We start from the raw sequence: 121,896 nt of genomic DNA, 5'->3' as shown, positions 1-121,896 counted from the left end.
ATGTGTGTTCCCTGAAGTGGAAGCTAACCCCTGGACCGCCAGGGAAGTCCCAACAACCACTTCTTGAATGCTGACAAGTCCCCTTGACTTCTCCATGCTGCTGAAGTTTCCTCAGGTTATATACATAATGTGAAGAAGACATTTACCTAACAGAAATGTTGAGTATGATAATGTATGTAAAAACACTATGTAAAACTATGGTAAAAGATCAGTTTTATTATGGACTTTGACTCAGACAAAAAAGCCAAAAGGATTAAACATTTTATTCAATTTCTAGCATGTTCTATGAGGGCCTTGAAAATAATTTTTCCCTTTTCATATAATTTCCCTTCTCTTTACTGTTTATAGAACACTAAATTTGGATACTCAAAAGTTACCAAAATGAAAACTAAACCTGGAAGGGTTATATTTTGCACCCTCTGCTGGCCTCTGAGGAGAATAACATTACCTAAGACTAATTCAAGATCATCTATATGTTTATTTTCATGGACCTGACTGTAAAGATGTCATGGCATTCCACATAAAGACAAAAACATAGTTTCAGCTCTATATTATGTATCGGACAATTAAACACAAATTGTGTATGCCTACTTTTTGTTTTTAACAATTATCATAGGATTCAGATCTAGAAAATTGTTTTTGTACAAAGGCTAGCTGCCCACCATTTATTTTTTCAAAATAATTACTTTAAAAGATTCTGCTGTTTCTATTGATATATTTAAGGCTGAAATCCACTGAAAATACCCAAACTTGTAACATCTTAATTTCCTTTGCTACCACTAATATTTGCAACCACATAATTTACTACCAAACTTACAAGGTTGTATATACTAACTGTGAATCATTTTTTTATATTCAAAGTCTTAGATTATGTATATGAAAACTAATTTATTAAACCTTTGTACACAAAGATGAACATACCTGTATAGCAAGCTTATATGAAGAATGAAGTTACAAAAAAGTAAAAGTGTTATTAAAACGGATGCATGTAAATCATTTACAAAAATACCCCAAATGGTATAAAGCTGCTCATCCCTGATTTCTCTCATTTGGTTGTTAAGAGTTGAAATATGAATTTTAAATGGTTAAATTTTTTCTTTTTAAAAAGTGATATATTAAACTTACGTACAGGATAATAGCAAAATGTAGAAAGGGAAAACGATGTACAAAAGACAGATTAAAAACCATCACTCCTGACAGACATTCACAATCCAAAAATAGTATAAACCTTAACAAACTATCTCTAAACCGGCTCCTACTTACCTCCCCCCAAGTTTTTATCAGTGAGAATAAAATATAGTAAACCTGCAAGCTCAGTCTTTCTGTTCTTTAAAAGAGGCCTGACCTTAGACCACAATTAAGCCTTGGATAGATTTTTTTTCTTTCTCGTGGGAGGGACAAATAGGAAAACAATTTTACCTGTCCATTTAGTCCTAATTACCAGAACACAGTTATAATTAAATAGCACTGGGTGCTATGTCAAGCAGTCATTCAGAAGTCTTCTTGTTCTTTTGCTGGTTTCGAGGTGAATTCTTTAACAAGTTTCTTATCCTGAGGTACATTCCAGTAGATTCCGCCATGTTCTCAAATTCAAACGGCGTTATTCCGGTTGCAAACTTGCTCATGTCGGGGATAGCACTGTGGGCCCTCGTGGCTGCTGCAGGACTGAAGTCTGCATGAAGGAGCTGCTGGCTGCTCCCTCCATTCCTGACCTCACTGTTTGACTCGACCCTGCTGTGGTCAAGAGCACCTTTAAGGTCTACCTGAGTGGACTCTTCCTTTTCCTTCTGGCCAAGCAAAGCAGTCTCAGAACCTGGGCTCAAGGCTTGCTCCTCTTCCGATTTCTTTGCAGCAGTGTCTGGTACCTCGGCCTCCCCTGGCACCTGCTTTTCGGATGTTTTTCCCTCTGGGACAGGGAGGTCAGGTTCGTTTGGACAAGGTGAAGAGGCCACTGAATTCCCGGTTAAAGGTGTGTCTACAGGAATATCCGAATCACTGTTGACGCTCTCGGCCTGCTCCAGAGCCGCCCATATCTGCCTCTGCTGTTCTTCTAGTTCCTCCAGAGTCAGCGCGTCCTCGTCCATAGTCACGGATGCCGTTCTCGTCCGAGGTGAGTCACTGGGAGTCAGCGGCGGGGTGCCCTTGGGGAGCGGAGGAGTGAAGATGGGCGGAGGGGTGCCCCGGGGGAGCGGGGGAGGCGTGCCAGGGGGCAGCGGGGGCTGAAACTGAAAAGCTTCGCTGTTTGGGGACCCATGCGGGACCTCGGCATCTGAAATGAGGATGTTGAGATACTGAGTTGTCATACAGCACTTGATTTTACTAGCATCTATTATTTGAAATCAGGTGAATCCAGAGGTTTGATTGCAAAATAACAGGCTCAAGAGAGGAAAACTGGATCCTCAGATACCCGCTGTGTAAGGTGTACTCAGTGGTGTCCGACTCTTTGCAACCCTATGGACTGTAGCCCACCAGGCTCTTCTGTCCATGGAATTCTCCAGCCAAGACTACTGGAGTGGGTCGCCATTTCCTTCGCCAGCGGATCTTCTCGACCCAGGAATCAAACCTGCATCTCCTGCATTGGCAGGCAGATTCTTTACCACTGAGCCCCCTGGGAAGCATACCATCATCATTGCTTAATGGCCTCAGTCCATCTGAAAAGAACATCTGCAGCGGGAGAAGTCAGGATCTCTGGTGCCAGGAACTCTAACCGAGGGTAACACAGTAGGAAATCTGGCTGGAAATGAGGCTGCCTAGACTCTTGAGTGGGCAGATGTGGAAGAAGCAGCGGAGGAGACAATTGGGAAACTCCCTGGCTTATTTCCCAGTTCTGTACCCCAGTCTAGATTGTTCAACTGAACTGTCGGTTCATGTGGTCAACTGGTCACTGGTCATCACTATCTGGGTGTCTCACAGACACAAGGGATCTGACCTGTACAAAACAAGCAATCTTTTCCTGGAACTCAGACTCTTCCCCCGTTTGTTAACTCGTTCACTGGCACCACCAGTAGTATCTGGTTTAAGTCTCCAAAACCAAAACCTAGTCACCAGAGTCTTCCTCCTTTCCTTCCGCCCACACCTGGTCCTTAGCTCTCCGGGGTCCACCCTCTCCCACAGCCTGTCACAGCTGCTACATTATTTTGGGACCATTACTGTTGGTCAGGAATATCAGAGTTGTTCCTGCCTCTCGACTCGTCTTCCTTATACTCATCCTCAAACAATTAGTCTTTCTAAAACTCAAATCTGGTCCTACTAACCTTTCCATCTCATTAGAAACCCTTTAGTGCCTTGCCATGATCTAGAAGTTCAATCTCCTCTGTACCATATGAGGCTCTCACAACCAAACACTTGCCTATTTTGACTGTGTCATTTCTTATAGCCCAGTCTGTACTCCAACTATCACACTGTTGGTGGACAAACATGCCATGATGCTTCATGCTTCTGTATTTGCATTTCTCACTTTCTCAAATGCCCTAACCTACTCATCTCACCCTGTCCACATCCCTCAGGACCATCACAACCCTGGTTGATCACAGGTTCCATGGTAAACCCAGAGGATTCAGACAGCAAAAGACTAGGGGAGTACAGAGGGCAAGGCCTTTGTTCCCTTCCCTTGGCTTTCTGAAAGGACGGACTTTCCTCACAGTCTCTTTCCTGGGGGGAGACAGGATTTCGTGAATTTATACACTTGGGAAGAATAGCTGAGAAAGCCTGACTCAGTCCCGCCCTTCCTCCTCTTGGGAATGGGCTGCCAAAGGGGAATATTTTCCACCGTGTGTCTCAAAGCACTGCCCATCTGGGGGCCAGTCCAGATCCAGGGCTGCTGGGACTGGGTGCGAAGATTTGTCTAAAGAGCCCGGTTGGCGGGCCCATCCGGCTCTCACACCAAGCTATAAGCCTTCCAACTCGGCTCTGACCAGCAACAGTGGAGGTGCTCTGATACCCAAGGATAAAAGGGAAGATTTACTCTTGAGTTACTGCTCATTAAGAGCTTCCTCTTTCTTAGGGAACTCAGCAGCATAGAAACTCGTCCTACTTTCTCAATGAAAGCAGAACCACGGGGTGGAACCTACCCGAGTCCAGTTCCATGTCGGCGGGTGAGGCTGCTGCGCTGTCTTCCTTCTTCTGCTTCTTTGGACTACTGGGGCTGGACTGAGACGAAGATCTTTTGCTGCTAGGCTTCATGCTTGGCTAACGGAGAACCAAACCAAACACAAGTGAGTTGGGGGAGACCAAGCATTACACTCCATCCCTCCATTTAAACATGATACAGAGGACCAATACAGGTAACTGATGAATGTAGTTACCTTTTTCCTTTGGATTCATCAGAAAACATAGAGCGCTTTATATACAAACAAAAAAAGGCAACAAGATGCCTATGAGTTACAAAACCCCATGGATGAAAGCTATACATTTTTCTAAACCACACTCTGAAAATCTATTTACCGCTTGGAAGTTAGAAGTTAGGTAATTGGCAAACACGTCCTTCTGCTGACACGCCTGCATTGGTATTGACCCAAATATCCTCCATTCCTATCAATGAAAAGAGAAGGGAAAAAGAAGTGTGTATTTGGAAAATACTCTGAAGTCCTGCTCTGAAGTCTGCTTACAGTAGGTGAAGTGGTGATATCAAATTTCCTGCTTCATATGTGACTTTTCCTTTTTGCAGGGGGTGGGGGGTAAAAATAATAGTGTGCTGAAAGGGGAAAAAAAAACCCAACTCTGCCCGTACAACAGGCAGGACAGGATACTAAAAGAATACCTGACAAAACAACTTGGGCCAAAAAGGCTCTGCCTACTACTGAGAAGTTACAGGCAGTGACGACAGCCTCTCAGCAACGTGGCTGGTCCCCACGCCCCTCCTGACACTAACCAGTACTGCCCATAGGCTGTTCCTTGCCCCTTTCTCCTAACTTGCTCACTCATGCTGTTTTCTACCTTCTGTCTTTTCAAACTGAGTAGTAATCACTCCTTTCTCTCTTACTGCCAGTAACACATTCAACAACGGCTCCCAACAGGAATCACTTTGGGCTCCTGTGAAACCAACAGACTCTAGGGACTAAGTTAAGTCTAAGCAGAGGGGGTGCTCAGGAATGTGCACTTCTAATGCGTACCCCAAGGGGATTCTGATGTAGGCTGGGACTTGGACCCAATTTGCAGAGGCACTGATGGTTTGTACACCCAATTTGGCCAGCCCTTTACTAATTACACACATCTTCAGATCTGTTCACCAGACTCTTAAGTTCAGACCTTTGGCTGCTTCTCTACTGCGCAGTCCTAAGAATAGCTAGAATGAATTTTTTTTTTAAAGTCATTTACTTATTTGGCTGCACTGGGTCTTAGTTGCAGCATGTGGGATCTAGTTCCCTGAGCAGGGACTGAACCCAGGCCTCCTGCATTGGGAGCTCAGAGTCTTTGCCACTGGACCATGAAGGAAGTCCCTAGAATGCCTTTTTATTAAAATGTCACCACCACCATCACCACCACTACAGTTAGTTGTTGAATCCTGAAACATAAGATAAAAGTTGGAAAAGATTAAGTATAGCAAACCTTTCTCGTATTGGAGAAATTTTACTTTGTGAGGGGAAAAGAAGGAAAAGTAGGAAAAAGTTATACTACACGTAGATTGATTAAAGGTAGAAAAATACTTCCCAAGCAATTCTGTAAAACTTACAATACTGCTTCAAACCACCCCATGTTGTTAAAGAAGAAATAATAATCTTTTAATTTTAGGATAGCTTCAGATTTACAGAATCTAATCATTCTATTTTAGTTCCTTAGGGCATAAAGTCAGAAAAAACTGGGTTTTCTTTTTGATGAATTCAAGATTTCATTTAACATGCTAGTCAACACAAAGGAAGTTAAAAAGTTAAACTCATAAGTAACACATTTTGTTGTCATTGTTCAGTTGGTAAGTCATGTCCGACTCTTGACCCCATGGACTGTAGCACGCCAGGCTCCTCTGTCTCCACTATCTCCCAGAGTTTGCTCAAATTCATGTCACATTTACTATTTTTTCTGGCCACAATGCATGGCTTATGGGAGCTTAGTTTCCCAACCCAGGATTGAGCTTCCACCCTCAGCACTGAAAGTGTAGAGTCCTAACCACTGGACAGCAAAGGAATTCTCAACCTTTACTTCTTTATGAGACAGTAATTGCTATATAAGGTAACATTTTGACAATCTACACAAATAATTTTATATCCCAGAAGAATATAAAACCAATATACTTACATCTGGAATTCCTCTGGGAGTAGATATATTAAAACCTGGATAGTTTACCAATTTCGAGAGATCATAAGTGACGCTTTTATTCTGCTGTACTTCTCCAGCTTCTGTCTCTCCATCAGCACCATCTATTATGGATCATCAAAAAGGTTAATATTGCTAAGTGCCCATATAAATCCCTCTCTGGACCAAAAGCAGACCTGGAAAGTGCTTGTATTTATGGCCACAAAATTATTCTGAGAATGGCTTTTATTATTTGTCTGAACCATTAGATTAGAATTTTTAAACAACACGGACATACCATTTTGATAAAAATATAAATATTGAAAAACTTGGAAAGTTTAGTTCTTCCATGAATTCCTTAAAAGTCTATTTTGCACTGATTTTATGATTTGCCTAATGCTCTATTCCAGTTCTTTTATTTAAGAGACATTTATATAATGGTTACTGTATATGAAAAATGTTTTCTTCTCAGATAGTACTTTAAACAGTTTGTAAGTTTATAAGTATTCACTCACTTATTCTTCACAACAACCCTAAGAGGTACTTACTACTAATACCACTTTACAGATGACAGCAATCCTTGAAGGATGGTTGAGAACTACTTCATTCTTTTTGAAAAGTACTAAGTAAAGCGAACATTTATGTTGCTAATCCCATGTCTATATACCTAAGGTAACCAAATGGTTGATGAGAAGTTTTTCCTTATAGAAGTTTTCAGGATAATAAGCCAAGAAGTAATGAAAGAATGAGAATACAACCACTGTGCCATCCCCAATAATTAGATATTGGCAACGTTCACCGATGACTGGTTTTACCACCAATTCACAGGAAACAGAGGGACAGAGAGAAACATACTAAAAGGAAACGATGGTGATGATCAGCAAAATCTCAAAAAACCCAAAAGGACAAAATTCAGAGCTTTGTTAAAAACAAGAAAGGGAACTTACAGATTAAAAGACATTTAAGAGACTCTCAATTATCTACAATCATGTGTCCAAAGAATCCCTAGATGAACAAATAAATTTAAGGAGACCAGTGGGGGGACTCCTCTGGTAGTCAGTGGCTAAGACTCTGCATTTTCAATGCAGGGGACCCAGGTTCCATTCTTGGTCAGGGAACTAGACCCCACATCCCACAAGAAGATCAAAGATCCTGTGTGCTGCAACTAGGACTAGGTGCAGCCAGATAAATTTTGTTTTTTTTTTTAGAGAGAACAGCAGACTTGCAAGCACCTACAGAAAGTGGCATGAGTAATGATAATTTGAATGTCAGCATGACTTGGGGATATAAAATATTAAAAGGGCTGTGCTAAATATACTTTTTGGTACTACGTGAGAAGGGGGGCTTGGTAAATGTTTTGTTTTTATTTTAATGACCTAAGTAATATCTAGAAACACTTTCTTTTCTAATTTAGAGCATTAGAGATAATACTAAAATCTTCAGAGCAATCCTGTTTTCCCTCTCAGGGATAACCACTGTTGAGTTTGCTGTATATTGGTTAAGACTTTTAAAAACTTATTTACTGTCTACCAGATGTCAGGCACTGTGCTACACGATAAACAAACATGTATGAACTGTGACAGGGCATGAAGAAAACACACAGGGTGCAGTGACAGAGACTGGCAGGACACGCAGGTGAACATGGGAGACTGACGTTCAAATCAGGTGGTCAGGGAAGGCCTCTGTGAGTCTAAACCCTAAAATCTAGATGGTTCTTTTCAAAAATATCTTTTACAAACATAACTCCTCATAGAAAATATACAGCATGGTTTCATCCATGTGGGATTTTTGTTTTTTAAGATCAACGGTACTGGTAGCAGCAGTGTTAGCACTGTCGTGTCTGACTCTTTGCGACCCCACGGACTGTAGCCTGCCAGGCTGCTCTGTCCCTGGGATTCTCCAGGCAAGAATATTAGAGTGGGTTGCCATTCCTTTCTCTAGGGGATCTTTCCAAGACAGGAATCAAAGCCGGGTCTCTCTCACTGAAGGCAGATTTTTTACCATCTGAGCCACCAGGAAGATCAACAGTATCATAATAAGTAAGCTATCCAGAAATTTATCTTTTAAACTCAGTATTGCATAAGAATCTTGCCATGGGAGCTCCATGGATTTACTCCATTTATTAAATTCTACAAGGATTCTACCCCCTAGATCTACCACGGTTTACTTAGCCATTCTCCCTTACGGACTTAATGTTGTCTTAAAATATATATATATATTCTTAAAAGTAATTTATTTTGGCTGCGCCGGGTCTTAGTTGTGGCATGTGGGATCTAGCTCCCCAACCAGGGCTTGAACCGGAGTCCCCTGCATTGGGAGCAGAGTCTTAGCCACTGGACCACCAGGGAAGATCCCTTAATGTTGTTTTTTATTTTTCACTACCATATTCAATGCTAAAAAGTATTTTCATATACAGACATTTCCTGGGGCACATGTGTGAATATTTTTCTAGATACCTAAGAGAAGTTTTAGATTACATTAATAAGAAGGTTTATTTATTCTAACTTTTATAGATCTCCTGGAAGAGACAGGTCATATTTCTGTTACTATTACTGAGAAAGGCAAGAGTTTATGAGGTCTAGCTGGAGAGCTAATACCTTGCTAGGTAGTCACTGGGCAAGTCCAGATAATTATTTGGTAACTCTCAATGAAGTTTTAGTTCCTTCCTTATAAAACAAAGGAAAATCATGATATTTTTTAGTCAACTCAGTACACATTAAACAAGACAGCCATTCCCATTCCATTTTATTGTTATTCTTTAATTTAAAAAAACAGAAAGAGACAGAACCCTTAAGTTGACTTATCTAACTGAACATACTATACCTTTCCCATCATAGAGCGCAAGCCCTGAGTTCTCCAGTTCGGCCTCTTTGAGCCACCCTGGTGGGTATCCTAGCTGGCGCATTCGATATATAAAAGGTGGAAGACTCTTGTCCGTCACACCCAGTGCGTCCTGGAGTTCCTCACTGAGGAAAAATAAAAGAGGAGGAAAAAAAATACTGTGTTCTTGCTTGGATGAAGATACATACTGTTCTAGTATTTTAAACACATCCACGTCCTTACAGCACAGACTTGTGGACACGGCGGGGGTGGGGAAGAGGTTGGGGCAAACGGAGACAGCAGCATGGAGACACACACATCACCATATGCAAAACAGACAGACAACGGGAATCTGCTGCACGACTCACGGAACTCAAACCGGGGCTCTGTAACAACCTAGAGGGTGGAATGGGGTGGGAGGTTCAGGAGGGAGGGGACACATGTATACTTGGGGCTGGTTCATGTTGATGTATGGCAGAAAACACAATATTGTAAAGCAATTATCCTTCAATTAAAAATAAATAAAAAAAACCAAACCACATCCATGTCTCATATTATACAGCAGTGCCATCAATCACAATACAGTTAAGTCCCCTACATATGAATCTTCAAGGTGCAAACTTTCAAAGACATGACTGCCTCTGTATGCTAGCTGTTGTAGTGTTAACTACTGTCCTTTTCAAGGAACTGTACTACAAGATTAAAATTGTTTTTGTGTTAGTTTTTTTATGTATTATTTGTGTGAAAAATATTAGAAACCTATTAAGCTATATACGCCCAACTGTGTTAGCTGGATACCTAGGCTAACTTTGTTGGACTAATGAACAAACTGGACTTACGAACATGCTTCTGGAAAAGAACTCCTTTATATGTAGGGGACTTACTGTAGATATTTTTTGGATTAATTGATGTACCTTTTATATAGAGACTTGTGGGAGAACACTTATTTCCTGATTATTACCCTGAAGATACACAGAACTTGTTCCAAAAGGTGGGGACATAGAAATGACATTCTAAGGTAAAATGACACAGGTACCTAATAACTCCTGGCTTAAATCTTCCAAATCTCTCTTCTACTTCTTCTGCATGATATCGCTGCTGAAAATTCTGATTGTTTGTCTCACCACAGGCATCCATATACTCTTTTCTCTTTTCACTTATTCGAGCAGCATTTCGAGGCTAAATCGTAATGTGTTTAGAAAGAATGGTATCAAACAGTGCAGAAATATTTCAGAAATTAAATAAACATAAGCACTTTTCCTAGGTCAAGCACACAGATTATTTCAGTTTTACTGCATAAGGAGCAAGTATAAAAGAGACTGGATAGTTTAGAAAAATTAGCAAGGAAGAGAGGCAGTCCTTCAATTTCTTATTACCTTGGTACTATCACAAAGTTTTTAAAATAAATTGTCTAAACATGAATTCTCATCATGTTTTATTCATCTCAAATAGAGAGCACTGTAATAAATTATTATTTTTTAAAATAATGTCTTAAAACTTATGGACAAATTTGGAAAGATTTAAAAATTAAGGACTACAGGAAAGTAAGACAGGAAGTTTCTTTATATCGCACAATGCTATAGATGCATTGAAAATATTAGAAAGCTCTGGTTCAAAGGTTTTTTTTTTATATGAGAAAAATTTACCATTGGGCAATCTTTCATTTGATGCTCTTCAGAACCACAATTGAAACAGTGAGGCTTTGGCCTATTTGGTCAAAAAACAAAGATTTTCACAATGTAAATAGAAATATCAAAGCAAATCAATAAAATTCTGTGTGACAGCAACGTGTATCAGAACAAGAAAGCACGCAGATCACCAATTACTAACATCTGCAGAAATGACCTCACTTTCACCTCCTGTCCTAATGAGTTACGCAAATATTACTTTTGATCAAGTCTTTTAACCAAGAGCCCTTATGTTCCCAACTGATCTGTTACCTCTGAATTTTGTCAGTGGCTGATAACAGAAGGATTTGAGGCAAACAGATTATCATATTTTCTTTTAGGAAACTTAGAAAGGGGTAGATGGTTATAAGACAGCAATCAAAGACAGCAGTAATTAATCCTTTCCACCCACCCAGGCACATCAGGCCTGAACCAATGAGTTGCAATATGAGTGACTTAGAGATTTACTCTATGTCTATGTACTGAAATTCTGGTTTAATCTGTTTATTTATAGTAAGCCAGTAATATTAACTTTTCAAGCTATAAGAGTTTATGGTTTTGGTTAATAAAGAAGAAGAAGAAAACAAAAGCAACTCCCCACACAAACCTTTTTGCCTTTACTTGTATTTCTTGCCCTTCTAGAGAAACAATGTGGCTGAAGACTTGCTGGTACCTTTAGTGAGTTTTATTAAGGAATAGTTATCATAGTCTGCACAATTTGGTTTTTTTTTAAAGGTGAACTTAATGGCAAGATGCATAAAGATCTTCATTCACTATGTAGGATACTTGGGTATTTCCCATCCTTCCGTAAGCTGAGGGTTTTCATTTAGTAGCGGTTGCCCCAATTTATCAAGGCAAAAATTAGTAAAATACAGGACACTTCCTACAACCTGCAGAAAACAAGTCAAAAAATATTGCTATTTAAGCAGAAAAAAAAAAAGATGACATTAGATACTGTAAGACTATGATTAATTGTTTTTACCAACTTATTTCTGGATGATGAAATTACTAGAAATAATAATCAACTCCCTAGTGAAGGAGTCACATCCTGATGTGTCAGTAAAATCTCCATCACTGAATTTCCTCACGTTGCCTAGATCATGGAGTTTTTCCTGTTGGATCGCTACTGTCAGGGGCACTCCCTCCAGACTTAAAGAGCAAAAATTTGTCAACAATTCTTCTATTTCCCATTTCTTTGCTTCTTTTTGTAGCAAGATCCTCAGAAAGCTGTCTTTATTTCTATATTCATTGTTTCCATTTCCTTGTCTCCCAATAGGAGAAAAATTCCATATAAATTTGGAAAAATTTCATACAGAAAAGTTGAAACACCATGAGCCCTCATCTAGATTCAACGATGGTTAACTGACATTTCTGTGTGCACATCGCTCTCTCCACACAGAAACATACTTTTTACTGAGCCATTTTTAAAAAGTAAGTTGCCACCACTCTCACCTTGGTCTAAGCTATTATTTGCTCCTGCTGGAGACACAACTTCCTACCTGAGTTCCAGCTTCCACATATAACCAGCTACCACACTGCACCATTCACAACATGGCACCCCTAATACTTCAGTATGAGCCTCCTAAGAATAAGAACATTCTCCTACAAATCATGGTACCACTGTCACACTTGAGAAAACTAGTAACACTTTATATCATCTATATCCTATATGTGCTGGGAGGATGAAGAGCCCACAGATCTTACTGAGAAGATTTATAAGACATGGACACAACTCTGCATATGTGATAAAGGCTAATATCTCCAAAGGTATTATGCGAGATCACCCTATAGAGTGCCAAGTGGCAAGATCAGGACCAGTGAGTACAAGAAGCACATTTCAGCTCAACCTTTAGAGAGTGCAAATTTCTATCAGAGATGTGAGAAATGAAGAAGTATGTCTCTCTTTTTCTTTTTTAAGGGAATTCCACGTTACTGAGAAGAGTCAAAAAAAAAAAAGACCAGGATGCTAGCTATCAGGGCGCTTTAAAGAAAGATCCCTGACCTTGAACTAGATAACTTCATCTCCCTTCTAAACAATAAGGTTCTTGGATTTAAGGTGGCACCTGCCTAGGATCCTGCACACTTATTAGTCTAAACTGTGGTATGTCAATGGCACACAATACTCCATGAACATGAAAACTGGTCTTCCTTTAATGGAATCCAGGATTCCATCATCTTCTTTAAAAACTTCTTTAAAAGTTGCAAAATCACACGTGACACTGCACTGACACTTCTGAATTTTGCATAGGCATCAAAAGGCCTACATACAGGCTCATCTCTGTTAAAAATCTTCTGTTTTTCACTCACTATATGAGTCTTTCAAATATTTAACATTCCCAAGTTGCCACTTGTTATACTAGTTAGCCCTCTCGGATTCACCCATCTATAAGTTCCACAAGCATGCTTTCTATATTTTCATCCAAGTTCTTGAAAATGATGAGTGGGGAGAGGATGATGAATAGGTGGAATAAAGAGAATTTTTAGGGCAGTGAAACTGCTCTGTATGAAGCAGGAGATGCATACAGTAGATGCGTATGACTGTATAAATCCATAGACCGTACAGCACCAGAAGTGAACCCTAACATAGACCATGGACTCTGGGTGATAATGATGTGTCACTGCAGATTCATCAATTGTAACAAATGTACCATCTGGTGGGAGATGTTGACAGAGGGGGAGGTTATAAATGTGTGGGGGCAGGGGATGTGTGGCAAATCTCTGTGTGTTTCACTCAATTTCTCTGTGAACTTGAGAAAAATATAAAATCTATTTAAAAAAAAAAGAAAAGAGAATGAACAGATAGGACAGTCAGGAGAAAAAGTCCTCTGAGGTGTATCCATTGTACCCCTAGGTCACAATGAAATAGTTCTTAAAAAGCAAACTATAATATTTAGAAGGCTGAAGTCGACACTGTTGTTTAGAACAAATTTAATGAAAGAATGTGTGATCATTAGATGACACGTGACTACATCAGTTTACCATTTAAAGGCTACCCAATGGACAGAGGATAGGAAATATATCTGCAGAATTCAAAACTAAAGCGTCCGAACTTACACTAAAAGCTTCCTTATTATTAACGGCACTGGATTCTTCTACTTTATGGTCCTCTTCTAGCATAACACTGGATGGCTAACACAAAGAAAAATACAAGTTACAAAAGCTAAACAATTTTTAACAACTTTAAATTTCATAATTGAATGTGAACACATTCACTTTATTTTCTAATACATACCATTAAGATATATATAAGTTTGAATTCATTGCTGTGATAATTAGGGGGAGTGAGAAGTTAAGCTAGGTAGGAAAGTTTATGAAAGCTATTTTCAAAGTGAGGAAGTTAAAAAAGATATAAAAGATAGTATCTTCTGAAGCATTAGCTTACACAGTGACTTTTATGTTAATAAATATTAATTATGGAACTTCCAACATTTAAACTGACAAGACAGGCTTTATCTTCAAATCAGATAATCAAAAATTTAAATATATAAACTTGACATTGCTGGTCGATACTGATACTCAAGTGACAAAATTCTGAAGTGTTTCTTGAATCAAAAATTAAATAACATTCAGTACGGTTTTTATTGGTAAATGTATCCTGTTCCTTGAATCTTTAAAAAAAATTATATATAATAGATGAAAACTAAAGGTGACAAAAATTTAGTAAATTAGAATACTCCATTCTCCAACCTCTGAGGATAAACAGCTAAAGATCCTTATTTGAGAGCCTCTACTTACCTTAACTTTTAATTAAAAAAAAAAAAGCCCAGAAATCATAATCCTGATATTCTTGAGATAAATTTATGCCCTAATATTCACACAGTGGAATCTCTCAGATTTCTTTGGGCATGCTACTGATTTTTAAAACAACTAGAAGGGGGGAAAAGGATGACATATGAACTTCTTCATTTTAGGGAAAAAAAAACACACAAGAAAATCCATTTTTTATAGTCCCCACAAAAAGAGATGTTTTTCCCTGGCCTAAAATTAATTTTCTGCCCCAAACCATGTGTCCAAGTCAGGGAATGGCGCACAGGGAAAGGCTTTGAGTGTAGCCAGGTGTGAATATTATCCCGAAGAAAAGCAATCACAATCCAAAAGAAAAAAGCCCCATGGCTGCATTGGTCAGATTGTGGAGAAGGAAGCCAGGTTGCAGGATGGAAAGTGAACAGACAATCTCAACAACCATTTTGGTTTTGATTCAAGAGGATCCCCGGAGCCGCCTAATAATTGGCAGTAAAACGCAAAACCTACTAATCTTAAAGTCTCTTAAGTTTGAAATACCTGGGGCAAAAGATTAAAGGAAGTCTTTTCCACATCATTTTTCTGCTGTTCCTCAAATCTTTTTACTAAATTTGATACAAATTCCTCTATTTCTTGATGATATTGCCTGCATAAGAGGACAAAATGGTCAGAACCCAGACAGAGTAAAACACTGACTTGACTGAAGTCATGCATTTTTAGAAGATGGCATGTGTTATTTTGTTTTTCAGAGTTTATATCAAATCACTGACTCTATGTAACAGTCTAATCTATTCTTTAGGGAAAAAAAAAACAAAACCCATTTTTGCCAAGTTAACAAAATGATGATGATTATCTAACACAGTGCCTGGCATATAACAGCTGGCAGATACTTACACAAAGACTACATGGATTTATAAATTTTACAAACTTAATTTGTAAATATATAACACATGAAAATGGTTCAAAATTCAAAAGAAGAAAAAGAGTTAGTTACATGACAAAAAGTCCCCTTCCTACCCTGTCTCACAGCCACTTATTTCTGTAACACACACACAATCAATGCATTCAGCTCTTCCACAGCCTCTTCCTACAGACTCATTCTGCACACATAAGACAACACCTATGTAAATATGACACTGCAGGAAAAAAAAAAAAAGACCAAAATGCAACGCAAGAAAAATGACCGAGGTCTATGTTCTCCAGCTCTCCAGGTCAAGAACCATGTTCATCAAATACTCCTCAGTACTCAGTTCAGAAGGGGCCAAAAGAGCCAAATTCCTCTTCATGGACTTGATGATTTGTCAGGTCTCTTTAGCCCTGACATTCTAAGATTTCGGCAGGCACAACCCCAGGGGAGTGGTGCAGACATTAAGACTGTCAGGAGGGACTTCCCTGGGGGTCCAGTGATTGAGACTCAGCGCTCCCAATGCAGGGGGTGCACGTTCAATCCCTGTTTGGGGAACTGAGATCCTACATGCCGTGCAGCGTGGCCAAAAATTTTTATTTTTAATTAAAAAAAAAAAAAGGTCTGCCAGGAGCTTGAGTTAGAAGCTGACTCTAATGGTGACAGTAGCCCTGGGAGTCCCACGTGCCCAGTACCATGCCACCAGCTGTACCACTCCACACAGCCTCAGGTTCCACTTCTGTGAGATAAAGTAGCCAATGGATCTGCCATGCAGGTTAACACCTCAATATGCTCCCTTTACCTTGCACAGCGTCTAAGATAACAACATGTGATGCGGGAGGGGGCAAGCAACCATCTGAAATGTCCATGACCATGCTTCAAGCAAGGCATGGGCCAAGGCCTCAAACCATTTCAGAACATTCTAGCAAGCATCGTAGGAAAGCACTGAGTCATCCTAGACCCAAGAATACTGAAAACTAGCAAAGATCTAGTTCTGCTATTCAAAAAAAAAAATCACGTGGTAAGTTTTGACCATAGTCAACAGGGAAAACTCAGCTCCCTGATTTTGGTAGTGAAATGGTGGTAGCAGTGCCTTTTATTAGTGGCTGTCTATTGGGCTACTGGGGCTTCCCTAGTGACTCAGTGGTAAAGAATCCACCCGCTAATGCAGGAGCTGCAGGTTCAATCCCTGGGTAGGGAAGATCCCCTGGAGAAGGAAATAGCAACCCACTCCAGTATTCTTGCCTGGAAGAAATCCCATGGACTGAGGAAAGTAGTGGGCTACAGTTGATGGGGTTGCAAAGAGTCAGACACCGTTTAGTAACTAAACAACAACAACACTGGACTCTTACAGGTGCTCATTTAGTTACCTAAAAGGTAGTTACTATTAGTGTCCTGTTTTCCAGTAAGGAAACTGATATGCAGAGAGGGTCAGTGACCTCTCCAGGTTCACATATGTAGAAAGCAGAGGTAGTCAGATTCAAATTCAGGTTTATATGACTGCAAAGTCCTGGCTCTTATCATGATTCCATAAATTTTAAGTAAAAGAATACAGATGGTATAAATACAGATGAAAACAGCATATTTATATAAACATTGTATCATAAACACATTAGCTCATAATATTTAGGAAAGAAAAAATTACTTACTTTGAAATAACATTGTTCATAAATAGAATCTGTAATAAAGGTCCATCTAACTTAGTATTGTTCACCAATATTCCACTAGAACAGAAGTTAAAACATATTCTTAGAAGACATTAAAGTAAAACTTGCATATGTATATATAAACACTGAACCTTTATCATTTCTAAGTACCAAAGATCATATAATATTTTACGAATAAGATCAAGAACCACCGGGAACTCTGGTTTTCACCAATTTTACATACTTGAACAATTTTATAAAGATTATCTTTTACTTTATATATATATATTTTAAATATTCCACAAAAAATTAAAAGCTGCAGTTCAGTTTTCAACCAAAAAGTTTCTTTGCCTAATGGCTGTTTGTTTATAAATTGAGGAGAGGGAGGAACTGAGTAAACCAGCAGGTTACAAAGAATATAATTCTGAAAGAATCAGAATAAATTTGGCTTGGAAATATATAGGAAATGGAAACACTTTATAAATAAATGGGTAGACTCTTTTTGGAGGGCAGAGCACACTGCACTATACATCTCGGATCCAAAATTTTAAAGTAAAGATGTAAAATTACACTATTTCTGGATGTGACTTTCAAAAACTGGAAAAAATAGAACTAGACTGCAGCCTTGAAATCTGTTATATATTCCTTCGGTAACCTGCAAGCAGCTGTATCTGATTTCTCCACCCCTTCCTCAAATCCTTGTACCTGTACAGCATGTGAAATCAATCAATCTGTATGTGGAACTGCTCACATCAAGTAGAGAAATAAAATTAAAATATGAAGACATCCAGAAACTTGTTTCAATTTGCACAAACTTCAGTTAAAAAAAAAAAAAAAACCATTGTGGGCTTCCCTGGTGGCTCGGTGGTGAAGAATCCGCCTGCTAATGCAGGAGGCACAGGTTTGATCCCTGGTCCAGGAAGATCCTACATGCCATAGAGCAACTAATCCCACGTACCACAACTCTTGAGCCTGTGCTCTACAGCCCAGGAACTGCAACTTCTGAGCCCTTGTGCCACAACTACTGAAAGCCAAGCGCCCTGGAACCTGTGCTCCACAAGGGAAGCCACCGCAACGAGAAGCCCGCACACCACAACTAGAGTAGCCCACACAGCAACAAAGACCCAGCACAGCCAAAAATAAATAAATAAATAAAACTATCCAACAAAACAAAACACCCTGTTTTTAAAAACCACATGCAATTGTGTGGCTCTTGATTGGAGTTCAGTTTGAGCAATCAGCGATAAAGACATTCAGTTGGGGAAATCTGAATATGGTTGAGAATGTTATTAAGGAAATCATGTATTAAGTGTGATCATGGTGTTGTGGTAATACATGAAAGTTTTTAGAGAAAAGAATACATGCCGAAATATTTGGGGTAAAATATGTATATGGAATTAGAAGAAGGTGATATGTCAAAATATTGTTAAATCTAAGTGATAAAAATGAGTATTAATTATACTATTCTTTCCACTTTCTGTACATTTAAAATTTTCATCATATAAAGAAGAAACAACAACAAAAACCAACTCACAATGTTTACTGGCTAAAAGAAAGGGACACTTGAATATGCAAGTTCCAAAAATAAGGGTTAAATCAAGACGAATGGGGTACAAATTTTATCTAAATTTTTTTCTTCCTTGGTTTTCTATAGAAAGTTCTGTCAGTCTCACAATGTGGAAAACCCTAATTCTAAATAAATGAATAAATATATGATTACTCCTTTTTCAGGATACTAATGCTTCTTTCTTATAAACTGGCAAAGCCTATAATGCTACAATCGTTTGAACTCAGGTGATTGTAACCCACTTATAAATAAATATTTAATGTTCAAATGATCGACTATTACAAAGCATGTGCCTGTCTAAATAAAAAATCTCTACATATATAAAAATTATGATTTTCTTTTAGGAATCCTACTCACATTCAATACATTTACTACCTAACCAAAAACAACTATAGATCCACAGAGTGTGCTCACATAGATAGGAAGAAAGGTAGGGCATAGAGAAATTATTCTTTAGACATATTCTGAAATATGTTTAAATTCTAAAGTTTTAGTCATCAATGTAGCAGGTTACTTCAGCTGGTACCAGGGACAAAAAATTCCATGTGAAACTGCATCATGGCACCCCACAGTCTGAAAGCCTTAACATACCACTCTGTGTTAATAAATCTGTTTTAACAAATATTTTAGATTTAGTGACTACTAAATAAATGCACACTAAGAAATATCGGGGCCTTCCTGGTGGCTCCATGGTAAAGAACCCACCTACCAATGCAGGAGACATGGTTCGCTCCCTCAATCGGGAAGATCCCACTTGTGGAGCAACTAAGCCTGTGCGATGTAACTACTGAGCCTGTACCCTAGAGTCCAGGAACCGTAACTACTGAGCCCAACTGCCACAGCTACTGAAGCCTGAGCCCTCGAGGCTGTGCTCGGCAAGAGAAGCCACAGCAAGGAGAAGCCTGCACACTGCAACTGGAGAGTGTCCCTGCTCGCTGCAACTAGGGAGAAGGCAACGGCACCCCACTCCGGTACTCTTGCCTGGAAAATCCCATGGGCTGAGGAGCCTGGTGGGCTGCAGTCCATGGGGTCGCTAACAGTTGGACACGACTGAGCGACTTCCCTTTCGCTTTTCACTTGCATGCATTGGAGAAGGAAATGGCAACCCACTCCAGTGTTCTTGCCTGGAGAATCCCAGGGACGGGGGAGCCTAGTGGGCTGCCGTCTATGGGGTCGCACAGAGTCAGACACGACTGAAGTGACTTAGCAGCGGCAGCAGCAGCAGCAACTAGAGCAAAGCTTGTGCAGCAATGAAGATCCAGCATAGCCAACAAATAAATAAAATTACATAAAAAAGGAAATATCAACATGTAATTATCTATTAAAATTAGGTGCCTGAAAGCAAATTTACTCACTGTACTTTTTTCAAAAGCAACTCCTTTCTCTTCTAAAATTTACCTTGCATTGTTTCTATTTATAGACACATTTTAATTGTGTAAATAAATCTTCAGCTATATCAATACTGTAATTTGAATTGTAACTTCCCAGAAATGTTCATTGAATAGAAACAACGTGAATAGGTTGATAACTTGCCTGAAGATAACTTGTTCTGAAGATTAAGTAAAAAATTTCTGGTGTTTCACACGTATTTTCACCCAGTCAGTTTCAAAGTTTAATGCAGTTATGAGAATTCAAATTTTACCCTCACAAATTAAAGAATCATTACTCTGCTTTCTTCAGAGTACATGGAATAGAAGCGATACAAAAGTCCCAAATACTTTTTAAAAAAACAAACAAAAAACCTGTGATTAAATATTAATATCAGGACAAAATAAAAAGTACATTACAGTGCAAATTCAAGATCTCATACCTTGGTCGAGTCAAAATATTCAATTTTCTTTTAAGTTCTTGATGTTATTACTTGTTAAGGAGTATCGCCCTCATTAAACAGAAATAAGATCATAAAATTCAACTACTAACCTCACTTTTGATGTCAATGTTATAAACATACGTTACAAAAGTTAAAAGATAAATGTTTTGAGGACGACACACTTACTGACCTTTTCTGTTGCAGGACTCGTACCTGGATCTAAAAAACTAAAATACATACCCTTCCAACATGGTATTTCTAAGACAGGGTCATGTAATTCAAAAGAGACTAACAGACTGAAACCAAAAATGCTATTCGGACAACGGTGTACCGTCAGAAGTTAAACAGCCACTTAAGAAAACGTTCCAGGTCAAAAGCATCATGATAACTCAATAAGGTAAATGCAGCATAACAAACTGTTAAGAAATGAAAAATCTAGGATGGAATCTATGAATGTTCACTGCCAAATCCTTTCAACTTTTCTGTGTTTAGAAATTTTCCACAATAAAATATCCAGGAAAAAGGCATTATGAAAAAAATGGCTTCGAAAACCTTACACTAGAAAAAAGTTCCCGAACCAAAATTGTAAGCTAAGTAAAAATAAACAAAAATTTTAAAATAAGTTAACCCCCACCCGCAAATACCCAGTAAGAACATATTAACACATTTTGCTAGAAAGCCTGTGGACACGTAACTATCAAACGGAAACGTAATGCACATTCCACACGGAAGCTGATTCAAAGTGGAAGAACTTTCAAATGAATCCCCAATGGTCATCAGGCAATGAACCATTTCTCTGTGCATGCCTCGGCTCCTTAGAAACCCCAACTCCGCAGAATAGGACCACTAACTTTGGCCCCGCCTTAAAGACACATCTGCGCCCAGGTCAAAGTAGCCGGTATCGCCTAATACACCACACAGCGTGTCTGCATCAACTTTACATTGGTTCCGAAAAAGGAGACTGGATAATGACTCAAAAGACGGGAAGAGACGTGGTGAAGAGTCTACAACTGAACAGTTCAAACAGTCCGGAATAGCGCTAAAATCCCGCCCCAGACTCGCGGACGGGAGAAGCGAATGAGGTCCAGGAGACGAATCCCACAAGGAGAGAGGTCTGCGCCGAGGCCTTGAGGACAGCTTACGCAACCTGAACCCTAGATTCTCAGGCTGAATTCTGGCCCTTGTGGAATTTCCGCCTGCGCCCTCCCGGCACGGGCCCCACCACAAGCCCCGGTGACAGGGCCCAGCGAACGGGAAGGATATTCTCGGCGCGGAGCTGCTCGATGGTTTCCTCGCACTGCCGAAGCCGTTCCCGCAGCTCCGCGTCGCCAGTCCCATTCTCGTCCTCCTCGTCGCCATCGTCTTCCTTGAAGCGGGCATGAACGGGCTTCGGAGTCGACTCCTCGGGGTGGTCAAACGCCTCGAACAGCTCTAAATCGCCAAAATCCACCTCCGCCGCCATTTTGGGCTGTGGGAAAGATACGAGAAGAGGCGGAGCTGGCCACCCGGCCGGAGGCGAAGGTTTTGTTGGGCGGAACCGCTCTCTACTGCCCCCAACGCGCTAAGCCACCCAAGCAGCGTTTCCTCCAAACGTAGGCCGCCGAAGTTGCACAAGGGGCGGGCCAGTCCTGTGAGACTACAACTCCCAGAATGCAGTGGCGTCTTCTCTACCCACTTCTGAGATTGCTTGGGACCATGGCATTCTGGGATATGTGGTTTCTAGGCGACTGTTAACTTATTGTTTGCATTGCATACTGGGATTGGTTGGTTTTAACGTGAAAAAAGCCGAACCAGATCAGAAAGTGTTACAAAGCGAGTTGTCCCGGTTTTGCCTCAAAAGCAGAAAAAAAAAAGAAAAAAAAAAAAAAATCAGAGCACGATGCATGGATTGTCACAGATTCTGGTGTTCGTCCCAAACAGCTAAAGGAACTCCAGTTTTGCCACAGACTACCTTTTTTGTTCTTGGAGAAGTTACTTCAGTTGATTGGACTTGTTTCACTTTTTCATAAAAAGCTAGCTTGATTTTAAATTATTTTAGATTTGTCCCTAGAAGATTTTGGTGGTATCTCTCCTTCAATCAGCCCACTCCAGTACTCTTGCCGAGAAAATCCCATGGACGGAGGAGCCTGGTAGGCTGCAGGCCATGGGGTCGCTAAGAGTCGGACACAACTGAGCGGCTTCACTTTCGCTTTTCACTTTCATGCATTGGAGAAGGAAATGGCAACCCACTCCAGTGTTCTTCCCTGGAGAATTCCGGGGACAGGGCAGCCTGGTGGGCTGTCGTCTATGGGGTCGCACAGAGTTGGACACGACAGAAGTGACTTCGCAGCATCACTCTTTCATTCAACGTTTATTTACCGAGTTCTGTGTGCCAGTCACTGTTCTAGGGGCTGAGGATGAAAGAGTGAGCGAAATAGAGATGGCCCTGCTTTCACAGAGGGTGCAGTCTAGCAAAAGAAACAAAAAAGTGAAAGTCGCCAAGTAGTTTCCACCTTTGGGACCCCATGGACTGTAGCCTGCCAGGCTCCTCTGTCCATGAAATTCTCCCGGCCAGAATACTGAAGTGGGTAGCATTCCCTTCTCCAAGGGATCTCCCAACCCATGGATTGAACACAGGTCTCTCGCATTGTGAGCCAAGTCTTTACCAACTGAGTCACAAGGGAAGCCCAAGAATACTGGAGTGGGTAGCCTATCCCTTCTCCAGGGGATTTCAGGCAGATTCTTTACCAGCTGAGCTACCAGCTGAACTTGGGAAGCCCAAGTTCAGTTCAGTTGCTCAGTCGTGTCCGACTCTTTTCGACCCCATGGACTGCAGCACACCAGGCCTCCCTGTCCATCATTAACTTCCAGAGTTTACTCACACTCATGTCCATTGAGTCGGTCATGCCATCCAACCATCTCATCCTCTGTCATCCCCTTCTCCTCCTGCCTTCAATCTTTCCCAGCATCAGGGTCTTTTCCAATGAGTCAGCTCTTTGCATCAGGTGGCCAAATATTGGAGTTTCAGCTTCAACATAAGTCCTTCCAATGATTATTCAGGACTGATTTCCTTTAGGATGGACTGGTTGGACTCCTTGTTGTCCAAGGGACTCTCAAGAGTCTAGACAACACCACAGTTCAAAAGCATCAATTCTTCAGGGCTCAGCTTTCTTGATGGTCCAACTCTCACATCTATACATAACTACTGAAAAAACCCATAGCCTTGACTAGACAGACCTTTGTTGACAAAGTAATGTCTCTGCTTTTTAATATGCTGTCTAGGTTGGTCATAACTTTTCTTCCAAGGAATAGGCGTCTTTTAATTTCATGGCTGCAGTCACCATTTGCAGTGATTTTGGAGCCCCCAAAATAAAGTCTGTCACTGTTTCCATATCTATTTGCCATGAAGTGATGGGACCAGATGCCATGATCTTAGTTTTCTGAATGTTGAGTTTTAAGCCAACTTTTTCACTCTCTTCTTTCAATCTCTTCAAGAGGCTGTTTAGTTCTTCTTCACTTTCTGCCATAAAGGTGGTTATCATCTGCATATCTGAGGTTATTGATATTTCTCCTGATAATCTTGATTCCAGCTTGTGCTTCATCCAGCCCGGCATTTTGCATGATGTATTCTGCATATAAGTTAAATAAGCAGGGTGACAATATACAGCCTTGACATACTCGTTTCCCCATTTGGAACAAGTCTGTTCCATGTCCAGTTCAAACTGTTGCTTCCTGACCTGCATACAGATTTCTCAAGAGGCAAGCAGGTAGTCTGGTATCCCCATCTTTTTAAGGGTTTTCCACAGTTTGTGGTGATTCACACAGTTAAAGGGTTTGGCATAGTCTATAAAGCAGAAATAGATGTTTTTCTGGAACTTTCTTGTTTTTTCAGTGATCCAGCAGTTGTTGGCAATTTGATCTCTGGTTCCTCTGGTTCCTTTTGGGAAGCCCAAAAGAAACAAAAAATACACATAAATGTTCCTGATCTTGGGTCAAAATGGATGTTGATGGGAATTCATCGTATTAAGAAATAAATATGCATAATAAAAACACAGGAAATTATTGAAATGTAATAAATTTGAGATTTCTGTAGGAGTCTAAATTGAGGAATTGAGGTTTGAACTGAATTATGAAATGTTAAGAGGGCAAAGTTGGTTGTGAGCATGGGGGATGGTATTAAGAGTCTTAGGTGGGACTTCCCTGGTAGTACAGTGGAAAAGAATCTGCCTGCCAGTGTAGGGGACAGGTTTGATCCCTGGTCTAGAAAGATTTCATACGCCTCAGAGCAACTGAGCCCGTGAACCACAACTACTAAGTTGGCTCTGGAGCCCTTAAGCCACAACTACTGAAGCCTGCTCACCCTAGAGCTCGTCTCTGCAATGAGAAGCCACCACATGAGAAACCAGTGCACCACAATGAAGAGTAGCCCCCACTCTCTGCAACTAGAGAGCTTGCACAGCAATGAAGACAGAGTACAACCAAAAACAGATAAACAGAAGTGGAGGCTTAGGCAGAGTGGAGCAAAATGTGGCTGGAACATTAGGCAATTACTCACAGACCACACTAGGGATATTCTTTCCACTCCTATAATTGGGAAGTCATTTCAACATTTTAAACAAGTGTTGTATCCATGACCCACAAATTTTCATTGTGATAAGATGATCGTGATTCCATGATTGGAAAAGGATTGGCATGGAGCAATAATAACATTCTGATTGTAGTAGAGATTGCCATTTCGTAATAAAATCAACAAATGTTAGCTTGGATTAGGGTAGTGTCAACAGTAATGTAGAGTTGATATTCAAACAGAGGATATTTAAGTGGCTTCCCTCGTGGCTCAGTGGTAAAGAATCTGCCTGCAATGCAGGAGACCGGGTTCGATCCCTGGGTCGGGAAGATCCCCTGGAAGAGGGCATGGCAACCCATTCTAGTACTCTTGCCTAAAGAATCACATGGACAGAGGAGCCTGGCAGGCTGCAGTCCTTAGGGTCACAGACTGGAATGACTAAGCAGCAGCAGCAGCAGAGGATATTTATAAGATAAAGTAACAGGTAACTGAAGGGTTGTATATGGGGAATGAGAGAAGAGTGAATTATTTGCCCAGGTTCTGACTTAAGAAACTGGCTGAATGATTGCTTGAAATTGAGAAAAACTGATGTTGACTATGTTTGGGAGTAAAGAGCAAGTTCCATTTTCACTATGTGGTACCTTGAGGCAATTTTATCCTTAGAGATAAGTAACTATTAATAAACTAGTGGAAAAAATTCTTGAAGCACTGGTGTATTAGTATATTGAAGGTAGAATTTTAGGCCCCAGTGGAGGCATGTATTAGTCAGGTATTTGAGACTAAACTCCAGAAAGAGGTCTGAACAAAAGATTAGCATTTGACTGGTTCAAATTTTTACGGAAAGTCAATACAAGGATGATAGGAGAATGAGTCTGCGTAATGTAGAATGGGAAGTCTGGGCCTGAGTCCTAGAGGGCTGGGATTGAGAAGGATGAGACAACTGCAGAAATTGATGAATGGCCAATGGGAGAACTTGGAGAGGGCTCCAGAGAAATTAAGTACTTACTCTTAAAATCATCTTTTGGCCTATGAAACGTTAACTTGGAATGATAAATAACACAATTTGTTTCCACCTCCTTCTACCAACCTACCACTTAAAATGGAATTTACATTAAAAAAAAAACAAACACTGGGTTTTATTTCAAATTTAAATCACAATCATCACCCAAATTGGAACCCTCATCTTTAAATTTACTTACCCACCAAGCCAACCGCATTTACATAGTTTATTAGACCTTGCCTCAAATAGTGTGGTCTTATCCTCCTGCCTGCCTAGCTACCATGTCTTTACAGAACCTACTGGACCATTTATGTTCCTGTTGCATACAAAAGTAAACCCTACATCCATCAAAAAGTACCAGGCTTTGAAAAAGAAAGCAGAGTAGTAGCCAGGAAAAAGGGGAAACAAAGTTTAACCACATAAAAACTATGGAGTGTATCTTCCTATGAAGTCATTTCCAACTGAGCCAAGCAGTTAACTGTCCCTTGCCTCCAGGACTCAATTGTTTCCTAAAGTTTAATCATGCAAATTACAATAACCTATATGCCTCCCTCTAAATTTATTGTCCAGGACAGTTGCCCCGGGCTCTATGTGGCTATTATAGTCCAAGTCACTCAGTCCTGTCCTACTCTTTGTGACCCAGTGGACTCTTGCCCACCAGGCTCCTGTCTATGGGATTTTCCAGGCAAGAATACTGGAGTGGGTTGCCATTTCCTCCTCCAGGGGATCTTCCTGATCTAAGGATCAAACCCAGGTCTCCCGCATTGCGGGCAGGCTCTTTACCATTTGAGGTATAAGGGAAGCCCAGGACGGGTTTTTCACTACTGGACCACCAGGGAAGCCCCTACTCTTTAAATGTAGCTAGTCCCAACTGGGTTAAAATACAAAATATCCACTGGATTTCAAAAATAAACATGAAAATAACAAATGAAACCTCAACTAAAAGTATGTATTACTATTCAATTATTTAGACATTATACTAAATGAATCAAAATCAGCTCCCTGTTTAAAACTGGCTACAAAAATTCTTAGAATGGACTGTTATTCATAATGTATGGCCAGCACCTAAAATACCACAGAAAAATACAGGCAGTTTAATGTGTGCTCTCCATAAACCCACATTGCATTACAAGCCCACAGACTTTAACAAAACTGATTTCACAAGGTACAGCTCAATAGCAAATGTGAATTTGGGATGACTTCCAAAATGAAAAACCATGGTGTTACCTTCCCCAGAAACTTAACTTTGTCATTTTCTTAAGGCATCTCTCCCTAGAATTACTGTGCTCTGGGAAAACTAAACATTTATCAAAATGCATTAAGTAGTCTTCCCTTGTTCTACTGTGCTGCCACATTGCGGAAATGTTTTTCAAAGGACTTTTCCAGGGAAAGCTAAAAATTATGAATTTAATAGAAGTAAATGAAGTACAAGTTCTGTAGTCCCCTCCTTCTGCAAATCTATGCCCTAAATTTATTCAATTTAGTGACAAGGTGGTTTTCTCTTTTAGCACTTAAGTCTACGCTAGAGAAGAATTCTAAATGGATAATGAGGAAAGGGCATACAAAGAACTTGTTATAAGGCACTTTATTAAAATAAAAGTGCTTACATCCCTTTAATGTATTAATCTATTTCCTGAATAACATATGGAATATTTAACAAATACTGTACACCAATTCTGTCCCTTGTAATAGTAGGAAAACAGTATTATTTTAGTAAGTTTTTTCACTGCTCCCAACTTCCTTTTTACATTTTTGCTCACCATGGTATTGCCTATAGCATAGTTGTTCTTAAAAAAAGAAAAAAGAAAGGAATTTCCAGCCAGTGTCTTCTAACAGAAATTGCAAAACGCCATAGAAACCATAAAACAAATTCAAATAAGAATTCCAGGTAACTTAAATTAACACCAGTCTTGAGAAAACCAATTTTATTATCATTACCACCCAGCCTATTTGTGCTGGATTATGTACCAAATGGCCAGATCTTCTAAAGAACATCTACATAACATTTCTTTCATGTTTCAAGAGATGAAAATAACTGTACAAGGTTAAGTACAAAAGGTACACAAGACAGCGGACACCAAAAATTCATGTATGAGATATTTATCCCACCTGCAGCTTTTATATATTTGAAAAGTAGAATTCATGAACTAAAAAATATTGTCCTTCTATAGTCCTGTCAAGTTTAATGGAAGTGGGTTTAACCTGATTACAACACTAACACCAGTATCACTGATCTGATATTTACAAAAAAATCGTATTTTTCAATAAATTAAAGTCAATGCAACGCCCATGCAAGCTAGAATGCCAGCTGTTCGGTGATCAAGGACCTGGCATCAGAACCAGTCTGTAAGAGTCCCCAATATAGTGTGGTCTTCAAACCGTGTCCATTCCTCGCATCGATGAGGTGAACCCCAAACCCATTCCTCTCTGTGTGTGGGTTTGTGATCTTGCCATTTCATACTGAGCATCTAGATTTCTAAACACTTCTTCCTGCTGTTTCAGTGTCTTGTAACTTTCTTCATCAACAGAGCTACATCCAGCTTCATCTTCACTCTAAGCAACAGATACAAAAATATACTATTAAGACGAATTCACCTAGACTAGAAAGTACTTCTCTCACTTAAAAGTCCTGGTAGATCATATTTTTGCAGTATATATTTGATCTCACTTAGCTTTAATTCGTCGTTCAAGGCAATGTTCATTCTTGGTACTGGGATAGAAGATGTTAACAAAAATCAACTTCATTCAGTGGGAATGAGAAAGAACATGTAAAACATGAAAAACTATGTGAATGAATGTCTGGAAGAAAAGTTAAGTAGAAAATGGGGATTGAGTTTCATCTTTTCAATGAAAAACCAACTCCCTTACTAATGACCAATATTTGAACGTTTGTGGACATTATCAGGCTACTGTACAAAGCCTAATACTGTATTTGTATATCTATACATTATTCAGCAAAAAACCACAACCTTCTACATCTCCTTTAATGGTCCACTGATTGGGAAGCTGCCTTCCAACAGTGGACGCAGGTTCCATTCCTTGTCAGGAAACTGAGATACCACATGCCATGGGGCAATTAAGTCCATAAAAAAGACCCTGCATGCCACAACTAAGACATGATGCAGCCAAAAATTATAATATTAAAAAAAAATCTTTCTTGAAAAAAATAAAGGTCTGATGACAGTTAAACCTTAACACTCTATCAACAAATATTTAATCAAATTTAACACTCTCTATTGTCAGCTAGTGATAATTTACTGGTCTAGTGTGTTTTCATTTATTTTCTATTCTCAAAATTAACCTAGAGAATATAAATGAAAATGCACTAGATCTGTAGCAAAGGGAACTATGCTTAATGTTATGTGGCAGCCTAATGGAAAGGGAAGGGGAGAATGAATACACGTGTATGTATGGCTGAGTTCCTTTGATGCTCATCTGAAACTATCACAACATTCCTAATCAACTATACTTCAATATAAAGTTAAAAAAAAGCACTACAAAGTATCCAGAGATGGCATATCACTAAAATAATATGTGAGAACCAATGTTACCCTAAAGATATAAATTAACATGAGTTTTAATACAAAGTGTCTAACTCACCTTAATACCCATTAATTTCCTAAATTTGACATTTTGGTCCTTGTTTCCAAAATTCAATTTCTCCCATATTTCAGCAGACTGGGATTTGTCCTGTTAAGAAACAATAAACTTTTAGGATATGTAAAATTTAAATATCTTTTATTAGGATACTAAAATTTTCCGTAATTCAGCCTAAGTAAAAAAACCATTTATGACATTCTATCAATGGAGTTGGTAATTGTCTTATATAAGACATATAAACTAAGGAACTCTTTCCCTTTAATAAATGTATGGGCATACTGGTTTTCTCTGAAAGTCTCACTTAGATCATGCATTTTTTCCCCAGTATTAATAATAGTAGCAAGAAAGAGAAACCCAAACCAAATTATTCCAATCCAAATCCAAATGAATTTTTCTAACTTAGAAATCAACAATAAAACAGGGGAATAAGTAAACTTACTCCTTCTTTCTTGCCTTGCCATAGCATTTTCCTTTTTTTCTCTTGTTCAGCAAATTTCATTGGATTCACAGCTGCTGGGTTATAATAGCTAGGTACAGCTATTCCGGTCTCTGCCAAAGCTTTCGCCTGCAAGGCTGCCATCTGAGCTGCCATAGCTATCTGAGGAGTTACTTGTGTTCCTGACGCCAAGAGGGCAGCAACATTGAGAACAGAACCTCCAGTAGCAGCAGCTGCTGATGAGGAAGCAAGTATGAAATTTTGTTTTTAATGAAAACAAGCATCTTAATTTATAGTAACATATTTATATGCAAGAGCTACTAAGGTGCAAAAAGGCAGAATATTTTCACCAAATATAAAAAAATGACTTGAGTGTTAAGCTTATAAAGCAATAATATTCTAGCAAACAATGTAATCATCAATAGACATTTCTGTATATAACTCTTTGTATGAACTAAAACTTCATTTTCTTCTCTGAGGATAAAGAGAATTCTGTAAACGTGAAAAAGGTGTACGATTTCAATGGAAATGAACTATGGTGACTGTACCTAAACTTTTAATAACTTTCATTTGTATGATTCTTGATAGGTCACAATATGATTTCACTATATCTCATTTGAAACTCATAAGAAACATTTAAAACTATTAAACAGGTTGTTGTTGTTTAGTTGTTAAATTGCATCTGACCCTTTGCACCCCGGTGGACTATAGCCTGCCAAGCTCCTCTGTTCATGGGGTTTTCTAGGCAAGAAGACTGGAGTGGGTTGCCATTTCCTTCTCCAGGGGATCTCCTCGATCCAGGGATCAAACCCACATTTCCTGCACTAGCAGGCGGATTCTTATCACTGAGCCACCTGGGAAACCCAAACAGGTTATTACACTCACTTAACAGATATCTGGCCCAAGTCTTATAAAGTACCTGGAATCCTTAAGCAGTGATGGCTAACATGCTACATGAACAACAGCAGTCACTATTCGCTTGTCAAAATTATCTACACTGACCAAATCAGAAATTCAGCACAAAAAAAGTTTTGAGGTAGAAAATTACACTAAAAATAACATGTTCAGGACTTCCTGGTATTACAGAGAATAGAAACCTGCCTGCCAATGCAGGGGAAATGGGTTCAATTTCTGGTCTAAGGAGATTCCACATGCCATGGAGCAACTAAAGCTCGTGTACCACAGCCAGTGAGCCTGTGTGCTGCCCCTAATAAAGACTGTGGACCTGGGGCATGTACTCTGAAACAAGAGAAGCCACCACAATGGGAAGTCTGAGCGCCGCAACTAGAGAAAGCCTGTGCACAGCAACAAAAACCCAGAGCAACCAAAAATGGTAAAAAAAAAAAAAAGCTACACACACACACACCGAACAAAAATAACACATTTACAAGTCAGTAATGATTTTTAAAATGCCATACATCCATAATAAAGAAGAAAGAGTTACCTGCAGCTATTTCCTGTTGTTTTTGTTTTTCAACCATTTCCTTTTCTCTCTGTTCTTGTAATTTCTTTGCCCTTTCCAACCTGTCAAAGACAATTTAATAAAAAATAACATAAAGCCAACATTTATCTCTATATGTATACATGTGTAGGCACAAAACACTATATAGAATTTTAAATAAGTTTAGTATTTTCCCCAAACTGACATCTGCATGTGAGAAAAAAAGCAATCATTCTTAAGATGGTATCACAGTCACAATCCAATGGTATTTAAATACTGGTTTTAAACATTTTTAAATTTACTGAATAGCCAACAATTCTAATTGCTTTTATATACTGTTCCCGGAGAATGGTAAAAATGGTTAAGAGATAAAAATTATTCAGTCTTCATCAGTGCTGGTTACAGGAAAAGGATAAAATTTAACCCTGCAAATTTGAAATACTGAAAAAATATATCTGAGTAAATTTTAGGGTATGTTCAATAATTTACAGAATTACCTAAAAGCTTCTTAAGTGAGGCTGATTGGGGTAAGGCCAATCAAAACATGCAGATGATATTTATATTTAAACAGACATTATTGGTCTCTAAATTAATGGAAATTAAAAAGGCAAAAATAAAATTTCTAAAAGGGCAAGGCAAACCCTACCTATAATCTAATAAAACAGGGAAAAAACTATTAGAAAATTATTTTTAGGAGATGAAGAAATTAGTAAAGGAATTGGAAACATGAAACACAAACTCATCCCCAAGCAAAATAAAAACAAATTCTGGTTCACACTAAATTCACTAATGAATACAAAATGTGCTGTCAAGTCAGCGCTGCTATATTACAAATCTTAAGTAATGTTATCTTCATAATAAGTTCCTGAAAGAGAAACCTCTTTTCTTCTCTGAAGACTCCTTGATTTACCAATCATAAGTTAAACACTGCCCCCTCCCTCCTTTTAATATGGTATAAAGAGGCAAGGATAGGGTAAAAGTTTTTTGGGGGAGGGGAGCAGTGGGCACGATGGGTAAAATACAGTGGTAGAAAACTGGCATTCCCTTTAACAATTGCTGAAATTTACATAAAAGGAATACAGCAATCTTGCACACATAAAGGCATGTAGTAAAGCCTTGAACTTGTCCTTGGAAACAAAAGTTTCTGATTAGAATTAATGTTAAAATGTAGATTTATAAATACTTAAAAGTATTTCAAACGCAGTTTTAAAATTCTGTTAAAAACAAAAAAGGAACAAAAAAAGGTCTGTAGTTTAACAACAAACGACCACCCTTCAAATTTCAAGGTAGCCAAAGAATAATTTGGTTTTCTGAAATTAGAGCGTTTCATGTATTGTCATCTGAAAATCACTAAGGAGACTAAGTCAGTTTTAGAGGCTAGTCACAGACTCAACTTTAATAAAATCAAAAAATAAAACACAAAAAAATTCATGATCAAAGTTAATGGACTATTCTTCATAAATCAGTTCAGATATTGTGGAAAATTATTTCCTAACTCCGTTGATTTTAGTTTCAGGAAGAAAGTGATTGACAACTTTTTGTTTGCATATTTTAAATGGCCATTGCAGGTTTGAAATCAACACCATTCACAAAGGTGAATGGAATGAGGAAGGGGTGAGCTCACACCTTTGCTGCTGCTGTTCAGCTGGAGTTTCTGCCAGGCTGGGTTCGCAGGGCAGCAGCCCATCAGGTTACATTGAGATAACTGTATTTTTGTAATGAAAAAAAAAAATACAAACTCAATTTCATAGAGAAAAAAAAATCCAAATCAAAAGATTTTAGTTTTCAGAATATGGGAAAACCTGCAAACAAGGGCTTGTATTTTACTTTACTTCTTGCCTCTATCAGGTAGTTCAGTCAATGGTTTTGCAGATTTAGTTAGATAGCCCTGTTGTTGTGTAGTCCCACAGTCAACCATCTTTGAAACATTAGAAAATTTAAAAATACAGTGATCTTTCTATGATATTAGCAGTAAAAATTTTAAGATCAAATAAAGTGGTTTATTATTTGCCACCTTCAAAATAAGAAAATTATTGACAGAATTCTACTTATTGTTTCAGAGACTGTTTTCTTAGGAAAAGAAAGTAATGACAAAGCAGTTTTAGAGACAAAATGAACAGAGTTCTTAGATCAGATTTAGGATTTTTAAAAATGTTTCCAATTGCAAACTGAAAATATTTATGTCTAGATTGGAGAAAAATGAATAAATTAATCATGGAAGACAAAAAGAGCAACTGCTGCAAAGTACCTTTTCCAGAATTAACAAACCACTTACATAGCTCTGTATCACCAAGGTGCCACAAGTAGTCATGGCTACATTTAGTTGTTTGAATTCTTCTCTGACTGAAAGCATTCATTTGCCCTACACAATTGAGTATCCATTTCAAGATGAAAAGGAGAAAAAAACGCATCAAACAAAAATATACACACCTCCGAGCTAAAGCTTCTTGTGCATCCATTGCTGTGTTTCTGCCTCTAAAGGGAGGTGGACTAGGAGTTCGGCTCAAACTTCTGCTAAATCTTCTTGGTTTTTCAATTCTCTTCTTCCTATCTCTTTAATAAGTCATATTTTACATGTCAGTATGGCCAAGTAATACTTTACTGAGTCAAAATCATGGTTACATAGTTCAAACTGTGTAAGACTAGTTTTCCATAAATTCACTGTAAGCACTCCTTTTTCAGGTGACATTTACGTTGTTTCCAATTTCTTGCTATTATGCCCAATGTTGCAAAAGTTAAGAGACATGTACGTTAATAATTTTACACTTGTGTAGGTCAATATATGTGCTTCCCTGGTGGCTCTGCAGTCAAGAATCGGCCTGCCAATGTAGGAGACACAGGTTTGAGCCCAGGGTCAGGAAGATCCCCTGGAGAAGCAAATGGCAACCCACTCCAGTATTCTTGCTTGCAAAATCCCATGGACACATCTTGGCAGGCTATAGTCCATGAGGCAGCAAAACAGAGGGACACGACTTAGCCACTAAACAACAAAGTCAGTATGTAGAATAAATTTCTAGTAGTGGAATCAATAGGTTAACTGATTAATAAGTGTAAGTGCACTTATACCCATATTTCAACCTTTTATAGGGTGTTTGACTTAAGGAGCAATAAATTAGCAAAGAAGCTTCCCCACTAACTTTATACCAGTACCTGTGAATATAGATATACTATACTATTAGTCCATGGGATCGCAAAGAGTCAAATACAACTGAGTGGCCTAACTGAACACTATTAATAACTGCTTTGTAGAGAATAAACCTATTCTTTGAGTACTTATAATGAAATTATCTCCAATGAACTTCCAGTTTCAACAAATTAAAGCCTCCTTCCAATCAAGACAAGTTTGAACTAATAAGCTCATCTTCTGAGTATCTGAGAAAATAAACCAGTATGGTGGATTGAGCCCATGTACTGACTTGGCTTTCAGATACATCTGGGACCAGGTCCTAGCTTTACCATTTAAGAACAGTATGATACTGAACTTCTTGGGCAAGTTACTTAACCTCATTAAGCCTGACCTATCAGACCCTGTTCCTATCTCAGTTTATTCAAGATGATGAGTACCTACCGACTTCTACTCCTTGTCCTACTTCTGCTTCTACTCCTGTGCCTGTGTCTTGATCTTGAGCGGGAACGAGATCGGATCCGACGTTTTCTTTCCCTGCTTCTGGATCGGGATTTCTTCCTCTCTCTGCTTCTCGATCTTGACTTCTTCCTATCCCTACTCCTGGATCTTGACTTCTTCCGCTCTCTGCTTCTACTACGATGACGCCTGAAATTAAAGCACACAAATTTTCAGTTATTTAAGAGTTCTGTGTTCAATTATAAACATTATAAATTACCTGCAGCATATGCAGCCAATACTCTTGTGTTGTATAACTGAAGTTTTTTAATGAAAGGAGTTACACAAAAAATAGAGCTTTGTTCTTATTTGATGATGCTTCCTAGAGAATAACGTGATAATATAAAAAATAAATTGGGGTAGGAAACATTGCAAGATTTAGTTTAATAGTTAGCAGCAAACAAATCCTATACCAGCAATGTAAGAGGACTGTTATATGGGCAAACTATATATAGTTTTCAGCAATATTTTTTTTTCCACTGTAAAAGACAGATAAATCAAAAAGTTAAAAATTTCAAATTTTCTAACCAAGATTTTGTTGTGTTGCTCTGTTAATGTAAACCTTTTATGTAATTTAGAAGTTCTGTAGAAGGCATTAATTTAGGAAAAACTACTTACCTTTCACGAGACCTAGACCTTGAGTGACTTCTGCCTCTTGATGATTTTCTTTCTTTGCGTTTGTGTCTATCCTCACCATTTTCAGATGAATTTAGCCGCTCTCTTCCTTTATCAGAAGAATGTTCTTTGTCATTATGTTCCTCAGACTTGTGTCTCTTAGACGACTTATCTTTGGATTCGTGTCTTCTTGCCTGTTTTAAGAAGAAGTTGGTTCTTTCAGGAAAATAGTGCAACAAAGAGAGTTAGTATGGGTATCAGAAGCAAAAATGTTGTGATGCAACATTAGTAACCTTAGGAGTGTGTGGCAAATTTAAAAAAAAGATCTAGTTTCACATCACCCAAATGTTGCAAATATATACTACTAATTTTACTTTTTCCTTATACACCCCCAAATGCAGTTTTTACCCCCAAATATTTTCAATATCACAATTAAAACAATGACTTTCAACGTTAAAATAATATAAACCATTATTTCAGAAAAACAGAAATCCCTCATTTCTTTTATCTAAAAGGGAAGTACACATGTATCAAAATTTTTTCAAATTTCCAACAAATCCTTTAGAGAAATAGACCATATATATATATAAACACAACAACTTCTAAATCCAGAGTACATAATAAGTTAACAATAATGAAGATAAGGACACAGAAATGCAGCAGAAAATGCATTTCCAATTAGGTAGTTAAGTAAAATTAATCTAAGTATTAATATTTTCTGCAATTTCAAATTACTTTACGCAGAGTTAAGTGTCCTTTTTATATAGCTATACTGCCACATCCTTTCTTAAAGACGGCTCTTGATTTTTCTCCCAATGTCTACACTGTGAAGCAATCACTTTTCATCTTGCAATATCCCAACAGGCTTGGAGTTCTATTACATTTCATGTACCTAGGGTAGAAAATGGCAACCATATCTTTTAATTTTTATGAAATCAAACTAGGTATAACACAATTAATCCCTATACCATTATATAATACACACTTCCCCCATATTCTGAAGAATTATAAAAACTGAGGCTTTTTCTTTCACAACATATGCATTCAGAGACTGAGCTAAATCAATTGTATGATCAAGTCTCTACCCTACACTCACTGAATTACGAAGTGCTAAATGTTAGATTCCCCCACACTAGGATTTGTTAGATCCATCCTATAGCTAAAGCTTACAATCCTGGACATTTCAGAATCACAATTTTAAAGCTAGAAGGAAACTCAGATCCTCTAATTCCCCTTATTTTATATACGACTAAGACCTGAAGTCACAAAGCTACGTATTAGGAGAGTTGAAACCAGACCCCATATTTGATGCCCAGACTACGAGGGGACAGTTAGCTCACAGGTTCCAAACTAGACCTTAGCATATTTCCAAGATTAACTTTTCTTAAAAACAAAAAACTCAGTCAAACATTCTGGAACATGCATGATGATACATCTGAAAAGGGTCATAGTACGTAATTCATTATTTTGCAGAAAAATAAGAGACCTGGAGACACAGCTAAAGTTTAGTTTTAATGCCAGTTCTCTGTATGAGCTTATAAAACACTATTTTCTTGATTTTGCCATATGGCGGCAAAGTGGAAAAGCTTTAAGTGGTTAAGCTTGCAAAAGTTTTAGAGTTTATTTTAAACCAGTTTTCCAAACATAACATTACTATTATTTTTAAAAAGAAAAAAACCATTTAAAACCCTTAACTGATTTAAGATATACTTAAGGGAAATAGGAGTTTGAATGACTAATAGTTACCTTATCATGAAGTAGGCTTATTATTTTGCTATCTGAGTCTGCAGCGTCTTCAGTTCAGTCTCTTCGCGCATTAGCACGCTGAGTATGATTTATTATAGAAATGTTATCATGTGAGCTAAACAAAATAGTCATTTTCACAAAAACTCTCCTAAATTAAAAATGTAACAGAGCTTCCATTAGGGGAAGAGGTGAAGTCCCTGCCCACATTTGTTTACGGAGTCCCTTGCCCAGCCCCCATGAGACTCTCCTCCCTTTTGGCTTCTACTCCTGCTCTTCCTTTGTTGGTTCGCTCCTGTCTTCTCAGGTGGGCAAGTTATCTCTTCTGCAGCACAGCTGCTGTTCTTATCCTCAAGTTTGGCTGTCACTGCCACCTTTCCAGCTGTCCCTCACTGACGCTTTTATTTCAAAATTCAGTATTACTATTAGGCAACTAGATTACTAGTGAAAAGGACTCTTGTTACCTTCCACAAAGAAAGAGTAGCCCATAGATATCGAGAGTACTGCTACTTAAGAATGATTGCTATTTAAAAATCCTGAGCAGTCGTAAGGCATAAGGAGACTCGGGACTTCAGATTAATGGAAGCTCTGTGCAACAGGCCTAAAAAACCAATTATATTCTTCATATGAAATTTTTATGGTGAATATTTTCACAACATAACATATTAATAGTTTCTGAATGAACTTTTCAAATAAACAACTATCTTCTTGAAAAAAAAATGATGAATCCAAATCATGCTTATTTTATAACTCAATTAAACCTTTTAAATTTTAAGTTTTGGTACTTACCTTGACAATATCATATATTCACACAAACAATTCTACCAAATACTTTACAAGTATTTTAAAGTGCCTATTCACTACAAAGTGTTAATTACCTCTTTGCTTCTGCTCCGGCTCCTGTGTTTTCTTCCTTCATTATCTGTAAACACACAAAAATTCACTATAAATAAACATATAAAAACATCTCAAACATAAATTCCAAAACTCACACAAAGGACGTTTCTGTCCACTTGCCTAACTAAAGAATTTATTAAATATTTAATAGTCAAGTAAAGCCTCTAAAGCCTATTTTTTATGGCAGGGGTGGGATTATTCTATGTCATATATTTGAAACAAATCAAGCAATCTGAGTAAACCAGAATATAATCAAGTAAGTAAGCAAAAGAAGTTCCACAAAAAGTCCACGTTCTATGACACATGACCGAACAGAAACTTTTCGGTGGCCACAGATTCTTAGTATTTTACAAAACATTCTGTCCAGTCCATCTTGTTTCCTATTACACAGCAAACTTAAGGATGTTACAGTTCAGAAAAGTTCCTTTAAAAAGTAGTTGTGATGATACTGCACAGTTTCCAATATATAGATAAAAGTCACACTTAAACCATTTTGTAGATGATTATCTGAGGGTACAAAAGATAAATAACTAGGCCCCAGGTCTTAAAACTTTTATTAAACTCATTTCTATTTTACTTTTCATTTAAGTACCTCATTAAGTATTGATTCATTAGCAATACAGCATGCTTTCTATGCCACATCAGTCTAGTTTTTAAAAAAAGAAGTTAAAGAGCATTTCAAAACACAACTCTTGCTTTCAGAAATAATCTAACATTAAGTTAAAAAGAAAATCAAGGTTAGAAATGTTCTTGTAACCTGGGTCAAAGATGTTAAATTCAGAATACACCACTGCCCAGACTGCATCTTTCAAAATAGTTTTGCCTGTGTTAAAAGGACAAAATTTAAACCTCTAGGGCTAATATTACTGTGACACAAGTTTAATCATAGTTTGAAAAATTATGAAACTTCTGTATGTATTAGGACATTTGTAGTCCTCATAATTGAAAAATTCTCCACCAAATTACCAATGCACTTTTTCACTATTCATTTCTCAATTCGAAGAACACATATTAACTGTATCAGTAAACTAATCTTTTACATGTCCACATGGATTATAAAAATGCTGGTAGTGATATCATTTCTAGCGATTCTTACCTGACTTTCGTTTTCTTTCTCTTGACCTTGATCGTGATCTTGAATAATGATGTTTTGAGGCTCTAGGAGAAACAGATACATCGGACTGCTCTTTTTTCTTATCTGTATCTGGGGATGTTTTTTCTGGGGCTAGTCCATCTCGTTCTGTGTCACTAGCCTACAAGTTCAAAGAAAAATCTTTGTAAATTCTTAATTGCTTTTAAAATGTTTTCAATTTCTTAAAAGAGAAAGAAGGAAAGACTTATCCTTGGGTTTTACACAATTAAAAAAAGAAAACCAAGTAATCAGAACAGCTGATTTCCAACTGGCTAAATATGCTTTGTACTTGGTAAGTCAGTCTGAGTAAACTGAAACGACTAACCCAATACCAAACAGACGTATATAACAGGATGGATTTTTTTTAAATCATTGTTTTACATCTTTCAAAACAACAAGGAAGAGGAAAATAAGTGTCCAAGTGTTTCCAATAAATACTTAAGCAGAGAAGAGAGTCCATTTTAGATCTCTGAATTCATTTAGTTGCCTTTACTACATGAAAGTGAAAGTGAAGTTGCTCAGTCGTGTCCGACTCTTTGTGACCCCATGGACTGTAGCCCACCAGGCTCCTCCATCCACGGGATTTTCCAGGCAAGAATACTGGAGTGCGTTGCCATTTCCTTCTCCAGGAGATGTTCCCGCCCCAGGGATTGAACCCCAGGTCTCCCGCATTGTAGGCAGACGCTTTACCATCTGAGCCACAAGGGAAGTTCAAGTTACTACATAGGCATAACTTACAAAGGCATTTTAAATGAGCTGTGAAAGGTTAAAAAGTCTGAGGACTGTGATATCTTAAAAAGCAGAATGCTTCTAGAATATTATACAAGAAAAAAAACCCAGATAATTAACTTACCTATCTGAGAACCCAATCTTAAGTCTGCCTCTCCTCAGATATGGAAAAATTGTTTCTGCTTTCAAGCATTTTACAAGTTACACAATATAAACCTTAAAAATGGAAAGGAACAGTCAAGTGTACACTCACTCTGAGAGACCTGATTTACCGGAGAGAGTAGGATCCTTCATTTAACTATCAGCTCTTTGTTTCCCAGTTTACAAAAGGGAACTTTTTTTTTAAAGGCAACTTTCTGTGCCTTGATCATGACAGAGTACTCAGCACAGAAATCAACCAATAAATGAAGAAACTAATTCCAGTTATTAGTTTTCCATTAAAAAAAAATGCATTTCTGTAAGAAATTGATTTAAGTAAGTCATGGGAGAAACTAGAACCTTAATGTTCTCGAGTCAGATTCTGATAAACAGCACGGAAAACAGCTTCAGTATATGTGGAAGGTGGTGACCCATTTGACCAAAGAGGGAATATGAAAGAGACAATACGCTAATATGCCTGAGGAGCTAATTACTTAGGGCATGAATTGGCAAAGTATGGCCCCTAAAGATGACTTTTACATTTTTAAAAGGGTTGTTAAAACAACCAAGCAAGAAGTGTGACGAGACAGTATGCTCTATGTGGTCCACAATGCCTAAAACATTTACCAACCTGCTCTTTACAGAAACACATTTGGATTGGATAAATGGTAAATTACTATACATTTTCAGCAGAAGGAATAATCACATGAGAATGAACTTCTTCTCTTAGGAAAATTAGTCCAGAAAACAAACGCCAAGTAAACTAAATGGACCGTAATTTATCAAGTGAAGTTTGAGAGGCTGCATTATTTCACTGACTTTTTTCTGAGGGTCAAAAATGCACCCAACTCACTCAATGCTGGAAACTTCAGGAATAAACTAATAAATTTAAAGGGAGGGATTTACAGACTGGGTTAGGATGAAAGACATTATGTGTTAAGCATCTAACAATATTACCAAAAAACAAGTGGAAGCACATAACTACTGGGGAGGCTCATTCGAGCATACTTGCTTCTTTATGTGTGGGTCGTATCTGGAGCCAGAAAACTTTTGTGCAGAAAGGCTCTCATCCCTTAGAATCAGACTCACTTTCATTCCACAGATGGGATTCAGCAATATGAGCTGACTCACCACATAAGGTACTCTTATCTGCTGTCTACTATTAATATATGATACTCTTACCACACAACAAAAGAGGATTCTGATTTTCACACTAACACTGATTATTTTATTTCATTCTTGTCCTCATCACTATTCTTAAGGATTGTTTCTAACAGATTTACGATGTGTGATGTGTTGGTCAAGTTACACCGAATATAAAGTCAAGCAACAGCAGAAACTTCAAGCACTGGTAGCTCTTCTCTCAGTGCATGCCACTTTTCTGTCCAGCTGAAACAGCATACCTGAAACCACTGGCACATCTCATTCACTTCTGCAAACATCATGACTAGTTAAAAATCTCTCCATGGAAATGCCAGCATCTAGCCCAGATCTTAAGTTTTCAGCCAATGGTTTATTTAACTACATGCTTAACATTAAGGAAGTCCGGCAATAGGGAAGCCAAATGTCCTTGACCTAAAGGAAAGCACTTTGTAATACGGGGTAATAACACATCAAACAGCCATTTTCATCTGTAAAATATATACTACAAGACGCCAACAAAAACCAACGTATCACTAAACAGATGAGTGGCCACTTAGACCACTCTAAGTTTTTATGTCCTTTAGGATATTTTACAGTAGTTAAGATCTCAATTTAGTAAGTACCTTGTATGTAAATCTTAAATACTAACTGTAAAAATGCCCTTCACTCTAGCATTTGCTCTATTAGAAAAACATCATGGTTTCTTAAAATGACGCTCAAGACACAATAAACCAATGTGTTCGCAGTGCAAACAGAAGTACATTGGACTTAATACTAGGCTACATCTCCAGGGGATGGTGTCTTTCTATCAAACAAGGCACAGAAGAAACAAATGTTTTTTTAAGTATCTGAGCTCAGGTAAAACAATATTCTTCCAAGTCACTATTTAAACAAAAGAAAACACTAAATCGATTATTTGCACAAATACCAAATAGCATGCCGACTGTTTGAAACTGGTTCTAAATCAGTTACCAAAAAAACCCAGTTCTAAATCAAATCGATTAGGAAAGGGGTGACAGGGAGGGGCAGATTAACGATTTCTAATGCCAGATAGAGTACTCCAATGATTAGGCTGAGTAAACTACCAGTTTTTCTATATATGTAATGATCCTATTTATTTTCAAAAGCGAGAAAACAACTTTTTAATCAGTGGAAAAGGATGCAAAATGTTTGCAATTTTCTTTTAACCGGGTAAAGTAAAACGAAATATTCCCACAATAATGCGATCCATCTGGATTGGGTATCATATCCAAAGTAGGCTTATTTTACACAAAAGGTAATTGAAAAATTCTAATTTTCATTTAAAATTAAACGGGCCAATGAAGGACTCAAATTTAAAATAACAACGCCAATGATAGGGCTTGTTTCTCAAAGACTTCAAAACGGAGCATCATCAGTCCGAATTCGTAGTTTCAAAGTCTTCTCCTAATTAAATCGAATTTCTACTCCCTTCCAGAAACTCGTTCCCTAGATGCTTACTAAGGAATAAACTAAGGTTTACGCAGACGCAACACTAATTGAAATTTTGCGATTAAAATTGTCTCATTGAGCGTAGGCAAAATGATCGCTCCTAGACTGCTCTCTTTTCGCCTTCTGTCCCTTACAGGCACCGCCTTTCTGACCCAATACTTTTCAGAGACGACCCCTGATCCCTTTTCTCTTTTCCCCAGCCCTCTCCCACTGCGAACATAAATGCCCAAGCCTTAACGAAATTCAATAAACCCACTAACTAGTGAGTAACCTAAACTGCAGTCAGTCCTGTGAGCCAAAAGAACAAAATACTGGGAAAGAGGCAGGAAAGTTCTGGAAAAAAAAAAAAAGACACTCCCTGCTGCTCCCCACCCTCAACAACAGCGCCTTATTTCCCCCTCCCTACAGCAGCCAGCCATGATGGCGGGCGCAGAAGAAGGCCAAGGCGCCATTTTGTCCACACATAAGCGCGGACAACAGCCCTGGAAGCCGCTCATCCCTTCTTTGGAGAGTAACAGGAAACTATCCATGATTTTAAACTCAAATTTGGCACCCACCGCCATAGTCCAGAGTCTTGGCCGCAACGGCGGCGCCTCCACTTGCCACTTTTCACAGTACTGGCCGCTTCGACGCTTCGCCACAGACTGAATCGCTCGCGCAAGAGACCCGGATGGCACAAAGGGGAAAAGGCACGGCGCACTGCACAGCTTGCTGGGAGGAAAAGGGGTGGGGATAAGAGTTTCTGTAGCAACGAGGTTAGACGGTGATTGGTTGTTCTTTTGAAGGAGCGGGTTAGGCGGGGAGAGGGCGGGGCCAAGGACGTACCACAGAAGGCTCTGCATGGATTTCAGAACTGGTGGAATTTAGGGTGGGGCGACTTCCTATTTCTCTTCTAGAGCAATCTTGGCCTCCCCTGGTCGCCGTAGAAGGGGTTGGGCTTGGTTTTCTCCCGCCAATTTAAACCTGTGGCAAAGACCCTAAAGACTTTAGGAGCGGTTGTGGGAGCGTGGATGCGGGCAAGGTAAATTTGAGTGTTCTTTCATTTCTTCAATTGCAGGTGAGGAGCGGGAGCCACGCTACTATAGGAGCTGGGGGGTGGGGTGGTTTTAGGTCGAAATAGAAACCTCAGCTCAGTTTGGGGTGTTTTCCTCTTAGGACGCCTGCGGGAGATGGGTTGGAGTTGTTTCTTGCTGGCCCGTGTCTAACTTAAAGCACTTAAGCAAGGAGGCCTATTTGAAACTTTCATTTCGTTTAATTCGTTTATCTGTTCACTCAGCACCCAGTATAATCTCAAACTTAATCACATCACAGGCCTACTTAGTATTTCCACCCTAGCACTGAGGATGAAAGCCAATCTTGTAATCAGGGATTCATTGGTTCCACCTGTTGATTTAGCCCCCGCAATATCCCATTCTTCATACGGCCCTTCAGCAGCTCCAAACTCATTCCACCCTCTGCATCTTTGATATTCGGCCTGCATCTTTGTGTCCCCTGAGCCTTGCATAGTTGCCTTGTCTTGTTATTCGGATCTCAGCTCAGTTGTCATCTCTTTCCCCGCCCAGATTTTTTTACACGCCACCCCCCATTCACCTGAGCATTGTTTGTAGTTGTGCGTTTACTTATTTTTTTTTAATAGGGAAGCAGTATAACAGTTAATAACTGGCATGAATTTGAATCTTGTCTAGCGACATCGTTAACTCATTTTAGGTGTCCATGGCCCTTTATTTAGTCCCTGATTCATGCTTCTCAGCTGTAAAATGGATTGTTGTGCAGATTAAATGAGTAATACATTCAAACTGTCTTGCCTACTCAATACCCCATTTATTTTTGTCTGTCTTTCCTATGGGATTTGAATTTCATAATGACAAAGACCTTTTCTTTCTTCTTCACAGATGTATTCCCAGCTCCCAAAACAGTGCCTGACACATAGTAGACATTCAGTAAACGTTTGTCAAACGAGTGTGACATACCTGGGAGGTTGATAATATTTCTCTGTTCTTACAGATGGTGGGACTCTGAAACTCACAGAAGTGTTTACTTCAGCCTGTCTTAATCTCCTCCCAATTGCCGCCCAAACACAGCCACTAAAATTATTGTCTATTCTAATGTGCCTTGGTTTCATGCCCTTGCTTACACTCCTAGTAAGAGCTCTTCCAATATTTAAGAAGCTCCTGTAACCTTAAATACTAGCTCAAATGTTACCTTCTTCCACCAGTACAGTAGTGGATTAGCTGCACTTTAAAGTGAGTGCTTGCCATGAAACCAAGCATTGTTTTGTGACCGTTTGAAACTGGCAGTGACCTTTCTAGCTATGTACAACTGTATTCCTATTTTATAGAAGAGAATTGAGGAACAGAGAGGTTAAATTACTTGCTTGACACAACAGATTAATGTAAAAGAGCCCCAAGTCAAAAATCATTTCTTTCCTATACTATTACCGTCAAAGATTTAAAATCTCTGAGCAGTTTTCAAAACAACTGTAACTATTTGGTTATTTTCCCCTCCAGTCTTGATCCAAGCATTGCTTTTCATTTTCGTATTCTACGCCCTGGAGACCCAGTGAAATGAGTTATTTAAGTCCTTGCTGATGAAATAGTTAAGTGACTCCTAAGGTTACCAGCACACTCTGGTCCAGTCAGAAGCCTAATCCGTTTTTTTCCACCTCTCCTTAACATTTTCATTTATGGTGTAACAATCTTGGAAACGTGAATGGACATGGTTTTTTAAGTTCGTCTGGAACCATAACCAACCTAAGGTATACCAGACGATATGCATTCAAAAACTTCACTGTTTTTGCTATTCTGGTTAAAGATTTTTTTCAAATGAAAGCTTGTTATAATTTCACCTAGGTATACAAAATACTAGAAACTCTAGGACACATTGGTAAGATCGAAATTGCTCGTGTCCCTAAACTAGTATGTTCTTCTCTAGTGATAATCGTAGTTCTAGTTCCATTTATCTTATTGATCCAAAGTGTCTAGTGACAGAAATAACACAGAAAAGTCTCTGTTTATTGGTGTGTATGTGTATATATGTATACATATATATATGTTTTTAATAAAGCCTTTTTATTTCCCAAGGAGCTGGAGTCTGTGCAACAATGTAATTTTTTCTGATTTTACAGTTGTCATAGGGAAGGCAGTGATTCCTGATCAGGAAAACAATCTCAGAAACATGTGGACTGATATTGAGCTGCTAACAAATGATGATACAGGAAGTGGGTACCTAAGTGTTGGTTCAGGAAAAGAACACGGAACTGCTTTATATCAAGTAGATTTACTAGCAAAGATCTCCTCTGAAAAGGTAATGGTTATGTCACTGTTTTCATTCACAAAATTTTTACTGTGTTTAGTAAGACTGGTAGCCACATGGTAGTTGTTTTATAAATGAGTATAGTCCTTTCACAGGGATTCAACGTTTAGTGTCAGGTTACTGGAAATTTCATTCTGAATTCCCTATGCATCATTTTAAGGTCAATACTCCAAACCTAAACTTTTTATAATTCCTCTTGGCATTTTAGAAACACAGATGTATGCAAAAATGATACAAAGAATATCTACCACCAGCTTAGGAAGTAAAACATTACCTAGAATTGAAGCAAGCCCCTGGGCTCCCTCCCTGATCCCAAGCTCTTCTCATACTCCTACCACTGAGGTTGAGATTGTCCTATCCTTTCCAGGAATTTCTCTCTGTATTTTAACTTTGTTCTTTTAATAACTACTCCACCATTCTCATACCAGGCTTGAAACCTTATTCTCTGCCATCTATGGAAAGTATTGCTATTTGATTTTCGTTCTCAGTAATTTGCTTTTGATAAAACTTTGGTGATCATGGCAAACAAATGTTTCTTTTAGAGAGAGTACAAATGATCTTCTGTCACAGTATTATAGCCCAGGATTCCTCTACTTCTCATAGTACGTTAATGTAATGTTTTAATTAGCTGATTAAGGAAAAAAGTTTTAAAAGAAGGAAAGACCAGGTAAGATTTGTAGTTTTTAGAGCTAGAAAGGGAGGGCCTGAGTCTCTGGGAACGTTGTTCATCAAAGGTCTCAAAATGTAGGCTTTTGACTTTTGCTTCAGATGAGCGTTAAAGACGCTAGCAGATAGAGATTTTCAAAAAATCATTCTTTACGCAACTTGTGTCCTGTTGTCAGCCTGTACTGCTTTATGGCATTTGTAAATCATGGAATTTATAAATATTATGAATAATACAAATAAATTTTATTCCTTGGTATTTATTTGTAAAAGGCAAGAGTGTAAAGAATACTGTAGGTTCTATAATGAGGAAATGGTGTTTCTTTATTTTTTATTATTACCAGCAGCCTTAAAAGATGGAAGTGGCCCAGGCCCCTCTTGATCTCTGAGGGCTACTGTTGAAAAAGAATAGTATGTATGGAGCTTTGAATTCAGTTAAGAACTGAAATTTCATCAGTTGTTAGCTTGGGGCATTACTTGTAGCAAATACTGTGTTTGCAACCCATGCTTGCATTTGGTAACTCTTTTTAGGATTTTTCCTTAAAGTTAGACAGGACACAGCAATAAAAAATACCTAGCTGTGCAAGTCAGTGTGTGCCAAATACCAAATGAATGGTACAGACAGTACATATAGTAGGAGTTCAGAGAATGGAGAGCTCACTGTGGGTTGGGACAATCTAAGGAGCATTTCATAAACTAGCACCTGACTTGGGCCTTTAGAAGAAGGGGAAATGAAAGCACAATTTAACCAAAATATGTGGAATGCAGCAAAATCAGTGCTTCGAGGGAAACTGCATGCATATATTCGGAGAAGGCAATGACACCCCACTCCAGTACTCCTGCCTGGAAAATCCCATGGACTGAAGCCTTCCAGGTCACTGAGGGTCAGACAGACTGAGCGACTTCACTTTCACTTTTCACTTTCACGCATTGGAGAAGGAAATGGCAACCCACTCCAGTGTTCTTGCCTGGAGAATCCCAGGGATGGGGGAGCCTGGTGGGCTGCCGTCTATGGGGTCACACAGAGTCGGACACGACTGAAGTGACTTAGCAGCAGCAGCAGCAGCATGCATATATTAGAAAAGAAGAAAAATCTAAAGTCAATAATCTTAAGTTTCCAGTTAGGAAACTAGAAAAAGAAAATGGACTTTCCTTGTGGTCCAGTGGTTAAGACTTTACGCTCCCAATGCAACAGGCACAGGTTCGATCCTTGGTTGAGGAATTAAAATCCCGTTGCACAATGCGGCCAAAAAAAAGTCTCAAGGTTAAGAGCAATCCAGGCAGAGAAAACAGTCTGGGTTAGATCCCTGGGAGGTGTAGCACAGTTTCTTCTTTGGTGTAACTTTTCGCTGTTTGAAGAGGTTAAGAGTGTAAGAAGAATCAGAATGTAGTTTTCAAGAATTACACCTGCAGAAGGTGGCCACTGAAACAGATGTAATATGAGCCAATTTATCAAGCATATGCTATAGACTAGCTTCCCTTCTAAGCCCTGTGCTCTTGTTCAGTGGCTCAGTCATCTCCGACACTTTGCAACCCCATGGACTGCAGCACGCCAGGCTTCCCTGTCCTTCACTATCTCCCTGAGTTTGCTCAAACTCGTATCCGTTGAGTCAATGATGTCATCCAACCATTTCATCCTCTGTCACTCGCTTCTCCTCTCCTTGATCTTTCCCAGCATCAGGATCTAAGCCCTTTATATGAATTAATTCATGACTCTCCAAACCAGCCAGTGTTGTAGGCATTATTGTTTCTGGTTTACTAGAGAGTTAGTTGAGCATTTGCTTGAGATGACTCAGCTAGTGAGTGACAGGATTCTCAACCACTGAGCTGTCCAACTGCTTCGAGGTACATATGTGTGGGAACCTTTAATCATCAGAAGGTGCAAACTGGAGACTCATATTTGGCTTGCAGTGTTTTTTAAAATGTTGACTGAGCTGCCAATATTTAAAATGTAGAATATTTCACATAAAGATGCAGATTGTCTTGGTAAATTGGAAGCTATGGCATGCCAGGGTCACCTTTCCATGGGGCTTTCATTTTGCTGACTCTAGTTTCTGTAGGGCCTTGTGTCCTTCATTTCACACTACACCACAGCCCCCCTCCCTGTTGTAGCCCGGACACTGAGACTTTATGCCAGTATTGGTTCATTCACTTCTGTTAACACCTGCTGGTTTCTCCAAGCATAAGGTCGACCCTTAGGAAACAAAGGCTTGTACTTGGGAATCCTTTGCCCTGTGCTACGGCAAACAGAGGAGCCTGGCGTGCTGCAGCCCACAGGGCTGGACATGACTTTGAGACTGAGCAACAACAACAGAGGCAACCCTGGACTATATCCCTGTTTGGGGTTCTGATGGGATTCAAGATGTATCATAGAAAGAAAAGCTTGGGACTTCCCTGATGGTCCAGTGGCTAAGACTCCACGTTCCCAATGCAGGGTTCAATCCCTGGTCAGGGAACTAAATCCTATATGCTGCAACTCAGAGTTCGCATGCCACAGCTAAAGACCCTGCATGCCACAAAAAGATCCAGGATCCTGTGTCCCACAACTAAGACACGATGCAGCCAAATAAATAAACATTAAAAAAAAAAAAAAGAAATGCTTGACTATGAGGTTATATGGGCTCAAGAAAAGAGGCCTGTCAAGTGAAGTTTTAAACTTGGGTGCTTAGGATTATGATGACATTATTAATAACTATTGTTAAACATGTATAAAAATGCTTTATTTTAGTCCTACTTTTCCCTCCTCCAGGCCTCATTAAATCCAAAAATACAAGCATGCAGCTTAAGTGATGGGTTTATTATTATAGCAGACCAGTCGGTGATACTGTTGGACAGTATTTGTAGATCTCTTCAGTTACATCTTACATTTGGTAAGTCTAACGTAATGCAGTAAACAAATTAGAAGTCAACTATATCTTGCTACCAATTTCTACATGCCTTTTCTTTACTCCATTATTTATAAGACTTGAAATTAAACTGATTTTAAGAAATGAATCTTGAGTACAAGATGGAAAGGACACTGAGATGATCCTTTCTGTCAGTAAGTCTAGGGAAAAGCATACTAGGAGAGCAACAGTTGATTTGCATGGTTTTTGTATTAGTAGAAAACTGGGCTTCCTTGGTGGCTCAGCGGTAAAGAATCCGCCTGTAATGCAGGAGACACAGGTTTGATCCCTGGGTCAGGAAGATCCCCTGGAGAAGGGCATGGTAACCCATTCCAGTATTGCCTGGAGAATCCCATTGACAGAGGAGCCTGGTGCGCCACAGTCCATGAGGTCGCAGAGTCAGACACGACTGAAGCAACTTAGGACACATGCATGTTCAAGTTCCTGGATCTTGTGTATAATTTCAATACCATCAAGAGATATTTGAATACTTCTAGCACTGTAAATGTTTAAAAAGTGCTTATGAATGAATTCCTATTGGATTAAAGAGCTTTAAGTATGTATATGCAAATATGGACTTAAGAGTAAACTAAGGGACAAACAAGTCAGGTTTTGTTGGAAAATAGGTGAAAATATTGTGAAACTTTTTCTGAAATTTTGAGAGAAATTGAAGTGTTTGTGTGAGAACAGCTGAAAAGTAATGACTTATTTTAAAACAAACTTAGCTGAAAAGGAATTAGAAGGTATGCACGTGAAAACAAAATCTTGATCTCAACTTGTAGGAGGAAAACCCATATTTTGTGTAATCTTAGCATATCTACTCTGATGGGGCCACAAGATTCAGTTTCACCGATGGAAAGTAAGACTGTCTACATATAGTACTCTGTGTACAGATATTGCTAGTGAATAATTTTAGTTATAAACAATTTACATTCTACTGCCTTTTGTCTTAGTCTTCACCTTGCAGTCTTCACGTCCCCCTGGCCTTCTTGCTGTTGTGCAGACAGTAACTTTGTCATCTCCTTCAAATTTTTGTTCAGATCTGACAAAGGGAGCTGTCCTGAGCACTCCAGTTAATACCACATGCCTCTTCCGAGCTCTGTTTCCCTCCTCTGTATCACCTTTGTTTGTGTCATATAATTAGATTGTTATGCTGACTGTTCATCTTCTATTTCTGCCTTAGCATTTGAGTTCCATGAAGATGGGACTCTTGGTAATATTCTCAGATGTATACAGAAGGCCTTGAACAATGCTTAGCCTATCAGTGCTCAGCAAATATTTATTGACTAAGAGTCAGTGGCATTCCTTTTGACATTAATCACTACTTTCCTGAAATATTTAAAAGAAGTTTCTTAAATAGTTGACTTTTAATAACAAAATTTGCAATTTTTGTATTGAAAATAAACATTTTTGGAGGAAGCTTGGCATAACTTTGATTTGAAATTTTCAGATACTGAAGTGGACGTAGTTGGCCTGTGTCAAGAAGGAAAGTTTCTGTTGGTTGGGGAGAGAAGTGGCAACCTACATCTTATTCATGTAACATCAAAGGTGACATTACTCACCAATGTAAGACCTTGTTACCTTGTTATGTTTTTCATATCCATTATCTAAATTCTAAACTATCTCTTAGCTAAAAACTCTAGCAAAGCATTGCTTGATTTGTGTTTTAAATTAAAAGAATAGTGCTTCTTAACGTTGAATTTAAGAACCATAGCTTAGAAACTGAAAAAAATGCACTACCTAAAAGTTGAGAATTATGTTTTATTGGGTGGACTTTCTGAGAACTTCAAGCCCAGGGGGCAGTCTTTCAAGATAGCTCTGAGGGACTGCTCTGAAAAAGCAAGGGAGGAGCTAGGATATATAGGAGTTTTGTAAGACAGACCATGTAGTCGGAACGTCAAAAGAGCACTGTTAACTAAAGAAAATCAGGGATCTCAGGTTAATGAATTTAGTGTTTTCTGTGTATGGGAGGATGCAAGAGTGGGCTCCCTGAAATCATTCCTTGATTTATGCACCTTTACCACCCGGGGCCAGTATCAGGTGCTTCCCCATCTAGAGTCCCCTCAGTGTACACTTGGAGTAGCTGCCGTGGCTGAGGGCTGGCCAGTGGGCAGCCTGTTCATCTTCATCCTGAGTTCCCTCCTGGCTGGATGTGGCCGCAGCATCCTTTGCTGATATGGCAGGCAACATTTTTTAATCCACAAAACATGACATAAGTGCAAAACTGAAAAATTGCAGTTTGAAGACTGTATACTTGTCCATAATAGTTTTCCATTTCAAGACTAAAATGTTTGGGATATAGGTAGAATTATTGCTAATGATAATTGATAACCCTCAAGTTTAAAGAAAATAATCTTTGATTGTATTTTTCTGGGTTTAATCTTATCATTTGATATTAATTTGTAATTAGGCATTTGTTCAGAAAGCTAACGATGAAAATCAGTGTACTTACCGGAATCTTGTTATTGAGAAAGATAGTTCAAGTGAGGGTAAGTTTTTAAATTTCTTTTTTAATATCTTCTTAATAATGTTCAGTTAAAAAATCAGATTTGTATTTAATATATTAGATAAATTAATTTGCGCTAGGTGGCTCAGTTGGTAAAGAATCCGCCTGCAATGCAGGAAACCTGGGTTTGATCCCTGGGTTGGGAAGATCCCCTGGAGGAGGATATCAACCCACTCCAGTATTCTTGCCTGGAGAATCCCCGTGGACAGAGGAGCCTGGCAGGCTATAGTCCATGGGGTCACAAAGAGTGGGACATGATTGAGTGACTAACACTTACACAAAGTTAAACTTTTGGGGTGCAGTTAATATTGTTTTAAAAAATAAGTTTATTTTAGATCTTTTCAGAGGCTTAAATGTTAACTCTTCTTAAATAATATATCCTAAACTTTTTTTCATAGTTTTAAGAGTTCTGTAGATAATTAAGGATACATAATATTCTTTTAAAATGTTCTTATGGATTTTAGTATATTTATTGTACTTCTTTTTAACAAATGTTAACTGGACTTTATTTTGATGTAGCTGAGATTATTTTTTCCTGGCAAATGAAGTTTGGTTTATAAAAGTTTCTAAGAAGTAATTTTGTTTTTACAGATAATTTACCAACTCTTTATAAATAACTTTTATCTGTGTTGCTACTATGTTATTTGGTTATTAGACTTTAAATGAGCAAATGGACGTATTTTTAAGCTAGATCCAGACTCTGGTTTAAATTTTATATTGATGTGCCTTTTAAAGAAGCTGGCTTTATTTTATTTTAATAGATACCTATTATATGCTGCTTCTTACAAACAATGGACTTTTTTGTATTACGAACCTGCAGCTTGTAAAAATTCAACAAGGTAAGTAATGTATTATTTTCTTATTACTGATTTGCAGTGAATTTTTTTTTTTTGAGCAAAGGGCTCTTTTTTAATCAATAATTTTATTAATTTTTTGTTTTCACTGGGTCTTCGTTGGTGAGCATGTGCTTTCTCTATTTACAGAGATCAGGAATTCTGCTCTCCCATTGGGATGTGCAGGCTTTTCATTGTTGTGGCTTCTCTTCTGGTGGAACATGGGCTCTAAGGGAGCATGGGCTTCAGTAGTTGCAGTTCCTGAGCTGTAGAGCACAGGCTCCGTAGTTGTGGTGCACAGGCTTAGTTGCTTCTCGGCATGTGGGATCTTCCCAAACCAGGAATTGAACCTGTGTCTCCTGCATTGGCAAGCATAGTCTTTACCGCTGAGTCACCAGGGAAGCCCCACAGCAATATTTCGTACGAGTTTTCCAAGTGATTTTAATATAGTCTCTGAGAATATTTTAGTGTAACTCTATTCTTTGATACTGGGTATACTTTGAGTATTTATAATATACTTATTCTCCAAGTTAGGGCTGCAACAGAATCTGAAGAAATATTTATTTATAGCCTTCGAGGACTTTACTACTTAGTCGGAGAGACGAGCGATATGCTAGCATAGTAATAAATGCTTTTTGCTGGAATGAATGAACCTGTAAACTGAAATGATTACGTTAATAATTAATAATACAGAGCAGTAATCTAGAGTGTGTTAGTGAATTGTGTGGATCCTATATCCCTCTGAGCTGACAGAGATTGAGGAATTGATTCCAGGCATGTATTCAACAATTGTTTTTTTAAAGATCTACTATGTACTAAGAAGGCTTCTCAGGTGGCACTAGTGGTAAGGAACCCGCCTGCCAATGCAGGAGACATAGGAGATAAGAGTTCGATCCCTGGGTTGGGAAGATCCCCTGGAGGAGGGCATGAAAACCCACTCCAGTATGTTTGCCTGGAGAATCCCATGAACACAGGAGCCTGGTGGGCTACAGTCCATAGGGTCACAAAGGTCACAAAGAGTTGGACCCAACTGAAGCGACTGTGCATGCGTGCATACCTGTGCTAAGAGTGTGCCAGATCCTGGGGATATGAGGAGATTTAAAATACACGGTTCTCTAAAGTTTGAGGAAGGAGCCAGACAAGTGACACAGCTCTTCCAGAAGGGAGGGCAAAGTGAAGAAGACACCACAGGTAGCACTTCAGAGCTTGCCTAGGAGAGTTGGGACAGGGAGAAGACTGTGAGTAGGAAGAACCTCGGTGAGCGAACATGTGCAGAGGCACTTATAAGGATGGAAGACCCGCTGGCGGGTGCCCTGAGTACAACGTGCCATCACAGTTTATTTCTTTGGTCAAGGGCAAAACTGAAAGGTCACCAGCACTTTATTAACTTCTGACCAGTTGTTCTTCTCACTAGATTGTATATAATTTCATCTTGACACAAAAGGGGAGACTTGTATGTATTTTATGTCATAGTATAAATTTAGCCTACTTTCTCTTTTTTCATGCAGCGATTGAAAAGGCAGACTTCAGTACAGCTAAGACGGTAAGAAGACAAAACCACACTGTCTTCTTAAAACTTAAATGCCAGTTTAAAAAAGTGTTTCTGCATAATTGTCTGATGGTTGATTTGGGGGAATTAGCATGATGAAACATTTTAATGACATTCCCATTAAAAGATACATTTGTAACTGTTGACTTAACTGATTTTTATCAATCTTTCCAAGGAGTTTGGAATATGGAGCATATATATAACATTCTTTTTTTTTTTTTAAATCTTGCAGTTACAAGGACAAATCAAGTCCAGCTTTACTTCTACTGAGAATTATCATACTCTCAGTTGTCTCAATCTTGTGGCTGGTGATTTAGCAAGCGAAATCCCTGTGATAATTGGGGTAATTCTTTTTTTTAATAAAATGTCAAATTTCTTTTTCTGAAATGTTTCTTCATTAAAACATAGTTTTGGCAAAATTTTGAATTTGTAGTGTATAGTAGAGACAGGGAAATTAGAAAATTTCATGAAATTAACTCATTAAGTTAACTAAGTTTCTACATTGGAAAAACTATTGCATCTTTATTTTCACTAATCTCTACCTGACATTTAGCATGTCTTTCAGTTAGGGCTTCCCAGGTGGCTCAGATGGTAAAGAATCTGCCTGTAATACAGGAGACCTGGATTCGATCCTTGGGTCCAGAAGATCTGCTCAAGAAGGGGATGACTTCTAGTATTCTTGCCTGGAGAATTCCATGGAGAGGAGCCTGATGGGCTATAGAAGTCCATGGGGTTGCAAAGAGATGAGCGACTAACAATTTGACTTTTCGCTTCAGCTATGAGTGCAACAGCAGCGAACAAAACACCTAATATCATATTCACGGAGTAGGCAAAACTTCTATATTGTATTATATTATTACAGCATTTACAACATTTTTGCTTGCCAAATTTATATATTAAGCAGGCATTTTTCCCCATCTAGTGAGTGTATCCTGTTCAGTATTTCATTGGGCTTCAAATATTTTGAAATGAATATTTATGAATTTTTTTCAAATAGTAGTTATTTTAATGACAATGCACTGTATTTGTCTCATAATTCTAGAGGAAGTCTTAAAGCTTATCTGGTGTCTCTAAGTTGCCTGAATGTGCCTGCTCCTTATTAAATGTTCATGTGGTAGGAGTTCACTGTTGTTTCCATTCTGTTCTCTTGAAAACTAAGAGAGGAACAGGATGATAACAGCTAGCTGAACTTGAATATATATAAATGTATTTTGAAATTAGTCACATGTACAAGTTTGATGTTTCTACTTGGAAGAGAGCTTGGGTCTAAAACCAAGTTTGTAATTGACATACTGTTTTCACTTCTGTAGGGAACTGGCAATTGTGCATTATCAAAATGGGAGCCAGATTCTTCAAGGAAAGGGATGACAGTTAAGAGTGTTATTGATTCAGAGATTATCAAAGGTAAAAATAAGTTAATGAAACTATTTTTGGTAATTGAAAGTGAGTTGTTATTTTCATGTCAATATGCTAAGTCTAGCATGTGGATGGGCCATTTTAGCAAATAACTCTTGCACACAAGCCAGCTTATTAGTCTATGATTGTCTGTGTATTTGACTTCTTGGAGTGTTGCAGTTGTTACTCTTCATTCTGGGAGGCTTTTTGTTTTAGTAGTCATCCAGAAAAGTAGAGGGGAGGGAATAAATGGGAATGGAAACTTCTTGTTTACGTGTACTTCTGCCTTTTCATAAGTATGTTAGTTTACTGTCTTAAATATGGCAATACGTAACCCAGAAATGTAGTCCTTACACACCTTGCTTTCTCTTTTGTAGGTGCAAAGAAGTTCCAGCTAATAGACAACCTACTTTTTGTTCTTGATACCGATGTATGTTTCTGATACTTCGCCTTAAGTATTTTCACTTGGTATTGTATTTAACAGTGGAAATATTGTTAAACTTAACCAAGACAAGGACTTTAGCTGGGGTGAATTACTGTCTTGTGTAATGTACTTTATTTCAGTTACATATCAAAAGATAGATTCCCAAATGTAAATTTTTAGTCATTAAAAGGATGTATCAATGAAATGTCTCTTTTGCAGAACGTGTTGAGCTTATGGGATATTTACACCCTAACTCCCATATGGAACTGGCCTGTGCTTCATGTAGAAGAGTTTCTTCTCACCACAGAAGCAGAGTCACCTTCATCAGTCACCTGGTACATTATGACACTCACATTGATTTCCCTTCTGTTAGAACCAGGTTTCTTGCCTGGTTCTGATCAGATCTTTGCTACCCCGTGGTCTGTACAATCCATGGGACTATCCAGACCAGAATACGGGAGTGGGTAGCCTTCCCTTCTCCAAGGACTCTTCCCAACTCAGGGATTGAACCTGGGTCTCCCGCATTGCAGGCAGATTCTGTACCAGCTGAGCCACCAGGGAAGCCCCATTATGTGTTACATTCCAAATAACTGTGAACAGACTGACAGGGTAAAGATTATTTCATTGTTAGCCATTAAAACAAATAGATTAGGCAAAAACCTCCAAGTGAAAGTGTTAGAAAGAGTGTCAGTCTAGGCCATAAACACTGAGAAGTCAAATTCATTATATTCTGTGTGAATAAATTTTTGTACAAGGATATCACTTTGACTTAGCTTATGCCTAGCAACTGGCTTATGTGATTCACTTAAACCTTCTTTTCTCTTTCAGGCAAGGGATTACAAATCTCAAATTAGTGGCTCTGACAACTACTACTAATAAGAAGGTTTGGGAGAATTTTTTTCATATTTGTCCATATTATGTGTTAGAAATAGCATTAATACAAAACTAGTTGTTAAGTAGTGCTCGAAATATATTAGCTCTTAGTTCACACAGGTACTTGACAGATCAGAAATAACCCTGCAGAGCTCTTTTTTCTCATCTAAAAAAAAAAAAGTAGTATAAATCTCTGTTCCATACTTTAACTGGAGCATTTCCACAAGAAAATGCTTATTATAGTGATACTTCATAGTTCTGACACTGAGGAATTACATTTGCCTTAGTTACATTTGCCTTACATTTACATTTGCCTTCCAGATTACATTTGCCTTAGGTTCAAATTGTAAAATGGACTCCAGGTAGTGGATTTAGAAGATGGGATAGGATGTAATTTTATATGTAACCTTTAAATAATACGGTAACAGATTTACTTATTTTTTCATTTAACTTTGTATCAAATGTTTTCATCTATGTCTTGGATTGTGAAGTGCTATCTTGTGCTTATAGGTTTATATTGACCCAAGACATTCATTGCTGTCCTATTTTTCTTAGATGAAAAACCTCCTGGTCTGTTCATTACCTGCAATGGAAATACTGTATTCTTTGGAAGTATCTAGAATTTCTTCTCTGGTGCAAACAGGAATTAGCACGGTAAGGTGACATGTATTTTGAACTACTTTATAGCAACAACAACAAAAACAGTTAAGAATAACTGAGTCAAAAATGAGTGGAACCTAGTGGAATACCTGGATAGATCTCAGGTTTATAACCATATTTATTGTTAGCAGAGGTCCTGAGATACGATACATTTATTTGTAGGAGGTCAGTTTTCATTTAAAAAGACAAGAAAATTAATTGACTAAGACGTCAGTCAATTGCATATTCAATTTTCTTGTCTGTTCACAGGGAATATAAATGGTTGTTAATTTGGTAGAGGTTATCACTTTTTACTTATTTTTTAACTGTTATCCTAAAAAAATTTTTTTTACTATGTTTGATCTCTTTTTTATACACACGCCCTGTATTTTTTCCAAACCATTTGGAAATTACTTGCAGACATCATAACCTCTCATCTCTAATTTCAGCAGGTATCTCCTAAAGAGTCAAGCCATTCTTCTAAAACATAGTCATCACACTCACAACATTTAACATTAATGCAATATTATTGTGAAATATGCCATCCAAATTCAAATTTTACCAATAGTGCCAGTTACTTGAGAACTTTTTTTTTTTCCTGACCTAGGATTCAGTCAAGCATCACAAATTGAATTTTGTTGTTGTGGTCACATGGTGGTTTACTTTAATCTCTAAAACTTTCCTAGTCTTATCTTGGTTTTTCTGACACATTTTCTTGACTACTAGTAGAATGGTTGAATGTTCCTCCATCTGGATCTGTCAGCCTCATCATGATTAGATTTGTGCTGAGCTTTTCTGGCCAGGATCCTGCGTAGGTGATATTGTGTCCTGACTGGATCACGTTAAGGGACTCAAGTTTACTCCTCTTGTTATTGGTGCTGTTAAATTTGATCACTTGGTTAAAGCATATCTGCCAGATTTCTTCCTTGTAAAGGTATACGTTCCCCCTGGTAATTAGTAATTTCTGTGGTACTATTTTGAGACTATGGGAATATTCTTTTCCTCAACAGTTTTTCCCGGTAATTTTAGAATCCATTGATGGATAATTTCTGCCTAAACCAGTTGTTACTGTAGTAACTATAAAGTGAATTGATTCCATTTCTCAATTTTAAACATGTTTTTGCTCTTGTAGGATACCATATACCTTCTGGAAGGAATTTGCAAAAATGATCCAAGGTAGGTCACATTTTGTTTATCAGATACATCATTAAATAACACCACAGTTAAGTTTTATTTACTAATATTAAATGACAAATGTCAATATTAACATGTATTTTTCAGTCTGTGTGAAGACTCGGTCTCCATTTTAGCACTCAGATGTCTTACAGAAGCTTTACCAGAAAATAGGTAACTTCTCCTTTTCTTCTAAGCCTTACCTTAATGAAAGACTTGAATTCCCTGACTAATAAAAATTTTACTGAAATTTCTTTTCAACTTTTCAGATTGAGTCGGTTACTTCACAAACACAGATTTGCTGAAGCTGAGAGCTTTGCCATTCAGTTTGGACTAGATGTTGAGGTAATTATTCATGTATTCATTCATGCATTGAAAGCATTTCTTCATGTACTAGAGGCTAAGGAGACAAACAGGTAAAACATGATTGAAATTTAGTGTGATCAGACCTACAATTAAGATATGACCAAAATAGAGGAAGGGATTCAAAGGAGAAATTGAACTTTTAAGTAGGGTGGGAAGACTTCCTGGAGGAGGTAATTTTATGTCATATCTTTTTTTGTGTGTGTGTTGTTTTGCTTTGTTATGTCATATCTTGAAGGTATTCCTGATAGTCCTGGGAGAGGAAGGGAATTCTAAGTATTAGGACACATGAAGAAAGTGAGGGATGGGACTTCCCTGGCAAACCAGTGGCTGGGGCTTCGCCAACCAAAACGGGTGGGGTTGCAGCTTAGATTCCTGGTCGGGGAGCTAGGATCCCTCATGCCTGGAGGCTGGAACACCAGAGCATGGAGCAGAAACAACATTGTAACAAATCCAGTGAAAACTTAAAAAGGAAAAATTCATCCCTTATTAAAAAGAAATTCACACATATTAAAAAGAAAGAAAGTGAGAGAGTCTTACGGTTTCCAGAAACTCCTAGTAATTAGTCAGGACTAGCATATAGGTTCAATGTGCATAGAAAATAAAGGAGATGATGGAGAAGGTCAGAGTCTGGAAGGCTTTGTGTGTACTGCAGAGGATTTATGTTTTGTTCTGCAGGTGATAGGGAGCTACTAAGAATTTCAGTGTATAAAGAGGGGAAATTGATAATGGGATTGAACCCATATCTCAGTTGGAAGACTGAGCCAGTGCAATGAGGTAGAGACGTACAGGACGGAAGGCCAAGAGAGGTGTGTAGAAGGTAGAAGCCATGGGGCTCAGTGATCAAACGGGGTGATAATGTCGGGAAGGGACTTGCGGGACTCTGCTCAGCACACTAGTTGGAATGTGATGATATGACTTAAGATAAAGAGTGTTGTGGAAGAGTCAGAGTTAACATATAAAGGGTTCTGCCTATGAACATTGCATGTGTGACTTCCCTAGTGGCTCAGTGGTAAAGCATCTGACTGCCAATACAGGAGATATGGGTTCAATCCCTGGTCCGGGAAGGTCCCACATGCCAGCGAGCACCTAAGCCCCTGTGCCACAACTGTGGAGCCTGTGCTCTGGAAGTGGGGAGCCGCAACTACTGAAGCCTTGTGTGCCCTAAGGTCTATACTCCCCAACAAGAGAAGCCACTACAGTGAAAGGACCATGCAGAGGGTAGCCCCTCTCACCGCAACTAGAGAAAAGCCCTCACAGCAGCCAAGACCTAGCACAGCCAATAAATAAAATTATATGTTAAAAAAAACATTGCATGTAAGGGATCTTATAAAATGAGGCTCTCTGATAGGAACCTGGAGAGTGATCTGAGCTGAATCTAGAGGTGGATAACACGGGAATGGCTCTGACCTCTCAAGGAGAATGTGGAGAGTCAGAAGAGATCTGAGTATGAGATACAGGGCACCACCACATGGAACATAGAGGAGGAAGGGCGATGAACACATTTGGGAAGAAACCCACACAAATGTGCAATTGAAGAAGCCAAGGAAGAAGAAACTTTGAAGTTTAGGGAGGAGAATCCCTGGTGGTCCAGTGGTTAGGGCTTCTTGCATTCACTGCTGAGGGCCTAGGTTCAATCCTTGGTGGGGGAACTACGGTCCCATAAGCCATGAGACGTGGCCAAAAGACAAAAAGTTGAGTGGAGAGTGATCGGCAGTTGCAAATATTACCGATAAAATCAAGCATAAAAACTAAAAGTTGTTGAATTTGGTGATGAGGAATTCATTGATATCCCCTGAAAAGTCGTGGTAAGTAATGAAGGAGGAAGCCTAGTGGTAGTGAAGAACTAATATTTCCTTTGTGGGTGGTGAGTATCCACCTGTTTGTTGTTTAAAAACATGTGTCATTTTGGGGACTTCCCCACTGATCCAGTGGCTAAGACTCTAGTAATCCCAATGCAGGGGGCCCAGGTTTGATTGTGATTAGGGGACTAGATCCCCACATGCTGCAACTGAGAGCTTGCATGCTGTAGCTAAAGATCCTATGTGCCACAAAGACCTGGAGTAATCAAATTTTTTAAAAAAGGAATGGAAAAATGTAGCATTTTATATTATATAACAACCTAAATGGGAAAAGAACTTGAAAAAGAGTAGATGCAGTGCATATGTATAACTGAATCATTTTTCTGTACACCTGAAATCATCACATTTGTTAATCAACTATACTCCAGTAATTAAAAGTTTTAAAATATAGCATTTTAAAACACACAAAAGAATTCCATTTATTGTTTAAAAGTGTGTATGAACAAAGAAGTAAGTAAGTTAATGGGATAACAAGCACCAAAATTAAGATAACAGATACTTGTAGTTCAGGGAAGGAGGATGACGTGTTTGGAAGAAGAGAATGAGATCTTAACCTTGTTAGTAATTGCTGTGGCCAGCACAGCAGGTAGGGAATCGAAAGTGGTCAACGCACAGTTTGGGAAAAGGAAACTAGAGACAGAATTAAGTCTTAAAGATGGGACCGGGGGACTCAAGACCTCTTGGGTCAAGAGCCCTGTTCCTTGGAGCCACATCACTTTTATTTAGTGTCTTGGCAAGCAGAAAGTATCTTGTGTTACAATGAAGTCCGCCTCCTGTGTCCCCGGTCACGTCACCCATTTTATTGATTACTTTAAACTATCTTTGTTATTTTCTTGTACAAGGGCTATCACCTAGCTGGAGGTCATAGACCCGCATATGCCTTGGAAAAACATCTTAGTGTGTGCACAAGCAGTGTTCTGAACTTGCGCTGACCCGGCACTCCAAGGTCCACAGTATGTTTTTCCTTAGCTTAGCAGAGTGTGACAACCCCAACTGATCAACCCGATGTACTTTTATTTGGGTTATGCTGTATTGCTATATTTTGCTTTTATTCTTTTCCCATGGCTGTTTTCTCATGGCTTAGCCAGAGCAACAGGTGGCTATTAACCCTGCAAGTAATGTGCTTTTTTTTTTTTTATTTGAGTGATAAATATACAGGTATTTGTTGTATTTTTATCATTTTAAACATCTGAGAGTTTCTAATTTTTAAAAAGGTAAATAGAGCAAAAAATCAAAACCAGTGAAAGGTGTTTTCAGGTACTGGAGTCACAGAACTAGAGAAACTACTCTTTCATATCTTTTTTTTAAATTTTATTTTTCTCTTTTAATTAAAAAAAATGGGTGTACATGTGTTCATATGTACATCATGTGTACATATCATTTTTAGTTTTTGGAACCAGAAAGCCCATGTTAAAATTGGTATTTTGTTTATAAGAAAGGAACCTGAAGTACTTCCCTGGCAGTCCAATAATTAAGACTCCATGCTTTCAAAGGAGGAGTCTCTTGTTTGATCCCTGGTCGGGAAACAGATGCCACATGCCCAAAAGATAATTAAATAAAATTAACAGAAAAAAGAAACCTGAAATTTTGGCTTTGTCTATATTCAAGTTGTTTCTAGCTGCTAAAGAACCTTTGATGGAAAACTAGACATGAAACATAATTGTATGGTCATCTTCTAAAAACCAGCTCCATTTATTAAAAAAATTTTTTAAATTAATTTGGCTGTGCTGGATCATAGTCACAGCACACGGGGTCTTCACTCTTTAGTTGCAGTATGTGGGATCTTTGGTTGCGGTGTGCGAAGTCTTAGTTGTAGCGTGTGGGATCTAGATCTCTGACCAGAATCAAACCTCGGCCCCTTTCATTGTCAGCATCGAATCTTAGCCACTAGATCACCAGGGAAGTCCCTCCATTAACTTTTGAACAGCATAATTTCAGATCCTCTCTTGAGTTTCAGGGTTTTTGAAGGGGGTTTGGAAATTTTTATTTTGTTTACTTATTTATTTTTGGGTGTGCTGGGTCTTCATTGCAGCATGCTGGCTTGCTCTAGTTGCAGCACATGGGGGCTTCTTGTAGAGCACAAGGCTCTAGAGTGTGCAGGCTCAGTAGCTGTGGCTCACGGGCTTCTCTAGTTGTGCTGTGCAGGCTTAGTTGCCTCATGGCATAGGGATCTTAGTTCCCTGACCAGGCACTGAACTTGAGTCCCCTGCATTGGAAGGTAAATTCTTAACCACCAGGGCACTTGGGAAGTCCCAAGTTTAAGTTTTCTCAGCCATACAATAGGGATCTTAGTATTAACCCGTAGGATTATGATGAGGTTCAAATGCTTACTTAGTTTTTATGAGAATTAACTGAGATAATTCACATAAAGCTCTTAGTACACTACTGGTCACGTCTAGTGAGGACTCAGTAGAAATGATTTACATAACTTTGCAATCTGGATTACCTTTCAATTATCTAAGTATTACCTTTTTTAATGCTTTTTTAAAAAAAATATTTATATTTACTTATTTATTTGGCTACACCAGGTCTTAGTTTTGGCATTCGGGATCTTTAGTTGCAGTATGTGAAATCTAGTTCCCTGACCAGGGATTGAACCCAGGCCCCTGCATTAGGAGCACGGAGTCTTACCCACTGGACCACCAGGAAAGTCCCAATGCTTATTCTTGAACTGCATGAATATTCACTTTTTTCTTTTTTTAGCATACAGCATAAGGTTTCATCAACAAGTGTTATTTTGCTTCAGGTTTCTTGATGTGGCATGTTTATATTACAGCTTGTTTACAAAGTAAAATCAAATGATATATTGGAGAAACTAGCTTTGAGTTCTCTGGACACCAGTGAGCAGACTGAATGGCAAAAACTTGTAAATGAAGCTAAGGAAAATCTACATAAAATCCAGGTATGTTTTCGCTGTTGAATACTAGAATATTCAGATTGATGGACTGATCTGCATTGTGTTGCCTTACCATGCCTGGCATTTATGCAACAGGATGATGAGTTTGTGATGAATTACTGCTTGGAGGCTCAGTGGATAACCTATGAAACCACCCAGGAAATGCTAAATTATGCCAAAACCAGGGTAAGTTTTTCTAATGTTTGTTCATGTTAATTTGTCTTATGCAAAAGAAATAACTTCCAGAAAGCTGAATTGTTTTTCTGTCAGTGATCTTTTTAAAGTGCGTTTTTAATACATATATATTTTTTACTGTTCCAAATGATGCCATTTTTTGCTATAGATTGTTCTCACTGATCTTTGAATGAATACTATTGCTAGTTATATTCCTTAAAATCAAGGTGTAATAGATGGGAAAAATGTGAGCTGTTTTCATGAAATGCATTATTTTTAAGATATATAATTTCTTTATTCATCTCAGAGTTCAGTGCAATTTAATTTTTAAAAATGATTTTTTACTTTAATTCACAGAATGGAGAACCTGATATAGCCAAAATTCTAACTATGTTTCTTATTCATCTTAGCTTTTGAAGAAAGAAGATAAAACTGTTCTTGTCTATTCTGATGGCTTAAAAGAGGTAATTGCATTAGATTTATAGGTTAATTTGGGGATGAATGTACTAATAGAATATGCTTTTGACTTCAAGATAGGTCTGTACTTTTTCAAGAGCAAGTTACTTTAATACATTTTTCCTTATTGCAAAATGGGAATAATAGTACTTAAGGGTTATTTTGAAATAAAATGAAATATTTCCTCTTAAGTACTTTTACATAGTGATTGCTACCTCAAATAATTATAAATTATGATAGTTATGATGGTGTCAAAAAATATATGTGTGTGTACATGTACATACAGATCTTCCTAGACTTAGGATGGAGTTATGTCCTGACCAACCCATCATTAAGCTGAAAATATCATAAGTGAAAAATACATTTAAGAAAATTTCCTGGCAGTCCAGTGGTTAAGACTCCATGTTCCCAATGCAGGGGGCACAGCTTCCATCCCTGCTCGGGGAACTAAGATCCTGCATGCAGATAAAAGAAGTACATATAATGCATCCAACCAACTGAACATCATAGTTTGGCCTCGCCTACGTTAAATGTGCTCAGAGACTTACATTAGCTAAAGTTGGGCAAAATCATCTGACACAAGGCCTACCTTGTAATAAAGTGTCAAATAGCTCATGTAATTTATTGAATACTGTACTGAAAGTGAAAACACAAAATGGTTGAAAGGGTATCAGTTGTTTGGGATTATGTGGCTGAAGGGGAGCTACACCTTCTTAATTCTTCCCAGCATCACAAGAAAGTATTGTCTTGTATATTGTCATTAACACAGGAAGAGATCAAAATTTGAAGTGTGGTTTCTATTGAATGCATATTGATTTTCCACCATCATAAAGTCAAAAAATCTTAAATTGAACCATTGCATGTCAGGGACCATCTATATAATTTTTAACTTTTATCTCAAAGTAAATGTTTAGTACAGTCCAGCTAGGTTTTACCAGAAGATCATATTTATAAATCAGTGGGAAAACTAATTGATTTTGAAAGACACTTTCCCCGCTAAGCTTTAGGCACTTCCTACATCATCCATTGGGATTGAAACATTTGGAAGGCAGATTTAAAGGCACGGTTCCTCCTCTTTGCAGTTTTATTGCAATGACTGTGATTGGAAATGTTTCCATCAGTCCAAGTTTTCTGTTTTGTGCTAAATAAAGGCAGTCATATTTATGGGTATTGACTTGTAATGCAGGATAAAAGGAAAATATGTGCAAGACTTCTAAAACAGAATGCCTAAATTTGGGTGTTTTTTTATTTTAATGTTACTGCACATAATATTCAGACTGTCGGATTTCTTTTTAGGTACTAAGGGCTCATGCAAAATTGACTACTTTTTATGGAGCATTTGGACCAGACAAATTCAGGTGTGTACATTCCCATTTTTAAGTTTGGACTGTCATAAAAGATACAGCAATGCTTTGAATGAACTTGTGTTTCTAGGGAGTGAATGATGGAAAACGTTATCTTCCCTGCTAAACTTTAGGCACTTCCTACCTCATCCAGGTAAAGCAGACCACCTTACCTGCCTCCTGAGAAATCTGTATGCAGGTCAAGAAGCAATAGTTAGAACCAGACATGGAACAACAGACTGGTTCCAAATTGGAAAAGGAGTCCTCAAGGCTGTATATTGTTACCCTACTTATTTAACTTACGTGCAGAGTACATCATGTGAAATGCTGGGCTGGATGAAGCACAAGCTGGAATCAAGATTGCTGGGAGAAACATCAATAACCTCAGATATGCAGATGACACCACTCTTATGGCAGAAAGTGAAGAAGAGCTAAAGAGCCTCTTGATGAAAGTGAAAGGAGAGTGAAAAAATTGGCCTAAAACTCAACATTCAGAAAACTAAGATCATGGCATCCAGTCCCATCACTTCATGGCAAATAGATGGGGAAACAATGGTAACAGTGAGAGACTATTTTTTTGGGGCTCCAAAATCACTGTAGCCATGAAATTAAAAGACGCTTGCTCCTTGAAAGAAAAGCTATGACCAACCTAGACAGCATATTAAAAAGCAGAGACATTACTTTTCTGACAAAGGTCCGTCCAATCAAAGCTAAGGTTTTTCCAGTAGTCATGTATGGATGTGAGAGTTGGACTATAAAGAAAGCTGAGCGCCGAAGAATTGATGCTTTTGAACTGTGGTGTTGGAGAAGACGCTTGAGAGTCCCTTGGCCTGCAGGAAGATCAAACCAGTCAATCCTAAAGGAAATCAGTCCTGAGTATTCACTGAAAAGACTGATGCTAAAGCTGAAACTCCAGTACTTTGGCCACCTGATAGGAAGAACTGACTCATTGGAAAAGACCCTGATGCTGGGAAAGACTGAAGGCAGGAGAAGGAGATGACAGAAGATGAGACAGTTGGATGGTGTCACCGACTTGATGGACATGAGTTTGAGCAAGCTCTGGGAGTTGGTGATGGACAGGGAAGCTTGGCATACTACAGTCCATGAGGTTACAGAGTTAGACATGACTGAGCGACTGAATTGACAGCATCCATTGGGTTTGAAACGTTTGGAAGGCAGATTTAAAGGCACATACCTTTGGCCATAGCAATTCACTTCTGGAAATTAATTCTATTAGATATACTAAGGTGCGCCAAGAAACCATTTATAAATATGCAGTATAGCTACTTCAAACATAAGTTTATTTATCATGATAAACTAACAACAAAGGAAGCTTTATTTTTTTCCTTGTGGCTCTTCAGTTATCCCAATACTATCATTAAACATTCTACCTTTTCAGTGCTGACTGAAAATGTTACCTTAATTACATATTAAAATTCTCATGTGTATTTAAGTTTCTGAAATATAATTGTGTTCACTTGATCTCATCTCTATTCATTCACCAGTATCCAATAGTTTTAATTAAGGTAGCTTTAAAGTGTCCTATTAACTGATAGACTAGTCCCACTATGCTTATTTTTCAGAATTTGGGGGATTACGCTCTTCTGTATGAAAGAGTCAGAATCAGCTTATTCAGTTTTTTAAAAATCTTATTTTTGTTGGATTTTTTATTATTTTTTTTAAATGGGAATGTGCTGAACCTAAGATCAGTGTGGGGAGAACCACTATCTACAATATCAAATCTCATATTTAACGACAGTATGTGTCTTCCTTGGAGGAGGAAATGGCAACCCATTCCAGTATTCTTGCCTGGGCAATCCCATGGACAGAGGAGCCTGGTGGGCTGCAGTCCATGGGATCACAGAGTCAGACACGACTTAGCAACTGAGCCCACACGCACGTGTCTTCCTACTCATTCTGTTCTGTTCTTATATTCCTGAGTGATAGCTTCTCAGTTATCTTCATGTAGATTTTGTATACTTTATGTGAATTTTGTTTTCTTCCTATGATTACAAATGGAACTTTATCAAATTCTCAAAAGAATATAGAAGCTATTGATTTTTTTAAAATTACTTTTAAATCAGTTACCTTATTGAACTCTTTTTTTTTTTTTTGCTTAGAGTAATATTTCAGTTAACCTTGCTTTTTCCAAGTATATTGTTATATATGCAAATAATGATAATTTAGCTTCATTTTTTTCCTCATTTCTTGCCCAGTTTCATTGACTGATACTTGTAGAACATTATTAAATAATGGTGGTAAACAGACATCCTTCTGTTATTCCTGATGTTAGTGAAAATGCTTATTTTGTCTTATTTAATCATGACCCAGGCTTGTAGAGTATTTTCTTTTTGTCATTTTAAGGAAGTGTTCATCTTGTATTTCTGAGCTTTAATTAAGACTGGGTAGTCACTACAGCATTATTGATTATAGCAAAAGACTGGAAATAACCCTAAGATTCACCTGTGGGGGGTTTAGTTAAAGTAAATCCATGCCGTGGAATCATATGTAGTCCTTAAAAAGAATAATAACTATATTTACTCATTTGGTACAAGTGCCAAGATAATATAAAATGAATTTTTTCAAGTATAAACAGTATATATTAAAAATTCATGGAAATCATTCATTTAAAATTTAAAATGGTTGCTTGAATATGTAGTGATTATTTCAGAAAGGGTCTATAAGAAGAGCTATGCCTTCTGGGGGAGGGAAATACAGGAATTCTATAGGTCTGGATAAGAAGGAGACTAATTGTATAATCTTTCGTATTTTTTTTTTAATTAAAATGCATAATGATATCCACTTGTATAACCTTAATATATATTTTTAAACTATTAGCTTCTTTCCTCTTTTTGACTTTGCAGTGGTAGTTCTTGGATTGAATTTCTGAATAATGAAGATGACCTTAAGGATATTTTTTTACAGCTGAGAGAAGGAAACCTTGTTTGTGCACAGTACCTCTGGCTGAGACATCGGGTAATTCTTTTGCATTTTTTTCTGAATGGCTTTATAGTTCCCTAGAGATGTTATTGAATCAGTATCGGAAACAAATGAGGTGGCAGGAGTGACTGGGCAATGGGGCGTTTTCATACTGTTTTGATAAAAGAGAAAACCATCCTCTGATGATATTAACTCAGAGGAAGTATGATGATAAAATAGGAATTTACGTTGTCTCATCATTCAGAGTCTAGTTGGCTCCTAAACTTAGCTCAAGAGGTAACATTCTATTAAACAGCTTATTGACACAGTTTATTCACACCTTCTTTGTTAATGGTGGAGAGGGTAGGCCTATTGCAGCTCAGATAGTGGTAAAGCGTTGCTTATTAGAGTTGCTGCTCTAAATCACCTGAGTAGTGATATAGGATATTAAGTCTGAAGAGCAGGATCTGGGTGTGAGGCTGTTAAAGACACATGCTTGTTAGGGTTTATACTGTCACCTTCAGTTAAGTTTTCCTTAGAATGGCATCTCTGCCAGTTCCTCTGCCTCGATTTATTAGCTTGTATTTGCTGCCGTGAGGTTTCATGGAATTTGGCTACCAACTCGAATCATTTGCTTTAAGGGTCAGTATTAAATCAGAAAAATATTTCTTGAAATAATTTCCTAAAAAGTCTTTCCCTCTTGGGAGGCTCTAAGTTTAAATTTGTCAGATAAATCTTAGTTTCTCACTCTATGATTTAGGCAAACTTTGAAAGCAGATTTGATGTGAAAATGCTTGAGAACTTGCTTAACTCAATTTCTACACCAGTGTCTCTGCAAAAGCTTTGTCCATGGCTTAAAAACGATGTGATCCCATTTGTGAGAAAGACTGTACCTGAAGGACAGGTAAGTTGTTGTCAATGTTTCCACTCTGGATGATTCAATTTTATTTTTTACTTTTTATTGTTAAAGATTAAGTCATGCTAACACCAGGTAGTTCATTTTAGTATCTCTTTTGAAAGATTATTATGGAAGTTCTAAATGATTTCAGTGATCATCTGTTTGTACTTTATATGATGTATCTATTTCAGAAAATTCTTGCAAAATGGTTGGAGCAAGCAGCCAGGAACCTTGAATTAACTGATAAGGTAATACCAGTATACTTAGTAGTAAAGAGACATTTCAAGTACTCCCCATTTTACTTTAAAAATAAAAACATTATTTTTAATGGTTTCTAATATTTTTTTAAAGGCAAACTGGCCAGAAAATGGGCTTCAACTGGCAGAGGTATTTTTTACAGCAGAAAATGAGTTGGGATTGGCATCCTCTTGGAGTTGGAGTTCCTTGGTATGATACAAAAAAGAAATTTTTAGTAATAAAATATTTGATTCTTTACTGTCTTAGCCTCCAAGGAAGCCCAATTAAAAAGTATTTAATTTATATTAAAAAGTTTGTCTCTGTAGTTAGACATATCTGCCTCTTACATTTTCTTTCTGTGTGTTCTTTTGTTGTGTACATTTACAATCGACAAAAAGGAAAATTATCTTTTTTTCTTCCTAATGTTTCTGTCACAACTTCAACCTGTCCTAATGCACTGTTTTTTTCTTTACTGAACCAAAGGGAAACAATATATAAACATACTCCTAAGTAGTCTAGTTGGGATTTTATGCATTAGTAGCATTTCATAGTCTTTTAAAAGGCAAAACTTAATAATGCATTAGGATTAGTTTTTAAAGGCTATATCAATCGGTTTATTTTTATTTAAACTAGTAAACTACTTCTAGTTTTGATTGCCTTTCTTAGACATTCCAACAGTCATAATGGCTTAAGAATCAAATAATTTTTTAAACGATCAAATTGAAAAAAGGTTGGAACTTTCTGACTGACCAAAAAATTAGTGACGCTAGAAGGAGAACTGAGAGCAGGAATATTGATGTCACATATAGTGTTAGTTTGAGATTAATGAACTGAATTTATTATTTGGTTTCTAAATTTCTTAAGTTTATTGACTTTTCCCTTCATATTTCTGAAAACTAGAAAGCATTCATTCATTGTATTTTTTTTTAAAAAGTGCATTCTTGTATTTTAAAAAATGTTTGTTGGGGGGTACCATAATTTAGTTTATAAACGAATGTTGAAACACCTCAATATATAATCTCAACTCTGAGGTATAGAGTACTTAAGGACCAGAAGGTATGACTTTTTGGAACATATGTACATTATGAAATTACACTTATTCCTTAATCCTCCTGCTTTCTGATACAGCAGTTTCTTGTTATTATTTATATTTACTGATGATTATATACTATTAAGAATAAAATAAGAATTTTTTCTGTAGGTTGCAAGCAGTATATTGATATTATATAATCTTTATATGTTATAATGTATGAAGTATATTGATCATTATATATGTTTTTCCACAAGAGAGCTTTTCCTCTTTCTCTTCCCTAATTGCCTTTTATCAATTGAAAATTCTGTGTCTTGTATATAGCTCTAGGAAATGTCATAGCTTTATATCTGGTTTTCATCTGTAACTTTATATCTACATGGTTGGAACATTGAGGACCATCTAAATGATGTTTGTGTACCTAAGTATATTTGGGGTTCTGAAAAAATGTTACACTGTATTAATAGTTTTTTCTATTTTTTTAAGAAAGAAAAATTTCAGATTTCTATTGGGTTCTGATCTGTTAATTTGTACTAGTTAATTTTAGTTAGACTTATACAAAATTTAAAGGCATAAGTTACAGGTTTCCTCTTATTTGTCTTTCCCTCACACATTTATTTCATATCTGTAACAACTTCAACACTTTTGTTTTATAAGGATAATCAAAACACGGAGGAAGTATGTCAGTTAAGGACTTTGGTAAATAACCTTCGAGAGTTAATCACACTGCATAGGAAATACAACTGCAAATTAGCCCTCTCTGATTTTGAGAAGGTAGGTAAAAGTCTAGATTTATCGGAATTATTCTACCACAGTCAACATGACTAGAGTTTCCATTTATGCCATCTTTATGTTGACATCCAGGAGGATACAACCACCATTGTATTCCGAATGTTTGATAAAGTGCTGGCCCCCGAGCTTATTCCTTCCATCTTCCAGAAATTTATAAGAGTTTACATGCATGAACATGACTTGCAGGAGGAGGAACTGCTCCTTTTGTACATAGAGGTAACTTCTCTTTTTCCTGGATCCGTGCAGTATGTCATTGTATTGAATGTTTAACTCTTTGAGGAATGTGGATACTTAACATTAGGATTTGTGCAGCATATTGTTGTTAAGAATGTGAGTTAACTCTGCTACTAATTGACTGGTAACCGTGACACAATGGGATAATATTAGGACTTTCTGCAAATGGCTGTTGTGAAATAATAGAAGTATGAACAAAGTTTTCTGTGCCATGTAAAACTGAAGACCAAGGTTTTGGCAATTTTGCATTGTTGACCATTGTTCATCATTCATAACTAAGTAGAAGTTTTTGGTTTTTTACATATCCATACAAGCTGTTTATCTGTATTTATTTATGTGTGTGGGGATTGGTTTTGTTTCTTTGTTTTCTAGTGAGTTTTAACTTTAAACAAAATGTTTGTCTCATTGTAGGATTTACTGAAGAGATGTAGCTCAAAGTTCACCTCACTCTTTGATACAGCCTGGGAAGCAAAAGCCATGGCAGTTATAGGGTGTTTATCTGACGCAGATGTAAGTAAATAGTCATCATGTAGGTTTTTCTTCTGAGCATTGCATCCTTTCTTAAGTTTTTTTTTCTGGTCACAAAAGCAGCAGAAACTTTTCGCTGTTCACCTGAAACTGCCGCAACATTGTTAGTTGGCTATATTTCCCAGTACAGAATAAAAGTTTAAAGTTTGAAAAAAATAAATATTAAAAAGCAAAACCAAGAAAAAGCAATACATATTTGTTAGGAAGAATTTGTATAATATGAAAAAAAGAATAAAAAGAAAATAAAATCACAATCACCCATGATTCTTTTTTCTCATGAAAATAAAAAGTGGAAAGTCTTCTCATTCCCACCTGCAGAAATACCACGTGGATATTTGAATGCATGGATTTCCAGCATTTCTATGGTCTTACAAACATACAGTTTTTAATATATTTATCATATACCTTTATTTTGACTTCACACTGTTTTTAGTCATTATTGTAAAATGTGAATAAAATCATAGAAAAGACATTTTTAAACAGAGACTATAGAAAATAATGACTTAAGATGTGTGAATATTGGAAGAAATACATGGTTTTGCTGTCAGAAGATCAAATATTCTCGAGTTTCCATGCAGTAGATACAGGGCCCCTGCTGTAGATTGAGCAGCATTGTTAATTTGCATGAAACGTAAATCCAAGGTCTAGTCACTGTTGGTGTGTGTGTGTCTTGGTAGCTCATATTTGATGCTGTGCTCAAGATAATGTATGCCGCCGTGGTCCCCTGGAGTGCAGCTGTGGAGCAGCTGGTGAAACAGCACCTAGAGATGGACCATCCCAAGTAAGATTACAGTCTCCTGATCTACTTTTTCGGTGTTGGATAAACTGTTTTGAGTTGAAATTAACATTTTTTTCTATCCTTTCTGTGTCTCTTAGTATTTCATAACAAAGACAGTCCATGTTAATAAATTTACTTTTAGGGTCAAGCTATTACAGGAAAGTTACAAACTAATGGAGATGAAAAAACTTTTACGAGGCTATGGAATAAGGGAGGTGAATCTCTTAAACAAAGAAATAATGGTAAGTCCAATAATTGAAGACTCTTTTAACACCTTTGTTCCACTTCTAGAACACCATGGGAAATGTGACCGGGTTTTACATTCTTAAAGATTCATATACCTAGGTTCTTCACTACTTTCCTTTTGTTAGATAGGATGTTAACAGAGTGTTTGATTGGTTATTAAAACAGTAAAGACAACAGATAATTAAGGAGCTAAAGAAGCAGATTACATCATAATCTGTGTACTGTAAATATATATAATTTTTACTTATCAATTAAATCTCAGTAAAGCTAAGGGGAACCAAAAAAAGTGAAAGGATTGTCATTAAATTCAGAATACAAATTGTGTTTTAATTCTTCATACAGTTTAGTTTTTGCTACATTGTTTTAATTACATAAACATGATTTCTGGGTTCTCTGTGAGATTTCATAACAAAGAAATATGAATTGTCTCTATTTCAGAGGGTGGTTAGATACATTCTCAAACAAGACGTCCCATCTTCTTTAGAAGATGCTTTGAAGGTGGCCGAAGCATATATGTTGCCTAAAGATGAAATCTACAGTCTAAGGATTATTGACCTGATTGATAGAGAACAGGTGTGAAAGGTTTATATTATTCTTACTTTTATCCATATGTGGTTTCTTTGTTTTCAGTTTTTTTAAAGATTTAACTATCAAATTATACAAAAAGACAAGCATTAAAGCAAAGTTATACTAACATTAGGCGTTAGATTGGCCTCTATCTATAGTTTTTTTTTCTTTTAAAGTATTTTGTGAGTACCTAAAGAGCTTTCATGGGAGAAGGCAATGGCACCCCACTCTGGTACTCTTGCCTGGAAAATCCCATGGACGGAGGAGCCTGGTGGTCTGCAGGCCATGGGTTGTGAAGAGTCGGACATGACTGAGCAACTTCACTTTCACTTTTCACTTTCATGCTTTGGAGAAGGAAATGGCAACCCACTCCGGTGTTCTTGCCTGGAGAATCCCAGGGACGGGGGAGCCTGGTGGGCTGCCGTCTATGGCGTTGCACAGAGTCGGGCACAACTGAAGCGACACAACAGCAGCAGCAGCAGCAAAGAGCTTTCATTGTCTTTGGTAGTTAACAAAACTTAGCTCATGTTTTATATATGGTATAGGATCCTTTGTTTCCAGAATAGGATGTGGGTTTATTTTTGTATTTTTAAGTGTCTTTATATAATTCTAAAACTGTTAGGCATACCCAAGAATTACAAAGGGTAGTTTGTGTTTTCTGTCATATGAAACAATTTTCAGATGTTTAAACCATGGAATCATAATCTGTTTTTCAAAATGATATCATTTCATCTTTAAATAATAAAGTTAAGAGGTAAATCCAAATCATTGCTTCCCAGTACCAGCTGTTTTTTCTTCCTTTCAAACTCTGATTGTAGGGTGAAGACTGTGTCCTTCTGTTGAGGTCTTTGCCTTTTGCTGAAGCTAAGAAAACTGCAGAAAGAGTAATCATATGGGCACGACTGGCTTTACAGGAAGAACCAGATACTTCTAATGAGGTGAGATTTTTACTAAATAAAATGAAGATAAATCCAGTTTTTATGGCTATTTATCAATAGGATAGAAAAGACAGACTCACAGGTAAGAGTATTTGTCCTTCTCACTGCTACAGTGGCCTAATATGAAAATTCCCGTTTACTGTGTCAAAAAGTTATCATATAGAAATAAAAAACAAATATGGCTGCCTTGGAGCAGTGCCTCTGTGCCCACACTGAGTAATCTAGGATCTGCAGACCAGAAGGAATAATTGAAGCACCTGTTGGACATAGTTTTCTCTAATGCCTTAAAGTGTAAACAATGTTTTACATTGCATGGGGCATAATCATTACTCTCAAGTAATGTCAGCCACAGAAACAATGTATATCTAATCTGAGAACAGAACCTTGAAATTTAGAAGCAGTTACCAGAAAGCCAATTTAGGATAGATAGATAAGGGACCAAAAACCTAATTTATCCATGGGAGTTGAGTTTTTAAAACCTTTGGAGATACTTACTTGCCAGTCTTTCTCAGTGATTCACTTCAATCTTTTTCTTTTTTTCCCATTGCAGCCCCCCCCCCTTTTTTTTTTTTGGAGGTGGGGGGTGCTCCTGGTCTTAGTTGCTGCATGTGGGATTTAGTTCCCTAACCAGGGGTCAAACCCAAGCCCCCTGCATTGGGAGCATAGACCACCAGAGAAGTCTCTACTTCAGTCATTTTTTTAGGGAAATGATTTTTTTAAACACCTAAAATTTATTATCCTCTTATTGTTCCCTAAGCATTAAAGTACTTCAAATGGATTACCATTTCTTCCTTACAGTAAAGCAGTGAACATCGCTGTGAAGGAGGCCCTGTTGTTAGCTCCTTACTGATTGAGTTTAGAAACTAAAATTTTAAAATTAGTGGCTTTCCCAAGAGTATTTGGAAAGTGGCAGCGCCTCATTTAAAACTATGTTCTCAACCACCAGCTTCAACTACAACCCATCATCAAAATGTTTGAGTACTTCATATGAACCCGACCCTTACTAAGCCTTTTACATACATCATTTCTTTAAATTAAAGCTTTTCCCTCGTTGGTTTTCTTATCTTAAAAAAAAAAGGTTTTTTTTTCTTTTTTGGTCTTGAGGATAATGATTATTTCTTAGACTTCTGATTTCTATACTAAACAAGTTCAGTTTTTTTAACTTTTCCAGAGAGCTTTATCCAGATGTTTTCTCAAATAATAAGTATAAGCTTATTAAAAGAAACAAAATCCAAATGCTTGTTAATTACAGTGTAACTGAAAGGTGATGTGGGAGATTTGCATATTCTGTGGTTTCCCTAAATCATACATCCAAGAGTCCGTTTGGTATTTCTTGTATTGGGGTCACACAGAGTTGGACACGACTGAAGCGACTTAGCAGCAGCTTATATAGTATTCATTTATCATCCTTTCCTTGAGTGCCCAACTCCCTATAACACAGACCTTTCGACTGTTCAGCCATTTCTATTATTTATTCTGATTCTGTGCTTTTTATGTATTTGTTTATATATGCACTACCTATATAATGGCAGATACAAGAAATGGACTTCATTTTGCATTTCTCTTTTTAGGACAAGGCCTGGAGACTGTCTGTAGCGAAGACATCAGTGAACATTCTTAAAATACTTTGCAACAGTCAGAAAGGTAGTTTCCATTTCTGTTCCCTCACTTTGGTTTAGTTCTAAAACTGATCCTTTTCAGGAGCAGGTATCAGTGACATCTGCCATACTGGTGCACAGGCTGTGATTGTATCTTTTTGTTTGTTTGGCTCTGACTGTAGGTTTTCATTCGTTTGTTTGTAATATTTATTTATTTGACGGCGCCAGCTCTTTTTGCAGCATGTGGGATCTAGTTTCCTGACTAGGCACTGAACCGGGGCTCCCTGCATTGGGAGTGTGGAATCTTAGCTGCTGGACCACCAATGAAATCCTCTGATTGTCTTGTTTGATCCCACACATTTTTCTTCAGGGAAAGCCTTCCTTGCCTTATTCGTTTGATTAGCAGTGTAAGAGCAGGATCATCTAAGAGTAGCTCATCATTTGTATATACTTCAGTGACTGTTTAATACCAGGCTAGATTTCTCTGGTGCCTTACACTGTTTACTCACATTGCTCATTTACCATTTGATTATGACTGAGGAAAAAACCATTTAACCTTGAACTTAAAACAGTTAGCAAGGGACTTCCCCAGCAATCCAGTGGTTAAGAGTCCACCTTCCATGGAGAGAGGGCTCAAGTTTGATCCCCGGTCAGGGAACTAAGGTCCCATATGCCTTGAGGTGTGGCCAAAATTTTTGAAAAAATAAATGGACTATTTCCAACAAGAAAAGTTAGAACAGACGAATAATTACCAAAGTAACTCTCTTGGGGGGAAAAAAATCTAGAATTTATTTCAGAAAAATTGCCATTTCTCATGTAACCAAAAAACTTCTCTTTTCTACTTTCAAAGAGAATACTTAGGTTTCTTCTTTTTTAATTGGAGGACAGTCACTTTACAGTGTTGTATGGTTTCTGCCATACATCACCATGAATCAGCCATAGGTTTACTTCTGTCCCCTCTCTCTTGAACCTCCCTCCCTAGATTTCTTTTTGTGCTTACTTAAATTGTCTTCTATCAGAATCTGAAAAGAACTACTGAAGATTTGAGAAAACCAAAGTGAATTAAAATTTTAGCTTTTAAAAATTCTGATACTATCAGAATTTGGATGTTGTCTATAACTTTTAAAAATTGAATTACAGACAATCTACAGAAGGATGAATGGGAAGAAACCTTGAAACAGTTTAAAACTGTTGCTAGCTTACAGGTAAGTTAAGCCATGTTGGACATTATTACCTGGCTAATCAGTGCATTTGACATAAATGATCAGTTCCTCCTTAAGATTTTCTGCACCAGCCTTCAGGAACTTTAGATATACTGGTTTTCCTTTTCTCTTTTTTAAACAAGTAATTTTATTTATTCATTTACTTTTGGCTATGCTGAGTCTTCCTTGCTGTGCAGGGTTTTTCTCTACTTTCCAGTTGCAGTGCTCAGGCTTCTCATTGTGGTGGCTTCTCTTGTTAGCGGCGCATAAGCTTCAGTAATTGTGGTGCAAAGGTTCAATCATTGTGGTTCCCGGACTGTAAATCATAGGCTCAGTAGTTATGGTTCCCAGGATTAGTTGCTCTGCCACTTCAATCCCGAACCAGCGATTGAACCTGTGTTTCCTGCATTGGGCAGGTAGATTCTTTATCACTCTTTTTTTTTTGGAAGCAGCTTTAATACAGTACAATTCACACACCATACATCTCATCCATTTGAAGTGTATGTATAATTCAGTAACCCTTTCGATGTACTGCATTACTGTTTAAGTCATGGTAAGGTACATACAATGTAAAATTGGCCATTTTAACCATTTTTCAGTATACAATTCAGTGGTGATGACTCCATTCACAATGTTGTACAACCATCACTGGTGTCTGCTTTTTATCACCTCAAGCAGAAACTTTGCATCTGTTCAGCAATATAACTCCCCATTCCTCTCTTCCTGCAGTGCCTGGTAACCTCTAATCAACTTTTTGTCTCTGTGAATTTGCCTCTTCTGGAAATTTCCTACAAGTGGAATCATGCAATATTTGTCCTTTGGTGTCTGATATTTTTTGCTTAGTATAATGTTTTCAAGGTTCATTCATGTTGTAGGATGTAAAGAACTTCCTTCCTTACTCTGAATAATATTCCACTGTACAGCTCTATCACATTTTTGTTTATTTCTTGATGGCCTCTCAGTTTGTTTTCACATTGGGGCTGTTTTCAATAATGCTGCACTACCCATGGATGTACAAATATCCATTAAGTTCCTGCTTTCAGTGCCTTTGGGTATATACCCGGGAGAGGAATTGCTGAGTCATATGGCAATTCTGTGTTGTTTTAACTTTTTAAGAAATGTTCTCTTTTTTGAACTAGTCAGTTGTTCATGTAAGATTCTAACTGTTGATTCTTGACCTGAATACCCGCATATAAGCGAAGAGGAACTAAAGAGTCTCTTGATGAAGGTGAAAGAGGAAAGTGAAAAAGCTGGCTTAGAATTCAGCATTAAAAAACTAAGGTCATGGCATCTGGTCCCATCACTTCATGGCAGATAGAAGGGGGAAAAGCAGAAGCAGTGACAGATTTTCTTTTCTTGGGCTCCAAAATCACTGCGGATGGTGACTGCGGCCATGAAATTAGAAGACAGCTGCTCCTTGGAAACCTAGGCAGAGTATTAAAAAGCAGAGACATCACTTTTCTGACAAAGCTCTGTATGGTCAAAGCTATGGTTTTTCCAGTAGTAGTGTGGAGATGTGAGAGCTGGACCATAAAGAAGGCTGAGTGATAAAGAATTGATGCTTTCATATTGTGATGCTAGAGAAAACTCTTGATAGTCCCTTGGGCTGCAAGGAGATCAGACCAGTCAATCCTAAAGAAAATTAACCCTGAATATTCAGTGGAAGGACTGATACTGATACTGAAGCTGAAGCTCCATTACTTTGGCCACCTGATACAAAGAGCTGACTCATTGGAAAAGACCCTGATGCTGGGAAAAATTGAAGGCAAAAGGAGAAGAGAGCAGAGGATGAAATAACATCACTGACTTAATGGACATGAATTTGAATAAACTCCAGGAGACAGTGGAGGACAAAGAGGCCTGGCGTGCTGCAGTCCATGGCGTTGCAAAGAGTTGGACACAACTTAGTGACTAAATAACAACTCTTTTTAAACTATATTCTATCAATCGTTTATGCCTTTTTTAAAAACCATTTTGATTTAAGGTATCTGTATAGATTATTTAATTCCAATGACCCTGAATGATGGCTAACAGTAGCCATCACTTACTCAGTTCTTACCATGTACTATACATGATTCCAGGGGCTTCTCATGTGCTATCTAATTGTCAGAGTAGCTCCCCACAGAGGTTACTATTACCATTCTCCTTTATAGAGAAGGAACCTGAGAAACCATAGTGTTTCAAAATATTGTGAAAGACAGCAAATTTTATGTAGAAACCGGTCCAAAAGATGACTATCTACTTCATAATGTCTTTACTTTTTTTCTATATAGTTTAATTCTAGGCAATTTGCTTTTTCTTGAAAATTAATTTCTGTTCACTTTGAATGGATTAACTGTCTTCTGATGTGAAATTTGAAATTAACTTTATTTTGGCTCCAGGTCTTTCCTAATGTGAAAAGACTTTGTAAATAGAAGGGCTATCAGGGCTCACCGATAAGTAGGAAATGGAGTACATACAAGGATCTCTTTGTGAAAACTTGAAGTAAATGGCAAATGTAACTCTCAACTGTTTTATCTTGAAGTATTGAAAGAAGAAATAATTTATCGCAATTTATTGTACCACAGTTTCTCAAAGAATAGCCCATGGAATCCCAAGGGTCTCTGAGACCCTCTCAGGGAGTCCATCAGATTAAAACTATATTTATAGCAAAAATAAGAAGTGATTTGTTCTTTCCATCCATACTCTCTCATGAGCGTAGCGGGGTTTTCAGAAGCTTCATGCTGTGATAACATTGTCACTCCAAAGGCTGATAGAATGTGCATTTTTATATGCTCACGTATTTTAAATTTTTGTTTAATTTCCAACACAGTAAACATTGATAGATATCTCATTAAAATTTGGGGGACGCCCTATTTTGCTTTTTGGTTGTGCTGGGTCTTCATTGCTGTGCAGACTTTTCTCTAGTTTCAGAGAGGAGGGGGTACTCTCTAGTTCTGATGCTCAGGCTTCTCATGGTGGTGGCTTCTATCGTTGGGCTCTTGGGCACGCAGACATCAGTAGTTGCAGCTCCCCGGCCTAGTTGCTCCTCAGCCTGTGGGATCTTCCCGAACCAGGGATCAAACCTGTCTCCTGCACTGGCAGGCAAATTCTTGACCACTGAGCCACCCGGAAAGCGCCCCTCAATAGTTTTTAAGAGTATAAAGAGGTGCTGCACCCCTAAAGTTTGAGACCTTCCATTTTAAACAATAGATGTCTTCATGTAAAGCACCCAGGACTCAGCATGAGTTAACTTCTCCACATTCTTGTTAAGTTTGAAAATTGCAGATCTTTTAAAGCAACAGTTTTGATCTAAGCAAAGTTGTGTTTAGTTATGCTACTATTTGTGGAGCATTCCTTGTGCCAGGTGTAGTAGGGAGAGGCCAAGGATGCTGCTAAACAACCTCTTGTACCCAGACAGCCTCTGCAGGAAACAGTTATCTGGCAGGTAGAGAAACGCTGCTCTAAAGTGTGGTGTCAAAAAAGTCCCCCTCACTGCCACTGCCTCTTGGTGCCCTTCCTCGGGCTTCAGGAGGACTTTTTTTTTATTGGGTTGGCAAAATAAATCCTAGTTCTGGAGTTAGAAGCCAACCAGGAGTTATTACAGAAAACAGCGCAGCTGGCTTTTTCAAGCTGCCAGGGTGGAATTGCACAAACCTAGTACTTAACCCCTTTCTCCTTCTGTTCAGGGTTAGGTTTAGAATTACTGAGAATTGCAGTAGGTTTAGAATTACAACAGAATTACTGAGCCAAATACACTCAGCAGTGCTGAAGTTAGGAAAACCCTGGGTTAAAGTGATATTTTCCCCTGTCCCAACCTTTATATAAGTTACTTTTGAAATATAGAGACTTAAATTCTTAATTTACAAGGGAGAAAAGAGAGATTCATGACACACCAGTGATGTTCAGCCATGGATGAACTGAACAGACATGGGGCTTTGTCTCGCTTGCCTTACTGCAGGAGAACTTTGAGGTCTTTCTTTCATTTGAAGATTACAGCAAGAGTTCTCTGGTAGCAGATCTCCGGGAGCAGCACATTAAAGCTCACCAAGTTGCACAGGCTAAACACAAACCCTATAGGCCAGCAGAGCCCCGGGCTGCTGAGGAGCAGAGGCTGAGCGCTGAGTCCAAGCTGCACCGACAGGCGCTGACCCTGCAGGTGTCCAGGCAAGAGCTGGAAGCCGAGCTGACCTTGAGGGCCTTGAGCGATGGGAACGTAGAAGCTGCCTTGAGAAAATGCAGGTGAGTTTTTAGTCCCAGATCACACAGCTCATCAGAAAGGAACACCGACTTCATTTATTTCTTTGATGATAAGGATAGGGCTGGTGGTAAGTCAGAAAGAGAAATACAAATACCGTATATTAACACATACATGTGGAATCTGAAAAAATTGGTATAGGTGCTCTTATTTACAAAGCAAAACTAGAGATGCAGGCATAGAGAACAAGCATACGGACACCATGGAGAATGGGGGAGGGGGATGAATTGGGAGGTTGAGATGACACATAGATACTGTTGATGCTATGTATGACATAGATAGCTAATGGGAACCTACTGTATAGCACAGGGAACTCTGCTTTGTGGTGACCTAAACGGGAAATCTGGGGAAGGCAATGGCACTCCACCCCAGTACTCTTACCTGGAAAATCCAATGGACAGAGGAGCCTGGTGGGCTGCAGTCCATGGGGTCGCGCAGAGTCAGACACGACTGAAGTGACTTAGCAGCAGCAGCAGCAAACGGGAAATCCAAAAAAAGAGAAAAGAGTATATGTATGTGTCTATACTCATATATATACAAGAGTATATGCATATATATATAAAGAGGATATATGTATACATATAGTTGATTCACTTTGCTGCACAACAGAAACTAATACGACATTGTAAAGCAACTGTAATCAACAATTTTTTTTAAAGGTATAAGCCTAATTTTCAAGAAGCAATAAAAAATGTAAAAAGATAGGTAGGGCTGGTGACCCTTTCACTTCCGCAGAAATGACTCTTGGTTTCTCACCTTGAGAGCCTGTCTTGGTCGCCTGAGTCAGAAAGAGGGAGCGTAGAAGTCTAGTAACTGACCCCCAAGTATCTGAGTGGTTCAGATAACTGAACCATTGAGTGTAGGTCATCCTGCACTACAACACTACCCCAAGCGAGTTTTCACTGTAGACTGAAAACATTTAAAGACATTGTACCTGCTGGTAGTGATTATACATTAGTCCAAGTAAGGCAAACACATCTGCTTCCCATGTGAGTGTTCTAACTTCTGATACTGGCTTTCTTCTAAAGGGACTTGATTAAATATCACTGCAATACCGACACTGGGCAGTTCCTGTTTCTGACGTGTCAGAAGCTGTGTCACATGTTGGCCAGTGGCGTTCCAATGACAGTACCTGTGGGTCTAAATCTTCCCTCTGAGATACACGAGCTTGCATGCCAGGCTGCCACCATCTGCAGTCCAGGTGACAAGATTTATAATCTACATAGTTTTATGTTCTCTGCTTCATTCCATTTTTGTGTAGCTAATGCTCTCCTCTTACAACTGGCCATGTGAAGGTATGGAGAGATCGTTACCCCCTTTCACAAAGGGGCACTTATAATTGAATCTCTGTGGGGATTACTATTTTTAAATATTTCCAAAGTTCGCAATGTCCTTTTTAAAAAAAATATTTATTTATCTATTTGGCTATGCCAGGTCTTAGTTGTAACAAGCGGGGTCTTTAGTTGCAGTGGGTGAGATCTAGTTCTCTGATCAGGGATCGAACCCAGGCCCCCTGAATTGGGAGTGTAGAGGCTTAGCCTCTGGACCACCAGAGAAGTCCCAGCAATGTCATTTCTGACTGTTGACAATACTCACTTTCAGGAGATGGTGAAATTCCTTTCCTCCCCATATCTGATGTTACTTTCCAGTCAAGCTTAAGAAAAATATTGACCTGTATTATTTAGGGTAGTCAAAGCTATGTGAAAACCTTTCTGTCTACTTTGTGGCCTGTCTTAGGATTCTGAATGGTAATTATTAAAAAGATTTGTTGTTGTTGTTATTCTAAACACATGAAATAATAGTTTAATGATTTTTCTCCACTTTCAGGTTTTTTACTGGATGCCTTAGAACTCTGTAAATATACTTTGATGGCAGTAGAGCTTTCCAGACAGTGCCAAATGGATGATTGTGGAATTCTCACGAAAGTAAATTGCTCTGAATTTCTTTCCCTTAAACAAAACCCCAGCCCAATCCATTATACACCACTTTTAAATTATTTGCATAGTTTATAAAAATACTGAATCAACCTCTTATATTTTCTTACTCTACACCAGAGAACTACTGAAGGACGTGAGACCACTTCTCGTTTCTAGTCACATTTATTGGCTTTAATTTGCTGCACTCTTTTGAAACAGTGGGCCTCAAACAAGGCATCTCTGGACATTGTCCAGAGTAACTATTTATTTTATTTTACTTTTTGGCCTCACACTTTGTGGGATCATCCCTGACCACGAATGGTACCTGGACCCCCACAGTGAACACACCAAATCCTGACCACGGGACTGCCAGGAAATGCCCTGAGCAATAATTGAACTTAAAGCAGCATTATTTTAAGCCCTCGACCAGAAGAAACAGACCTTATAGTCTGGCTAAAATTACATTTGGCTCTAACAGGTCTGATTCTGGATTCTACTCAGTGAAGAGGGTATCTGTGTCCCACAGTGTCCTTATCTATGTGTTTTCGGTATACTTTGATATTCAGACTTCTTTCGGAACTCATAAAGATCCATATGAGGAGTGGTCTTACTGTGACTTCTTCAGTGAAGATGGAATAGTTCTTGAGTCACAGATGGTGCTCCCTGTCATCTATGAATTGATTTCATCACTTGTACCTCTGGCTGGTAATTCTCATCTATGTAATATTTTTTTCCTGTGTATTTCTGGGTTTGGAACTGGAACTGCACACAGTAACATGGATGAATCAATTGTAGGCATGAGTGTGTGCGTGCTAAGTTGCTTCAGTCATATCCAACTCTATGTGACCCTGTGGACAATAGCCCGCCAGGCTCCTCTGTCCATGGGATTCTCCAGGCAAGAATGTTGGAGTGGGTTGCTGTGCTCGTCTCCATATTACAGGCATAATGCTGAACAAATGAAGCAAGGAATAAAAGAATACATATTGTATGATTTCATTTATGTAAAGAACAAGCTATAAGGAGGCCATGCTATTGGAAATGAGGATAGTGGTTACTCTTGGGGGGTTGACCAGAAGGAGACAAGGGGGCAGTTTCTGGGAGCTCTTAGTGTTCTGTTTCTTGGTCTGGATGTACACTTTTCTGTGTATTTTTCTGTATGTATACTTGGGTTGTTTTATTTTTTAAGTAGCAGATTGCTTTAGAATGTTATTTGATAAGAGTACAATATTAAAGTATCCCTGGGACTATGTGTTCTATGAAAGAGTTATTATTGAATTTATTCTGTTTTGTAGAAAGCAAGAGATATCCCTTGGATTCTATGAGTTTACCATACTGCTTCGCCAGTGAAGGTATTTGGCTTCAAACATGTATAACCACTGTTTCAATTTTGTAAATATGCCAGTATAGAAAGTTCTTTAAATCCTGAATATGAACCTGATACAATGTCCTAGTTTCTTAGTTACTACTGTTACATTGTTACTCTTCCAAACAGTCAGGAGAGTGGGTCATTTGGCTTATCTAGTGTTAACTTTTGTGAATCTGTTCTACACTTTGGTCTTCCAAGTGGAGAAATGGTTTTCTTCAGCTCATGACTTAAAGCATCTCAGAATAAGCGAGTTAAAATCAAAGTACCTCCATACCCATGTACTTAACTATTTTCCGGTTTCAATCAGACCTCTTGTTAACTCTCATTTACTAACTTTGAGAACCAATTCTATGACTATTATGTGCATTGAAGAAGTAGACCGTCCCTGAAGACAGTTTCCAAATATGGTCTTTGTTTTAAAAAAAAAAAATCTAAAGATTAAAACACTTTTATTCAAGTAAAATTCTTTTTTATCATTTCACAGGAGACAGCCTGATGTTACCTGTTATCAATTCCATCTCTGCCTTGCTTCAGAACCTTCAGGAATCTAGTCAGTGGGAACTGGCCCTAAAATTTGTGATTGGTTCTTTTGGTACCTGCCTTCAGCACTCTGTGTCAAGCTTCATGAATGCCAGTTTGAGTGAAAAGGTATTATTTCGAGAACAAACACTTTCAGTTTGCAAGAATATAGATACAAAAGCACTGTTAAACAAAGGAATTGGGGCCCGCGTTTTCCCATTTGGCTTTGTAGTGAGGAAATGGATTATTTGCCAGGTTTAGGAAACATCTGTTGAATATCTACAAAAATGTATACTTGCATTTTATCGGAAATTGTCCATCTGCTCTTTGTTTTTACTGTGGCCCAAACTATTGTAATTATTACCTGACAGCATTATGAAAAGACCCTAGAAGACAAGGTATCTATTGATAACTTGCTTATGAAGCTGGTCTCAGAAGGAATTGCATTCATTTCTACTACTCTATTGATATTACTAAATGCCAGTTTTTCTTTTTTTTAAAAAAAACAGCTTTATTGAAGTACAGCTTTCAAAATTTAAATGCACGTATTTTAAGTATGTCGACCAATGTATTTTCACATTGTCGCCAACACTATAATCAAGGTACAGAGTATTTTAAAAGGTTCTATTTTTGTCCTTTCCCAGTTAATTCCCCTTCACGTCCCAGCTTTCTGTCATTATAGATTAAATGACAGTGCTGTTTGCATAGGATGGTGAATTTTCAAAGTTCCTTAATATTTAAGGAAAGTTTTCAAAGCGCTCGTAGAAATGGACCTGAGGATTCTTTCCTTTTTTTTTTTTTTTAAGTTGTTTGAAGAGGCCCCATTAGTTAAATCCAGGCACCTTGTTATGGAATTGAAAGAGAAAGCTGTTACGTTTATCAGGGGAAATGCCACCACACTCTTGTACAAAGTGAGTATTTGTTTGTGCTAAGTTCCTCTCCCGCCCCACTGCCCCAACCCTGACTGCTTCTGAAGGTGTGCTCTGTCACATAGAACTTGCTAGAGTTGCTTTCCTTAAATTTGTAATAGTGATAGAAGACATGAAATCTAAGCAGCAAGTCAGAACTATTTTACTATAAATAACTTTTTGTGCAACGCTTGTTCTTTCTTAGTCTAAAATTAAATTTAGTGGCAAATCAGCCATTAGAGACCGAGTTCTGTTTTAATTGTGAGGAATTTGCTTCTCCAGGTGCTTTCTCCCTACAGGTATTTAATTGTCGCCTGGTGGATCTCGACTTGGCACTGGGGTACTGCACTCTCTTACCGCAAAAAGAAGTCTTTGAGAATCTCTGGAAGCTCACAGATAAAGCATGGCAGAATTATGACAAAATATTGGTATGACCTAAGGAGGCACACCTTTGGTTCCTGAAGAATTAAAGATTTAGCAAAAGAGATAAAACTGGTCTTGCCACCAGATTTTCAAAATTTAGCAGAAGCATCATCAAGCTAACTCACATGGTTTCTATTAGCTTTTCCTTAACTAGTGACACACCAGAGATTGCATATGAAGATCCTAAGCATTGCTTAACCCAGGGAATTGTATTTTTTTATTTCTTAAATCTGTATGCAGCCACAGAACCTCACTGCCTATTCTTATTCTAGTGTATTTGAAACCTTAGATTCACGGGCCAGTTCTTTTTCATAGGACAAGTTTAATGGATGCAAAACTTGTCTTTAATGTTTGTTTTAAAATTTGCCCTTTGTGGGGATTTTACTTGTAGTATTGCTCAAATTGGGCCTTTTCTTATGAACGAAATCCAGACTAAATTTATGGCATCACACTAAAAGCCAAGTTACCAAAGTAATTATTACCTAAGTGTAAGTAATGATGGTTTACAAAGCAACATGTAACATTCCAACTGTTACCATAAAGAAAGACTGAAGATTATGACTTTTATCGTTGAGTTTTGCACAAAAAGTATTAAAACATTGTCTATTTGCAACTGAATTTTAATTCTATTTTAACTTTTTAGGCAATATCTCTGGTGGGCTCTCAGTTGGCCAGTCTCTGTCAGGAAATAGAAACGAAGTTTAAGTTCTGTGAACTCAGTACTGATGCCCGGTGGGGTATTCGTCTTAGTAAACTTGGTGTGAGTATTCTTCAAGTGCTGTGAAGTTTCATCCATTCTGATAATTACCCAGTTGAAAAATGTAAAACAAAGGACTCATTGTCCTTTCCTTTTGGAGAGGTTGCTCAAGCTCGTGCTCAGTGACTTTAGTTGTGTCCAAATCTTTCACAACCCCATGGACTGTAGCCCACCAGACTCATCTCCTGTCCATGGCATTTTCCCAGCAAGATTACTGGAGTGGCTTGCTGTGCCCTCCTCCAGGGATCTTCCCCACCCAAGGATTGAGCCCATGTCTCCTGCTTTGCAGTCAGATGCTTTACCACTGAGCCACCAGGGAAGCCCTTTGGAGGGGTTATATGTAAATATAAACTATGGCACATAAGTTTTAGGTAAATGAAGTACCCACATTTTCAATCTCAAAGAAATAAGGACCTCTTGCCTCATTTTCGTTTTGCTCTATTTTTAAGTAAATTAGAAGCTTGATATTTCATCTACTAAGCCTCCTCATTAGGAATGTATCTAGTATTAATTGTCTTAAAGCTATTCCAGGCCTGCCCTTTAACCTCATACTTTATTGTGTGTTAATAAGTTAAAGATAATATATATAAATGTAAATACAGGTGTACTAAGCTTCAGCAACTCCTCCCAGGGAGAAGTAAGTGGCCCTTGTTTTTCAGTTGGCAAAAACAAAATCCTGTCTTCTTTACTGTGAATGTAAAGCATTTTATTTTATTTGCAAATAGTTAGCTTATCAGGAGTGGAACCACTGAAGAATATATTTTGAATATGTATTTTGAAGCCTCATTTCTATTCCAGAACGGGACTGTATGTTGCTAACTGCCATACTTTAGTGATGAAGCGCCAGGGGTTAGTATGACTGAGATTTTGGACCTGAAATTTCAGAGTGATGCTCAACTTGAGTAATGTAAAAGTTGAAGGAGCTATAGAAAAATGTTTCTCTATAAAATTGGACAGTGAAAGGGCACAACACGACGGTACCCTTATTCTGATACATTTCAGTTTAGCAGGTTTTTTCTTTTGCTCTTTTTATTTCTAGATTTCTTTCCAGCCAGTTTTCAGGCAACATTTTCTCACCAAGAAAGACCTCATCAAAGCTCTCGTGAAGAATATAGATATGGACACAAGCATCATTCTGGAATATTGCAGGTAATTCTTTAAATCTCAATGGTATTTTTGCTATTAGCGTAACAAACTGGTAATCCTAACGAGAGAACACAGTGATTAACAATAATTATTACACATGACCCATGACCTCTGATGTTTTCTTTTGCTCAACCCCACACTGAGTAACTCCAAACCAGATTAAATTCTCTTATATCACCTTTTAAATTCACTGTTTAGTGTTTTCCCAGCTTGCCTCATGATAAGCATCACCTAGGGCCCTTAGTTAAAAATACTGATTCCTGGGTCCCTCTGTTGGTTCTGATTCAGTGGATCTGAGGCCAAGGAATCTGGTCTTAATAGGTATTCCAGAATCCAGACCATTTACATGATCAGAGAAGCTTGGGATGTTCTTCCAAGCAAGTAAACTTCTGTATCAGATCAACTTAGGGGCTCAAAGCAATCTTAAGTTAAAATTGGTGGAAAGTATGATTTAGGGAGAATTTTTTAAAAAAATAACTTTAAAAATCTAAGAATAAATGTTATAGATACAGCTTAGTGTAATGAGAATAGTCAAATGATTTGTAATTTGCATTTCAGTTTTATCTGTCTGATAAATTTAGGTATTAAATCTGCTGGGCCATTATTAGTTTCAGAGTGGTTTTCCACACATCTCATTTCACTTTTATTGTATATTATTACCAGTTTACGTATGAGTGAACATACCCCTCTCAGGTGCCCTGCGAGAGGTCAGATAATAAGTGATCATTTCTAAAATACCACGGATGGCGTAACCCTCACCCAGTTTGTGACAGATGAGTGGAATCTTGAGTTCTTGATAGTGAGACTGCTGAGTGCCCTTCCTCACCAGACAGGGATCTAGTTCTTTGTCCTTGAGGGTGGTGGGGAGTATTGTCCCTGGCTGTCACCATCCTGGACTTGCAAGTCAGGATGCTACTCATAGCTCTAAGTAGCTCTGATTTACCTGTACTCCAGTGTAACAAAACTGCCATTCTTCAGTTTGGACTGCTGCAAAGCCAGAATGAAGTACACACACCCCCTCTTCTTTTTTAATTGAAACTGGGAGATTTTTGCCTGTTGTTTTCTGGTATTGACCTCTTTTGTGAAATTTAAAGAGCTCTAATTCTGTCAGGCTCATTTCACCATCTTTATGCTCACATGGCATCGGTGATTTTTCTTTGGTTGACAGTGACTCTTTTGCCTCAGGCAGTCCCACTGAATAAATTTAGATGACCTTTAGAATTTCAGGGAGTGACTTTAAAATTGTCATGTGTAAACCTGAGTTTTCTGCCAGAAGCTCTGTCTAGAAAGGCATGCATTCTGGGAGATTCATGTGTAACTGAATGCTCATTTCAGCACGTTTCAGCTGGATGCTGATGCGGCCCTTCAGCTGTTCATTGAAACACTCCTCCATAACACGAATGCCGGCCAGAGCCAGGAAGATGTGAGCGCAGGATCCACAAAGCAGCAGCGCTCCAAACTCCTGGCCAAAGCCCTCGAGATGGTTCCTTTACTGACAAGCACAAAGGATTTGGTCATCAGTCTTAGTGGAATACTGCATAAGGTAGATGAATGGTGAAATGAATGCATCGGGTCATTTCAAACAGCCCTCCTACCCTTAACTAATCAGGTATATATGGTAACAAATTGGGAAAGTAAGTCCTGTATTTTTTTGTAAAGTATTTTCAGAAAATTTTAGATTTCTGTATTCTTATTATAATTTAATATAGTACTTTTCCTGTCTTCCCCCTACCCAAATAAAAATAGCCCTTTTTTTCCGGACTTTTAAAAATAGCACATATTCTTTGAAAAAGATCAAACTACAAAGAAGGGTATAAATCAAAAAGTAAGTTTCCCCATAATCCCATTCCTAGAAATGAAAAGTTAATAGTTCGGTAGATATCTTAGATCTTAGACTAAATATACTATCTTTTTACTCTCTTTTTTTCATTTAACATATTTTACATGTCAGTAAATAGACATCTCTCCCATTTTTGGTAGATATGTATTTATTATTCCATTACGTGGATGAAATATCCTGTGTTTAACCAGGCTTTTATGAATGGACTTTTATATTGCTTGCAAATTTTAATTACTCTAAGTTGTTACAAGGAATATCTTCATACACACATATTTGTGCTCTTGTCTGGTTTTTCTTTTTTTTAGGGCATCTTCTAAGAATTGGAACTTTGAGGTCAAGGGGTAGTTTGATGGGGGAATGAAGGTGGATGGATGGGGAAATAAAATTATATGACTGCAAGAAATACTTCAGTTAAAGTTTTGTCTGTAATTCAGCCAAAAATAATATAGACTAGCTCAAAATTTATAGGCACTATAGAAATCATCTTCTCACTTTGTTCAGTGTTACTATTCATGTGAATTTAGTTGCCATTTAAATTGTTTTTTTTAAGTAATGGTATGTGGGCAGAAACGGAACAAAGGAAATATTTCCTTTCTCTTTATAAGCATATATAGATACCACCCAGCTAGTTTTTGTAGCTTGTATGTGATTATAGCTGTAATGAAGTCCTTTGAAAAGGTTTTACTGGGAGGCCCACACTTTTAATTATGTCATTTCCAAAAAAAGGTCAGTTTTATCCTGTTCTAATTTTTTCATCATAAAAGACAGAAATAGAATTTTAATTTAAAAATCTTATAAAATTGTAAAATTTTTATCTGTTTATTTTTCTAGGCTTTTAGTCCCTTAAGAACATTTTTCTTTATTCAACCAACTTTGCCTCACACAGGTTTTTTAAAAAAGAGCTTTCAAGATGTTTTAAAGCACACGTGTTTATTCTAAGTTGATTTTAGAGATGAGAAAATGTTAGTTCATTTTTTAAAAGAATAATCTAATTTAATACGGTAATGCACTGAGGTGTTATATTTGTAATCTGTGCCAATGAACATAACTGGCAACATCAACTAGCCTGGCAACATCTTTAGTTTTGATGTATTTTTGTTTTTATGCAGTTGGATCCCTATGACTATGAGATGATTGAAGTTGTCTTGAAAGTCATAGAAAGAGCTGATGAGAAGATAACCAACATTAATATTAATCAGGTAAAACAAATATATCATAGATTTTAAAATTATGTTTTAAATTTAGATCATTTTTAAAAAATTACTGTTATTTGGTGTCTTTCTGAACTGTTCTCTGAGCGCCTTTGAAACTGTACATTTTTTTTTTTTTTACTCTATTTCCTTTTCTTTAAAGGGATACAGAGTAAAAAGAGTTTTTTATTCTCCATGCTTTATCTTATTTTATTTTTTGGCCACGCCTTGTGGCATATAGGATCTTAGTTCCCCAGCCAGGAATTGACTCTGCACCCCTTGCATTGGAAGTATAGAGTCTAGTACAAAGTCTTAACCACCAGAGAAGTCCCCTCTCCATGTTCTATCTTAATCCAGTTTTTACTCTACAGGGGCAATTTAAAACTTGCCAAAAGTACAAAGCCATTAAAAGACTGATATAGAAGAATTAAGGCAAAAATATTTGTCATCTGGCAAAAAAATCCCAAAGCATGTAAGACCCAGAATCAGATTTAGCTTTCTATATTAGATAGGTCCTGGACTTAATTCTATTTGAGTACTTGCAGTAACTTACTGGGCTTCCTCCCTGGTGACTCAGATGGTAAAGAATCTGCCTGCAGTGCAGGAGACCCAGGTTCAGTCCCTGAGTTGGGAAGATTCGCTGGAGAAGGGAATGGCCTCCCACTCCAGTATTCTTGCCTGGAGAGTCCCGTGGACAGAGGAGCCCGAGAGCTACAGTTCATGGGGTCTCGAAGAGTGGGACACGACTGAGCAACTAACACTTTTTTTAGTTAACTTGCTATTCTTTTACATATTTTGGTCATAGGAGCTTATATATTTTCTCAAATTAGCTTTTAAAAATCAAAAGAAAATGGGTTGATTTAAAAAATAGTACAAGCCCCAAGGATTTCCCAGGCGTTCCAGTGGTTAGGATGTAGCACTTTCACTGCCAGGGTTCAATTCCTGGTTGGGGAGCTAAGATCCTGCAAGCCTTTAGGTACAGTAAAAAAAAAAAAAAAAAAAAAAGTTATACAAGCCCCCAAAATATAAGATATAAACTTAAAAGAAGATGCATGTGTGCACAGTTGCTCAGTCGTATCCAACTTTTTGTGACCCCATGTAGTGTAACCCACCAGGCTCCTCTGTCCGTGGGGTTTTTCAGGCAAGAATACTAGAGTGGTTTACCATTTCCTTCTCCAGCAGATTTTCCTGGCCCAGGGATCAAACCCGTGTCCCCTGCATTATCAGGCATATTCCTTATCACTGAGCCACCTGGGAAGCTATGGAAGCCCTGAGAGAGGACATAGAGGATTGATTTTAGGCCTACTGCCTATGTACTTAGAGTGAAATCGAGTATTTTTAAGCTACATCTAAAACTATTTGAAGAGACTATAGAGAACTTCGAACTGTGGAGTTTAAGACATCCCACCAGCAACAGCATTGTGGTGGTTTAATTTCCAGTGGAAATTAGTGTAATTTCTTTAATAATCACAAAAGTTATGGTTTTGAAGAATAGTATAAGTGTTTTGAAGGTAAAACTACAAAAGGTTTTGATCATCTTTAAGAGGAGAGACTGTCCCAGGAATGGAATCCTGTGATGGTATAGAATTAGACATAAAACTCTTAACAATTAGTTTAATCTCACAGGAAAAAAACCTTTTTATTTTAATACAGGCACTAAGTCTTCTGAAACACTTGAAGTCATACAGAAGAATTTCTCCCCCAGTGGACCTAGAACACCAGTATATGTTGGAGCACGTCATAACTTTGCCATCAGCTGCCCAAACTAGACTGCCTTTTCACCTAATATTCTTTGGCACAGCGCAGAGCTTCTGGAAAATTCTCTGTATGTTCATTAACCTCTTTTGAATTGTTCTGAATAGCCAAAACCTTTTCCATAGGTAAATCATACTATCTTTGTTTCCTTTCCAGCTACAGAACTCAGTGAAGAATCCTTCCCAACCTTGCTCTTAGTTTCCAAATTAATGAAGGTAATGGGTTAAAACTGTGAAAGTGGTATCTTTGTTCTGTAATTTTTTCAGCCCCTCTGCAGAAAAATTTATGTCAAGCCTGTAAAAGTGAGCATATAAGTCAGTCATATAACTTTTCCCTTTTTTGAAGTTCTCTTTGGACACTCTGTATGTGTCTACAGCCAAACACGTATTTGAAAAAAAGCTGAAGCCCAAGCTCTTGCAGTTAACACAGGGCAAATCCTCAACACTGATTAACAAGGAGATAGCCAAGATCACTCAAACCATCGAATGCTACCTGTTGTCCATAGTTAACCCAGAGTGGGCCGTAGCCATCGCCATCAGTCTTGCCCAGGATGTCCCAGAAGGTATGGATTGATTCTTCCTTTAATTGAGCTTCAGATGGTTGACTGTGTTGTTTGTGTAACTTGTAAAAAAAAAAAATGATGCTTCTTTCATTTCCTTCTGTTTCTTTTAAGGAGAAGAAGTATGATAGCTTAGAAATGTATGGGCAGTCCAGTGGTTAAGATTCCATGCTTCCAGTGCAGCGGGAGGAGTTTGGTCCCTGGTCAGGGAGTTAAGATCCCACATGTTGCATGGCATGGCTAAAAAAATTTGTTTAATATAAGTAAAGAAATATATTTGCCCCCCTGTCCTCACTTGTAGCACTGTCATATGTTAAAGAGGTACCAGTGAGGGGACTTCCCTGGTGGTCCAGTGGCTAGGACTGTGCTCCCAGTGGCAGGCGGTCTGGGTTCAATCCCTCGTCAAGGAATTAAGAGCCCACATGCTGCAACTCGAGTATTTTTGAGATAACATCTAAAACTATTTGAAGAGAGTGTAGAGAACTAAGAGTTCAAACACCACAACTAAAGATCCTGCCTGCCACAGCTAAGACTTGGAGCAGCTAAACAAATACATTAAAAAAAAGAGGCACCAGTGAACTAAGCAAGATGCTATGTTGCTCGCTTGGGGCTTAGTGCCAGAGGCACTGCCCAACTTGAGTATAAACTCATACCCTCTCATGTCCAATCATACGTACTTTCTATAATGAAACCTTAGACACTGTCACATGGTCAAACAGGTATACAAACACTTATTGCCATGTTTTCAGTTGTAACAAAAGTCGAAAATAAGTAATTTTTCTAAATGCTCATTTGTCAAAAACTGGTTAAAAAAAATAAAAGAGTATTCATAGAATAGAGTACTGTGTAGCTGATTTGGAAAGATATCTGAGATATATATTAAGTGAGAACAGCAGATTATGTTCCATATATGATCTTATCCCATTTGGGATAAAACGCTTATACGCATGTGTGCACACTTGCACAGAGAACTTCCAGAGGAATGTAGAGGTCTAGGGAGTGGGAATAGAAGCTGAAGAGATGGCCCTCTGTGGACTGCTTCCTACTTTGTCTGCTTCTGTCCTGCTTAAATTGTTTTTTTTTTTTTACAGTCAGTATGCCTTTCTGTTGTTTTAAAACTGGCTAATTTGACTAAAATACATAGTCTTGAAAGGATTATGATTTTCTTTTAAGTCTTTTCTTTATCTCTTTAGGTTCCTTCAAGATGTCCAGTTTGAAATTCTGCCTGTATTTAGCTGAGAGGTGGCTTCAGAATATTCCATCTCAGGTGAGTCTGAACTGTAAGATGGAAGGCCCTTCTTTGCTTCTTTCTTAAATTGAAGTATAGCTGATTTACAATATTAGTTTCAGGTGTACAACATACTGATTCAAAATTTTCATGGGTTACACTCCGTTTATAGTTATCATAAAATATTGGGTTATATTCCCTGTGCTCTACAGTATATTCTTGCAGCCTATTTACTTTATTCATAGTAGTTCATGCCCCTCTCCCAGCTTTCCTCTCCCTACTGGTAAGCACTAGTTTGTTTTCTCTGTGAGTCTATTTCTGTTTTGCATATATACTCATGTGTATTTTTTAGATTCCACAGATAAGTGATGACATCATACAATATTTGTCTTTCTCTGTCTGACTTACTTCACTAAGCATAGTACCCTACAGGTTTGTCCATGTTGTTGCAAATGGCAAAACTTCATTCTTTCTTATGGCTGAATATATTCCTTTATATATATGTATATGGATGTGTATATATGTGTGTGTGTGTGTGTGTGTGTGTGTGTGTGTGTATATATATATATACACACACCTCCAGTACTCTTGCCTGGAAAATACACACATACACATCACACAATATCTTCTGTAGCTGTTTCTCTCTCAGTGGACACTTAGGTTGCTTCTGTATCTTTGCTATTATAAATAATACTGTTATGAGCATTAGGGTGCAGGTTCTGCTTTTTTTTTTAAGGTTCACATTTCTATTTCTTTTTTAAAACTTATTTTTAATTGGATGGTACTTGCTTTACAACATGGTGTTGGTTTCTGCTGTACCACAGTGAGAATCAGCCACAAGTATATATATATATTCCCTCCTTCTTGAACCTCCCTCCCCTGCCCTCATCTCACCTCTCTGGATTGTCAGAGTCCACTTTCTTTTTAATTTAAGTTGTGCTCTCTAGCATCCCTTTTCAGCCCACCCTGGTGATAGATGTTTTCAAGGGTTGGAGACCTAAACTGGAGAAAGAAGATGAGGCTTGGTGTAGATACTAAGGTTGTAACTAAGGCAGGAAGGGACCTTGATTGATAAAGATGAATTCTTAGTCTCACTGAAGATTTAGAAAACAAGTTTCTGTTTGCTTGGAATTTTTTAAAAGGATGAGACACGTGAAAAAGCTGAAGCTCTGTTGAAGAAGCTTCATGTTCAGTACCGGCGATCAGGCACGGAAGCTGTGCTCATAGCCCACAAGCTGAACACTGCAGAGTATTTAAGAGTGATCGGAAAACCAGTACATCTCATTGTCAGTCTGTACGAACATCCCAGCATAAATCAAAGAATTCAGAATTCATCTGGGAAAGATTATCCTGGTGAGGGCAAAACTCTTTTTATATCTTTCCATCCAAGGAGAATTATCCTTTTGATTCCCTGGTATCTTGCATTGAAAACTTGGGGTTCTTTTTTAATTCTTTATCTTGACTATCTTAGATATTCACACAGCTGCTAAAGAAATAGCTGAAGTCAATGAAATTAATTTGGAAAAAGTCTGGGACATGTTGTTGGAAAAATGGCTGTGCCCGTCTGCCAAACCTGGTGAAGTAAGTGCTTGCTTTGATGGTGTCTGTTGTTGAGTATGAGCCAGTGGCATCTTCTCAGAGAGGAGGGTAATTATTTGTCTCGCCATGATATGACTTCTCATTAGAAGTACAGAATCTTAGAAGGAACATTTGAGCATTTTAATACCTTCTGTTATCTGATGAGTTTTAATGAAGTTGTTTACTTTTTCTTTTCCTTTAAATATTATTTTGCAGCTAGTCTATCTTTTCTTTTTTCACTTGCCAGTATTTTTTTAATTGAAGTATAGTTGATACATTCTTCCTTTTAATTGATGATTTCAGATGAACTGTTATATAATAGAAGTGGCCTATGCTTAGAATTTAGGGTCATATGATTATTTTTATTTCAAAATAATTTTAAAGGTACAGGAAAGTTGCAAGAATAGTACAAAAGAATAGCTGTGTATCCTCCACCCAGATCTGTCAGTTTTTAAACATTTTGCCACATCTGCTTCTTCATTCTCCCTATAATATGTTTACCCGTAACATTTTTCTGAACCCTCTGAGAGTAAATTCCATGTGTCATGCCCCTTAAACCCTTAATAATTAGGAGTATAATTTAAAGAGCAAAGATTTTTCTCTTATTGAACCACAGTATAATTATAAAAATCAGACACAATTTTGATACAATATTGATAAAATACATATATGTATATGTTTGTATACTTGAATTTATGGTCCATGTTACAGTTTAACCAGTTGTGCCAATGATATTCTTTACAGTAATTTTCTCCCCTGAGACCAGAATCTAATCCTGGATTATGTGTTGTATCTGTCATGTCTGTAATTTCTTTCACTCTAGAACAGTTCCATAACTTTTCTGTCTTTCATGACACTGACATTTTTTCAGGCTCGTTATTTTGTCAGCGGCCCCTCCCCTTGGGCTTTTCTGTGTCCTCATGATAAGACTGGAGTTTTGCATTTTGGACAGTATGTTACCTGGGTGATAGGGTGTCCTTCCCAAGGTATGAGGTTTAGAGGCACATGATGCCTCTTTGCCCAAACAGAGGGTGTGGATTTAGATAACTTGGTTACACTGTTGTCAATTTCTCTCAGACATAGTTACTATATTTCCTTTTGTAATTACTAAGGGAGGTGTTTTGAGACAGTGTAATATCCTTCTCTTCAAATTTCTCCCCACACCACCCATAGCCCTGACTTAGTCTCTGTTGATGATTTTTACTTAACTCTTTTATCTGTGCTGAGACTTTGTCTTTTTTGGAGGGTGCAGACTCTTTGGTTTGCAAAATGTCTCATTCTGGATTTATATTTCTGATGTTTCTCATGATTAGATTCAAGTTATGGATTTTTAGCAACAATATTCTATGGGTGATACATTTTCTTCAGTGTATCACGTAAGGAGACACATAATATCAGTTTTTTAGAAATAATATTAACATAAATTCCTGATGGGATTCAGCAATCCAAATGCAAAATTTTCTGCACTGTTTCTTCTGAAATTTCAGGGAGAACTTAATTAAGGAAATTCTGTAATTCTTCTGTTCACCTAGGCAGGTATCCTTGGAAAAAAATTTATTTGTAAACAAATAGTATAACTGATGAGACATTAGCTTTAAGTGTTTACCAAGAGCAAGGACCATGTATCAGTGGAAACAGAAGAGTTAGAAGCATATCCAGGCCACATAGAATCTACGGTTGACACTCAAACTCCCATGTTTTAACATAGGCATAAATCTGGAACACTAAACTGAAATCCCTGTGAGACTAGAAACTGTATTTATATACCTAATGCACCTTAATGCATTTCTGTGTAAGTCCCCATAAATATATACTGAATGAATGGACAACTCATACAGTTCACAGCCCTTTCCTTTTAAAAGTTACCCAATGAATGTAAACCCCAGGAGGACAAGAATATTTGTTGTGTTCACTCAGAACCCATGTGCCCAGAATTATGCCTTGTGCATGGTAAGCACTCAGTATGTATCTGTTGACCGAATGAATTTGAGTAAACCCATTTTTAAAGCAAGAATCTTCTCATAAAGTGATGAGTTACACTAATTTCTTATCTGTAAATGTAATTGTTTTAAAAATCTTTTTTTTCCCCTTTGTTGTCATCAAACATGGAGGTGCTGGGAGTTGAAGCCCAGGCCTTGCACACGCTAAGCGTGTACTCGGCCACTGCACCACACCCCCTCCTGTAAATATAATTTTGCATGTTGGACTTTTTCATTTAATAGACTTTCATAAGCTTATGTAGTCAATCAATTTTCTTCTGTTTTTAACTTGTTTATCCACTTTTTCAAAGACACCATCAGAATTGTTTGAACTTCAAGAAGATGAAACGCTACGAAGGTATTCTTCCTTTACTTATTTGTCTACACCCTGTTCCCCAGTAGGAATCTTACCAATGATTTTAAAACCAATGGTTTTAAAAAAGGCTTTCTTAGTATAACTCGGATCAGAACCTCTGAGAAGAATCAGTTCATTGACACATGACTATGAGTGTGTTTAAATATCTCCAGTCAAATAAATAAGAAACAACCAAGATCCAGAGTTTCTGAATCCTCTGTGAGTTCGTACATTTAGCAGAGAATGTACCATGAGCAAAGGAAAACTCTTATGTAGCCAGGACTCTGACCCCAGACTTGAACATGTTCTCTGTCCCTATCAAGCTAGACTGGTTCAGATATGGGCCACCAGGATTCCTTTTCCACTTCTAACCTAAGACTGAGACCCAGAAAGGCACACTGGTGTCTGATTATAAGTCTGATTGGTAATGGCTTGCTCTCTTGAGCAGACTTATCCTTGCTCAAATCAGAAAACATGGTAATCCATTAATGATGCTTGGCTTAGGCATGGGAGAGGGAGTGGTGGCATGCATGCCAGCTTCTTGCGCTTTTGGTGTAGGCCAAAAGTGTCAATAGGTCGGGTTACTCATGAAGCTCTACACCCTACATCAGCCCTAGAGATCCGATAGTGAGAGAGGATATAGGAAGATAAATCCCAGAAAAGAATTTCTCCTGATCTGGGCAGAACTGGTCTAATACCCCTTCCAGGCTCTCCTTCCTCTGGGCACTCCCTCATGCTTTGTTAGTCCTTCAAGAGCAAGAACACGTTTGTCTGAGCAAGAGGAAGCTCCTGGAGCATCTGACTGAAGCAGCCAGCATGGAAAGGCTTAGGGGGAATAGTTCATAGAGAAAACTCCCAAGATGGAGATCCCAGAGAGTAATTCATGGCAATTTCATAACTTCCTGTCTTTTCCCACTGGAATCTCTGTCCCTTCTTCCTCCAATTTGCCTGATCCATCTTTCCCTTCTCTTGGGGGTCTGGGGGAAGGCAGGCAGTCTTCCCTGAGTCCCAAGGTTAAAATGTGCCACTAACAAGGTCCTATGAATTAAAACACAAGTTTCCATGTATAGTGGTGTTCAGTGTACTTTGCAGCTATGGTTTGTGTTAATTTCTTAACCAGAGAGATTTAAACTATCAGAGGTTGCTTAGCCATTTTCTAGGTGAGAAGAGTGAGGCCTATCTTTTGTGTCTTTATTATCTTCTTTAGCTGTGAAGGAACCCAAGAACAGATTAAGCATCCTTTAAAGGGAAAAGTAAACAGTGGCCTTGACCCATAGCCCTTCAGGCCTTTGTTTGGGCTGTCTGATGCTGTTTTTCTATGGATAATAAATCTCTTGTTTTGCTAATCAGTCACTAAATTAAAATCTAAATGTAATAAATATTTTTTCAGAGTCCTGTATCTCCTTCTGTCTCGTCCAATTGATTATAGTTCAAGAATGCTGTTCATCTTTGCAACATCAGCCACAACCGTAAGCTCTAAAAACTTGGTTTAAACTCATCTTTGTATCTCATATCTCAGCTTAACATTTTTTCCCCATGTATTACTATTGACAGATGACTAACATAATGCTTTCTCTGTACTTACTCGAACTACTCTGTCTTACTTTGTAGATGAGGTTTGTAGTATCTGCTGAGTTCCATTTAGTGCTGGCTGCAGAAACATCCTATTTTGCAAACTGAGTGGTACAACTGTTGGCTGTTCCCACGGGTTATCCACATTCACTGTCCTAACACCCTGGTCCAGTGTTAGTCACTCAGTAGTGTCCGATTCTTTGCAATTCCATGGACTGCAGCCCACCAGGTTCCTCTGTCCATGAGATTTCCCAGGGAAGAATACTGGAGTGGGTTGCCATTTCCTTCTCCAGGGGATCTTCCCGACCCAGGGATTGAACCCAGGTCTCCCTCATTGCAGGCAGCCTCTACTGTCTGAGCCACCAGGGAAGCCCCCAGTCACATTCCTAATACCAGGGACTCCCAACCAGCAGGCCTGAGAGAAGTCTCCACCCTGGTCTCCAAGCCCTGCCTGACCTGTCGCACCCCCTCCCCACTAAACTCTTAACTAGTCAGAACTTCCCCTCATCCGTAAAAACATGTGACTGACCTTCAGGCTTGTCTGTATAGGAATGTTCTCTGGGGAACTTTCCCGGCAGCCCAGAGGTTAGGGCTCTGCGCTCTCAGCACCGAAGGCTCAGGTTTGCTCTCTGGTCAGGGAGCTGAGGTCCCACAAGCTACAGGGCGTGGTCAAAAAAAAAAAAAAAAAAGTATTCTCTGAGGCAGTTGGAGCTGAGGGAAAGGGAAAGATGTAGGTCAAAGGATGGAAGGAAGAAAGAGGGAAAGGCTAAGATGCTGATCGTTTGTCCTTGATGACAAGCTGCGGGAAGGAAATCCCTCTTTCTCTTGGCATCTTAGTTTATCTGATAGTTATCCTGGCAAGTAAGTAAAAATGATGTTCCTTGAAAAGTACCAGCTTCAGCTCCCAGCTCAGTCATACAAGTGCCTTTCCCTAAGAAAATCATCACACCGCGTTGTGACATGTGGACTTCCTATTGTGTCACGTAGACATTAATGAATACATTTTGATTAATTAATAACGTGTATGCAGACATGAACTCAGTTATATATTCAGGAGTTGAGGTTTAATAAAATGAACTTTTACTGCTTCATCAAGAACCCTCTTATGGACATCTCTCTTGTTTTCAGTGCTGAAAATGTGAAGAATGCGGCGGCTGTCACAGCCGTTCCTACCGTTTACCCACCAGTGCTTTTGCAGCATGAGTGCACATAGTGGGTTGGTCAAAAGTTTGTTCGAGTTTTTGATGTTAAATAACATCTTATGGGAAAAACCTAACCATAACTTTTTGGCCAACCGGTATTAACAAAGTGTAAATGGTAGAGTCCATCATGGTATTATTATGAAAGTGGTTCTCACCCTGTTCTTTCTGAAAGACTGTGAGGAACCCTTCAGCCTCCAGGCAGGGTCCCATGGAACACAATTTGAGAACCACTGAACCCGCTCCCCCAAGGGCAAACATAGACTTTAATCTTTCTCTCCCCCCCCACCCCCAATTTGGCCATGTACATGGCTTGAGGGATCTTAGTTCCCCCACAAGGGATTGAACCTGAGCCCTGGGCAGTGAAAGTGCAGAGCCCTAACCACTAGACTGCCAGAGAATTCCTGGCTTTAATCTTTTGAAAACCAATATGGCTCATGTCACCTAGGCTGAAGCTCAGTCACCCAGCTAGAAGCCACAGGTGCAGCTCTGAAACCTCTTTGGTCTTACAGATGCTCAGCATGCACCAGCTCACTTTCGCCCACAGAACTCGAGCCCTGCAGTGTCTCCTCTATCTGGCTGACAAGGAAACGATAGAATCTCTCTTCAAAAAATCCATCGAAGAAGTGAAGTACGTGGAATTTTAAAAATTGTGTTAATAGAAAACGGGTCACTCTTTGGAACCATAGCTTTTAAGCGTCTTAGTTCAGAATATTGCATTAGAGGGGGCTATGTCAACAAGATGCTCTTGTCTTGAGAGTCCTTATTCTGGCAGAGAGGAGATAGGCCCTGAAGAACATCTTGTCTCTCTCGAATCTTTGAGACTTTCAGAAACTGAGTGTTTTCTTCATTTTCCTCCAGTTGATTTCTTTCTAATATTTCTTGACTATATCTTAGAAGCCTAAAACAGACATGTAATAGACCAGTCCAATATTTCTAAGTGTTGGCTTTTATTTTAAACGTAAATGTGGCTAGTGAGGAGATTCCCATTTCCTGCCTCTGTTTTCCAGATCTTACTTGAAATGTATAACTTTTCTGGCATCATTTGAGGCGCTGAATATCCCCATCACGTATGAATTATTTTGCAACAGCCCTAAAGAAGGAATGATTAAGGGTCTTTGGAAAAACCACAGCCACGAACCCATGGTATGTACATTGAGATCCTGCGGTGGCGGCCTCCATCCTCTCAGATGCTGCCTGCCCACCACTCAGATCTTTGAAAGACAGATCCAAAGAAACCCTTGGTTCCTGAACAGGTTTGCTGCTCTGAGAGCTTTTCTGTTTTCCTCTCCTGGCAGGTGACATAGCAACTTGGAAGTCGCCTTACCTCTCACCCAAAAGCCTAAGGCCTGAAGCCATCCCTTCCTTCCAGGGCGGGGTGGTGGGGGGAACACTTCTTTAATCCCCCCCAAGCCTGTCTGTCCTCATCTAGACAGACTGTCCTTGTGCAGGAAATTTTATTCCTCTTCCTTCTAGTTACCAGTGGGAGTTCAGTCTCTGAGGCAGCTGGAACCCAGGACAGGAAGGATATGGGGCCAACAGGCAAACTGTTCTGGGACGCAAGAAACAAAGTGGGGAGGAGGAGGAGCCTGAGATGCTGTTCGTGAGTCCGTAACATCGAGAAAGAAAAATAATTTTTTTTTCTTTCCCTAGACAGATGAGGGTCTTCATTGAAATTAGGTAGTAGACACAGGTTGGCTGTAAGCATATTTTGTCTTCAGCTATCCTACCTTTTCCAAAGATGGTTGAATTTACTGGTGTCTTAAAACAAAGTATGATTTTTTTTTTTTCCCCTGCTTCAGGCAGTAAAGTTGGTGACTGAGCTTTGTTTAGAATACAAAATCTATGACCTGAAGCTTTGGAATGGACTCTTGCAAAAGCTTCTTGGCTTCAATATGGTAAGTAAAACTCAGTGCCCTAGACTGCGGTATATTTTAAAGATTTTGCGCAGCACCTCCTAAACATTTTGCACTGATACTTGTTACTGAACAGATGTATGCAGAAAATGTTCACTCTCATTTGGTTCATGCCCAACTTAAAGAATATGGCATGAGGCCAGAGAAAGTGTAGTCTCAAAACTGACATAAATTTCATTAGAAACAAACAGAATTCGATCCCGGGTTTCGGCACCAAAAAAAAAAAAGAAACAAACAGAAGAGTCCCTGACATCTTTTGATGTTTGTGGATTTATAGGTGACCTTCTCTGGCGACCCTCAGAGAAGATACATTTTCCTGATATTCTTTGTGAAAGTTTCAGACTCCTAGATTGGACTTTGGAATTTTTTATTTGGATAATCTTCAGAACTTTTCTGTTTTATTTTTTCAGATTCCTTATCTAAGGAAGGTTTTAACAGCCATTTCTAGCATCTATCCTCTGTGGCAGGTATGTAGTTTTCTAAAATAAATATTATAGAATTTAATCTTTAGACTCACTGACCTTGTGACTCACAGGTACCCTGGATTAAGTAGTCAGTTCCTCAGTGAAGCTGCAGGGTTCTGTTCCTTTAAAATGGTGCCTGGACCAGGAATACTCAGCTCAAACTTTGCCTTCCCCAAGACATCACTTCCCCCAGTCCTCTAGGCCTCATGATTCACATCTCCATTTATGCCCTTAAAACACATGGGCTCAACTATAACACTGGTCATGATATAATTTATTTATTTTAAAAACATTTATTAACTTATTTATTTGGCTGCATCAGGTCTTCGTTGCAGCATTTGGGCTCAATAGTTGTGGCATTTGGGCTTAGTTACCCTGCAGCATGTGGGTCTTAGTTCCCTGATCAGAGATAGAACCCCTGTTCCTTGCATTGCAAAGCGGATTCTTAACCACCAGACACCAGGAAAGTCCTGGTATAAATTATTTTAATCACACATGTGACTGCCCATCTTGGACTTTGAAGATTCCTAAAGTCAGAAACCCTGTCTGATCCATCTTTTCTGAATTTCATGTGTTGTTACATACACAATCACTGTACATATATGTGATACATATAATATATAATACATGAATGCTGAGTTACTTCAGTCATGTCTGACTCTTTGTGACCCTACGGACCATAGCCCACCAAAAATGTATATTTTATTTTTAGTTTAATAACTTAGAACATATGCTAAGTAAAACATGAAAATTTTCCTTTACTACTTCCCTTCATAATCTCCCCAGGAGTGACTACTGTTCTTTGTTCTCTTCTAGAGTTTTCCTGTTATCATATATGCAGGTGTATATATACGTGCATGTGTATATTGTGTGTGTGTGTGTGTATGTATTCATTTTTGTACATATAAATTAAATCACATTATAGTTGAAGTGTTTTTTTCCATGTAACGATGATATGTTGAAGATTGTTTCCTATTAACACGTACAGATCTCCTTTTTTATTGAGATATAATTCACACGTAAAATTTACCCTTTTAAAGTATACAATTAAGTGGCTTTTAGTATATTCACAGACTCACAGATAGAGAATACAAAGAAGTGATTACCCAGAGAGAAACGGGGAGTGGCAAATTAAGGATATAGGACTAAGAGAGAGAACTGCTGTGTATAAAACAGATAAGCAGGACTTCCTTGGTGATCTAGTGGCTAAGGCTGCACTTCCAATGCAAGGGGCCTCGGTTCAATCCCTGGTCAGGGAACTAAGTGCCACAACTAAGAGTTCACATGCACAGTGAAGATCAAAGATCTTTCATGCTGCATCTAAGACCCAGTACAGCCAAAATAATAAAAATAGATAAACAGCATGGATATATTACATAGCATATGAATTATAACCATTATCTTATAATAATCTTTAGTGGAGGATAATCTGTAAAAATACTGAGTCACGATGTTGCATACTTAAAACTAATATTATCAATCAACTATATTTCAGTTTTTAAAAATATAAAGAGAGTATTTTGCAGAGCAAAAAACATAATAATAAATAAGCCAGGATTATGTGTTAATATCCTAAAATATATAGTATGAAGAATATTCTAGAATCTTGATGATCTAGAACAGGGAGCTAGCAACTTAAGATTTTGGTCTTAAGGTCAAGAATATAAGCTCTAAATGTATATGGTTCTGTGACTGCAAAACAGAGTTCATAAGATCCCAGACATGAGTTCTTTAATACATGTGTTTCCACAGGTTCCCTACTTCAGCAGAGCTTGGCAATGTGTGGTTCAGATCCCACTACTTTCAGGTATTTTTCTGTCCCCTGAAATGCTGACAGTAGCATTTTATAGTTTTGTGTATAGACACATGATTGGGTTTGTTTTGGTTTCTTTGTGTGTGTGTGTTTCAGTATGGACCATTTTTAAAGTCTTTCTTGAATTTGTTACAATATTGCTTCTGTTTTTTATGTTTTGGGTTTTTGGCCACAAGGCCTGCGGGGATCTTAGCTCCCCAACCAGGGTTCAAACCTGTGTCGCCTGCATTAGAAGGCAAAGTCTTAACCGGTGGACCACCAGGGAAGTTCCTAAACACATTATTGTTGCTTTTTATTTTCAGCCTCTTGTCCTTTAAGCCCCAGTCAGCTGTCAGATTGTTGTGAGAGTCTCATTGCTGTTCTAGAGTAAGTAAAATATTTTTCCTACCCCCCAAATCAAATTTGTTGCTTATAAAATTCCTTTCTAATAAACATACCTTATGAGTAATGCCTTTTTCCTAGGAAGTTAAGCATACCACGTGATTGAAAATAAAATATCTCTATTATTTTTACAGTGTCTACTTTATGTGCAGTGCAGCTAATGAACTTATATTCAGTACGCATTCTCTAAAATTTGTACCTAGTTTTAATGTAAATGTAGAGTACCTTTTGTGACTACTGTAAATCATATAGTTACGTCATAGATTTTTAGTCTTCTAAGTATTTGTTGCTCGACATGTATAGACTTGAATCTGACAGGTTATTAACTAATTAACATGCTCTCTTGAAGATGTCCAGTTTCAGATGACCTCGACATGATCAGAGTGGCCAGACAGTATGTCCAGTTAGAGCTTCCAGCTTTTGCATTAGCGTGTCTAATGCTCATGCCCCACTCAGAAAAAAGGCACCAGGAAATAAAGGTATCTGGCAAATTACTAATCTGGGGCTGCCAAGGAGGTGGAAGGTCTCACATTGCATGTCCCCTGCCAAAGACTGCACTTTCTTTTCATCAAACCTGTAAAGCATGAGTAGGATAGAAGGTTTGTGTTGGGGTCTAGTGGGACGTATGACTGAAAGATAGATGAAGGCTCATCTTGGAAAGCCTTAAGAGGAGTTTGGACCTTATTCTCTATCAGTGGGAACAGTGAATTTTCCTGCAAGTGCAAAGTGGAATGCTCAGGCGGTATTTAGAAGGAAGTGATCCGCTTGGGCTTGATCAGAAGAGAGAGGGAGCAAGAAGTGAAACTCCCAGGAAGCCCTTGCATTTGGATAGAAATTCATCTCACCTGATGCACGTACAACAGCCTCGTGACTAGGCCAGGGAAGCTTGAGGGGGTGAGTGTCCGTAGGAGGGTGGTGGCAACAAAAACAGACCAGAGGAAGATGGCTTGCGTGCAGCTTGACTTGGTGATTAGTCGTGGAAAATAGAAAAGTCAGGTTGTGTGTGGGTGTCTAACAAAGGCACATGAGCATTCTGAGGACAGAACTTTTAAAAATAGCTCCCATCCCCTTTATACTATAGAATAAATAGAACAAAGCATTTTGAACTGTTTTACAATGATTTCCCCATGGGTAGATAAGCCAGGTCATAAAGATCTATATAAATTAACATACATATTTTTTATTTGTCACTTGCTCTATTCGTTTCATTTTTTTTTCAAAGCCATCTGTGCCTGTCCTTGACTTTCTTCTCATTTGACTAGTCTTAAACTCATCTGTTGATGCTTTTCAGAGTTTTAGTATTTAAATAGATTCCTTCTAGCACTTAGGATGACAAAATGTTTATTAAACAGCTCTTTGCTGTTGAAATAGTTATTTGTAAAATGCTTTTTCCTTACTTCAGTAATTTTGTTGTTGTTGATGGAGGCGGTCTTTTTTCTGTACTAGATATGCTTTAAGATATTTCAAATGTAAATACGAAAACCTTCCAGGTTTGACAGAAATTAGTAGTGATTATACTTTTCTATTAATTACATTTTGATTTTTTTTTTTCTCCAGAGTTTTCTGGGCTCGTGTGACCCACAGATCATTTTACAGCAATTAGAGGAGCATATGAATACTGGCCAGTTGGTAGGGTTTTCACATCAAGTAAGTGGCAGTTTCCTCTCCCTTTTGTTATGAAAAATTTGTTATTAGGAGGTAATCAATTTTCCCCAAACCAAGATTAAGCTGAAAAGTCACCATCTCCATCTGTTTGTTAATGTATACAATTACGTCGCTTTCATTAAAGCCTCAGTAAATTTTTAAAAGTCAGAGACCCTGGGTGTCCTGTTTACTTCTGTGCACAGTGGAAAATCTGTAGCCTTCAGTGCTTGTCACTGTGAACAGATTTTCCTCAAAAAAAAATCCCGAAGTGCTTAACAACAATAACTTTTAATTTATTCACTGTATGCTGAAATAGGCCAAAGCAGTTCCCCCCACCCCCCAGCCCGCTCCCTCAAAAGGAAGGCTTAGTCACAGTGCAGTGATAATTAAACATCTAATTGTCAGAAATGCTTTGGTATTGAAGGAGACAACTGGCATTTAACACATTTTGAATATAATGATACCTGTTATTCTATAGATTAGAAGTCTGGTGCTGAAAAATATCATAGATAAGAAGGAGTTTGGGATTTTGGCAAAGACAAAATACTTTCCAGTGTTGAAATCACACATGATGAATACCAACAACATCACTGAACTCGTAAACTATTTGGCAGATGAATTAAGGTAAGTTGATAAAATTTTTTTTAAAACAACTTAATGTTAAAAAAAAAAAAAAACACCTTAATGTAGAATATCCTAAAATTTATCTTTACTTTGGAGGAAGATATCAAATAATTATAAAGCTATTTTTTTGTAATTAAAGGCTCTGAATATTAAACCGTAGCATCACTACATTATGCATACCATACTGCTAACACATACTCAGAAGTAGCTGTTTTGTAACCCAGTCTCTTGGAACATGAACTTGGAATCAGACAATTAATCAAGCTGCCTGAAATCCCAAAATAGGTATCTCACAGTCCTACTCTAAAACCCAACATTACAACTTTACTCCTTAGACACTTGACTAGAGGCAATGACAACATCATTTTTGCTAAGCTTATCTAATTTTCCAGTACCCACAAGCTTAGAAATAGTATCCCTTGGGATGGTGTTGGGAGCAGATTTGGAAATTAAAGAGAAGGGCAAAATGAGTTGACACTGAAGAAAGAGAAAGCTCAATCAGGACTGAAATGTTTCCGGATCCATCCCTACATTTGTTTGGTCTAACTGTGCTGATCCCTGGGAACTGTCTCTTTCTCAGTACCACGCCATGGATTTCTTTTTCTTTTCTTTTTTAAATTTTTATTTCTTATTTGGTTGCACCGGGTCTTAGTTGCAGCATACAGGATCTTTAGCTGTGGCATGCAGGATCAGCATGTGGGATCTTAGTTCCCTTTCCAGGGATCAAACCCTGGTCCCCTGCATTGGGAGCATGGAGTCTAAGCCACTGGATCACCAGGGAAGTCCGATACCATGGACTTCTTTCTGCTTGTTTACCACCTGTGATCCAGCCATAATTACAGGTTGTCATTTATGAACAAGTAATATTTTTTGAGGTAACGTTGATATATATACTAAGCTGCACGTGCTTTAGGTGTGTCATTTGATAAATCTTGATGTACACCTGTGAAGCCATTGCCATAGTCGAGATGGCAGACCTGCATATCACCCCCACATTTTCCTCATGCCCTTCTTCTCTTTGGTTTCATAGTTTAGATGACGCTTCAGTCTTTATAACTGAATATTACAAGCATTGTGGGAAGCCCATACCACCAGGCACCACTCCCTGTGAAACTCTGAAGGTAAATCTGGCCCGAGTTACTGGGTTTTAACCTGACACCATTTCTATTTCTAGGGTCTTGATATTGAGCCAGCCTGTTCTGAAGATAGATGTATTTTTATGTGCAACTGCCTGTATTTTCACAGTTCACTTTTTGTGTGACAGAGTCCCAGACTCGGAATCAAGAGGCCTTGGTTCCACTCTCATTTGTGCCAGGAAGCAGCCATTTGGCCTCAGGCCAGTTGCTGTACCTGAGTGGCCCGTGGTTTTCAGATCTGGCCCTCCCAGCCTTTCAGGTGCTCTCAAGAATCACAACTCCTTGTGGAGTCTTGTTTTTAATACAGGAGCAGGTGATAAACCAAGTTTTATTGTATTTACTTATCTGGCTGCACCTCAAAGCTTGTGGGATCTTAGTTCCCCACCAAGGGACTGAACCCCGGGCCCACGGCAGTGCAAGTGCAGAGTCCTAACCACTGGATCACCAAACTAAATTTCAAAGCACATTGATTAACGTTGTGCTGGAGTTTCCATCACTTTTATTTCTTTTTCTTTAATTAGCTAAGACATATATGTCCAGTATAGAAAAACAAAAATCTGCCCGAGAAAACAATAATAATAACAAAAAAACTGAACACTTGAAATCTCAGTAACCAGAGATAAGATCACTGTTAACATGTTCATGTGCATTCTCCCAAATGCTTTTGTGTATAAAAACCGCGCATAAATCATTTTTAGTCTTGTTCTGAACTTAAGTATAAGGTAAAATTTTTCATTTTGATCTTGTTTTGGTAGTTTTAGTAAACATAATTAGGTTATTGTGGTTTTTTCTTCCATTGGTCCAGATCAAGCATATTAAAATATTTAGCCTACATTTTGTTAACATCCATTAGTAACTTCCTTTGTTCATTTCCAGTCTATTGTGATCAATGGCATAAGATTACTTTTTTCAAAAAGGGAGAGTATTGATTCAGGAGGCAAGTTTGTGGCCGTTAGAATGTATCTGTTTTTCTCTGATCATAGTTGTCTAAAATGCAAAATAACCTCATACATAGATTTTTAGCAATATAGTTAAGCCTTTTCTGTAGTTTGTCAAACAATTTTCTATTTAAAACACTGACACTCATAAAAATGCTTGTGTTTCTTCCCATTTAGATGTTTAATGGATCCTAATAGATCAAAGTTTTTTCAAGAAGAACAAGGTTTGGAATCTGTTAATAACTGACACTATTTATTACAGTTTTTAAATTGTGCAATCTGTGTGCAATAGCTATTGTCAAATATTCCCCAAGAAGTAATAACTAAGATGCTTAATAACAGCAGAACTGCCTGATAAACAACTCATGTCCCAAATTAATAAATCTTTTCCTTGCCAGTTACGTGCATAACTTGTAGAGACTCTGTTTTTTTGTACTCTATATGAAGAAAAGTATTTTGCTCTCCCAATAAGTAAAGCAACTGCTTACATCCTTCTCTTCCACCTATGTAAATAAGAATATCAGTCTCTTTTTTTTTTTAAGTCTTTATTGAATTTGTCACAATATCGTTTCTGTTTTATGTTTTGGTTTCTTGGCCACAAGGCGTGTGGGATTTTAGCTCCCCGACCAGGGATCAAACCTATGTCACCTGCATTCGAAGCTGAAGTCTTAACCACTGGACCGTCAGAGAAGTCCCAGAATATCAGTCTTTTTAACTGATAGTCATTTGAGTAAATATGTCTATAATCTTTGCTGCCGTGTGTATCCATCAGTGGCCAGCCAGATGTACAGAAACCACTCTAGATAGTTGAAGTGGAGAAGGATTTAGTGTCAGGAACTGATTACAAAGGTGTCAAGAGGACTGAAAGGCAAAAGGGAGATGAAGAAGGGGCACTGGAGAAGCCAAAGGGAAGGGGCTATTAGCCTAACATCAGAACCTGCCTTTGGGGACTTCCCTGGAGGTCCAGTGGTGAAGACTCAGTGCTTCCCATGCAGGGGGCTTGGCTTCCATCCTTGGTCTGGGAACTAAGATTCTGCAGCAGCACATAAAGTGGGAAAAAAAAGAGAAGAAGCTGCTTTGGCTCTGAGCCGGGGGTGCTGCTGTTCCAGAGACTGAGCCTCCTCCCCCTGGCACTGCTGCCCCTGCAGCCCTTGGTTATCTTCCGCTAGTGCTGCACTGCCAAGCCCCCCTCCAGTAGGGAAAAAAAAAACAGCAGCATTTTGCTTTCAGCAACCTTCTAATTCCCATGCCTGTGCCAAGAAATGACAGAGCTAAACAGAAGCCATCTGGCAAGGAGCCTGAGAGATGAAGGCTGCAGGCTGTAAGCCCCTGGCAGGACAGGAAGGAAGCTGGCTGGAAGGGCTGCGTGAAGCTGCAGACCTTCCACCCAGCACACAGAAATGTTCATCACACTTCTTTTGGTTCTACTTGTGAATAAACTGGAGCTGATAATACTAGAATTCATTTGCCTTTGTTTGGCTTGTTGAGAAAAATATTTCTGTATAGGAAAGTCAACGTAATATGATTAAAAACATGGGTTTTGGATAAATAACAAGTCTGGGTTTGACCCCCGCCCCTGGTTCCATCACCTACTGTGATTTCCAAAGGTCTTCACAAAACCCTATTCCTACCAGAAACAGATGTCTGCTTTACTGTATCCTCCCAAAAGGTGGGCAGTTTTTCTTTTTAAAACTTTTTGCTAATTTGATCAGTGAAAATAGTGTCTCGGTATTTACGTTTGTATTTCTTTAGCATCTATGTGATTAATCCTTAAGAAAACTGTAATTAGAAGGCTGAGCTCACAAGTAGAGCCTGTGATTGTTATTCTTGGGCATAAATGTGCAAGGAACAAAAGGGTCATGTGGTGGCACTAGAACGTAACAGATGGAAATGACCGTTCCCACTTCATCAGCAGTCCCCAACCTTTCTGGAACCAGGGACTGGTTTTGTGGAAGATAGTTTTTCCACAGATGGGGGTCGGGGAGTGGGTGTGGTTTCGGGATGATTCAAGCACATTACATTTATTGTGCACTTCATTATTATGACATTGTGATGTATAATGAAGTAATTACCTAGCTTACTATAATGCAGCATCAGTGGGAGCCCTGAGCTTGCTTTCTTGCGCTCAAGCAGTAATGCGAGCAATAGGGAGTGGCAGTAAATATAGGCGAAGCTCCACTTGCTCGCCCGCTGCTCACCTCCTGCTGTGTGGCCTAGCTCTTAACAGGGCACCTGCCGGTACTGGTCCATGGCCCAGGGGGTTGCGGACACCTGCACTTCCTGGGCTCAAGCTGGGCTAAAAAGGATTTCTTTCTCCATCTTAACACTGGTTTCATTGTTCAGAGTAAAGTTCTGGATGTTAACTAGATTTATTGTGGTGATCACTTCATCAAATATACAAATATTGAGTTATGTACACCTGAAACTATTATTACATGTCAGTTATCCGTCAATACAATAACATAATTTTAGATTAGGAATCATATCAAGTTGGTGGAAGATGAATAGACATGCACACAAGTTCTGATAGGGAACAGGTTAGCTTTTTTATTTTGTAAGCTTATTTTATTTTTCGGCTGTGCTGGGTCTTCGTTGCTGCATTCAGGCTTTCTCTAGTTGAGGCCAGCAGGGTCTACTCTTCGTTGCAGTGTTTAGGCTTCTCATTGCAGCCGCTTCTCTTGTTGAGGAGCACAGGCTCTAGGCACACAGGCTCAGTAGTTGTCATGCAAGGGCTTAGTTACTCCTCAGCATGTGGAATCTTCCAAGACCAGGGATCAAACCCCCATGGCCCTTGCATCATCAGGTGGTTTCTTAACCACTATATCACCAGGTAAGCCCACAGGTTAGCTTTTAATATGCCCATGAAGTAGTTTTTTGCTATTGGGCTGGAAGAAGCACAAGCTGGAATCAAGACTGCCGGGAGAAATATCAATAACCTCAGATACGCAGATGACACCACCCCTATGGCAGAAAGTGAAGAGGAACTAAAAAGCCTCTTGATGAAAGTGAAAGAGGAGAGTGAAAAAGTTGGCTTAAAGCTCAACATTAAGAAAATTAAGATCATGGCATCTGGTCCCATCACTTCATGGGAAGTAGATGGGGAAACAGTGGAAATAGTGTCAGACTTTATTTTTGGGGGCTCCAAAATCACTGCAGATGGTGATTGCAGCCATGAAATTAAAAGACGCTTACTCCTTGGAAGAAAAGTTACGACCAACCTAGATAGCATATTGAAAAGCAGAGACATTACTTTGCCAACAAAGGTCCGTCTAGTCAAGGCTGTGGTTTTTCCTGTGGTCGTGTATGGATGTGAGAGTTGGACTGTGAAGAAGGCTGAGTCCCGAAGAATTGATGCTTTTGAACTGTGGTGTTGGAGAAGACTTTTGAGGGTCCCTTGGACTGCAAGGAGATCCAACCAGTCCATCCTAAAGGAGATCAGCCCTGGGTGTTCTTTGGAAGGAATGATGCTAAAGCTGAAACTCCAGTACTTTAGCCATCTCATGTGAAGAGTTGACTCATTGGAAAAGACTGATGCTGGGAGGGATTGGGGGCAGAAGGAAAAAGGGACGACAGAGGATGAGATACCTGGATGGCATCACTGACTTGATGGACATGAGTGTGAGTGAACTCTGGGAGTTGGTGATGGACAGGGAAGCATGGCATGCTGCGGTTCATGGGGTTGCAAAGGGTTGGACACGACTGAGTGACTGAACTGAAATATATTTGAATTTAAGTTCAAATGCATAATTAGGATCTTTTTTATTATTATATCTATTGTATTTTTATTAGCCATGACCATTATTTTTATTTTCCACTCATCTCCATACAGCCGTTCTCCATCCCCTTCCCTAAGCATGTTCTAAAAACTCAGGCTCAGTGGTTGTGGCTCATGGGCCTGAGAGTTCATGGGCTCAGTAATGGTAGTACACAGGCTTAATTGCTCCAAGGCATGTGGAATTCTCCCAGACCAAGGATCAAACCCGTGTCCCCCATACTGGCAGGCGGATATATCCACTGCACCACCAGGCATGTCAGTAGACAAAGATCTTGATGAAACTTTTAAAATTTTATATTCTGGGACTTCCTGGTAGTCCAGTGATTAAGACTCCATGCTTCCACTGCAAGGGTGCTGGTTTGGTCCCTAGTCGGGGACTTAAGATCCCCACATGCCCATGTAGCACTGCCCCAAAAATTATATTTTAAGACAAGGAAAATTGAAACGAAACTTGATCTGCTTGTGTTGGCCTTCTCCCTCCCCTCCAGTATGCACTGTGCATCATTATGCATTAACCAGACCTGCTCTGTGGCAGAAATACCCGCTCAGCCATAAAACCCAATTTTTCTTCTGGCACTAGCCGTGTAACTAGAAGATACCATTCCTTTCTCAGTCCTATAAAGTGTCATGATGACCCACCACTCACATTGTATGTGCAGATATCTTCAGTGAGTGCTATGTAAAATGCCAATATATTGGTTTCCTTATAATGATTGGTTCAGTACAGACTGGTCAGACGACCTGGGAAAATACTGGGCCACACCTAATGGAATTTTTTAACTTAAATACTTATGACCTTATTGATGTTACTAGCTATATTATATGTATTCTGCCTAATTCACAAGATTATTGTTTCTTGCATGGCCATATGTGTGATTGGTCCTCAGATAAAATGAATGATGACTAGGTGACTTTGAGATGATGGATAATATTGTTCTATAAGATCAATGATTGTAATAGTGTAGCTCTAGATATGGAAAGAAGCAACAGAAAGAACCATTTTCTAGACCATAGCAGACCAGTAAGAGGTAGTGCAGAGGCCTTTGGTTATAGTTAATAGGGCCTAGTCCAGTAATGTCTGCGTGTGTGTGCTCAGTCATGTCTGTCTGTGACCGCATGGACTGTAGGCCCCCAGCTTGTGTGTGTGAGTGTGTGTGTATATGCGCCCTCAGTCATGTCTGACTGTTTGTGACCACATGGACTGTAGCTCACCAGGCTCCTCTGTCCATGGAATTCTCCAGGCAAGAATATCAGAGTGGGTTGTCATTTCCTTCTCCAAGTCCGGTAGTAACACAGCACCCTGCCCCCTAAAAAAGGAAAAAAGGCCCATCAATGAAATCCACACCTGACCTGGAAATGAACATTCCTAGCATTGTGGGACAAATTGGTCACAAAATACCTTCCAAACCTTGATTGCAATTAAGACTGAAAGAAAGGAGTTATAAAATAAAGAATGGTGCCCACCATCCAGTTCTACAAAAATCAAGTCATTAACTGCTATAGTCACTGACCTACAACACACCCTGAAAGGAATTCAGGGCCAAGATCAAGCTGATCTTTGTGCTCTGGGAAAACTGGCAGAACTGGCCCTCATATTGTTAGATATTTTCAGGAGAGAATTTTGTAAACCCAGTTCTCATCTTCCTGTACTTGAAAAGGCACTAAACTTGCTATGGTGTCTGTTCCTGGTAACTAACCGCAACCTTCTACCAGTATGTCTGATAGATTTCATGGCCCCCTTCACTGAAATCACATATATACTAACCTCCCCCTTACCTCTTTGGAATAGCCCTCAGAGCTGAGTCACTGTCTCCCAACCTATAATCCTTAGATTAGTTGGAGTAAAATTTTTCATTTCTTTCTTATACTATTGATTTTTTTCATCAATACTCTCTAGGAAGATTTTCTATTGAAAAAAAAAAAAAAAAGGTTCTCCTTTAAGACTTCCCTTGCAGTTCAATGGTTAAGACTCTGTTTCCACTGTAGGAGGTGTGGGTCTGATCCCTGGTCAGGAAATTAAGATCCTGCAGGCTGCTTGATGCAGCCAAAAATTTTAAAAAAGTAAACAGTTCTCAGTAGATCTACCAGGAAAAGGCACCCCTCTTTGGAGGGTCACATTCTTTTTCTTAATTTGGCTGCACCAGGTCTTCATTATGGCATGCAGGATCTTTAGTTGTAGCATGCGATCTCTTAGCGATGTAGTTCCCTGACGAGCGGTGGAACCCAGGCCCCCTGCCTTGGGAGCACAGAGTCCTAGCCACTGCACCACCAGGGAAGTCCAGGGTCACATTTTTTAAAGCACAGTGTTTAAAAACTGGGTCTCAGTCGCAGCCCAGTATTTCCTGCCCATATACACCATGACTTACACGTGGATCCAGTCCACCTACCTTTCTAGCCTCAATGTTCCCACTCTTCCCCTTTCTCTGGCCAGCCTCTCCCCTTCCCCAGTCACTTACTAGGCCATAACCATATTTACTTCCTTCCCAAAACTATTAAAAGTTAACCTTTGTCGCCTTCTCTATTGATCATCTCACTATTCATTAATTTGTCCCCAAACCTTAGAACTGAGCCTCATGTAGGAGACTTTTAATATGTTTGTATGAGATAAGTAAATTTTGGCTACCCATTTTTGAGGGTAAAATTCTTTCCTTGAATGTTTCGTGGTCACATGCAAACATGAAGGCACCTCATTACACATAACAAAAGGAGAAATTTAGCAACAACTAAATAAGTAAAGACTATATTTAATTTTCGTGACTCATGCACAGTCTTTCATCATCTCTAGCTTTGCATGAAGTGGCTCATTGCCAATCCTTTGACTAGTCGGAGTCAAGAATCTAATTAGTGGGGCACTCAGCTTGCCCTTCTTAAGGATGGAAAAGCTGGTCTGACAAGATGGAAGTCTTTGTACTGTTTCTTCTGGGGCCCAGAGATTTGGAATCTACTTGCTGTGCTTATGTAAGCACAGTGGCTGCCTCCCCTGGGTAGTTTTTGACTGAGCTTTAAGTAAGAGAATAAGACCAAAGAGTTTGGGTGAACACGTCCATCCAGATGGGAGTAGCCAAGTAAGCACACAGATGTGCTTAAGATAACCAACAGGTTCTTTTTAGTTGTTGAATGCTGGTGCCCTAGATATAATAGGCTAGTGGTCCCCCAACTTTTCTATGGCATGCCCTTCAGTTAAAACGTTTGAATATGTACTCCCAATGTATATTCCTTTAGTAGAGGTTTTGAAAAGAGGAAATATGAACACATTCAATATCTTCTAATAACCTATCATGGGAAAAAAACCTAAAGCTATATACCTGAAACTAACACAATATTGTAAGTCAACTATAGTTAAATTTTTAAAAAGACAAAGAGGGACTTCCCTGGTGGTCCAGTGGCTAAGACTCCTCACTCCCAATGCAGGGGGCCTAGGTTTGATTCCTGGTCAGGGAACTAGATCCTGTGTGTCACAACTAAGGCCCAACACAGCCAAAAAAAAATATTTTTTAAGAGAAAAATTAAAAATTGAGATTAATACTTTCTCCCTATATCCAATGGATTGTCCTGCGCACTTCATATTGGAAGCCTCTGGCATAGACAACTTTACTTTGCAGTACTCTTAATATTGAGGTGTAATTTACATACGATAAAGCACACAAATCAAAGTTGGGTTACTTTTTCCCTATGTCTACAGCTGTATAACGATAATCCTTATCAAAATATAGAACATTCTGACATACCAGAACACCACCTGGTGCCCCCTCCTAGATAGAGCATATTTCCCCCATTAATAACCATTGTTCTCTCCTCTACCATCATAGATTATTAGTTTGACCTGGTTTTGAACCTTCTTTAAGTGGACTGTTACAGCATCTACTCTAGAGTCTGACTTCATTCCTCAACATTTTAAGAGTCACATATATTATTTTTTATAGCGATAGCAGTAGTTCATTCTTTTCCATCCTTGTGAGTATCCTATTGTATTAATGTACCTTTATTTATCTATTATCTCTCTCTTTTTTTTTTTTTTTTGGCCAGACAGCATGTGGGATCTTAGTTCCCCAACCAGGGATCAAACCCAGTCCCCCTGCATTGGAAGCTTGGAGTCTTAGCCACTGGACTGCCAGGGACATCCCTACCCGTTCTACTTGCTTTTTTCTTGTTTGTGCTGGGTCTTCATAGCTGTGCGTGGGCTTTCTCTGGTTGTGGTGAGCAGGGGCTACTCTTCACTGAAGTGCACGGGCTTCTCATTTCATGGCTTCTAAGGAAATGGCAACCCACTCCAGTATTCTTGCCTGGAGAATCCCATGGACAGAGGACCTGGCAGGCTATAGTCCATGGGATCGCAAGAGTCAGACATGACTTAGTGACTAAACCTTGTTGTAAAACACAGGCTGTAGGCTCACAGGCTTCAGTAGTTGCAAGATGTAGGCTCAAGGGTGCGTAGGCTTCAATAGTTGCAGCATACAGGCCCAGTAGTTGCAGCTCTTGGACCCCAGAGCACAGGCTCAGTAGTTGTGGCACACGGGCTTAGTTGCTCCATGGCATGTGGGATCTTCCTGGACCAGGGATCAAACCAGTGTCCCTGAACTTGCAGGTGGATTGTTATCCAGTGTACCACTAGGAAAGTTCCCCATTCTACTCCTGACAGATATCTGGGTTATTACCAGTTTTTGACAATGATGAATGAAGCTGCTCTGAGCACTCCTGTACATGTCTTTGATGGACAGAAGCCCTCATTGAGAGTTTCCCTAATGGCTAGAGAGTAACCCCCACTTGCCACAACTAGAGAAAAGCCCATGCAGCAATGAAGACCCAGCACAGCCAGAAAATAAATAACATTAAAAAGAAGAAGAAGAAGAACACTCACTGACTGTGGGTGTGTTTCCGGGAGTGGAAGTGCTTTAGTAAACATTGCCAAACAGTCTTGCCAAAGTAGTTATACCATCTACACTCCCTCCAGCCATGTGTGAGAGATTACCCCACATCCGTGACAAGACTTTGAATCATCAGTCCTTTTAATTTTATTATTTTTATGTATTTTTAAAATTTGTATTGGAGTTTAGTTGATTTACATTGTTGAGTTAGTTTCAGGTGTACAGCAAAGTGTTTCAGTTATACATATATGCATATTCATTTTTTCAGATTCTTTTCTCATATATGGTATCAAAGATATTGAATAGAGTTCCCTGAGTTTTACAGTAAGTCCTTGTTGGTTATCTATCTTATATATGGTAATGTGTATAGATTAATCTCAAGCTCCTGATTTATCCCTTTCCTCCCCATTTCCCCTTTGGTAACCATAACTTTGGTTTTGATATCTGCTAAGAAACACAAACTGGAGTCAAGATTGCCAGGAGAAATATCAATAACCTCAGATATGCGGATGACACCACCCTTATGGCATAAAGTGAAGAGGAACTAAAAAGTCTCTTGATGAAAGTGAAAGAGGAGAGTGAAAAGTTGGCTTAAAGCTCAACATTCAGAAAATTAAGATCATGGCATCTGGTCCCATCACTTCATGGGAAATAGATGTGGAAACAGTGTCAGACTTTATTTTGGGGGGCTCCAAAATCACTGCAGATGGTGATTGCAGCCATGAAATTAAAAGACGCTTACTCCTTGGAAGAAAAGTTATGACCAACCTAGATAGCATATTGAAAAGCAGAGACATTACTTTGCTGACTAAGGTCTGTCTAGTCAAGGCTCTGGTTTTTCCTGTGGTCATGTATGGATGTGAGAGTTGGACTGTGAAGAAGGCTGAGCACCGAAGAATTGATGCTTTTAAACTGTGGTGTTGGAGAAGACTCTTGAGAGTCCCTTGGACTGCAAGGAGATCCAACCAGTCCATTCTGAAGGAGATCAGCCCTGGGATTTCTTTGGAAGGAATGATGCTAAAGCTGAAACTCCAGTACTTTGACCACCTCATGTGAAGAGTTGACTCATTGGAAAAGACTCTGATGCTGGGAGGGATTGGGGGCAGGAGGAGAAGGGGATGAGAGAGGATGAGATGGCTGGATGGCATCACTGACTCAATGGACGTGAGTCTGAGTGAACTCCAGGAGTTGGTGATGGACAGGGAGGCCTGGCGTGCTGTGATTCATGGGGTCGCAAAGAGTCAGACATGACTGAGTGACTGAACTGAACTGAAGTCTGTTCCTATTTTGTAAATAAGCTCATTTGTATCATTTTTTAAAATTAGATTCCGCATATGGTATCATATATTTTTATTTCTCTGTCTGACTTACTTCACTCAGTATGATAATCTCTAAGTCATCCAGTTTGCTACAAATGGCATTATTTTGTTCTTTTTTAGGGCTGAGTAGTATTCCATTGTGTATCTGTACTACATCTTCTTTATCCATTCATTTGTTGATTGGCATTTAGGTTGCTTCTGTGTCTTGGCTATTGTAAATAGTGCTGCAGTGAACACTGGGGAGCATGTATATCAGTCCTTTTAATTTTAGCCATCCTGGTGGGAG

At 38.5% G+C, this 121,896-nt stretch overlaps 3 protein-coding genes across 8 annotated transcripts; 1 reads left to right on the top strand and 2 right to left on the bottom strand.

Moving 5' to 3' along the window:
* Positions 1-323: 323 nt before the first annotated feature.
* On the bottom strand, positions 324-21,845 carry ZCCHC8 (zinc finger CCHC-type containing 8). 3 transcript variants are annotated; one of them, XM_068989867.1, is made up of 14 exons: positions 21,647-21,845; positions 20,384-20,426; positions 17,010-17,084; positions 14,997-15,102; positions 13,770-13,844; positions 11,502-11,605; positions 11,323-11,388; positions 10,695-10,755; positions 10,085-10,227; positions 9,052-9,194; positions 6,232-6,353; positions 4,444-4,530; positions 4,071-4,188; positions 324-2,269 (listed from the first exon to the last, which is right to left on the bottom strand). In XM_068989867.1, the coding sequence occupies exons 1-14, from the start codon at positions 21,843-21,845 to the stop codon at positions 1,488-1,490; spliced, it is 2,124 nt and encodes a 707-aa protein (XP_068845968.1). In that variant the 3' UTR covers positions 324-1,487. The 3 variants fall into 3 exon arrangements, with proteins under 3 accessions (XP_068845968.1, XP_068845969.1, XP_068845970.1); XM_068989868.1 differs by lacking the exons at positions 10,695-10,755; positions 11,323-11,388; positions 11,502-11,605; XM_068989869.1 differs by lacking the exons at positions 11,323-11,388; positions 11,502-11,605; positions 14,997-15,102; positions 20,384-20,426; positions 21,647-21,845 and having other exon boundaries at positions 17,010-17,029.
* Positions 21,846-27,622: 5,777 nt separating this feature from the next.
* On the bottom strand, positions 27,623-43,567 carry RSRC2 (arginine and serine rich coiled-coil 2). 4 transcript variants are annotated; one of them, XM_068989826.1, is made up of 10 exons: positions 43,453-43,567; positions 39,380-39,536; positions 38,265-38,308; positions 35,647-35,859; positions 34,975-35,178; positions 33,837-33,959; positions 31,410-31,489; positions 29,969-30,201; positions 29,530-29,619; positions 27,623-28,482 (listed from the first exon to the last, which is right to left on the bottom strand). In XM_068989826.1, the coding sequence occupies exons 2-10, from the start codon at positions 39,458-39,460 to the stop codon at positions 28,303-28,305; spliced, it is 1,248 nt and encodes a 415-aa protein (XP_068845927.1). In that variant the 5' UTR covers positions 39,461-39,536; positions 43,453-43,567; the 3' UTR covers positions 27,623-28,302. The 4 variants fall into 4 exon arrangements, with proteins under 4 accessions (XP_068845927.1, XP_068845928.1, XP_068845925.1 ...); XM_068989827.1 differs by having other exon boundaries at positions 29,969-30,198; XM_068989824.1 differs by having other exon boundaries at positions 35,647-35,837; positions 43,453-43,561.
* Positions 43,568-46,069: 2,502 nt separating this feature from the next.
* Positions 46,070-111,928, top strand: KNTC1 (kinetochore associated 1). Its single transcript, XM_068989955.1, has 63 exons — positions 46,070-46,198; positions 49,620-49,740; positions 51,206-51,321; positions 52,166-52,244; positions 53,023-53,100; positions 54,603-54,637; positions 54,876-54,986; positions 55,954-56,047; positions 56,416-56,468; positions 56,682-56,797; positions 57,291-57,345; positions 57,891-57,989; positions 59,107-59,150; positions 59,256-59,321; positions 59,417-59,492; positions 64,149-64,274; positions 64,365-64,454; positions 64,853-64,906; positions 66,195-66,256; positions 69,106-69,217; positions 69,921-70,064; positions 70,250-70,306; positions 70,410-70,505; positions 71,983-72,099; positions 72,190-72,333; positions 72,763-72,861; positions 73,557-73,660; positions 73,800-73,899; positions 74,342-74,476; positions 75,289-75,408; positions 76,980-77,052; positions 78,147-78,211; positions 82,149-82,429; positions 83,474-83,646; positions 84,273-84,370; positions 84,928-85,066; positions 85,654-85,710; positions 86,212-86,375; positions 87,053-87,157; positions 87,454-87,582; positions 88,221-88,337; positions 89,374-89,483; positions 90,816-91,023; positions 92,430-92,519; positions 94,164-94,335; positions 94,422-94,480; positions 94,611-94,827; positions 96,018-96,091; positions 97,195-97,405; positions 97,524-97,633; positions 99,921-99,967; positions 101,355-101,433; positions 103,248-103,366; positions 103,746-103,881; positions 104,538-104,633; positions 105,062-105,118; positions 106,868-106,922; positions 107,231-107,294; positions 107,659-107,788; positions 108,867-108,956; positions 109,432-109,577; positions 110,608-110,698; positions 111,829-111,928. The coding sequence occupies exons 1-63, from the start codon at positions 46,070-46,072 to the stop codon at positions 111,844-111,846; spliced, it is 6,612 nt and encodes a 2,203-aa protein (XP_068846056.1). The 3' UTR covers positions 111,847-111,928.
* Positions 111,929-121,896: the final 9,968 nt, after the last annotated feature.

The sequence above is a fragment of the Capricornis sumatraensis genome, chromosome 17 (genome assembly GCF_032405125.1).
Source record: "Capricornis sumatraensis isolate serow.1 chromosome 17, serow.2, whole genome shotgun sequence".
Taxonomy (NCBI): domain Eukaryota; kingdom Metazoa; phylum Chordata; class Mammalia; order Artiodactyla; family Bovidae; genus Capricornis; species Capricornis sumatraensis.
The sequence above is the reverse complement of the archived record's forward strand: the minus strand, read 5'-3'. Positions and strand labels throughout refer to the sequence as shown.

Bases quoted from the DNA above. Each gene is read 5' to 3' on its own strand.
- ZCCHC8 (XM_068989867.1), bottom strand. From the start codon at position 21,845: ATGGCGGCGGAGGTGGATTTTGGCGATTTAGAGCTGTTCGAGGCGTTT. The intron at 10,228-10,694 runs GTAAATTTTTCT...ATTACGATTTAG, and splicing joins AAATGAAAGATTGCCCAATG to CCTCGAAATGCTGCTCGAAT. The intron at 6,354-9,051 runs GTATAGTATGTT...GATCCATAATAG, and splicing joins TGCGCTCTATGATGGGAAAG to ATGGTGCTGATGGAGAGACA.
- RSRC2 (XM_068989824.1), bottom strand. The intron at 35,179-35,646 runs GTAAGTAGTTTT...CTTTAATTTCAG, and splicing joins AGGTCTAGGTCTCGTGAAAG to GCGTCATCGTAGTAGAAGCA. The intron at 29,620-29,968 runs GTAAGTTTACTT...GTTTCTTAACAG, and splicing joins GGCAAGGCAAGAAAGAAGGA to GACAAATCCCAGTCTGCTGA.
- KNTC1 (XM_068989955.1), top strand. From the start codon at position 46,070: ATGTGGACTGATATTGAGCTGCTAACAAATGATGATACAGGAAGTGGG. The intron at 72,862-73,556 runs GTAAGTAAATAG...GTGTCTTGGTAG, and splicing joins GGTGTTTATCTGACGCAGAT to CTCATATTTGATGCTGTGCT. The intron at 86,376-87,052 runs GTATTATTTCGA...TTTTTTTTTAAG, and splicing joins ATGCCAGTTTGAGTGAAAAG to TTGTTTGAAGAGGCCCCATT.